Consider the following 140,178-nt stretch of genomic DNA (forward strand, 5'->3'; position numbering starts at 1 on the left):
GTGTGTGTGTGTGTGTGTGTGTGTGTGTGTGTGTGTGTGTCTGTGTGTCTGTGTGTGTCTGTGTGTATGTGCAGCCAATATGATGTGGAAGTTGTAGGTTAATCGGAAGAGGAAATACAGGCCTGTAGAACTGGGTGTACGTGTGTGTATGCCCTTCTGTTTACGAGGATGAAACGTCCTCACAATGCTCAAACGGTCACGATTGTCCTCCAAGTTAAATGAAGACATCTAATTTTTTAATACTGCATGAGTTTTAGGTATCAGTACTATCAATTATGACTACATTTTGCAGAGACAGAGGTTTGGTAACACTGCTGCACAAAGAAATCCCTGGAGCAATACACCAGTTCTGAAGTAAGTTGAAACCTCTTGATCAAAACCAATGTAGACACTGCTTTCATCACATTTATTGAATTGGTGCATAACCTCAGCTGTACTTGCAGAAAAAAAGTAATGTATTGATATAAAAATGAAGAGATGGAGGAATGGCTGGGGGTGCAGATGAGAAAGGTTAGCACAGGAGCTAAACAGACAAGCGACAGAGGGCAAGAATGTGCTGTATGTGTTATCTGCGAAAAAGCTGAGGGAGAGAAAAGCAAAGTGACAGAGAAGCGCGGGGATGGGTCGGCGGTGGGGGAGGAGGGAGATTGGAAAAGACAAAAAAGGATGAAACAGATAAAAAGGATGGGAGAGCGGGGCATGCCTTTGGGAAATGGAGGCAATCGATAGAAAAAGATGCCAAAGTGTTTGGGGGGTAAAGAGGAGGAGGGGTTGGTTGTGTTATATAACTCCAAAATGGCAGCTCTGAATCGCAGAGTAGTCTGTATTCTGGAGCAAGCCTCATCTCTCCGTCAAGTTGACTTCTGTCTAATCAAACCACAGGCACTGTCTCCTGTGAACTGCCTGAACCTGAGGGTAAGAAGAAGCATTGTTTATGCATCCCGATATGTCACGAATGGCATGCCTGACAAGTCAAGATTCATAGACTGAGGGATTTTTGTGTGGTTGGTCTGACTTGTTCATCAGCTATGTTAAGGGATTGAGCTAAAAATCTCCAATTCAAATCAGGAGATGAAAGTTTGGATCTTTTTAAATTGTTCATACTTTGCTATTTAAAAATTGAACAAACAATGAGCGTAATTTTCAATGGACATGAACATGCTCAACAATTTCCTTAAGGTGCTGTACTTTTACCGCATTATTTTAAAATTTCATATTGTTATATATTTGTTATATTGTGTTATCACTTTTATAAAATATAGAAAATATTACAACAAATGTAATAAAACTGTAAAAAATAAAATAACATATCCGTTTCCTTCGCCGCCTCTTGAAATCTAAATCAAAGCACTTTGTTTTTGAGTGTTTATGCTATGGCTCAACTTGGACCCTCAGGCATTTTTTTTTCCCCCTCTACGGATTGCACTTAGAATATGTTATCCCACAGCCCCTACACACTCTTTTTCATATAAAGTATATATTCTGTAGGTCCTGAGTTGGGAGATAAAATGTGTGAAAATAGAGCTGTAGGATTTGGAGCAGCATGCAGAGGGGAGCAGCCAAAATAGAGAGAGAATATCAGCAGCGCTGCCTGCCAGCCTCACTGAGCTGCTAAGCAGGGCTTAACGATGCCCAGGGGGTTGTGTATGTGTGTGTGCGTGCATGTCCGTGTGAGTGTGTGTGTGGGGGTTTTTTTTGTGCGCTTTCCTTCTTTATAAGCCCAAAACAAGAGCTCCATGTTTTGGGGTCAGATAGAGGCCAGAGAATATGAAATGCAGAACTTTAGTTTGGGGGTTGATAACTTGTCAAGTAGCGAGTAAACTATAGATGCAGGTTGTTTTAATTGCAGGGAGGTGATGGACGGGAGAGAAACTTTTATGATCCTCGATTTCTACCTGAATGGGAGTCCGTTTGTTGTTGTCCGCGGTGCCATAACAGATGTGAACGCTGACTGAGTCTTTTAGATAGCAGGGCCAGTGTTGTGTATGAGAACATGCACGTCCGCACAGAATGAACTCTTGCAGCAGTGTTTTATGGCACCCCAGGAGTTACAGCCCACGGTATGCCAGTGTTGTGTCAAAGACGGTTTCCTGTCTATGTGTGTGTGTTCCCCTCACCTAAATCTGAACCAAACCCTGTCTTTTACATATCCAGAGATGAGGTGCTGCACATTTCAGCAGGAGAGAAACACACTTCATCAGAGGAACAGACTTTGACGCAACTTCTGTATGGCACGTGCGATTCAGACAATGCAGCTACTGGCACCGTTATTGCTGAAGCAAGTTCGTAGGGATATTTGAAGGACTTTTGTGAACAACTCAGTACAGATTCCAACAGAAAAAAAAAGCCTATTTTCATGCAATTTTTGTCCTCCAGGTGTGAAAAAAACAAGTCTGAACATTAGCCACATCAGCAAATTTGATCCAACCAGCCCGTTCTCATTTCCAACTTGTAGAACACTGCTGCTTCGTCATTGATGTCGGCGTCAGACATCGACGCATAGAGGCACCTTTCATGGCAATTTGATACTCACCAGGCACATCAGTTTTAGAGGCAGCGGACAACAACCCTACTCATCAAATAGCTGTGTTTTGTCAATCGACGCTGGTATGATACACAGCAGGCGGTGGCACTTTGTAAAGCTGCCAGCAGCTACCCAACACATTCTCACTTTGACCTTGTCGCATATCCATGTTTGAACTTGGACTTTCCATGTGAAAGGTACCCTGGATGTGTTGGTTGTTGACATTCTGGGACATCGTGTCAAGTTCCATTGTCTTCTTTCAAAATACACTTCTGTTTTGACGGGAAATTTAACATTTACATACAGTCTCTTTCAAAATAAATGCTCCACGTCTGTACAACACCACAAATTGATGTTTTCGTCCAACAACAAAAACACATGGTTAGGTTTAGGGAAAAAAAAAACAGGGTTTGGCTTTATAATCTTACAGGACACAAACACCACTCTTGCGGGTGAAAGTTGGTGCCCTAATTGTCACCTGCCCTACTTGGACTTTCAGCACCTTAACTCTCGTTGGTGTCCCGCCACGTTTCCCCATGATGCTGTCGAGCGCTGTTAAACTGTAACAGCGACCAGCCGTGTCTCATGCCGATGTTAAAGCATGGCTTTTTTCGTCAGTGTCCGACACGACAACTCACTGCCTAATCACCGGATTTCAGCTACTTCAGAATGAGACCAGGTTGAACTACAGTAATATAAAAAGTGAGAAAGTCCATATAGGGAGAAGGGGAGGTGGATGGGTCAAACAAAGCCAAGATTTTCACTCGAGAGCTGACTGTTTGTTTCCGGTGAGAATTTTAAGCAAAACCATTATGATTTTGTCCAAACCTAACCACAGAGATTTGTTTGTTGCCTAAACCAAAGGAAATAAACCTGAAAAACTAAATGTTTTACCTATGTTTGAATTTTATTTTGAAAAAGACTGTATGCATGTAATGAGCAGAAACTGTACATTTCCACTGAAAATGGGAATGGATTTAAAAAGACACAATGCATGTGACATGCGTACATTGACAGGCCGTTCCTGAACATCCAAAACTGATGCAAAAGGCTCCCTAGCGCATCATATTTAAACGTGTAGGTCCACTGACATAGTGGCTGTATTTGAGAAGTTTGGAGATATCTCTGAGTAAATGATGATCACAGGATTTTATTTTATTTCAAAAAGTGAGCGAAAACTAGATCTTGTTTTTTGGACCGTGAAGTTCAAAATTCAATCTGTAACCATGAACATGTACATAACACTCTTGCTATAACATCCAGCAAAGCAGCTCGTTCTTGCTGCAGAGTCATAATAGACTGACAGGAAAGAATTCAACCATTAGATGTGAGCAGATAATGAGGTTCACACTATCACCTAGAGCACCTCTTGTCTCCTCAGTGATGCGTCCACCTGACCAACCAGCAGGAGTAGCCAGTGCATCAGTCTGCGAATGATCTCTCTCTCTCTCTCTCTCCCTTCCCACTCGTTTTTTTTCACAGCAGGTATTTTCACTCGCCTTGAAAAGCACAGGTGTAACTTACAACATGAATGATGGCTCTTTTTCATTTAAGTGCTCCAGTAAGCCATGCCAGTGAGCCGGCACGCACAATAGCCGGGCCCTGGAATTGGGATGGAAATGGAATGCAGCCACCATTCATGTTAGTAATTAGACACATGCTTTTCCTGCTATGAAATGCCAAAATGTCTGCCAATGAAAGGGTCCATCATCCTCTTTGGAACACCTCAAATCAGGTTTGTAAACGCTTTTTTTTTCTGCTGCACCATGCACCCAAACATCATTCAGTCAGGCACACAGGAGCGAAGCAGTGTTAGATTCAACTTGTTTCCAGTTCATTTAACTCGGGCTGTGAATTAAGACGTAAGCTCTGAACACTGACGGATGATTTCGGGAAAGAAGTTGTCATCATTTTCAGCAAATTAAGAAATAATGAGGAAGAATAAGACATGATGAGCAAAATGAACTGCACTTTTACAGTTTCAAGAACACCATGCTGATGGTTTCAGAGCCCCAAAGAGCCAGCATCTAAAAGCAGACGTTGCTCGGGAGGCGTCATGTGTTGCGATGTCTCACCACATATTGCCTTGGCGTTCTGGAAAATCTTAGAGTTCCTCGCAGCAGAGGCCAGCTGGTAAAGTCCCAAAGCTGATTATTTTGGGAATGGGGGTGCAATGCGTGTGTGTTTAGGGGTGTGGAAGGGTTCCTCAACCAAAACTCAAGGGGTGTAGGGTTATTTAAATATCAGTTCATCACACTCCCCCAATTTTTACCTTTTTATATAGTTAGCAAAATACTGTTTGTCTAATGTCACCTGCCAAATCATATTAGTGCTAGTTTGTGCAGACATTGGGAAAGATAAGATATTATAATTCAAATTTCAAAATGCATTTTCACCTGCAATGTAAAATTGGAAGAATATGCTGTACACACTGAAAATCACACTGTCTGCAAATGACCATAACACTGCACTACCACTGTTGTACCAGTGTGTGTGTTTGCAAGTGTGTGTGTTCACGCGTGTTGCATGGGAAGTGAGATCCTCTCAGTTGGAGTACTGACTCAGTTTTGACTTCCTACTCCTGCAGCAGACAAAGGTGTCTTCACTGCCAAAAACAAGGTACTCCCTGCTACAAATGTGTGTGTGCGTCTGACTCACTCAGAGAGACTGGTGTGCGGGTGTGTGCTCCACTGACCCTGTCTGACCTTGCTTTCCCCCATTCCCTCCCCTACTGTCATGAGTGGGCAGACACAAAATCACAGCTGACTGTTCAGCCCCCAAGGTACCATCACATCTGATTGCACCAAACCATTGGTTTGGGAAAATGGCTGTGTGCTGGTGCTGTGTCCTGTGGTGGAAAAACAAAATCCAGCAGAAATGTTTTACTACCAAGGAAAGGAATAAAAAATGGTTCACAATTCTGTTGGAGATATTTTACATCATATTATAGATGTTTAGTTTGTTGTGTATTTACTAGAGTGCACTACTTTAATTAAGGACAAAATCATGAAATACGGTAGGAAGTAATTAAGTGGAGGTCTGGGTAGTAAAAGGGGGCACAGACATTCACAGCAGCTTCATAATCATGATATTTCACATTGTAATAAAATGGATCAAATGACTCCAGGTGAGGAAGGGAAATCTGAAGAGATTTATCACCAGTCTGCTTTACAGCCTCTTTTACCTCATTGTTTCAGTTTTTCAGCCCACAACTTTACTACTTTGGTTCACTCTCATTGTTCTTTAATTATTTTTGGTCACAGCAGGCAGCAAAAAGTCTCTACCAGCCGTACCAGCTGTATGCTATTCGCTCGGCATCAAAGAGCAGACAGACAGGTAGTGTGTAGCTGGTGAACATTTAGTGGCTAAAGAGACAGATATTTTCAGTTGGTTGAGACCAAACCAGAGCTAAAAGGAGAGTGATTATTGGACGAATATTGGATTTCATATGAACACTAATGTCAGAATCAGTATCAGAAATACTTTATTGATGCCCAAGGGAAAATAATGATTTGTTACAGTCGCTCCGATATAAAAAATATAGAATTATAAGGAGTATGAATAGAGCTCGTAAGTCACGCCGCTTCTGGTAGACCTCCATCAGACCTCTAGGCTCGGAAAATATGAACGGGAGTCAATGGAGAGAAAATTATTATTTTCTGGTCCCAGTCATTAAATGCCTTGGATTACACAAATGTTTTGTGTGGGTCTAAATAATATTTTTTCATGTTAAGAGTTTGACAGTTTATTGTATGATTCTTCAGTTAAAGGCTGTGAAAACAACGTAATGAGAAAGACCATATGACGCCTATGTGACGTCACGTCATCACACTTTCCCTCCACTTCTCAACTCACAGTGCTGCTGCTGCGTCCTCTGCCACGATCTACGGAGCTATCAGATTAAGATGCCGGTGTGTTTCGTACCTGAAAGTCACCATTCCAACAAGAACAGACTTGTAGTGGTTTTCGCCACGCTTAAGGCTTTTGTCCTCTCCTTGGAAGAAGGTGGTGGAGTGTACCAGAGACACAGCCATGTTCTGAGTGCGAGTGGTGACGTATATCATACGCGTCGAGAGCAGCGAAGAGCTGTAGTCCACAAAGCGCTCTCACACAAAACCTAACAGTATCAAACTTCTTCCTGCTAAATTGTAGCCTTCTTTGCACGAAAAAATAAATGAAATATTCACAAACAACATATGTGAAATTCATGGCACAATTCAAACGAGACCAGAAAATAATTTTCATCTCATAATTTTCAAACCACAGTGGAGGAGGGGCAGGATGAATACCACAAAGACCAACCATCAGATCCTACATGTACACCCGCTGAAGAACATCAACAATGGAGGAAAGATATGCTGTGGGCTATATATTAATGCATGTTTCCTCTCATGAGCCGTCCTCTCTCCCTTCATGCTTCAGTTTTCCGTTCTTACAGAGCAAGGGCTAGAGGAAGTACTCTATCTTGTGCTGACATTTTTACGTATGTGGATATTCAGTGTCATAGTAACCAGATGCAACCTCAGCTGAAAAAATGCTACGCCTCCAAAGCATTCTCAAGTGCTCCCAGCTGGGCGTTTCCTGAGGAGCCTGGCATTTTCAGCTGGGAAGAAAAAAAACCCTGTGGTGGACACTGCACCTTAGTTGTCTAACCATAACTTAGTTTCCACATGTGCATGTGGCAGGACTAACCAATTACAACTATTTGGGTGAGGACATTTTGCAGATGTACTGTATGTTCAGTGTGAACAGTGTGGTTGATTCATGGACAGATGTGAAACATTTACCCAGAATTCTGTCTTTTACCAGAGCAAAGTAGTAACATATGAAAAAGAATATGAGTGGTATCATCATCGGCCGCTTTCACCCTCTCAGAGGTCATTGGTTTTTGATGTTGAATGCATTTAGAGAAGATGATATGTTGCTGTTTGGTTTTCTGATGCATCCTACGCACATCCTGCATCATCTATTCCTAAGTAAGTTCACATATCTCCGAACTTCCTTAGACATAAATTTGCTACGAAAACTATCTAAATGCATTATAGCAGATCTGGAAATATCAAAACTTTGCAAACACTCAAAGGAACAAGAAAAGTACATCACCAAAGGACTAAATTAGAAGCTGTATCACTGATAGCTGACTGTTAGGGGGGTGGTTCGAGGTTTTTTTCTTGCACTTTCCTCGGCAGACATTTTATAGAATTAAGCCGACGACACCTCCACGAGACAACAACAGTTCCTGGCATCCCAGAACCACCTCCACACCCGCTGTCAGTGCTGATCAGACCCCTACATGTCTACAATCCACCACCATCATCACCACCCCGGCATTACACCTACAGTTACGGATGTGCTTGGCAAACAATGTTCGTCATTTACTGAAGAAGAGACGAGATCTGAAGATGATAAAATTAGTGACAAAAATAAGAGTTGGGGATTTGAGCATCTATCAGGGCTGACATGAAAGGTGGCAGTGGGGTCATTAAAGATCTGAATGTGGGTTTCTATCTTGTGTGATTGGGGAATTAATCAATGCATGCATGCTTGTACATATGTGTCTGTTCGTGTACAGGAGCGTGGGAGGTGTCAGCAGGGTGAGCCACAGGAATATCACCCAGAATCCGTCAGTGATCAAAGAATCTAATTGCACCATGGAGAGTGAAAAATAGGCAGGAAATAAATAGAAAGACAGACAGCAAAAACTGGAGGAATGAGAGGAAGCCAAGTAGAGATGAAGACAGAGAGATGCTTATAGGTAACACTGAGAAAGCGAAAGAGACTCAGCCAGACGCCAAGAAATAAGTGACAAGGAAGATCGAAGAGAAATGGAGATCAAAGCCATCATCATCTCTCATTTTCATGATCCCATAAATATAAATTAATTAAACACACTCCAAGGAATCATGGTGATACAACACTCCTTTACAGCTTTATCTGAGCCGTAAAGGAAAGGATTTGTGGCGAGAACGTTTCAACTTCAACACAACCAGAAAGCAGACAAACAACAAATTGTCATTCACAGCTACAGTGTGAAGAGTTGGCGGCGTGTATATATGTGTGTGTGTGTGTGTGTGTTTGTACTGGGGGTGGGAGTGTATAGTTAATACATATTCACACTTCAAAGATACGTGCACCTACACTGCTCTGAGAGACTTATTTAAGAGGCCTTTATGGCACATCTAAGAGAAAACTGTTACTATTTAACCGTCTCTGTCTCGACTGTCCCACTTTGTCCTGGTGCAATGAATCAGCTGACAGTGATAAGCCTATATGGCCAAAAGACCACACTCAAGTCATGGAATGTAGCTTTATTTTGAAATAAAATTGCTTTAACCATTCGTATTCGTAAAATTTATAATGCTTCGTTTAAATTGGTCATCTCAAATTACGCTTTAGTGAGAGTCTTTGAACCAGGCAGGAGGAAATTATCAGTGAAATCACATCCTGACAACCTGCAGACTCCGTTGCAATGGAACACAACTGAAAGCCACTGCAGCTGTAAATAAGTCGGTAAACGTTTACTTCTACAGCGCTTTGTGAACTCAGGATTGCAAAGTGGTTCACTGTCATAAAATAACGCTGCTTTGTCAGTGATTTTGGTTTCAGACACCTTTCATGGCCGAATGATACACCTTTAAGTTTTTAATGCAGCCCGGCGGCACATCATACCACAACAAAAGGTGCATCCGGTTGATGTCAGTTTAAAAATGCCGCCGGTAACGACATAATATAAGGAGCTGGAAAGTCCCGACAGGGTGGGCGAGAGGGGAGGGATGACCACTGCTCACTTCTGGTGTGACTGTTGAGCCAAACCACGATGTCTTTTTTCAACTATCCTAACCACATGCTTTTGCTGCACAAGGAAATAAACATGATTACGAGGTATTTTAAACTATTAACTTTAAACTGTGTATTTCCAATGAAAACCAAAGTGTATTTTGAAAAGACACAATGCATGTAGCAGGCTATCCTGGAGCGTCAACATCAGACACAGGAGGATACCTAGCGCGTCCTGTGTCGATGTGAAAGCCCACTGACCAAGTGGCAATATTTAAGGGGTTGGGATGAGAACATGTTGACACCCAAAGGGGAAAAAAATATATATATAAAAACATGAGATGTAATACACTCAACTCAGATTACTGACCTGGCCTCCAGAGGGAGACTGCTCCATAACCTGAACCAGGGCAGCAAAAGCTCAGTCACCAGTCTTAAATAGAAAGATGATTATATGAGTGCCCTGGTGGCTAAGATACAAACCATATTGTCTCTTGTTTAATTCTGGCAAGGGAACCTCGTTGCATGTCATACCTCACAAATTTCCATTAAGTCCTCTAGACTATACACCCCAAGTTCACACCTTGAGTTGTCAGATAGCCTAAGATTGTCTGTAAAGCTCACAATAAGCAGTGAAACAAATACAGAGAAAGAGAACATGCTACCTGACTACAATATGAAAAGGAAATACTTGTGATTCTAACGTGTCGTGTGGCTTCACTTCACTTCCTTGCCATACATCTGTCCCTTATTGCTGATGGTATGCTGCTTCATGGCCACGACACAGCACACCACTGCCAAAAAGCAAGTCAGATTTACATCAGCGGCTTTTTTTTACATGCCTATTAGACTTATGTATGGTGGCCATGAGAGCTCAATGTGCTGTAAATTAAGTAAGTGCATGTAAATAGACACAACACAGAGGAAACATCTTCACCAATGTGACAAAGCATGTGCAGCATTTGGAAAACCTCTTCACCAAAGTGCTGTAAGATCACAGTATAACAGAAACAGTTTCCAGGGGACACTAAAAAGTGATGCACACAATGTCTGTTGGTTGTTGACTATCTGTCTGTGATGTTGGAAAATGACTTTCAATTTATTTATTTGGGCTCATTTTAACATTGTGGTCACAGAAATTATTGCAGAAATTTGCTGTTTGTCTAGCTTTTAGCTTATAATGATCATACCTGAATCATGCAATCACAGTAACGTCAATAACTTCATAAGCAAAAACCAGGGCAAAAATTAGGGTGCGTTCCAAATCGCATATGTTTCCTTTTTACTTCTACTGCAGCTGCCCTTAAAACAGTATGTACTGTTGCATGCAGTACGCACACAATCGGGACATACCACTTTCTCATAACATTACACCCTGAACTTTGACACTCTTGCATTTATATCTGTTACCTTGGAGATAAATAAACGGCATTCACCAAATTCGCCAGACACAGAGAGCTCTGCTGTTATTACTTGCAGTGTGTGTAGTTCAACATAAAAGTTATAAGTGCAGAGATTGTAGATTCTGACATATTATATCTGTGACAGTTAAATTACATCTGCAGTTCTCTGTCACTGTAATTTAATGTAATTTTCTGTTTGTAATATGAATTGTGGGTCAGAATATAGCCAGAAAAGCATGCTGGCAAAAAATCGGACCAGATGTAATAGAACATCCTGGTATTTTTGGTATATTGCATTTCACCTGCTATGTATTGGGACATACTAAATAGTTTTCTGGCATACTATACAGTGTGGTAATATGGGTGTCGCAGCCATGTGCATCACTTTTTAGTGTCACCTGGAAACTGGAAAGAACTTCCTCTAAATCCTGCTCATGTGTCACTAAAATGATATTTTCCTTCGTTTTTAAGTTGGTGAAGGTGGTTTCTTATTTGCCTGTACTCGTACTCGTACTTGTACTCGTCGTCCTCCGCTTATCCGGGTCTGGGTCGCGGGGGCAGCAGCCTCAGCAAAGAAGCCCAGACAGTCCTCTCCCCAGCCACTTCCGTCAGCTCTTCTGCGGGAACCCCGAGGCGTTCCCAGGCCAGCCGGGTGATGTAGTCCCTCCAGCGTGTCCTGGGGCGGGCCCGAGGTCTCCTCCCGGTTGGACATGCCTGAAACACCTCCCAAGGGAGGTACTCCGAGTCCCTCCCGGATGTCCGAGCTCCTCACCCTATCCCTAAGGCTGAGCCCAGCCACCCTGCAGAGGAAACTCATTTCAGCCGCTTGTACTTGCGATCTTCTTCTTTCGGTCACTACCCAGAGCTCGTGATCATAGGTGAGGGTTGGAACGTAGATCGACCGGTAAATCGAGAGCTTTGCTTTTTGGCTAAGCTCCCTCTTCACCACAACGGACTGGTTAAGCGCCTGCATCACTGCTGACGCCGCCCCAATCCGCCTGTCAATCTCCCGCTCCATCCTACCCCCACTCATGTACAAGATCCTGAGATACTTAAACTCCTCTACCTGAGGGAGGACCTTCCCCCCGAGCTGGAGTGGGCAATCCACCCTTTTCCAGCTGAGGACCATGGCCTCAGACTTGGAGGTGCTGATTCTCATCGCAGCCGCTTCGGCTGCGAACCGTCCCAGCGAGAGCTGGAGGTCACTGTTCGATGGAGCTAGGAAGACCACGTCATCCGCAAAAAGCAGGGACGAGATCCTCCCGTCACCAAACCTGACACCCTCCACCACTCGGCTGCGCCTAGAAATTCTGTCCATGAAAGTTATGAACAGAACCGGTGACAAAGGGCAGCCCTGGTGGAGTCTAACCCTCACCGGGAACAGGTCCGACTTACTGCCGGCCACGCGAACCAGACTCATGCTCCTTCGGTACAGGGACTGGATGGCCCTTAGCAAGGGGCCACCAACCCCATACTCCCGGAGCACCCCCCACAGGATGCCCCTGGGGACACGGACCCGCCTGTGTTTTGTCTATTTACATTTGCTTTCTTAATTTACAGTGTCTTGAGCTCCCAGGGCCACCATACCCATGTCTACTATTCTCATCTCTGTCTTTGCAGAGCACAGAATAATGCTCCCTACAGGGGAATCAGTTTTGCATCACAGTCAGCCAATAATGCTCCTGGGATGGAGGTTACACTCCATCAGGATACCGGGGAATCATTTTAAAGTGATATTCAGATCACTGATTAAATATTAGGCTTCAAAGTAAACCCAGTGGTGGGCGCTGAGGCAGGTTTTAAATCTGGTTAATCTCTTTTAAATGTAAAACGCCTCTTAAATAATCCTAAAATTTACAATTCTGATTCATGTTGGGTGTGTGTAGCAGGGATCAGCATTACAAGTGTAAATGGGAGGTTTTTTAATGACCTGTTCACACAGAAAAAAGGTCTCCACTCTGTTCATAGTCAGAAATGCAACGTGTGAGAGAAGCTTCATAAAGTAATGACGTTACATTTTGGAGTGGTAACGAGCGCGGAGTAATCCGACTATCATGTGGAGCATCAGTGGGGTTCACCTGTGGAGGGTCTGTGATTGGAGAGGCTTGGCTTCACCCCGCCCCCCCCGGCGCGCTGCCCGCCTCCCCAAACCCAGAGCGCACACATCTCTTCACTTGCTTCCTCGACCCGCCGCACATTATGAGCTCCCTTCTCTCTGAGCGGACGCGTAACGATACAGATGGTTTCATTACGGCACCCCGCTTCATGCTGACTGAAACTGCTGCTGTTTAGGACAAATCTCCCCTACCCCCCTTCCTCCTGTTACCCGGTTGTGTTTTTTGGACGCGCCATGCAGATCCGCTGGTGGAGTTGTGGCATTCGGCTGGTGGCATGGACGTGGGTTTGGAGTCTGGCAGTGCTCGGAGCGTGGTGCATCCCCGCGAATGAAGGTAAAACGCGCACGGAGACACTTCGGGGGTTAATGACACCGCTGTGTGGTGCATGACTGGGCTTTAATTGGCGCTGACAAGTGAGCGGTTAAAGGTCCGTGTTGTACCTCTGGTGCCTCAGACCCGTCGGTCTCCTCCAGGCTCGCCACACGGTTCCGACGCCCCCTGAGGTCGCCTATAAAATGAATATGTATAGATAATGTTTATGACAGCTGTGTCCCTCACGTGTGTAAAGACTGTATGTTCCGAAATGGTAAAGGCTGAGATAAAAAAAGGACCTTTGATCAGGACATGCGTCTCTCCAGATAACCGGTCCTTGGAGGACTTGGCTGGCGGCGCCGACAGACGCACAGTGCGCTTTGAAAACCACTGTACACATCTTAAACACAATCATGTGCGGGGTGTAAGGTGCTCACACTGTTGGGCACTTTATATTGTTTATGATAAAATAAAATCAAATCACAAAATGAGGTCACATTTCATTGACTTGGCTTTGTGGCACAGTGAGCTTTAATTGACCTCAGGGTTTTCCCCTCTTGTAATAAAAATGGGAATTTGCGGGCTTTTATTGCGATGGTTCTCTTTATTCCCCTTTGAGATTCTTTTGTCTTTAGGTATTCTGTATTTAAAGATGCTGACTGACTCAGTTCAACCTCTGAATCCTAACATGTATGTCAGTGAGTTCACAGCTCGCACTTATCCTGTTGTTGATATGAACACTTTTATGATTTTGGCGCATTCATTTCCATATGCGCGCAGAGCAAACTGTCAACTAATCATTTTACATCTCAGCTGAACTAACGCACCTGCATTTCCCCCTGCTAGATATCAAATTTGGATGTGTGCAATGTGGATTAAAAATACAAAGGGAAACACTGTATGAAACTCTGTGTCAAATATTGTTTCCCACGCTATTGTCCGCAGCCTGAGCAGCAGCATTTTAATAGCTGGAGATGAATGCCATTGTTTGGGGGGCTATTAGACAGCATCATCCGGGAAAGAAAGAAACATTCATCAACCTGCTTATTCTTCACATGGCAGATTTATTTGGGCAAAGTTTAGATTCACAAAAGTGGTTCCCCAAAGTGTGACCATGGGATGCTTGGGGATCCTGGAGCGGTTTGCAGGGCATATAGAATAGTTAAAGTTTAGCCAGAATGTGTAGGTTACCTCTTTGTGTCTGTGTCTGTTGAATTAGATTATCATGCCTGGGGTTTGGGCGTTTATATTTGAGCTCTATGGGATAAATGTTACTTTATTTGCTGGTGCAAAGTGGCATATAAGTTCTACAGAGAAGTGAAAAGTTCTTTAAAATCACCTGAAAGGCGAATTTTACTTTAAATCTATCCAACGCAATCACTCATGAGTTTTGTTGTCTGCAGCAGCGATGCCTGTAGTTTGAAATACTTGCATTCCTGCCTTGTTAAAGCCGAGCTGTAGGCCCTGAGAATTGCGAATCAATGGGAAACTGGATCAGAAGTTTGTGTTTTGACTGCAGTGAATGAAAAGAGAAAGAAGTCGTGAAAAAACATCCACATCTGAGCTCTCACATCGTCGTAAAATTAGTCGTTTGTTATCACACCTGTCTTGTTTTGCTGTGCAGCATCACACATCGGTTCTGTTTTGTCTTTGTCAGATTTCACTGAAGTTCTGCGCAACAAAACACATAAAATTCAACTGTTAAACACCTCACCCCTCAAGGAGTTTGAGCCAGAGGCTGCCATTCGACTCAAATTTTACATTCATTTGCTCCATATTTGCATTGCAGTGGATAATCAAACACTGCATGCATAATTGGAGAAAAGGGTGAATCCCATAATTAAAATAGCCGCTATTCTCTCATTGGGCTAATTTATTGTAATTGAAAAAGTAAGATTAAACCACTTTTTCAGCTCCTTTTAGACATCTTGGAGGAATCACTGGGGATTCTGGCCACTTACCCAATCTCAATTTTTGTCCTAATGGGAGAGTAACATCCTATCAGGCTACATGCTGATGTGTCCTCACATTACACAGCAGAATTACCTCATATGACTGTCTTTCACGTTTCATTTGCATATGTTTGTTGCTGGAATTGAAGTTAAACAAGTGATGAAACAAGTCCTGATCCTTAATTATATCAACATTTAGCAGTCAGGACATTTATCCTGAAGTGGAGCTCCACCACTCACGAATGATACCAAGGACACACCGTGCCACCTTGATTAATTTCCTTTCTTGAAGCTCATCCATTCTTATTTAAATGGATCCATTTGAGAACATCCTGATGCAGAGCCAGATGCCTCACATCTGTTTTTAGAGATTCTCTTTGTTTTCGATTATTAATAATGTCTGAGTAATGAGGGGTGTGCGAGCTGACACTTTAAGGAGTTTAAAACCCACCACTTTGCCTTTTTGTTAGCTGTGTGTGTTGACCGAATGATGATAATGAAGAAATACATGTCCACCTGCTTGCCCGTGCGTCAGTGTGTGAGAGCGAGTACAGGTGAGTCAGCCCAGTGCGATCCGAGCAAACGTATATGCCACAATCAAACATGAGGAAGCACAGAGAGGAAGAAAAGGACCAAAGAGGCAAATGTGTTGAGGAAATTACATGGTTTATACTTTAACCACTAGTCTCAGAAATAGAAGGTAAGAAGTGGTTTCAGACAAGATTGTATTAGGGATCACTTGGGTCGAGTTGGCACTTAAACTCACCACTTACGAGAGCACTAAAAGTGTGCCGTTGGAGTTAAATAGCAACCCCGTCGCTCTCGGTTCAGACTACCATTTAAAATGATTTTATCAATATTTCCCAGGCTGAAAAAATCCACTTACTCTTCAAGATATTTAAAATATTTTGAGTATCTTTAACATCCCTACAAGACTTTAAATCATTCACTCAATGGTGATGAGTTTTAATAATAAGTTGTGCAGATCGTCACGGCTGAGCTGTAACTTGTTAGGTGGTTTGATCCTCAGAGAGCGCGAGAGACGGAGTGAAAGAGGTAACGTATCCCTTATGATCTAGTTCAACATCACTTATCTCTTCTTTATGGCCTAATTAGTTGTCTAATCGCCTCCTAAGGACATCTTTTATTATTCTCTGCAGAGCAGTGGAGACAGTAAGACTAGTGTAGTGTGCATGTGTGTGTGTGTGTGTGTGTGTGTGTGTGTGTGTGTTGGGAGGGGTTGCTGAGCGAGCGCGTCTCAGTTGGTGAACTAGCTTCAGCCTCATGTTTTGTTCTGCTTATGCCACCTTCTCACTGCAAATGTCTGTTCTTCTGGTGACACTAGGGTTAGGGTTGATCTGAGGATCGGCTGTTTTATAGCATGTCTTATCATAGCGCCGGACATATTGTACTCGACAGCTGCTTTAAGACGTGGATGGTATTTAGGAGATTAAACCTGTGGACGATTGATTGAATCTCTCTGCAGTATTGGTGTCTGCTCTGTGTCAATGTTACTCTCCAGTCGAAGCTTCAAACGGCAGCAAGAAGTAATCTTAAAGTCAGCAGGATTCTCACTGGGTTTTACCAACTTGGTGCTTTATTAGACACAAGGAAAGAAAGAGGAAAACACCTAATAATGTGCAGCCCTGTGTATTTTATAATGAGTGCTCACACGCAATTTTAAAACACATTTTTTTGTCGGTTCATGTAGGAAAAGCGCTGATGCATCCATTCCCATAATGTCAGTTGTGTCAATGGTGTGAAATCCACACTCGTTGCCATAGATTGGGCATTGGTCAGGTGTCACAGTCCTTTGACAGACTTATGTTTGTATGAAAAATGTTTTGAATATGCATTTGAATATTCTGGATTATTGGGCACCTTTCTTGTAAGTGTGATCGCATTTTATCCCAGGATTTGTCAGCTTAGTGGGCCATGTTATGTCAACAGCTGTGATCGGACAGTGGTTAGAAACCCTTTATATCAGGGGAGAGTGCCTGAACCCTGTCCCTCAACTTCGCATACCATTAGAATAACCCAGAAGTGACAGCATGCTGTTGCTAATTAGAGAAAGACTACATCACGAGTCGAGTGAGTTCACCATGGGTGATGTAGGTGTAGACAAACCTAAACAGCTTATAATACAGAGAAATGTCCGATCTTCTAAGGGTGCCCTGTTTGGTTTGGTTCAGTCGAACTCAAGTTTGTTTGCCCCCTAAGTGTGTTTCATTTGGGCAGGTGTGAACACAGGAATCGCACTCGGGTGTGCACCAAAACAACCAGACCCAGACCTTCTTGAAGAGGTGGTCTCAGTCCGGTTACAAATGAACTCTGGTGCGGTTCGTTTGTGGTGAGAACATGTTCCGACCTCGATCTGACCTCCTCTTGTACTGCCTTAATATGCACATTCAGCACATCCAATGCATCAAAACATTGTTTTCTAGTTGGAGCCGCGCCTCGTTTTCAAACTGTATGGTTTGACTAAAATGAACAATGACAGCAATATAGTCCACGATGAGCAGCGCTACAATCAACCTGCGTAGTTGTCCCTCCATTGTGACATTAGAAAGTGTCACATTTATCTTGCAAGTGTACTCTTCTTCAACGTTTGGTTTACTTCCTGGATTTTTGTCACATGGAAATTCTGACCAATCAAGAGCAGCTTTCTCACACAAGGCATTTGATCTGGTCCACTTGTAAATGCTGCCGTGAGAACACGAACCAACTCTAGGCAATTATGCAGCTTTGTATCAAAAAGCGTTCCTGATTCGGACCAAAGTAAGACAACTCTAGGTCTGAAAGCACCCTAAGAAGCGGCCATTTTCCATCACCTGGTTTGGTTTTAAATGTCTTGCTTGAAGCTCCCGACTAATTTGTATCCTTGTAAAAGTGAAGTGAAGTTTGAAGTATGTAGCAAGGGATAAAACAGCAAATGTATTTTATTCTAAAGGGAGATTTCTAAGACTACTTAGCATGCTACAGATACTACTTTGCTTCTATTAGTGATGTGCTCAAATGACTCACTACTTATCTTCTACCATTACGTGGAGACAAGCAGCTTGACAATGTGTCATTCATTTGGACTTTCTCGTTTATTGTTTGAGTACACACTGTGTCAGACTCAGATCAAGCTTAACGTTATCACACTTGAGATAAAGAAAGCTGAACTCCGGCCTGACAAAACTTGAGTCATATTTATGACAGTGCACATCATGTCAGGGCAAACTCAGACAAGTTTTGAAGCTGTTGCAAGACGGCCTAAAATGAGATACACCACATGTCCACTGATGCGATGTACTGTGTGCAGCGTCTGTGAAAATGCTATCAAGGAATTTGTCACTCTTTGTAACCTGCTGAAGAAATATCATCCACTAACCGAACCACACTTTGGGCTCGAGGCTTCATTCTGTGAAGCTGTAGTCCTGAGCCGCCAAAGAAACGGTTGCAGCCTGAGGACACGCTCGCTGCTTTGACTTTTAAAGTGTGGTAAACTGTCCAAAAACTCCTCTGGGAGCTCACAGTTGTCTCTCTGAGATGCACTTTTGACAACAACTTTGTGACTTTGTTGTAGAAGAAGCATTTGGACGCACTGTTAGGGAAGATAACACAGAACTCCCGAGACTACCACAGTCACCAGTACTGGAAATATGTTTCCAGGAGTGTAGTGGTCAGGTCACTTGACAGTTTTCATCTGAAAGACTGGGAAAGGAGGATTGTGGGGATCAGTTTGAGCTGAGAGCATTGTTGAAGGTATATTCCACCCACAAAATGACAGTTTGTGTATCAGTTACCCCGTGTTACCTTGAATTCATGAGGTAAACTGTTTTTTGTGCATGCCTCCTTCTTTGAACTCTGCTCAATGGAATGCACAAGCAGAGTTTAAAGGCACACACTTGCAGTACTTGGTGCTACTCATATGCATGTTTTTAAATAGTAAACGCATGTTTTTGGGAAGCACTGAGCACACGATTGAATAAGTAAGACTTGGATTATACTTTGTCATGGATGTTTTGGGATTCTGAGTTCACTGTAGAGGCGTGCAAATTAAGTTTACCTCAGGAATAGTATTCCTTTAACTCTTTGAAACCTGAGCTAATTTTGGTTGATGTCTTTAAAAACATGGAAAGAAGGCAATCAGCAATGTAATAAAAAATGACCCAAACATGAGTATGATATTAGAAAAAGTAAAAATAAAAAGAAGTGAAAATTAGCGAAAAAAAAATAAATAAATAAATAAAAGTTAAACAAAAAAACAGGAAATGACCTGAAAGAATGGCTAAAATAAAAATAATAATGAAAAATAATAAAATTATCATTCCAAACATACAGTGTGTATATTTTTTATTCATTTTAATTCTTATAAATATATTTAATTATAATAATTATACATAAAATTTCCTGGACATTTATTTTTGTTATATAATTTACTAAATATTCTCTCTCTCTCTCTCTTTGCTAATTTCTTACACCTTTTCATAATTTCTTGCAATTTGCAGGATGTTTTATTCCAAATTGCTGATTGCTTTTTTTTTTCTTAAAGAATTCAAACCATTTGCTCAGCTACCAAAAATACTTGTCAAAGGTGTCTGAAAGCAGCACAAGAAAAGTGATGTCGCTCCGGGTTTCAAAGCGTTAAGACTTGCTTGGAGTGTTGATTTGGGCAGCAGTTGTTTGTCAAAAAAAAAAGAGTGTACTTAGCTAATAGCTGCCATTCTTAATAAAACACTCCATACCTTGTTATGTCAACTCTGACTCATGAAGTGGCATTTAAACTACTTTGAACTAAGATCCTTTTAAGATTTCACACGCTTCATTTAAAACTAGTTTAGTATGTTATACAAGTAGAAAGTGCTCATTACTCTGCGGGGGAGAAATGGAATAGAAGTTAGTGTATGATACAGCACCTGTCTTAGACTTGGTCTGTGGAGCAGATCTGTACAGGTTAAAAGTAATATTTATTAATTCTTAGTTTGTGGATAAGATTGTGTCAGTTCTCAAAACTACAAACTTCACATCAGTCAGCCTTTGTGATGCACCTCGAACAGTTTGACCTTCATTAGATGAATACTTGTTAGATTATGAAAGGTTTTATCTGAGTCTCATTTGTTGATGAGAAAAAAACATTGCTCAAAGTGCACTTCTATCATTTCAAGCTGGGTTACAGGTTAAAGAGGTCAGCTTCTCAGTACATTATTGATTTGATTTTCCTTTTTGTTCTGGTCTGTACTTAAGACTGTCTGTGTTTTTAATCTTTAACAGTGAACCTGCTGGATTCCCGCTCTGTGATTGGAGACCTAGGATGGGTGGCCTATCCCAAGAATGGGGTGAGTTTAATCATTTTACTTTACAGCCGTTGTGGTGACACCTTGATACTGTCATTTCTTGATTGGTTCTCTTTGTTTTTAGACACAGTTAATACATCTTTTAACAGTTGTACCCTCGTTCATGCTCAGTGGAGCAAGACAGCAAACTAGCTTGACGACATGGCCAAACGCAAGTATGGCACTGAATATATTAAACTGTGTGGACCTTGAACTAATGACTAAGGAGAAATCTGGAAGCCGTGGCCGGACCAGTTGGGAATCACTGTCTTATGACATGAAAGCGCACCAGAGCTACATAGTTCAAACATCTTTGCAGTCTTTGAGAATATTCATTAAACCCAGTAACCCCTTCAGCAATGATCAAAACTATGCAGACACGCCCCAAAACTGTATCCACTATCCACTTGTAAGCACAGTTCAAGTAGTTTAAGTTGTATGCCCACTTTCTGTGTTTGATGAGAGACACCTGTGACACCCAAGTACAGGCTCTTCATTTGTTTTATCAAGGTTGCATGTCGTGTCATTTCCAAGAACTCTCAGTTCATTATCAGGGTCAATTGAATTCATGAATAAGATATTGAAAGTCACCATGGAATATTATTATTCTCAAGCCAGGAATTGAGTTTCCATTTCCAAGTATTCCCATGGTGAAGGCTAATTAGAGAATGAGTTACAAGAGTTGGTGCTATAAAGTGTATTTTAATGAAAGAGAACAGTTTTTAAGAAATGTATTAATGTACTCTGGACTTTCAACTCTACCTCGACGCATGAGACAGTTGTTGACAGACGAATTTGCCACCTTGCCTCGGAAAAATTAAATTCCCCAACCTCCAGGGGTTTGATAGTGCTGTGGCCATTTTAAACAGGAAATAATTTGTGTATCCATTCGATCCACATGGAAAAATCTCTCATATAGTCCCAACTCCTGTTGGCAAATATGCAGCTATACACGCCGGACCAATAGTGCTGACCGAGGTGTTTTCTCAGCTCTGGGTATTCAAATCACGGCCCACTCCGTGGCTGTATGTAGATGGGAGCGATAGTGCTGACAAAAGCAGCCGTATGCGCAATCATATTAATGAAGATGTGATTATGGTGTGTGGTTTCTACAATGCAACTGCATAAATAACTGCATTCAGGGTGGACGTAGGGAGAGAAAAGAAAAGACGTGATAAGGCGATGTAAGGACCTCATAATGACATCCTGTCTTATTAGCTGTCATGTTTTTATTCAGCTACAGTTGGTGATTAAAATGTCTTTTTTTTCTCCTCTATTGAACTTGATGTGTGACACTGAAATGACATGTCTGACAAAAAATATACTTTTTTCCCTGTGTGGCATTTTCAATAACAGACGTTATCGTCGTCAGCCATTATAATTCCTATCATGTTTAGCATTTATACGACAGAACCCAATCTGCAGTATACACTGGCACTCTCTCCGTGCACACTCACACTTGGCAGCAGCAGCAGTCTTCCATGGCTAAATAAGATGTTGAGGAGGCATGGAAGTTTCTATTTTTTTCTTTGTCTCATGTTCCAGATGGTTTGTTTCATCCCTTGTTTTCTCCTCCTCCACCCCTCCTCCATCCCCATCATCATCTCTCCTCTCATTCTTCACTTTTTTTTCTGGCTCAGCTCCCATCCTTCCACGTCCCCAAACATTCATTTTCCTCCTTATCCCCGTTTTCTTCTCATTCTTGTCATCTGCTTGTCTTTTTATCTCACCATCGTCTTTCCGCGGCTTTCCTCTCCCAAAGCTTCAGCGTGCTTTGAAAGTTCTTGAAACATGCATTTAAGCAAAAAGGAGATGGAGTAAAATAAGGGATTTAGAAAGTGTTTGAAATTTGATGGATGACCTTGAAATGTTGTGACACATTTCAATGAACAGCATGACGCTGACATAGTAGCTTGAACATGATTGTAAAACATGAATGTTTTGGTTTGAGAGCTTAAGTTGTCACTGGAAACCCTTCTCTCCTCATCTATGATGAGCTCCTTGAACTTTAGTATTTAGAGTTTCTCTTTATTTATACACAAGTACAATATAAACTGAAATTATGAAGGCCTTAAGAAGTGCCCCTTTTATGCCTCTGTGCCAGTGACAGCCGTGGTCGGAGGCATTATGTTCACGAGTTGTCCTTCCCATTCTCATGAATTCAATAGCACAAGAACGCCTCAAGTGAATTTCCTTGAATTTGGCACAAACGTCCACTTGGACTCAATGATGAGCTAATGAGAATTTGGTCACTGTGACCTCACAATACATGTTTTTGCCTTAATTTAAGAATTCATACGCTAATAATGACAACATTTCACACAAATATCTAACAGGATAAAATGGTGAAGTGGTAATATTTTAAATCCAAGAGGCCAGTGGTCAACTGTGAAATCATAACGTTTCAATTATTATTATGATTTTTATTCAATGCCATAACTTTGTAAGAGAAGGGGAGACATTTGGTCAAATACCAAATTGGTGACCTTATAACTATGCTGATTGTATAGAGCATTTTAATGTTAGTAAACAGTATGACCTTTTTTGGTGGGCGGGGCTTAGCTGGAGGCAAAATGGTTCTCCACAGACATTAATTAGCGCTGGCTAGCAAGTTCTGTTGGCTTGCTTCAGACAATGGAGGAAGTTGATACAAGTGGCGCATTTAGAAATATTCATTCCGAGTGCCGGAGCACACTCTGGCACAAGCTGGACCGTTCATAAATTTGGAGCGCTGTCAGGTTTGGTTATCCAAACTACCGCATTCTTAGAGCAGCAGAGCGCCTAGCGGAGTGAATGTGTGATTAACTTAACCATTCGTTAATTCATATAGAAATATAACACTCCTTTTCTTCGACCAACAGGGCTCTCATTTTAGTGTAGAGTGTCAGACCGAATTTACAAATGCTCCATGTCAGGTCACTCACTCTCTAGGGCCACAAGTGTTGAATAAGTAAACACTGACCAACAGTCCCAGACTGGCCGACCCGTATGCTCTCACTCAGTGGATGGATGATTTGACAGGATTGCTGAAGGTGGGATGGTCGGCTTTGTGGTTGATCACTATGCCAATCTTACAAAGGAGGACGACACTTGAACAGTTTCCTCCAGTTTGTTTTGCTGTCGAAGCTAACGTTAGCTAAGGTGCTAAAAAGTTAGTGTTACAGAGAAACTGAATATTCCTCTTCATACCTCCCCGGTGTCTGATTAGGGGGACATGATAACCCTTAATACACATAACATTATTCATCCCTACAACAGTAAATACTTTTCTCCTAACCTGATATGAAGTGTGCGTTGCACATGTGAGCATTTTTGATAATCGCCTCCGTCCAGTCCTTTTGTCTTATTGCATTTAACCATAGCTGTCTTTGTTTTTGTTGACGGGCAGTGGCAGCTGGTATGTGATAAATTTTCAAGCCATGACTCCCTCTATTCCAGCTCCCAATAACACAATAAGATGACATTTTAAGACTCCAGTCTCTGCTACAGCCCTGTGGTGGCGAGTCATGTTTTGCCTCCAGCTAATAAAATGACGTCATTGTGACGTCAGCACTAAAAGGGTCTATACATCCTCTGTGCTGCTGGGTTCAAGATGTGTGTGAAGCATCCATGTTTTGGAATATGTTGCTTCTTTGCACCAACATCCATATTTGAAGCACTGTCTGCTGTCATGGCAACATATGAGTCTGGACAGACATAGATGTAAACTGCAACTTGAGCAGTTCACAGAAGCATACAGCCGCAAGGCGGTAACTCTAGTTTAAAATTTAATTCAGACAACTGTCTTGAAGTTATAGCTAGCAGGAGGCAGAAGTATATGTTTTGCCTTGAGGCCCTCTAGTAGGTTATTCTGGCGGTGTGGAGAGAGGTGTGGTGTGAGACAGAGGTGGAGAGAGTTAAAGAGAGATGGAGAGCTGCAGACAGTAAGTAACAGCTTCATGGACAAGGACTGTCAAAGAAGACTTGGAAGAAACCAAACTCCCTGTGACCTCAAGAATAAAAGTCTCCTTGAATAGAAGTTGTCATATGCAGCACGAAGACAATGATAAACTGCGGAAAGAGACAAGTATGTCAAAAGCAGAATTAGCTTTGTCTCCTTGCTATTTGTCATTGACAGCAGCAGAGCTGATTAATTTGGTGAGGGTTTAGGACGGAGACAAAGGAAAAGAGAGAAATAGTTGTGTACGGATTTTGATGCTGTTAATTAGCACTTGGGCAGAGTTAGAATGTTGGTTAGTATTTGTAAGTTATTTCACTGATGCAGAGAAAAAAAAGATGATTAGGAAGAAACTATCCACCAATGTTCAAGACAGTTCCTTGAGGCTCTACATTTGAGCTATAGTTAGAAGACATGGGATTTCTGTTGGTTAATTAAAGTTTGCATCCTTAGTATTAACATCAAGAGAGACAAAAAGATGACAATTAAGCAGAGGACTATTTGACTGTCAGCCCTTTGTCATGTAGTACCTCCATTACTTCCTGTTTCCACCACATTGGAGGAGTGCTTGTTCGTAGAATGGGTGGGCCGCTGATCATGTGCAATTTGGTGTATGCTTTTATCTGCTGCTACCTCAGGCATGTTGAGGGGACAAGAATATAGTAGGAAAAGCCAGGAAAGACGGTGCCATTAAAAGAATGGATCCCACAATATGGATTATTTTACTGTCCATTTATCTCCATTACCTTCCATTTGGCTCCGTCTTTTTCTGAGCATTAGCCGACAGTGTCCACTGAGCCTGTAAAGACCCTGACACGGCCGAACTCAAAGAACTGAGCACTGACAAAGACTGACTGATGAAACGTGTTGTGTCACCTTTCGTCACCCCAGTTCTTCTGTCGAGAGTTTCATCAGAAGAAAACACAAAGACCGTGGCTGATGGCTAGCTGATGGCTCACATGCACCACGCTCCGAGTCTGCATGAGAGCGAAAAGTCCGTAGAAAACCTAGAGACTCAGCATTGCACAAAGACAGACAAGCACACACCACTGTGAATCTGTTAAAATGGGCTTGATACATGCTAAGAATATGAACTGAGAATATGTCTGTCCACCAGTTGACAGTGGCACTGTGAATTTTTTTATTTTTGCTTTGCCTGCTTGCACTTTTCCCCAGGGCTGAGCGATTTGAGGAGACCATCTAATTGTGATTCCGTAAAATGTCAGGAAATAGTGAAAATTGTTTATCTCTATTTCCCAGAGTCCCAGGTGTCGTCTTCAAATGTCTTGTGTTGTCGAAGGAACAGTTCCAAAGATATTGTTCAGTTTACTGTTGTATAAAACAGAGAAAGGCAGCAAATCCTCACATTGGAGAAGCTGCAACCAGGGAATAGTTTGTATTTCTGCTGTTAAAATATGACTTAAACAATAATTGATTATTGAAATTGTTGACAGTCTCTGATGACTAATGGACTAATCATTGCAGCTATAATTTACATGCCAAGCCTCTCGTTTTTCCCAGGTGACTCGCTTTTCATTGCCCTCCCTCGGTTTCTTCCAAGGGTCCCAATTCTATTGTATTTCTCCCATTTTATTACCAGTTTTCACACATTTTTTCTCTTCTTTTGTTATCACACTGTGTTTCTGGCAGTGTTTCCTCCTTGTTGGCACACAGCCAGCTGAAGCTGCTCCAGGTTAGAATTCTTTCAGTGTTTATTGTTGAGAAGGTTTTTACAGGGAGCTGAGTTATCTGCAGAGAAACTGAATAAAGCAGTTTGACGATACGAAACAATGTTTTTCCTACGCTGTTTGGCACCTCGCCGCTATCCCAGTGCCTGCTTTTGTGTCCTCACCTTACTTCTGATCCAGACGTTCGGCAGATTTTTACCATGAGTGGAATTATCCACAGAGGTCTTGTCCTCTCCACAACAAACACACCTGGTGATTAGAACTGGTAAAAACACTGAATAAAGCAGTTTCACGATCTTAAGTGCTATATCGTAGGCAGCTGGACTTGCTTGAGTTTCTTGAAGACGTTTCAACTCTCATCCAAGAGGCCTCCTTCCTTAGAACTGAAGAAACTTGAAGAAGACAAACTAAACAAGAACTGAAGAAGCCTCTTGGATGAGACGTGAAACACCTTTCAGAGACCCAAGCAAGTCCAGTTGCCTACGATAGAGCACCTAAGATTACCAAAACCTGGATGACTGAGAAAAACAAAAATGAATGCGTTTCTTAAGTTCTCGTTGAAGAGGGGCTGCGAACTACGGAGGTTGATGCCAAAACGTTAATGGCCCTTTCTAAAGCCAGTGCTGTACTGTACAGCAGTGGTTCCCAACTGGTGGGTCGTGGTGCAAAAGTGGGTCCTGGGTCCATAATCAGTGGACAGCATGGGACTAGCAAATGTGTAAAGTTTGTATAAATACACTTTATTTTTAAGTACCATAAATTTCGAGCACAGAGCTTTTATTTTGAAGGCTGTTTTCTCCTGTAGAAGTGACTAACCGACAGCTACTTGACAGAGACCGCAAACAAGCTCAACGACATGAAGCTGAATGTGTTAAACTGTGTGGACCTTGAACTAATGACAAAGGAGAAATCTGGACCCCGTGACTGGACCAGTTGGGAACCACTGCCGTACAGCACTGTAAGAACATGTTGGTGCAGCCTCCCTATGTAGATATAAACGGCTCGTTCTAAGGTGCCAAAAACACAATGATTCGTATTTTCAGGTGATTATACACTAAAGAAAACATACTTATTATGTTATATGCCATTTCTGCCAATACATCTTCCTAAATCCTACACACTGGACCCTTAAGACGATGATGGATGATACGCTCAAACAGCAATACCAAGTGTTGAACTGGGAGATTCTTACAACTCTATCTACCAGCTGTCTGTCTTCCACATTCGGCAAGTGCTGAGGTGCTTGGTGTAAGGTGATCAGCAAATCATTCAGCTCTACTTTCCAGACACTTTTTGGAAGAATAAAAAAAGAAGCAAAGCTAATAATAAGGTGAAATCACACTAAATCAGTGTGATTGGTTAGGCTGAGCAGCCATTCAGAGAGCTCTTTTTCATTGACCTTCCCTGATTCAGCACGTTCAGTTGGCCAAAGTTTAAGGGCAAGCTAGTATCAAAGGTGCTGAACACGATACAAAAACTCTGGGCAGTGGTCAGCCACAGACACTCAACTATGGCCCAGTGACAGCTAACAGTTGGCTTGGTGTGTCAGGGTCCTTAACTGTTTGTCCCTAATGAGGAAGGGGAGCGGCTTAACAGTTTGAGCAGTGTTTGCTTAGAGATTTGTTGTGCTGCAGCTCATATGCCATTTAGCAGACTTTTTCCCCCTCGTAGCACATTACAGTGCCATGCGAAAGAGAGACGAGGTGGGGGGAAAAAGGGACAGAAGAGGCGGAATACAAGGGAATGACGGGAATTAGCTGGAAAAGGTTTGAAAGGATGAAGGAGGGGGGAGGACAGAAGCAGAAATCGGGGACAAGGATGAAGACAGGAAGTCAGGAGCTGCAAATTGAGGGGTTTGATGGAGAAAGGGGGGAGCGGTCGAACAGTGTTTCTAGGTTAGACTTATGATTGGATAATTAAAGCAAGAATAGAGGACACATAGAGGGAAAATGATGATAGACATGGATGACATGAAAAGGCAGAGGAATGAGGCTCGAGGAGAGGGGAGTTGGATTGAATGAGAGGGAGGGGGGGAGGGGAGGTAGAGGAGGGGTGTTCATGTATGGATAAGGAGCGAGAGGGACAGTTCTATCACAGTGTCATGACGGTCAGCGGTAATGGGTGGTAATAATAAGTTGGAGACAGCTTTATAGACTTAGAGCCGCGAGGGCACTCAGCACAGCCACGGGGAGTCTGCTGAGGGATGTGACACGCGGACACACACACGCACACCCACACACATTGTAGTCAACAAAACAAACACACACACTAATGAGGAGCTAGAAGGATGCCTGTAGGGACAGTTTAGTGTGGGGAGGGATGTGGAGAGGAGGTGATGCAGAGGTGAAAGAAAGGTTAGGACTGTGTGAGCACGTCTGAGAGGACTGAAATTAAGAGCCTCTGATTATAGGCCTCTGACCAAAACTCTTAATCTGTGGGCTTTTTGATTGCACACACAGAGGCCTCAATTCACCCAAATCATACTGCTAGTGGTAAAAAGCCATTAGGGGTGCGAATCGCCAAAGGACTCACGATCCAATATTATCACGATACTTAGGTATGATATCGTGATATGCTTAGTATTGCAATATTTAATCATTTATTACCTTTTTTTCCAACTGCAAATTATTTCTCCAAAGGAAAACTTTATCAGCATCAGTTTTACCTCACAAGTTTTCAGTCTGTTCATGTGATTTTAATCATTTTTATTGCAGCAAAATGTGACGCAAAGCAGACAGACTGACCAACACTGTCATAAAACCCGTCATAAATGCTGCGTATAGCTGACAAACTGAACTGTTGGCAGATTTAACACACTTCACATGCAGGGATCCCACTAACTGAATGGCAACACCAATGTTAGAAGCACTGTCTGTTACAACCACAGTCCCCCATTCTTGTTCTGGGTGTTGCAGAAGGTCTGCAATGGTTGCCCCGGTGCGACTTTCGTGCACTGCTCTAGTTTGAAGAATGTGAGACAGCAGTCGCCAGTCTTCGGTGAGATAATGTGTCGTTATAGTCACGTATGAATCCACTGACCTTAAAATGCAGGCGTCACAAGTTAATGCCAGCCCTTCTCAGCTTCATGCTTCACTTCTCTGTTGAGCTTGGGTATGGCTGTATCAGTGAAAAGACATCAGGGCGGAGTCACATACCTGCGTTCCCAAACGTGTAACAAAAGCCTTTGTTTTAGAACACTGTATGGATGCAGATCTTTGCACATGAAGTAGGTGATGGACTGTGTTATTTTCTTCGCTCTCTCGGAGTTGGATGGTAAATTTGTCAAGCTATGTGTGTCCAGTGTTGGTTGATTTTTCAGCAGAGCGGGTTTAGCGTTAGCTTGGCCGTCAGTGGTTAAGGCTATCTTTGGATGGTGGAGTGTGAGGTAAGCCCGATTGTTCGTAGTATACCCAGAGGATTTCATTCTCATATGACACTGCTTGCAAATTGCACGTGTCTTATCCAAGTCCTCCTTTCCTTCCATGTTAAAAAATCCCAAATAAGTCCAGATGTTTGATTTATATGCAGACGATGCATTTCTGTTTTCCGTCTTGAACTTCCTGCCAAATGCTGCTAACTGAGACCCTCGCCAGGGGGGGGAAAAAAACAAAAACATCAGCACTGTCTAGTGGACCGGGAAAAAAAACGATTTTCTTATTCTAGTACAAAAAGATGTATCAAAATGTGTATTCCCAAAAATGAGTAATGTATAGAATAAAAGATCGATACTTGGCGTCCGTGTATCGATACAATATCACCACGCAAAATACTGCAGTACTATGCTGTATCGATTTTCCCCCCACCCCTACTAGCAATGCAGGTAGATTTGGTTTTATGTGTCAATGAGTTGAGATATTCGCTTGTGAAAAATGCTGCGAAAATGTGAGCAAATGAAATTTAGTTCAAGTTGCTCAAAGCGTTTTAAAGAATACGCCAGAAACACACCTTTTTAAGAAACACTGTCCCGCTTACGGAGGATAATTCACATTCCTTGCCATCAACGATTTACATAGCAGCTGCCCACAGCAAACTGTGCGTTTTTTGAGTAACTGGGATATTATGGTAAATCCTAAAGTATCTGTATGGCTAGAAAGCACCAAGGATGACTGGAAATATGTGTTTTTCTTGGAATTTGGATTGCCCTTTTAGACAGAGGTTGTGTGAATTGTATTAAAGTGGCGTGGCCACACTGAAGGTGTCAATATCACATTTTTAAATAAAATAAATGGTATATTGCGCTACAGAATCATTGAGAGACAAAGAGGCAAAGCAGAGATAGATTAACTGTAATGAGAATGACTGCTCAAGTAGTTATTAGGTATTAAAATGTACAGTATTAGTGTATGCTTTTGTTTCTAGTGTGTCACATTAGCATGGGTGGTCCTGACCCTGAAGTGTTAGTATGTTGCTCTCTGCACTGAGCTTTGGGTTTGACCTCTGAGGCCACCTAATACCATGTACAGTACTTTTAAAGATCCCTTGGAATAAGCACTTACAATAAAGCAGCTCATTCCTGGAAAACCCATGCTTAAAGTCAGCACAATCCTGTCTGCCCGTGCTTTCTGTACCAGATCACTATTTTCTCTATTAATGATAGAACATATTTTATACTTCAGCGATCTCATTTCAAGCCTTGTTTTACAAGAAAATACATCAACAAAGTATGGATATCATTTCATGGATCCTTTAAAGTAAAGGTGTGAAACCGTTGCTAACTTTGATGTAAGTTAGCGCGTTTCATTGCTCTTTTCAAAGGGTGTTTACTACAGATTGCTCCTGTTTCATCATTGTTTGATGAAAGAGTTAGTTTAAGCAAGTGTCATGTTAATTTACATTAGTAGTCAAACACAGTTAGTACAGTAGAGCTGCAGACAACCACACTTTATACACACATACTGAACCCATTTGGTTCCAGGCAAAACTACAGAAGGTCGTCTGTTGAACTCCCTGCTGGGCTACCAGTAATGATTGGTGTGTGTGTGGGTGTGTGTGTGTATGTGTGTGTTAAGCTGTGTAAAGCTCGGAGCAGGCTGGTGGATCTGTGTGATCTAACCAGTAAGAGGCTTAATGTCTGCACTGGGACTGACTGGGCTGGGGTCTGGGAGAGATAGGGACTCAGTCACACACAAGCACCCATGGGATCTGTCTTTGCATCTGCATTGTGCTTGTAAGGACCCCCATTATGCATTGACTGTAACCCTCACCTAGTCTAACCTTAACTCTTAAACGAAGTGTCAACCCTCAAACAGCCTTTTGAAGAACTGAGGCAGGTTGTCCTTTCTCTCAAGGCCTGAAACTCAAAGTGGTCCTTTCAAAACTCAAAGCACAAGAGTATAAATACACACTATGCTTTTATTCATTCACAAAATGGCTCAGAAACTGTATGATAATACCCAGAAAACAAAAGAGGCAGACTAAAGCAGGGAGGGATTGGGGGGGAATAGACAGATGGAGAAGATGACAGAGGGAAGAGAGAGTAAAGACAAAGACAGAAGGTTGTACACAACAGCTACAGCGAGGATTGATTAATATGGGCTATTAAGCTATAACACCAGATCATAGTCTGGTCCCTCTGGCCATATTACAGTGACATGATGAAGCGCCTGTATTAGCCATGGGAGAGTGCTAGTGATGCAGATAATAGCCACGTCCCACGAGACCTGCAGAGGGAATTAATGCTGCTGTCTGACACACACACAGGCATGGATGCAGATGCTCACACACATGCACACACATACAAGCTTGAACACTGACAGGATCATTTACATATATGCACACACACACACAGGCAGGACTGGATACACACATGCACACACACACTTTATAGAGGTATGGCTATACAGTATGCACAGATGAGCACACCTTTAAGTGCACATTAATTCTTTTTTTTGCTGACAAGAGTTCCTCCCCTCATTCATGGTAAGCGCATATATATCCCCCATAACACTATCTCATTCTTTTCTGTCTGTCGCAACAGGAGGAAACGAGGTGGAAGGGATGAGGATTATTCTGCTATCTATACCTAGCCACACACACACACACACCCACACACACCCATACACATACACACCCCTTCTAAAATTTCCTTGCCACTGTTAAGCCTTTTAAAAAAGGTTCCTTTCTACATTGTCATGGTTCTTGATTCTCTATATATCTGGGTGCCATTGAAATTTTCTGATACTAGCACGGATACCTTTGCCATACTTATCTATTCTGATCCCTAAATTGAGGAATACTACAGCTTAAGCAGATGTTCTTCCTCAAACAAATGGAGTCAAAGCTCTCAAATGGTAAACAATGTCTAAACAGCCAGTCTGAAATTCTGATTTTAATCTAAAATTGTCTGATCACAGACTGTAAAGAATTCAAACTAGAGCAAATGGGAAGTTTGTCTTTTCATAAATCTGGGCTGTCTGTGCAGCAGAAAGACGGAAATACTCTTGAAATTGGTGCTACATGACCAGAGAAAACAGAGGAAAAGGGATGTGACATTCGCTTTTGCTCAAGAGGTAGAAAACCTACAATCTCTAGAATGCACTGCACCACACAGAACCAATTAACACTTCCGCTGGTGGATCACATAACGTGAGTTGCGTGACGGAACACAACATGGCAGCCGGCTGGTAACAAATGATCATGTAATACAGCTTCCGATTTAACAATACAGGAAACAGTTTGGCCCCCACTGCCTGTTCATAAACTCTCACATTACAGCCAAACAGTGCACTAAAATATGCTTCTGAAGACATTTTAGGCAAGAAATAGGCAATGCTGTGTCTATTTCTGTAGTGTCCACTGCAAATCCACTAAATGTATACAGTCTATGGGCAAAACATGTGGGAGACATGTCGAGAAGTGCAGAGTAGGGCGGGTCTTGCCAAGAAAAGCCAACAGTGAAAGCAGCAAGCAGAATAAACTGAAGAATTAGTTTGTGATGTTATTCGGAAGTGCTTTGTGCCTGTCGTCTACATGCCTCGGTGTGGTGCTGGCGTCAGTCACATTACTTATCCTCAGTTTTATTATCCATAGACCGCAGAAAAAAGTCAGCTGCAGTTCCGAGCTTTTCCCTAGGAGAAACAGCTTGTAACTTTTTTGGACGCTATCACACTACTCTGTCAATTAATTAACTTCGCTCCTGAAAACCTATTTGACTCCGAAAGTAGTGACATAAATTTGTAGATTTGTAGCGTCGCTACTTGTATTGACGCTACCACCCAATACTATATACTACCCACACTGCTATGCTACAAAGCTGGATGAAAATCGGCAGAGTATTCCTGTAAAGATTAAATCAGTGTTTCCAAACACCTAGATGTCTCTAATGTGTTAGCAGTTCCACAAAAGAGACCTTTCCCCTTCAGAATTCTCAAACACTTTTATTTTACTAAATGTCTGACCCCTCGGTTTGGAAACGCTAGACTAAACTACCTAGGTGCATATAAAGTAGACAAACGTAGCTCCACCTGGACCAGCTACTGTATAAAGGCAAAATGCTGCTTATGCATGGAGGCATCAGTATTAACAATCTAATAAAGTCAGGTATACTGTGTCAGTCCCAAAGGATGATACAGTGTAGAACAAGCACTTTTACTTTTGACACTTTAAGTATGATTTGCAGGAGGTTTACTTGTAATGGAGTATTTTTATGTTGTCATATTGGCTGTTTTACTAATGTAAAGGAACTGTATACTTCTGCCAACTCTGTCTGTCAGCACCAAATAAAGTAATGAGTTTTATGATTCTGTTGTTTTACACTTCCCTCTTTTGTGCTCTCTCCTCATTAACCTCACTCTCTGCCTCAGTGGGAAGAGATTGGGGAAGTAGACGAGGACTACGCTCCCATCCACACCTACCAGGTGTGCCGGGTCATGGAGCAGAACCAGAACAACTGGCTCCACACCAACTGGATCTTGACCGAGGGCGCCCAGCGGGTCTTCATCGAGCTCAAGTTCACCCTGAGAGACTGCAACAGCCTGCCCGGCGGGGTCGGGACCTGCAAGGAGACGTTTAACATGTATTACTATGAGACAGACGGGGCCGAGGAGGAAATGGAAGACGGAGAGATGAGCGATGGAACGGGGATGACGGAGGAGGAAGACAGGGCGTTGAAGGAGAGCAGATACATCAAAATTGACACCATAGCGGCTGATGAGAGCTTCACTGAGCTGGACCTGGGGGACCGGGTCATGAAGCTTAACACTGAAGTCCGTGATTTGGGCCCCTTGACTCAGAAGGGCGTCTACTTGGCGTTTCAGGATTTGGGGGCCTGTATTGCTTTGGTTTCAGTGAGGGTTTTCTACAAACGCTGCCCGTTTCTGGTGAAGAGTTTGGCCGAGTTTCCCGACACCATCCCGGGCTCAGAGGCCTCGCAGCTGGTGGAGGTAGTAGGCCGCTGCGTCAATAACTCCCTGCCTTTATACGAGCCTCCCAGGATGCATTGCAGCACAGAGGGAGAATGGCTGGTGCCCATCGGGAGATGTGTGTGCCAGCCGGGGTTTGAGGAAATCAACGGATCCTGTCAAGGTAAGACTGAGGAGTGTGTGTGCTGAGGAAAACAGTTAGTTGATCAGTTATTGAATCAATTGAGAATTAGTCTGATTAAAAAAAAACTGATATCAAACAAAAGTGGTAAAACAATTCTTAAATGTAAGAATTTCCCCCTTTTGCTGTCATCATCTAGTGGTCATATTTTTGGTCTGTTCAGGCTGGTGAGTGCACATGCCTGTGTGTCTTCATCCTGTTTGTTTATTTTTATATCCATGCACATGTTTGTTTTTAGTATTGTGTGCCTGAGTGTGTGCACAGATCTGTTTTATTCTTCTGCAAAGAGTGTTTCTTGCTGTGTGTGTGTGTGTGTGTGTGTGTGTGTGTGTGTGTTTCTCCCTAGCTTAGTGGAGGGTATTCCCCCGAGCCCCCGCAGCACTTTGCTGCTCTCATACAGCCGCTGTTCTGCTCCGACTCGAGCCCAAACATTCCCACCGCCGACCTTAACTGCCATTTCCACGGGCGCCCAGGGCCTCTCTATTTTTCTCTCCTTCGCTCCTCTCCAATCTTCCCCTGCGCTGTCTTTAAATTACTCAATTTTCAGACTTGCACACTAGACTCTACTTGTGCAACCGAGAGCAGCTCTGAGTGGCATGGTGAAATTTCAGAAAAATTCCAGAGAACAGTTTTTCAGTGGCGTGCAGTTGTGTGGTACAGTGCTTTGAAATGTGTGATTATGTGGTGGCTCTCAGGTGTTTCATCTCTTCATACAATGGCCTGCAGATCAGGTGTCAGCCTTAAGCGATGAACTGAAAGATAGGCCTCGAATACTCAACTACAGACGGCCAACTCTTGAATGATGCATGCAGATATTAACTTTATTGTGTATGAGTGATCATGTACATGCAGTATAATACATATGAATCTTATAATCTATTTAACAAAACAATTCCTTGTCCTCTTCAGTTTCAACTGCAATCCTGCGTCCTCATATGAGGACATTACCGTTTGGGTTTGCTGCACCTTATACTTCATTCTGTCTCGTGTCCTCATTTATGGTCACTTTATTGTGCTAACTGCTGGAAGCAAAATCGGAATTTGTTAATTGGGTTAAAAAAAACAAGATGGCAGCCAAGTCACTGCCAAGTCAAGCGAAATTTATACTTCTGTGTTGAATTGACACCTACCTACAGTGTAGCCTGACGTGCACCTCCCCACAAACCGAACCACACGTCCCGGTGTTGCACACTTCCTGTCTATTTTGTAAGCTGAAACCATTTCCCTCAGTGGAAATTAAACTTTTATTTACTTTAATTGCACAGATAAGAAACAATACATTGTGGAGACAATAAAACCCCCACAAGAGTAGCATTTTTGAGATTTTTCCTGGCTTCATATGGGTAGAGGAAATCTCTGCTCGTCACTAGGCTAATTTATACAATGTAAAATGCCATAGGCTTGTGCTAATAACGTTAGCATGTTATATTTGTTTGAAGAACGTGTTTAGTATAAGACAGTTGTTTTGTCAGTGAGCCTTGTGAGTTGTAATGGAGCCAAATTTTGTAACATTACCTTTGTTAAATGTTGCTGTTGTCCCTGGCGTCATGAGTAGAGAAAAAGTCTGCTAGCTGCTAGGCTAATTTATGCAATGTAAAATACCATAGGCTTGTGCTAAAAATATTAGCATGTTGTATTTGTCCTACAGAAAGAAAGGACATTTCTAGCTATCGAGCTAGATATTGTCTTGTAGATGTGTTGCACTGTTTGCAATTTTGTTTTAGCGAAGCCTTGTTCAAGCATTGATATGAAAAGTTTTAAACAGTTTTAGACTTGAACAGTGACACATCAAATGCTTGAGTTACAAAACACTGAACAAATGTTGCATTGTGTGTAATTTTCTTTCTACACAACAATGTTCAGGCATTGAAATGAGCAGTTTTATACTTTATTACACACAAATGACTATTAAAAATAAACGCATTGTCCCCATATGACAAGACAGTGCTTAATTTCTTTGCTTGTTTTGTTGTTGTTGTTGTTGTTGTTGTCGTTGTTGTTTTATACCTATCAGGTCCGACTAATCCCAAATAAGGAAGAGAAATTAAAAATGCATGCCAAACAAGAGCTCACATCTCAAAAGGGCTTGTATTAATATACCAGCTATTGTGCCACAAAGCCGGTATGATTGTATAAACTGGACACTGGTTTTAATGTTAGTCCGGTTGGTAGTGTGTATGGCAGCAGTGGTTTCAGGGAGCACTCCTCAAATCTGATTTTCCATTGACTTCATCACGCACTGCCTCCAGAAGTAACTCTCTGCCTGTTCGAACCAGCACCTCTCTGCTTACTATCAGTTCATTATAATCAGATGGTAAAACATAGCAGCTGTGCAACAAAGTGCGCACTATCTCTAGCTTAACTTCGTCAGACACGGAGTCTCTGTGGGGAGATCATTAGGAAATAGCTGTCAGTGTGCCACTGGCCTGCCTGGAGTCATACTGCCACAGACTGTACAGTCACACACACTGTTACAGATCTGTGGCTGACGAGGCTAAAAAAAAAAAAAAGAGAAGGTGTTCTGGTGTTCAGCAGTAATACACTGGAGTTTACTCTGTACTGTGTGTGTCAGGGCTGCGTAACAACAGGCTGTAGTTATGAGTATTAAAAAACGCCAACTAAAATTGTGCAGATTAGAAAGGAGCATGTTTGAGGGTGTCATGCACCGTACATGAGAGCACCACTGCATGAATACTTTATAGACTTGTACCTTTCTGTATTAGCATGCATAATGGCTCTATAGTGACTGACAGATGGCCTGTCACTCAGTCAGTTGGTCAGAACACCCACCATCTTTGTCTAAATTGAAATATCTCAACAACTATCAAATGGATTGGCATGGAGTTTGTACAGATGTTAAAGGAATACTTAACACCCAAATGACAATTTGTATATCAGTTACTCACCCTGTGTTACGATGGATTTGTTTAAAAAAAAAAATGCTCTTCTTGCATGCCTCCAGCGAACAAAGAATCCAAAAACAGAAAAAAAATTTTTTGATGAATTGATGTCATAGGAGTCTGAATTTAACAACAGCGAAGCTAGATCAAAACAAACCCTCACACAACTCGTGTAGTATAATTTAAGTCTCATTTGTCCAGTGGTGCTCAGTATTTCTCAAACAAGACAGTCCTTTCCATTTTTATGCTCTCTTCAAAGCCAGACTCCATTGACAAAAACAGTAATTTTACCTTGTGGAACATGGGAGCTGCTGGTCTACCGCTGCTTTATTTTTAGTTTGTTTGTGTTATTGTGTGACTTGGGTGAATACAAACCAACACTTAAAAACACCGAAGTCACAAAATAACCCAAAACAAACTAACCAATTGAGGCAGCGGTAGACCAGCAGCTCCCTTTGTCTAGCGAGGTAAAATTACTGTTTTTGTCAATGGAGTCTGGCTTTGAAGAGAACATAGATAAGTTTCACCTTTAGTTCAGAAAGGGCTGCCTGTTTAAGAATTACTGAGCATACAGCTGGATAAATGAGACTTTGATTACTCTGCACGAGTTGTGGGAGAGTTTGCAAAAAGATGTTTTGATGTAGTTTTGCTGTTATCAAACATGGACCCCGTGAACTTTAATTCATCGAGAATTTTCTTTGTTTTTTGGATTCCTTTGTCACCAAAAGCATGCAAGAAAAACAAAATTTTCTAAACAAATTCAGCATAAAACAGGATGAGTAATTGATATACAAATGCTCATTCTAGAGGGTGAAGCATTCCTTTAAAGCTCCCCAGAGGATGAATCCTAAAAGCGAATTTTGCTCTACCACCACACCGTGGGGCTGACGCTCGTGGTTCAGACTGAATTATCAATCTACATATCTGTAACTGCTGCGTATATCATCATGTTTTTTGGTACAGATAATCATGTCCTCCCTAGGATGATGATGATACCTTAACATTTAATGTAGCGCCATCTTCAGGTTGAAATTTTTATTTGTCCGATACTTCAATTCATGTGCAAGTACCTGCAAAGTTAATGACACTCCCATCACTGTTAGCTGTACTTTATGTTTCGTGCTAATTAGCAAACATGAGATGTTGAGATGATGGTGAACATGTTAAACATTACACCTGATAATTGTCATTGTGAGCTTTGGCACGCTGACTTTAGCGTTAAGTAATAAGCACAGCCTCACAGAGCCGCCAGCAGGGCTGTAGACTCCAGTTATTCTTAAAAGCATGATTCTTTGAAGTAAAAGCAACATACTTTGATGGTGCCAACAGTAATACATTATTTACCGCGCATCAGCTTCATTTCTCCAGCAGCATGTAAGCTGCATGTGCTGTACTGCAGTTTTAGAAATGTGTGTTTGAGGAGCACTTCAAAAACCATGAAATCAAGCAGAGAGTATTAGTTCTCACAGGGAAGAGAGACATTCAACTGCATAGTTTATAACTTAATATTTTGTGTTTTCCCTTTTGTAAATGTGGGTATATTGACAACTGAAAACAAATGCAACATGGAGGAAAACATTTCTCCAGTGTCCATGATGACAATGTGCTAAATACTGTTATTCACAATGTAGCAAGAAGCCTATAAAGTTGATCTGAAATGTGGTGAAACAGACTTGTTAGCATGTAGCAAAGCAGTTTTGTGTCAGTATGGAGATGGTGTTGACAGCAGCGAAAATTAAAACAGTATTTTTCCGACATGAGATTGAATTCAAAACACAGCTGAGTCCTTTCTGGTGCAGACCGGGCTGAAAAGAGACACCCAAAAAGTGTCAGCCCTATTCACAGAGGGGGGTGAGGGTATTATTTTGATGAGCATGTGATAAAAATCTGACCCTGCCACAATATATTACAAAAAGCTGACAGTCCGCCTCATGGCTTGTTTCACTCTCCTGTTGCAACGGAACAAAGTTGCAGGAGGTTCAACTGATTTTCATTTTAATGAGTTTCAGAGTGTTTTGCATTCCACCGAGATGAAATTATATGATATGTAAATGCTCTCCATTGGTGAGACATTTTAGAATAAAAACATCTCCGGTGCTTGCAGTAAAACGGATTGATTTTAATTTCTTTTTGTATCACGGACCATATGTAAAGGAAGTAAACAAACTTAACAGTGAGCTGTCAGAGTGGCACACAGTCCCGGCAATTAATGGAGCTCCAAGATGATTTTTTTCCGACTCACAGTTTCGTATGCAGATGAGACTGACGGCCTTTGAAACGGTCTACAGAGAGAAACATGGCAGGATTTCCTCTCTCGCGCTCAGCTTTGTAACCATATGTGTTCGCTGCTTCAGCAAACAGTTTTTCATGTGCGTTTCACTCACTCACATCAGAGCATTAAGTGTTGAATTCTGTTTTTGAGACATTGAACGAGTGCCTGGACTCCATACTGCGAGGAGTTATGTATTCAGAGTTCTGAACATCTGCAGATCTGGATTTAAAGAACCCGCACTGGGTGTGGTGGTTTAATTTCCTCTCTCCTGTGTCTGTTTTGCCCTCTCGGTGAATGTCAGTGTGTTTTTTAAAAGGGTAGTTGTTTAAAAAAAAAAGACATGCAGCATTGTTGATAACCACATTTTATTTTATAGCCTGCTCAGCCTTTTCAGTTAGCGCTTTGAGCACTGTGAATCAGTGGGTTGCAGGTCAGGGTACAGTACAGTGTGTGTGTATATGAGAGACAAGTCTGTGTGGATCCTGGCTGTATTGGCTGCATGTGCTGCCTAGTAGAGCATGATTTAACGCAGCCTTTTGTGAATGTAGGACAGAACTCGTTACTGACAGCTCTTTCTCCCCCTCTTTGTCCTTCTCTCCCTCTCATTCTCACATCTCGCTCTTTGTCTCACTCACTTGCTTTCTGCCCATACATCAGTTTCTCCTTCTCCGCCGTCTTTCTCGCTCTTATTCCCCTCTTCCCCTTGTCTTTCTCTCTGTCTCACTTTATCTTACTGCGACTGCTTATCACTCATGGCCTCTCCTCCGCTCCCTCTTTCTCTTCCTCTTTATTGCTGCCACCTACATCAGCACTCTCCTGTCTTTTACACTCTTGGCAGCGCCTCTCACCCCTCCCCCCCCCCCCCTTTTAAAGATCTGTCCATCTTTCTCCATCAGCAATCCAATTCTGTCTTATTTACTCCCCCTCTTTCTCTCGTACACACACACACACCTGTCTGAAAAGTACATCTGTATTTAAAGAGAACATTCAGCCACAACACACCAGCACCATGTGAGGGGTTTCCACAGTGAGGACACACTGGAGAACGCTGGATAAAACATGCACAGGAATGCATTGTTGCCTGTGTTTGATTATCTTATATGTATAAAAATATGCATAGGATTGATATGATCATGTCATATTTTCGTTACATATCACTGTAGCAAGAGTAAAAGATGCATAAAGTAAATATATTTACATGTTAAGCGTGTCGTGACCCTGTCTTATTACACCAGAGATGTATGACACATCCAAATGTATTGTATGTGCTTGTGCGAGATGTATAGATGCAGGCACAACTTTAGCTGGGATAATTGGTGCTAGCCTGCAGCATTGTCAGCCCAGCGAGACTGAAAGGGGGGGGGGGGTATCCATGGGTAGATGGATGGATGGATAGACGGAAGGATGGGAGGATTACAGGGAGGAGAAGCGATGGCAAAACAAGGGGACACAAGATAAATTGAAGGTTTCTCACCGCAGGGTGTGAGGGCAGAGAGACAGAGAGATGGATGAGTGTTGTTTCAGCGGTGATTGCGATGGAGGAAGGATAACTGAGGATAGAAGTGGGCAGATGGATGAGGAGATAGATGGGGGGGGGGTATTGTAGATTGAGTTCAGCCTCGCAGATGTGACTTAGTCTGAATGAGCACGAGAAAGAATGTGGGAATAATGGCTGAATGGAAAATTAAAATTACGTTTGAATTGAATGTGGTGTTCGTGGAGTAAGAGCTGAATGAAATGCTTTGGATCACTTCCAGGATATGACACTTGAATGGAATGTTAGAAACCTGCCTATTTAGATTACTTTGTACATTATTCTCTGTCAGTTTCTGCCGTTTCTTTATCAACTGACTTCTCTGAATATTTAAGGAAGAAGAAGCAAGTCTGTTGTCTGGCTGCCAGGGTGGCATTAAAGGAGTACTTCACCCACTAAATGACCATTTGTGTATTAGTGACACACTGCGTGAGTTGATGAAGAAAACATTGTTTTTCTTGCGTGCCTCCGTGGTGAATGGAGAATCCAAAAGTGGTGAACATTCTTCATGCACTGCTGTAATAAAGATCCGCAAAACTATATCAAAACACCCACTTACAAACTCTCATACAACTTACACAACTCGTTATCCAAGTCTTATTCATCCAGCCATATGATTATAACTTCTGAAACACGTTTGTTTTTGATTGGGCTGGTATCGCCACTGATTTCCTGAATCAACCCAATTTCAATTCTGGTGTCCCAATTCGGTTCGATTTGATTTGATACAATATCGATTCGATTGGTGTCCTATTTCAGTAAGAATACCAATTTTTGCTAGTATGCGGAAGAGATTCTCACAGAACTAATGCTGAAAATTTTACAAGAAATAATTTTTTAAAAAGAATATGGTGTTTCTAGAGCAGCAACAGTAATATTCAAACAACAAAGTCACAATATAAACTTGGTATGTGTCTTCAAACAAATAGAAAATGTCAAAAAAGTTCAAAAGTAAGCAAACAGTTACTGATAAAAGAGCCAGTAACGTTGGAGCCTCTCAACGCTACAGTCGTTAATAACTTGGTGCCGCCGCTCGTCAACTACCGGCAAGATTAACAGGGTAAAAGCTTCATACTGTAGGAAAGCGTGTATATTAACACATAGAGACAGACAACCATTCATGATCACATTCACACCTACGGACAATTTAGAGTCACCAATTAACCTGCATGTCTTTGGACTGTGGGAGGAAGCTGGAGTACCCGGAGAAAACCCACGCTGACACGGGGAGAACATACAGACTTCACACAGAAGGGCTCCCCCACCCGGGATCGAACCAGAAACCCGTGATTGTGTGAGGCGACAGTGCTAACCACCACACCGCCGTGCCGCCTCCAATCGATATCAGGTCATTGAAATGACGATCATTTTTAATTAGATGAATCGATTATTTTAACCCAGCCCTGGTTTTCACTAACACGTTACAAAATAAAACACTTCAGTCTATGATAAGTGAGCCCTGAGTGGTCCTGGGTGTGGGCGTGCATTTAAGATCTACTTGATCAGAGTTGAGCCACATGTGCTTGTCCAGGGACGCTATTCATCCCTGCAAGAGACTGTTTGAGTTTTTGTGAAAATGAGCATACAACTGGATAAGTGAGACTTGGATAATACTGCAGGACTTGTGTACATAAGTGCTTCTAAACAGATGTTTTGATATAGTTTTGCAGTTGTCTAATACGGACACTGATACTTCAATTATTTCCCATTTTGGATTCTCTGTTCACCATGGAGGCATGCGAGAAAAGCAAAGTCAATCCACAGCAAGCAAAGAAACAAACTTGTTCATACCTTTATCTCCAGTAGACTTGACGACTGTAATGCCTTGTTCTCAGGCCTCTCAAAGAAATTTTTAAACAAAGTGCAGATGATCCAATTTGCAGCAGCACGTCTACTCACCAAGACAAAACATCAAGAACACATTACTCCGGTTTTAAAGGCTCCTCATTGGCTTCCCTTTCATTGTAGAATTCATTTTAAAATTTTGCCTAAGCCTAACCCTGAATGGATTGGCTCCTGACTATTTATCTGATATGTTGTTCAAATTCATTTGCTCCAGATCCCTAAGATCCTCCACCTCTGGTCTGTTAAATTTCCCCCAGAGTAGAACTAAAAAGCACGGTGATGCTGCATTCTGTCATTGGCCCTCCTCTCTGGAACAGCCTTCCAGAGGACGTCGGACTCTTCAAATGAAATCTTAAAACCTGTCTTTTTAGACTTGCATTTTGGTAGCTGTTATTTAATTAATTGGTATCAAACCTAATTCATATTTTAATGTATGTATGTGTGAGTGTGTGATCGATGTGTATTTTCTCATGTTATTTTGTAAAGCGCTTTGAGTTTTCTTCAAGAGTTCGAGGTAGTAGGCAGTAAGTGTTTGATATACAAATGGACATTTTGCAGACGAAGTATTCCTTTGACAGTTATAGTACACCGCAACCAAACGTTATCATTTCAACGTGATTACATCATTTAACATCATATTCTTTTAACTTTTTCATTCATGCTTTAGCATATTTTTACAGCCAGGGAAATTGAGTTAAGGATGTGCCAGCACTGTGCTGATCAGAAACCTGGATACAGTGTTTACATGGCACGCTATCTCGATGTTTGTCACGTTCTAAACCAATAGTAGAATAAGTATGTAAAGAGTTGTTTTAAGGATGAAATTTCTGTTGGAAATAATGTTGTTTTAATGGAAAATGGGATGAAAATCATGTTGAAAAGATAGATTAAATGTTGAATGGAGTGCTGGCTGGAATAGAGGTTCACTGAATGACAGAATAATGGTGTATGAGCTGAGTGAATTGTTGTAATGATAATAAAAAAGCTAAGTGGCATACTGGGATGATGGAAGAAGGATTGGAATAAGGGCTGGATTCAATGTTGGAATAATGGAATAAGAGCTAAATTGGATGTTGGAAAGATGGAGTAAGAGCTGAATGCCATGTTGGGAAGATGAAATAAAGACCGAATGGAATCCTGAGACTGACAGCTTTGTGGTGCTTGGATTTCGGCTGCACTGAATTCAAGTGACAGAAGAAAAGACTAGAGGTATGAGACGGGCAGCAAGGTCGGGGGAAGATGGGAGGGGAAGTTGATGGGAGCGTAGTAGTAGGCATAGAAGAAAAGGCATGACAGAAGATAAGGAATGAAAATGAAAACGAGGACGACTGATGGTATCAATTAAAAGAATTGCGTGGAATAACCGCCGCTCACTGCTGGAATAATAAAACCAAGATTTAGTAACGTGAGTGTTGTCTAAGTGTGTCATGGGTAGAGCTGGATTCCCCCTGACAATACTTTGTTTCAGTGTCAGGGCTCCCCTGATGTTCCTCTGTGTTTGCCTGCCTGTCAGACGTCACTGCAGCATATGTCAAACTCGATCTGGTCATGGTGGTGGAGCTGCCATCAGAAAGTGTCTCGCTGGCACAGAAATGCGAGGAGGCTTTCTGCCTTCTCCCTTGAGGGAATTATGGGATAGCGAACGAGCAGCTCCCACTTGCAGTGAGGGGCTTGTGGTTGATGGTGACAAGGGTATTACAGTAGCTTGCATAACGCAGAGATACATACTTGATTGTGGCGACGTCTTCCATTTCAATATGAATACCACTTGTGCTGATAAGGATCTGACATCAGACACGTCTTGTTTGTGGTTGCTTTATTTATGGTATTCTCTTCCTTATTTCATAATTTTTATTTTTGTGTGACGTGAAACATGTAGGTATGCACTGATTTATAGGCTGAACGTTGTTATCGGCCAATGTTTGCCTTGTCTGCCATCAGCCTATCAGTAAATAAGATGACATTCACCGATGGCAGTGGTCGTATTTCATGGTCGTATGTATTTCTGCTGTGTTACATCACTTCGGCGCTGACTAAAAAGCTGGGCCGCAGACTAACAGCATCCCAGGGATAATAGAAAACATGTTTTTGGATGAGCAGACATCCTCCCTAGGGCACCTTTGCGACAAAAGGACACACTATCAACACGTCTGGGGACACACCTTATTTTTTCGCTAATAATGCTACATTGTGAACACTAAATCTTTGCTAGTTAAGGTTAGCAGTTAGGTGTTAGCTGTTGGCAGCTGGTGGCTGGAACCAACAGCTAATTGGTGCCTCCCTATCAACCCAGTCTCACTCCAAAGTTGTCGAAATCCGAAGCTTGGGCAGTGACTTCCAGCATCAAGCACCGATGAAAAAAGCCGTCCTTTAACATCGGCATGATTCGTGGCTGGTCGCCTTTATAGTTTAGCGGTGGCCGCCGACAGCAGCGGGACAAGAACAAGGCTATGAAAGTCCAAGTATGGCAGGTGGAAGGGGGAATGGACGGGTCCAACAACCATCGACTTTCACCCATGAGAGTGGTTTTAGCATCCCGTAAGATTACAAAGCCAAACCCTGTTCGGTTTTCCTAAACCCAACCATGTGTGTTAGTTGTTAGAGGAAAAAAAACATCAATTTGTGGTGTTGTACCAATGTAGTGTGTTTATTTTGAAAGAGACTATGTAAGTTGTACATTTCCTGTGGAAACGGAAGTGTATTTTGAAAGAAGACAATGCATGTGACAGGCAGAACTTGATACGGCATCCCAGAACGTCAACAACCAACACACCCAGGGTACCTTGCACGTCGCATCTAGACATGGAAATTCCATGACCTAATGTCGATATGTGGCAAGGTCAGAGTGAGAATGTGTTGTCCCTAGAAACACTGGCCCATCTCACATGGGATTTACTGTTTTTACAGGTAAAAAACGTATCTTCCCAGAAGAAAACCAATCGATTTCTGTGCCTTTGCCTTCTATAAAATTACAACATTTTGTTTATTTTCATATTTTTTCTTCTCATTTAACTATCTTTTATACTTACATGTTTTAAAAATCATTGTTAGCAAATCAATATTAGCCCCACTGCCATGGATGCAAGAGTGCAGCCTAAACTTGCAGATGGTAATTTTTGATCGCAACACACTGGACCAGAGTGTCATCACAACTCAGATATTTGCTCCCCTCTATCTATTGCAATGTGTCTTTTAAATTGTATCATTAGAGTTATCAGCATTCAGAAAAGCCTTACTCATCCCTGAGTCGCTCAAAAGAGAGATCAGCACGATGAATGATAGCACAAAAATCTGCAAGTGGCAGGAAGCCTTTTTGTCCGTCATCTGCTGAAATATGAATCGACTGGATTTATTGAGTAAAGAGCTGCCATTCATCTTTTTAGATCCCGTTCAATTGGAAGCTGCTCCTGGCTTCTTTCACTCCACTGAGTCCTGCATCTCTCCCTGCTCCATCTTTCTCCCCAGCCCCCTCTCCATCACCCCATCATCTCAACGTGGCGATGCTGTCATGACAACTAAAGTGCTTCCTGAGTGCTTGTTGGGTAAACTGACTTTCCCAGAAGTGCTTCCTCCCTTTTACCCTTCCCCCTGCTAACATGCACACACATTCACATGGATTTTTTATACTTGTGAGGACTCTAATTGACACGGTACATTGCCCGGCCCCTCTCTCCGGCTATAACCAGCATGACTAGGTGCCTAACCCTGTTTGCCCTAACCTTAACCTAAACCTAATTCTAACCCGTGAAACCAAATCTGATCCCTCAAACACCTCGTTGAAGAAATGTGGGCCAGCCAAAACGTCCTCACAAAGATAGAGCACACACAAGCACACACATTCCTGAAGTTGGTGAAATATTAATAAAATGCCTCGTTCAGCAGAGCCAGCTTCTTTCCATGAAAGCCTGGTCATCTCCAGAGTCCCAGTCAGCAGTGGCTTGTAGGACTGGTTAGACTGGTAGTTCTGATGCATTTAGGTCAGGCGATGAGTTTCCCAAATGATACAGTTTACAAAACAATTGCAGTTTTACAGCAGTCACACATTGTTAACATTTATTTCCTTGCACCATCTCTAGACATCTGGAAAGAGGTGATTGTGAAGTTTAAATACATGCACAGTTGCAAATGCCATGAGATTAGGGAGAAGTGGGATTGAATTTGTATCTGAAGCTGTCTGTAATTCTGCAGATATTGAGATTAGTGAAACTGTGCATCTATACATATACATTTTGTAGCCCTTACTGGCACCTTTCTTATATTAGGAGAACACTGCATGCATTTACAAATTAGCAGGAATTTCACAACACCCATGATGACCTCCCTGTCTGACCTTGATGGCCTTCTGAAAATCTATCCCCATTGGCCACTGTGGCCTTGGTGACCTTACCTCTCTGCCATTTCCTGTCAAGTTCGCCTTGGCAACAGAATGTTGTACTTGATTGGTCAATGGTTATATGCATTTGTAAATAGTCACTCTGAGCACCAGAGTGATTCCGGCACAAACTGGATCGTCAGAAATTCAGAGCGATATTGGAATGTTGTTCTGTTATTCAGAGCACCACACTCTCAGAGCAGCAGAGTGACTCTGGTCGCACTGTCTGAAGGCAGATTTGTACTTGTGCGTCAGTTCCATGCAGAGCCTGTGGCGTAGCCTATTCAAATGGCCTACGCTGTTGTGAGCATTTGTGCGGTGGTGTGTCTGTGTCACTCTGCAGTTACACCTCCAAAACACTAATGGGCAGTAGGGTGTCTGTGAAGTGCTGTTAAGTTTAATTGATTTAAAACACACATTAAACACATGTTAAACATGGCTTAATAGAGACAATTTCAAACACAAGTACACAAATCAGCTTCACTATAACTCGCAGGATTCACAGACAAACACTTGTCTTTATCTGGACACGTTTTCCTCACAAATACAACATGCTAATGTTTTTAGCACAAGCCTATGGCATTTTACATTGTATAACTTAGCCTAGCAGCTAGCAGATTTTTCCTCTCCTTATATGAAGCCAGGGACAACAGCAACATTTAACAAAGGTAACTTTACAAAATTCGGCTCCATTACAACTCACAAGGTTCACCTACAAAACAGCTGTCTCATAATAAACACTTTTCCAAACAAATACAACATGCTAACATTATTAGCACAAGCCTATGGCATTGGTCACTGTTACATGGAGTTACATTTCTGGGGAGGTGCATGCCAACGATAAATCCCGCTTGAGGCAGCAGAGCACCAAGTGCAGTGAAAGTAAAACCTAACAGTTCGTTAAATCGTGTAGAAATAAAATGCTCTATTTTTTTTATTTTTTATTTTTTACTTTAAATCTTCCTGTCATTTCAGTGTGGAGCATCATATTGACCAATATGTCCAATAAAAAAAATGCAAGTGGAAAGAGCTCTGGTTTGGAATTTTCTGAAAGGCCATTACGTGCTGTGTTATGTGCAACTCTCAACAGAGATGAGGAGGAAGTAAGATGGCTTACTTGTTGGCTACTTCCAGCATTAGGTCTGGCAAAAATGATGTGTTGAATTCGTGAATGAATTGATTAAGATTTGTTAATGTCAGGGAACAATCCAGTACATAAATCTGATACATGATAAAATATGTAAACTACATAACAATGTACAACTTTCCCACACATAAATGTTCATAGATGTGACGAAAAAAAATCTTCAACAAAATATTCTGAAATAAATTAATTTTTTAATAATAAGTGTGTTTTTATTTCTCTAGAAATTTAAAAAACGAAATGAATGCTTTTGGAAATGGATTTGTCTGTTAAAGTGAAAATGAATCACACTTGACGTTTTTGCACTCAAAAAATTGTTTTTTTCATTTCGATGCTGATGCTGAAAAAATAAAATAAAGCAGGCAACATCTTGAAACTACTTTATCATTTCTTGTAACATCCAGCAGATAACAAAACACATCAAAACAACTTATCCCTTAAATGTGCTTCAGGAAACACAAATGTTCTACATACTTGAATTTAAATGGCCCAAAAGAAATGTTAATCAATTCAAAACCACTTTAATGCACACACATTTGACACGTATGTCTGACCTGACAGCCCTCCACCTCTGTCACATGTCCCAGGAGTATTGTAATGGCACTGAGACCCTGACCCTTGTACACCTAATCTGTGGGTGCTTGCAATTTGTGTTCGCAATTGCTGGTCCATTGCTGAGGAGTACATTTATCAAGTAAATGAAAATGCTGAAATAGTCATATAAAACGTAGGCTGGTGTCATTGCTATTCAGCATAACTTGACACTCGATTCAACATTATGATGTATTGCGGATGTTTAATCTCCCCAACTCAAATTTGACTGGGGCGATAAATTGATTTATGTTAGAAAGCTATAGTGACCTGCTCGACCTCTTGGTTTGTGCCTGTGGCCTGAGAATAAATGGGCGCTGAACAATGACCTCCTCCGCCACCCAGACGACAGGAAAACCCCATTGACTTGATTGTATATTATTATAGTATTATCATCAGGCTCTGTTTGTGTTCACACAGAGGCACATACAAATATGAGCATGCATCGGCACATACACGCGCGCACATGCGAAGGCGGGCACACAAACACAGCAATACAACAATAATGCATGAAGGTGTGACACCATCATTCATGCACACACATGAAAAGACACACAACGCGCTGTGTTTACGTTCCTTTAGGCCAGTAGCTCGCTGTGGGACAAATACAGGAAGAGGATATTTACTGTGTTTCCTTGCCTGGTTTATTGGTTCACAATAGTATCTATTAACAACAGAGGCATTGTATTGAAAGCCAGCCTCGCCATTTTTTGTGTGTCTTCTGCCAAAGTTTACTTTTATGTCAATCCTGCTGAATCTGTATACAGTTGGAGAAGTGACAGGAAAGATGGAAATGTGACGATGTCACGTGCGACAAAGAGTTTCAGCCATTTAGGTTTTTGTTTATTATTCTGTTTGATTTTCTGTTTGGAATTTACTGGTGGTTCATTAGAAAAGTAAGAATAGTAGTAAAGTAAGTCAAGTAATTAAGTACAGTTTTGAGATACCTGTACTTTCCTTTGGCATGTCCATTCTATTCTACTGTATAGTTCTGCTCCACTTCATGTCATTCTTAATATTGTATTTCTTTACTCCACATTAATTGAACAATTAGTAGTTGCACTTGCTCTGCAGAGGCAGATTATAATATTGAGATTATTATAAAAAGATTATCATGTTATTCATTACTTTCAATTAGACTACCCAACAGAATATAAAATAGTTCAAATTAGCTCCACTTAGCTAGCTTCACTTCGCTGATATGTTAATGCATTAAGTAATAAGCTAATAATACACTATACAACATTGCATACATAATGAGTACTTTTCATACATTAAAGGAATACTTCACCCCCCAAATTTTTTATTTGTGTAGCAAGTCTTTGCCCTGTATTACATTGAATTTGAGAAGAAAACTTTGTTTGTCTCACATGCTTCCACAGTAAGCTAAGAATCCAATTCGGAGGAAATTCTCAATGAATTGAAGTCATAGGGGTCCACATTTAACAACAGCAAAACTATCTGAAAACATCCATTTACAAACTCTCACACACATCTAGTCATCCACTTGTATGCTCAGTACTTCCCAAACAGACAGCCCTTTCCCTTTTGACAGTGTCTTTTTAACCAGACTCCATTAGCAAAAGCATTAATTTTACCTCACTGAACACAGGAGCTGCTGGTCAACCAATGCCTCGGTTGGTAGTTTGTTTGTGTCGTTTTGTGACTTTGGTGAATACGTACTAACCATTTAAAGCACCAAAGTCACACAATAACACAAAAGAACAAACTGATTGAGGCAGTGGTTGAAAAACAGCTCCCATTTTCAGAGAGGTAAAATTACAATTTTTGTCAGTGGAGTTTGGCTTTGCAGAGAACATGGATACATTTCACTTTAAGTTCAGTTTTCCGTCGCAAAGGGCTGTCTGTTTGGGAAGTACTAAGCATAGCAGGTGGCTAATGAGTCATGATGAGTTATGAGAGAGTTTGTCAACAGATGTTTTGACATTGTTTTGCTGTTGTTAGTTATGGACCCCAATGACTTAAATTCATCAAGAATTTTCTCTGTCTGGAGTTTTTGTTCATCAGAGGCATGGGAGAAAATATGTTTTTCTTCACAAATTCAATGTAGCACATGGTGAATAATTGATTTACAATTGATCATTTGGGAGGGTGAAGTATTCCTTTAAGTGTATCTTGCATCTGTAGGACTCTATTGCTGCCTTTGATTTTGTTAACCAGCTGGTTCTACTCGTCTTCAGAATGTTTGTGAATATTGTTCCTGTCTTTTTTTATATCTGTGTTTTAGGAATTTGTTTTAATATTTGGATCCTAACTGTATCTACGTCCTCATAAATGAATTTAAATCCAATATTCTGTTGATACACAGTATGGGGCCCTTAACTTTAACTTCTGTTTTATACCCCCCTCCCCCCCTTTCGAGTGTGCCTCTTTCCCTCGGCCTTAATCGCTTACTCCCTCTAATCCCACCAAACGACAGCCAGTCATATAAATCAACATGTTTACAATGAAATGTTTCCAATTAAAGAGGACGCTCGTTAAGAAGCATCAACGGACACCGCTGGATCCTTAATTGCCTGGGATGCCAGTGTGTGATGCATATTAATTACGTATTAACCTCGCACACACACAAACGTACGCACACACACATGCATGAAGGCACATTAGTGTGTATTGCATATTAATTACCTATTACCCTTTGTGCTGTGCATTAAGAGCTGCGTGGCATCAGAAAGACAGCTTGCCCAAGGGCAACACTCTCTCACACACACACACACACACACACACACACACACATAAACGCACACACACTAATACCACCAACACCGTCTATTCACATTGCATTCACAATGAGGAATGAGCCGTTTCAGTCAGCCAGCCATGACCATAACTAATCTCACCACAGCAAGTGTGTGCATCTGTGCGTGTGTGAGTGTGTATCCGGATATGAAGATGTATGTGTGAGTGGGAGTGTCCCTTTAAGACAATTTAACAAGCAGAGGACTGGATCCAGAGATCTAACGGCCTGCCTGTCCTTGCATTAGGGGACGTTTCATCAGAGGACATTTAACAAGATGAATAATGAGGAGATGATTCAATTAAAAGAAGAAAGTAGTTAAAAAATAGATAATTTTAATGTTTCACAGGAAGAGACAGTTAAAGTTGACATTTACAGCTTCGCTAACGGCTTCATTAGGGCTGTACTTTGTGTTTTTAGCAGAAGGCTAAAATCAGAATGCAGACAAAGGCCTACTCATGGTGACGTGCTGATGTTTAGTAGGTAATGTTTACCCATAGAGGTATAATACTAACTACATACTGTGCTCACCTGGCACATACGCTGGAAATGTTTTTAGCTTTCTAGTTTACTTCCAGGTCATGCTGCCAATTAGATATATGCAGTTCTGTTTCACCTGCTGGCCCCACAACTTTATTGACCAATCAACAGACTGCAGTGTTCACAGCTCCACCTTTTAGTACCAGATCTGTGTGCTAGGTACCCCAACAGAGGGGGGACCAAAAATGGGGACGGTACGGAACGGTTCTATTGATACCATCCACAACTTTTCACAGTGGAAACAGCGTACCATATTGAACTGCACTGAACTGCTCTGTGGAAACGGGGCTTTAGTTTGGCACGATAGCATGTGGACCCTTGTTAATGAAGGACAAAGCACAGCTGAGGCTGATGGGAATGTATTGGGCATATGAGAATGTAGACATGATGGTGACTCGAGATGAAAAGTTATGGGATAACCAAAGCTACAACCACAATCCATGGAGCCATGTAAATAGCCCCTGAAATGGACAATAAATGGTCAAATATGTAACTCATAGTTTCTTCACATTACTGTATGTGCATTGATTTCTTTGCTGATGATCATGTTGTAAGGGAACGTAGGTTTGTCATTTGTAGCATCAACATTCATTTCACCGTGGTAGTAAACAGTGCGTACATCTTAAATGAAAGCAATAATCACTAAGTCACATGTACGGTAATCCAGTTGCCATTTAAGTGGCATTTAGCCAACTTTCATATTTCCCTCTTGTCCTGACAGCCACACCATGGGCTACCCCTCAGCTGTGGTTTGCTCTCAGATTCCACACTGAACATACTTGTTCCTCTTCACCCTCTGTGGCATTTTAATCGCTTTATCCCAGTTTCAGCCTCCAGTTGCCTGCCCTGACCTTTATGCCCCCTCTCCTTGGACACATAATTAAGCGACAACAGTCAAAAACGGAGCATGATTTAACCACATAGTCATTTGCACTCATGCCATCATGTCATGTTTCACAATACATGCTCGCAGTTCATTTCCACACATGTTCTGCGTTCATTTTTTCCTGTAGACCATGGATAATCTGTTTAGCCTAAATGGAAATGAGCTAGAATTAATGATAATAAATACCTTAACAACTACACTATTAGTCAGCTGGAATTGACTTTCATTAAAATGGCATGCGATGGATTTTTTTCTTCACAGCAATTTGCACATTTTAATTGCAAGTGTTTGTATCGTTCTCATAATCATTTGCAACTTTCAGAGGAAATAAATGCATTAGTTCAATTTAGTCAAAATGCGTCATATAATCTTTGACACCACATTATCAGCAGACATCTATCCGTCTATGCAAATGTGAACGTCTATCTGGCTGTCTCTTTTTCTGTTTATTCAGCAGATTATTTTTTCTGGCTTTTGCTTTTAATGAACAGGACAGAGTGAAATGGGGTGACAGAGAGAGCAGGGGGTGACATGCAGCAAATGGTTGCAAGCCGGAGTCGAACCTGCGACCGCTGCAGCAAGGCATCGCCTCTGTACATGGGGCGCCAGCACTATCCACTACGCTACCGACGCCCCAGCAGAAGCATTTTATAGCAAACATATGCAGTTTTAGTTTGAGTCTTAACTCAAGAAAAATCCAGGATCATATAATGATATACACTCACTGGCCACTTTATTAGGTACACCTTCAGAACTTTTACCTTCAGAACTGCCTTAATTCTTGGTGTCATAGATTCAACAAGGTGCTGGAAACATTCCTCAGAGATGTTGGTCCATATTGACATGATAGCATCACACAGTTGCTGCAGATTTGTCGGCTGCACATCCATGATGTCAATCTCCCGTTCCACCACATCCCAAAGGTGCTCTATTGGATTGAGATCTGGTGACTGTGGAGGCCATTGGAGTACAGTGAACTCATTGTCATGTTCAAGAAACCAGTTTGAGATGATTTGAGCTTTGTGACATGGTGCGTTATCCTGCTGGAAGTAGCCATCAGAAGATGGGTACACTGTGGTCATAAAGGGATGGACACGGTCAGCAACAATACTCAGGTAGGCTGTGGTGTTTAAACCATGCTCAGTTGGTACTAAGGGGCCCAAAGTGTGCCAAGAAAATCTCCCCCACACCATTACACCACCACCAGCCTAAAACAAAAAAGTTGTTTTTCTTTACAGTGACAGCCACTGTTGCCAAAAGACACAATAAATCTACAGATACTGATACCCTGATCAACAGGAAACCCAAGTATAGCACCACACTGCGCCCACAGCATGCCGTTTGATTGGCAGGTGATCTTTGGCGAGTGCAGCACAGACACACCAGGAGGTGAAAACTTGGCACCAAACACAAAAAAATAAAAATAATCATCATTATACTGGCATGATATGTGAACAAACCTCAAATTATTAATATGCACAAAGGCTTTTTTTATTCATCAGTTCTTCTTCAGGCTGATATTTCTCAACCCTTCTTCACTCCACTTCGCTGCATGTGTGTCTGTCTATGTGAAATGAGCTGCCACCCCATTTTTTATTGATTCGGCCGTGGGGGTTTTGGAGGATGAAGTCAAGGAGAGCTAGACACCAGACGATGGCAATAAATCTGTATGCACCCATAAATGTGCGCGTGGCAACGGGCTGAAGCAGACAAAGGATCAGGTGCGTCCTACTGCCCTGAATGCCACAGCCCCCGTCTGTCGCTCACACCAATACACACTCGCATAGAAGGTGATAAGGTTGGGCATCATTACTGGCCGCAGCAGAGAAAAATGAAGTAAATGGAAATGCAATACAGAACATTTATCTCTTTTTACAACAAAAAAAAGCAGCAAAAATAAACCATCTTTTCACGTCTGAATAAAATAAACCCGAAAGGCGTACGTTATTGTCTTCGCTCCGTTGAGCATGAATTATGTCATCAGCTGCATTACTATCTGCTCACTCAAAACTAGGCCAACTTCAGAAATGCCTCAAAAGCAATGTCTACCACCACAACCCATAATTAGTGTGTGTGTGGCATCCTACATGCCAAGCACATGCCACACATACACTAAAGGCTTTGTGTGTGTGTGTGTGTGTGTGTGTGTGTGTGTGTGTGTGTGTGTGTGTGTGTGTGTGTGTCTGTGTGTGTGTGTGTGTGTTTGTGTGTGAAGCAAAGGTGAGACACAGAGTGATCCAGGGCAGAGGGGGAATTTTTCAGGCCTAATGTTCCATGACAGTGGACCAAGGTTCCGTCAAGGGGAATCAGAGGCATTGCCGCCTAACGCCCTAAACACACACACACACACACGCACACAAATCTTCCCCTCCGCTCCTCCTTTGTCTCATCCTCCCTCTTCTCTCCTCTCCACATCTCCCGTCGTAAACTCCACTATTTTATTCCCTTTTTACCTTCCTGTACTTCATCCTCTCCTGTTCTTTATCCGCCTGTCCGTTTACCTGAAGTTTAATTATGTAGTTGTTAATCCCAGTTGCGGCCTGAATGGGCTTTACAACGGCCACATTAAGAAACAATGGGTGAGAACAGCAGCTTCTCACCTTTAAGCCCTCAGAGGACAAACACAGATGAAACATCTCCCCTCTTTTGTCCTGCATGCGCTCCCCTCTCTGCTCTCCTCTCCTCGGCAGTACATGAAACTGAGCATTGTCACTGACACAATATACCATAATCTATAGAGCCCTGCTTATCAGAAGCCCAATATCCCATTATTGCGTGTGTCTATTTGTATCTGTCTGGGTGCAACAGCAGAATCAGGAAGGGAAAAAAAAAATGATGCCGCGATAAGTCCGTGATTGGTTGGCTTGGGGGCGCAGCCATGGCGACAGAGGTTGATGATGTGTTCTTGCGTGTTAACATGCCGAGTGTGTCACCCCGCTGTCTACCTGCTCCACTTAGATCAACCGTCTGCGTGTGTGTTTGTGTGGGAGGACGGAAGATTATGTTCTCCGTGCTTGTTGTATTTGTTTGTGTGTGTGTTGCCTGTGTGAGGCAGGGCGGGTGCAATATTGTGAGGTAGATGCACCAAATTCTTAATCAGGCGATGGTCACTGAAGTGAAGACTGACTGAATAAGAAGGGGAAGCCCCACAATGGGAAAAGAATAATCATTTTTGGTTGAGATAATAAAAGCTGGAGAACACAGCAGGGTTGCGCAGGTTGGATAAAAGAAATAATCCCGAGAAGGAAATAAGAATTCCTACTTATTTTTACACCACAGAAGAAAACGTGACAACGGAAACTCGGAGGCAAATGCTTCTTTTAATTTTATCTCTGATGAAGAACCTCAAAACAACCACAACCACCCAGGGAAATTGTTTCTACCGTTTTGATGCTGACCTCCTTTTTTTCAAAGGAACTAACCACGCTGTCCTGCTTTTCCTCTTCCCCACTTTTTTTGCCTCTCTCCCCATGACCCCTTTCCTTTTCCTATTTGTACGTCTCCTCTTATCATCTCATCTCTACTTTATCTAACCCCAAACGCCCCATGGCGTCCACCCCCCTCCCTTCTTCGTCTTTCAGTCTGCAAAGTGGGGTTTTACCGCTCGCTGTTGGAGTCTTTGGCCTGCAGTAAATGCCCACCCCACAGTGTGGCCAGGCAGACAGGAGCCACTGCTTGCAGCTGCGAGGATGGGTACTACAAGATCGACTCGGACCCTCCCAATATGGCGTGCACACGTGAGGATATAAAACTTTTATATTTGCTTAATTACTTTTGTTTTTTGGTGTCATGTTGCTGTATTGCGATCACATTTTAAAAGTTGTTGTGTGACATTACTGGATCTATTTCTCTTCTCTCAGGCCCTCCTTCTGCTCCACGTAATGCCATCTCTAATGTCAACGAGACGAGCGTCTTCCTGGAGTGGTCGGTTCCCATGGAAACAGGTGGCAGGAAGGACGTGCGCTACAACATCTTGTGCAGACAGGTCTTGCCAGATGGAAGGGGCTTGGAGGAATGTGGCCCCAATGTACGTTTTTTGCCACGACGCGTCGGCCTGTCAAACACCTCGGTCATGGTGGCCGACCTGCAGTCACACACCAACTACAGCTTCCTGCTGGAGGCTGTCAACGGGGTGTCAGAGCTGGCCAAAGACCACGCCAAGCAGTATGTGTCACTCAACGTGACGACCAATCAGGCAGGTATGTCGCGCCGAATCTGTCCTGACTGTCAATACTTGCTTTTTTTGCCAGTCACAGCCTCGGCATGAGTCCTCCAATCAGCAGCACAGCTGTCCTGTTTTCTTCCCCTCAGTATTCAAACTTGTTCTGAATTTCCCAAATCATCACCACTTGCCATGACTTTTTTGTTTTTTTTCTACCTCCTTATTGAGACTTCCACAGATAAACCTTTCGTGTGGGATCCGTGGCGCGAATATCTTGGTTTGATAACAAAGGCACCAGCTGATCAAATTATCACAGTATTTGTCCAACAAATCTGTTGCTGTATTCATTTTTTCCCGTGCACCATCCCTGCAGCGGCTGAGGGAACATTGCACAGTGGAAAGCTTTTTTGTTTTTGCTTTTGCATCCAGATTTGTCATTGAAAAGGCAGCTTGGTCCCCTCAATTAGGCAGCGCATTTCATCAACAAGATTTGCAGGAATCGGGGGCGTAATGAAAGCTCTTGATTTGCAGGCTTGTTTGTGTGTGGGGCGTCTTGTGTGGTAGCAGGTGTTATTCTGCATGCCTATCAAAAATGATGAATCAGGCTGATAACAGGCAGGTCTATATGTTATATTTAGGCTGTGAAGTACATTTACCGATCAACTCTGAGCAAAAACAAAGAGAACTTCAGCTGCTATAATGTTTTGCACTTGTAGCTGCTGGGAATGTTTTATTATCTGTGATGCCAGAGCAGCTTAGAAAATCTGTCCGACTATAAAGTATGCTTGAGCAAGGCACTAAACCAACAACACTTAAGTGAGCAGCACAGTGGCCAAACATAAAAGACCACTCTAATATTAGACAATGAAAGAGGCTGACTACTCCCCATAGCTGTAAATATTGGAGGCTTTGCTGGCTTTCCTTTTAAATGGAGATTAAAATTCATATGGGCTTCGGGAGCCCGTTTTTATGTTTACGGGAGGTATGTGCTTGTGTAGTTTATTTTATTTGCTTGTAATGAAATGGGTAGCACACGGCGTAATGAAATGAGAAAAATAGGAGATTAATGCTCTCCTTCCCAAGGCTTCCATCTGTAGGGAGGGCTAGAGGGAAAAAAAACTTTGAAGGAGTGCGTTTGTTCCTGTGTGTTGAACAAATGGTTCATTGGCAGTCAAGTAGTCGTAGGACATACTGCCGTAGTAGCAGTGGGATGGATGTGAGTGTAAGAGAGGGAATGAGAGAGAGAGGCAGATGGTTGTCTGACAGTCGAGAGTACCGACGGCCCTCTGACTGTGTCGTCGTTGTGGCTGTCAGCAGACTGAGTGGATTACACCCGACTACAGAGCCCACATTCAGTTTATTGGAGTTGTGGCTAGATTAAAGTTAGCCAGTCACTGGACCTGGAGGAGATTAGGGATTACATTAGATTACACATGGCTGGCACAGTCACAGACAGATAAAAATGTGCTGCTCTTTGGCATGGATGTGGTACAGGTTTGGCTAGGATGTGTTTGTATTTCTGTTGATTAGGGCTGCCCCTGATTAAAGATTTTCCCAGTCGACCAATAGTCGTCATTTAGGGCCATTAGTCGACTAGTCGCCCGCATGTTTACGACATTAATTAAATTATTTAATTGTATATTTTGGGCGGGGCAACACAATGGTTTGAGTTGAAGGTGTGAGAAAGAATAGTATCAGTAACATTGTTAACACTGTGCTACATTACAGAGAAATACAAAACTGTACTAATGACACTTCATTAATATAGGCCTATATTTTATCTACAAGTGCACGTCACACACTGAGCGAGCCGCCTGTTATTGACGCTCGGTGGGACAGATGTAAAGCTCTGAGTAGCCCTGCACTGACATGATCAACTTTTCCATATTTATCAGTCCGCTGTGATTGGTTTGTGACGTGACTCCTTCAAATTAAATTCCCACATGGTCCAGTCATATAGGTTTTGATTTATTTTGACAAGGCGCAGCTCCTAATAGAGTTCCATGTTTGTTTGTTTTAGTTTTCCTCCGACTAAGCGACCAATGAAATCTTGCAGACTAATGACCTTTATGGTCGACGAACGTTTGGTTGACTATTAGGGGGCAGCCCTGCAGTTGCTATTAGATAAATATACTTTTCCTTTTACCTGTGGTGCTGTTCATCAGTCTAGATAGTTTTGGTGTGAGTTGCTGAGTGTTGGAGACGTCAGTCGTAAAGATGTCTGCCTTCTCTTGAATATAATAGAACTAGACGGCACTCAGCCTGTGGTGCTCAAGATGCCAAAAAAAAAACCCAATACATTTAAAGAACTCACCAGCAATGTCTCTTTCTAGAAATCATGACTGGGTTGCTCAAGATAATCTGCACTGTCACAAGCACTAGCCTCTTGTCCATAGATGCTCACTTCTTTCTGTGCAATGATACAGTTGGTGCGTGTAGTTCAGTAGCAAGAAAATATTTCTCAGATGAAACCACTCACAACAAGGTCTGTGGATTATCTTGAGTTACAACGTCATGATTTCTGGAAAGAGACACTGCTGTTGAGTTTTTCAAATGTATTTTTTGGCACGAGCACCACAAGCTGAGTGCCATCTAGTTCCATTATATTCAAGAGAAGGCAGATTTCTCTACAGCCGATGTCTCCAGCACTGCAACTCACACCGAAGTATTCTGGATTGATAAACAGCACTACAGGTAAGAGGAAAAACGTGTATTTGATTTGGGGCGGTGGACTGCCTTTACAAGATTGAAATTACTGTTAGCAGCAGTCACTAGCACTGAGTTCGTACACTGATCAATAAACCAAATCAGGAAATCAAAACTTAATTTACGCAGCAACTTTCGTACAGGTTAGTGCACTGATCAGATCAATATGGCATCACACATTTATTAAAAACAGTGAAACAGTGGCAGGCTGGTATTTTGTCTGCGTTCCAGAACAACTTATAAAGACAGAAAGTAGTTTAATTATATATCAAATTTCACATGGGTCTCACTGATTTTAAATCCCTTCTGTTGTCCCTGTGGTGATGCTGATTGACTGAATATAGGTGGGAAGTGGTCAGTATTTAATTCCAAAATTACATGAATTGAAAAATAACAGATGAGAAAATAACAGCAATTAATCCATATTGGTAAATCCAGCTGTTGTATGCACAGTAGTGAAGCAAATACATAATTGAGGATGATGCATTAATGCATAGAGAAACATTTATAGGATAATTAACCGGAAGCATTGGAAGACTGACAGATTTTGAACAGCTGTACCAATAGCAATGTTTAGCTGTTTCAAATGTCTGGAATACAGATTGCAGAACATATGTGCAAACATTTGCATCTGTGTGCTTACACGCAAATGTTTCAAGTGATCAGATGAACCATTTACAGTGAACTCTAAAAGCATATTTTGCCAAGCAGTAAATGTAGTAAAAGCAAAATACACAGCTGCATGTGTGTAAATCCACCACCTGTGGTATTACTCATTGGTTTAGGAAGTACAGAGGGTTTGATTGTAAACTTTATATGAATATTATATTAATTTAATCATAGTAGTTTTGTTCAGACCAGTCAGTGCACTGAAATAATACATCAAGACCATGTGTCAGCTTTAGGGATGCACAATACTGGATTTTTTGCCAATGATATGCCGATATGTAACTAATTAAGCCGATAACCAAGTCGATATATTCACTTTTTTCCTCACCTAATTTTAGTGATCATCAAGTGTCTTCTGAGGTGGCATTAACATCATATTATGTGTGCATACTTTGAGCTTTTCAATGTATGTGATATTCATTCATTGTGCAAAAAAGGAAAGAGCATGTTGACCAGTTCTGCTCATTTTAAAGCGAATATCGTCCAATACTGATTATGTGCTGATATTATTATCAAGTGGTTCCCAACCTGGGAGTCGTGACCTCTGCTAGGGTCACAAGATAAGTGTGACGAATAACAGTAAGGCTACTTAATTCATCATAACATTTTCATACTTATATATATTTTTTTTAAAATATGCAGTCATTCTTTTAAAACCTGGCATTTCTGCATGTTTGCAGGTAAAGATCAGGCTCTATTTATCAAAGCTATTATCCTATCATACTTTACAATAAGACGCATTTGACCCAAAACTTTCCAATAACTTCAAAGCTTTGTAAAATCCAAGTCCGATTTTTTTGAATGGAAGATGTAATAATTTCAGAAATTCAAAACATGTTTTGTCTCACAAAATATTCCGCTTCAATCCATTTTAGTTGCCGTTTAGCATTTCAAAAACAACACTTGCACTGCGGTCAAAAAACGTTTCTTCTCACATGCTTGGCACAAAGGGAGGCAGGCACCTGTTTTATCAGGGTGGTCTAGCAGCAATCTAACAGCACCATAAATTACATAATGTTTAATGATTTTGTTTTGAAGGTGAAGACATCATAAAAGATACGGGCATTTGAAGCTTCAATAGAAAACTTCAATAGAAGCTTTGAATATAAGAAAATAAATTCAGTACAGCCCTTATTAACAGGAATAGAAGGAGGGGAAAACACATTATGTCCAGTTTTGTCATTGGTTCTCTGTAGGCCTCCAGAAATGTGCAAATGAAAGAGTCTGAGATGGAAAATCATTCTGCTCACCTTTCACTTACATATGCAACATGTGATGATGTTGCATATATCTGCCTGGTAAACGCGAAGTCATGTGCTGGGTGCTGCTCATGTGCCTTTTCTGTGCCAGCTTTCAAGAGCGTGACTGCAGGTTGCGTTTAACAAGCACTGTGTCCTAGCCTATTCACCTGAAATCCTGAGAGCAGAATCTTCTCTCAGTCATTGTTTGTATGTAGGCCTATGGTCCGTGAGACAGATGTAAAGCTCTGGCAGCCCTGCACTAAAATGTTCAACTTCTTCTGCATATTTATGACAGACTGATATTTACTGATGAAGGGAAAGATTTCTGTTGGCTGTGATTGGTTGTTCCTCGCACATGACATGCGCAGGTTCAAATGTTGAACTCAGTTTATCTCAGGGCGCAGCCGTTGGACCCTGAAAAATAGGCACTCGGGAGCATGTGCATGTTGACATCTGAGCATGCCTGCAGCGCGTCTACATTGAAAACAATGAATTTGAGGGAGCAAAAAACGTGGCATGTGTACGACCCCTAAGGGGTCAGTGGCACTTAAACTAGACTGTATTAGACTAAATTTACATGACCTGACTTCTGATCATGGCAACTGTTTCGCCCTTGTTTTGTTACGTAGCTTCTCTGTGTAACTTGTTTGCCCACAGCTGTTAATGTGAGTAAAGTCAGACGCCTTCTTAAATGGTTAATTAACTGACCTCCTCTGGTTGAAAGTTTGTTGTGTCATGCACCTCTGACCACATCTAGCATCACATGGACACAGAATTTTAAGGCCATGATCACACAGAAAGCATTTTGGGGGTTGCAAAACACGAGGCACACTTTTTTTGTTTTTTTTAATTGAATGCCACTAGTGGGAAAAAAAGAAAAAAAAAAAAAAAGCTTGCTCGCCTTTGTGTCGTTGCCAGGCAACCACAGACTCACCTCCTTATTCTAACCTTCTCGTGTAATCAATCTATTTGTTTATTTATTTATTTTAGTTATGTGACAGTAATTAGTAGCTAGATTCTAAAATGTTCAGGCAGAGGGTACTTGCTGTAGCTCTGGTTGAGGGTGAGAGGCTGTCAGTTGGGCACAGGGAAACAGAGATCTGTGTGGGTACATGAGACCCTAAAAAAGAGGGTGGGTCATGGGGAGTAGCACCAGTTGGTCCAGGAGCTTTGTCTCCATGATGGATGTTTCCAGGCATATTTTAGGATGACTCAGGGGCAGTTTGACAACCTGCTGTCTATCATCAGGCTGTATAGCTCTGGGTATCCAGCAACAGCTACCTCCATTGTTTACCAACTGTAAACTTGTTGTCATGACCACCACAGAAGACCTGCCTCTCATATCGTCTGATTGGACAATTGGAAAAAAAGATGACGAAAGAAGAGATGACATGAGTTGATGTTTTCTCGACTCTGTGCCTCCAGCTGCTTAAACGCTTTCTGTGTGATCAGGGCCTTACTGCACTTTAAACTGCACCCAACAGTGATGTCAAGGTGCATATTTCTACATCACTGCATCGGCATTAGGACTTCAACCAGTTGAGGTCTTTGTATCAAGTGATTTCCCATCAGAACAGTCCACAATAATCCTGAAGCAATAACCGCCTCGCTTCTGTATCACAGATGTAATTACCCGGTGAGGACTTTGATCAGCATTGTAAACATCTGTGTTTTTTTTTTCAACTGTGCTTCTGCTGGTGAGGCTAAAAAGGCAAAAAACAAGATACCGCGACTGAAGTACTGAGAGACGGGGGCGACGGGGGAGACTCAGACAGTACAGAGACGGAGAGAAAGAGTCAGAGGATCTGCCGTTTGATGTGTGGGAAGTGTCACACTCGATAAGGGATCCGTGAAATAGGTGATTTCACAGTGTCCCTGTGAAGCCCTGCTGAATAATAAAGTGTTGGTACTCGTGAGGAGGTGAGGTGAAAGGCAGGAGGGAAGGACAGAACAACAGGATGGAGGTAGAGGTAAAAGAGGTAGAGGTGGAGGAGAAATGATGGAGAGGATGTGATAAGGAAAGAAAAGGTGAGATTGCAGGAAGCGGTGAAGGAAGAGGAAATGGAAGGAGGCAAAGAGGAAAGGACAGAAACCGGAGAGGGTGGACATTAGCTGCGTGTATTCAAAAACACTCCGAGGTCTGGTGCAGCTTGACAATTTAAGAAATGGAAGTCATATATTTTGCTTTGATGTTTCCCTTCACACCAATACATAGTTGTGATAAGGTAGCGAGCTAGCAGCCACTATGAAGTTGGAGAAATTAATTTAAAAAAGAAAAATAAATCACCAAACTGAGTGCAGAACTGTCCCTGCGACCCAGCGGCGCTTCTAAGTGTCTATATTTTAGATATTCCTTCATGCCTTGTGAATAAATCTGTGAAAGTTTGAGTGGCAGTAATGACTTAACTGTTCATTCTACACAAGGAGATGCCATTCATGAATCCAAATCGTAAAACAAATACTCTCACCGGCTATTAATCGCCAGTATTCTCAGACAGTGCAGTCTTTTGTTTGCAGATAAGCCTGATGATTGCATTAAATGAGTTCCTGTGGTAGCTCGGCTCTGTAATATCTTTGTTTCTGCCCATTTGTTTTTCATGTTGTTCGCAGTGTGGGAGCACTGTGTGGTAACTGCACACTAAATGCACCCATATATTGCTTTTGCTGTTGCTGGCTATTAATCAAATGAATCGTGATACATTACCATGTGGGTGGTAAAAATAAATGCACAGCCAGGTGCCCATGTGTCTTACTTTTGTTTCTTTAGACATAGATAGAAAAGTAGTGAGGAAGCTGAGGTGTTTGCACTGAATCTTAAAGGAATAAATCTTGCAACAGGAAAAGATTAACCTCTTCAAAGCTGCTAATTTGTTAGCATTTTAGCTTTAACTGTTGACATATATCATTTTTGTGACTCGTTTGAATATCTTTTGTGTTTACATTTGGAGTAGGGATAGGTGATATGGCCCTAAAATGATATCACAATTAGTAAAACTGTATAACTATATATATAAATCAACAGGTGATTTCCGTCTTTTAGCAAAATCCTAAATGAGTGCGTTGCTTTTTTTTCCACCTGGACCTTTATGCTCTGCCATTTCTCCTCTAATCATCACACTGTAACCTGTGACAGGCTGTTATGATACCACAAGTATCGTACATTCACATAAAACCCCACATATCACATTGTTTTTTGTCGAGCATCAAGTAGGTTTACATTACATCACAAGGTTTATGACAAAATCACTTGACGACACCGTCTCCCATGTGCGCATGGCGAGAGAAGAGAGGGAGAGACGCTGTGCTGCTGCCAGAGGAGCCGCTGAATGAGTTCCCTCTGAGCGGTAACTCATCAAAAGAGGCTGAGAAGTCCGGGGCTGTTCATAAAACATTCAGGACACCACAGTTTATTCCACACCACTGAAGCTGCTTTTCTTTTTGAAACCACCGCGGTGTCGCTTTCAGCCATGCTTGTTGTTGCCGTGGGTAACAGTATGATATCAATATGTCAACAAGTCGAAATACCTCAAGTATCAGGATATGAATTTTTCATATGATATTAAAATTTTACCGGTATTATTGTGAACAAGATGATATGGCACACCCTTAACTTGTCCTTTCTGGAGATCCACCTGTAGAGCTGTCATATATTGTTCTATCTTCAATTTGAGGAAGTATTTGTTCTTTTACAAGAAACTTTAGGAGGTTCTTTTGTGGTGTCCGTGTTGTGCACGTTTAACAGCAGTTCAGTTCACACTGATTAAAGTGAAATAGTTCACTGTCATAATTCGGATATCATTTTGAACTAAATTTTCAGTCCCACAAAATTTACTAGTTTATGTTCATTATTTCTATTTTGTTTTAAATAGATAAAACCTTGTGATCATCATTCACTCGCAGATATTTCCCAAGACTGGTCAGATGCCTTATCTCAGTGTGTCGCTTCAAATTTGTTTCCAATGTGGCTGCATTCCAACTTGTTTTTCTGACTTGGCAGGCATAATCTGCACAAAAATGTGAGGTCTTTTTTTTCCCGTCGAAATCTGTACTGATTTATTTGTTCATTAAACTCTTTCAAACATTCGTATTAACTGGCTTCAGCAGTTCCAGTAGCTGTGTTGTCTGGATTGCCAGTTGAATTGGCTATGAAGGTGTTGTGGTTAAGTGTGTTCCCTCATCAAATAGTGCTGCTCTCCTGTTAAAGCACCGCTCACCATGGTTAGGTGTGGTACAGATTTAAGTAAGAGGAGACGATCTTCGACACAACACCAGCCTTAAATCCTCAGTTGCCGTACAACATAGTGTGTGAGCGTCATTCACTGTTGCAAGATGGAGTGACACTGAAGTTGCATGCGTATACATTCAGTCCATTCACACCATTCACCAGATATATGAGCCCGTTCAAAGAACACTGTCTGGCTTGATTTATACTTATAGGCAGCGTGGTTCAGGAGCTGCAGCCATTTTAATTTTGCTTTTGTCATTTTTGGTGTTAGACTGTTTGTTCAGCCAAACAGCAGCGGAGGGGACAATGTTAAATAGGATATATGCAACATTTGGTAGGTCAGAACAGAGAAGATATGGGATAGTAAGTTGGTAGAAAAGACGCTAGCCCATGAGGCACATGGTTGAGAGTAGGGCTGCCACTAACGATTATTTTCATTGTCGACTAATCTGTCGATTATTTCTTCGATTAGTCGCCTAATCATTTCATCGAAAAATGTGTTAAAATGTTGAAAAATGTCGGTCTGTCTCACCCAAACCCCAAAATTATGTCATCTAATGTCTTGTTTCATACTCACGCCGAAGGGTTTTAGTTCACCAACATGGGAGACTTTTATAGTTCTTCTCTATGAAAAATGACTCAAACCGATTAGTCGACTACTAAAATAGTCACAGATTATTTTAATAGTCGATTAGTCATCGATTAGTCGACTACTAAAATAGTCACAGAGTATTTTAATAGTCGATTAGTCATCGATTAGTCGACTAATCATGGCAGCCCTAGTTGAGAGGTCGAGTGGGTCGTCCACTAATCGGATGATCGGCGGTCCACAGTTCCTCCGGCCTGCTTGTTGAAGTATCCTTAAGCAAGGCAATGAACCCCTAATTGCTCCCAGTGGTTGTTCCATCGATGTGTAAGAGCATGTGAATGCTTACTGAGTAGCAGGTGGCACCATGTATGGTAGCCTCAGCCACCTGTGTGTGAATGGGTGACTGTGGCGTAGTGTAAAAGCACTTTGAGTGGTTGAAAGACCAGAAAGGCGCTATACAAGTGCAGTCCATTTACCATTACCTTTTGACTTTGAAGGAATTCAATTTGTGAATTAGGTTCTTAATTACTTTACCCACATTTGTTTCTTTTCACTTGATAAGAAGATTACCTTCCAAATGGTTGAGTGTGTGCGTTCAGTATTCTTTTAAACATTAATTTATGAATTGTGTATCTTTATCAGTCAGGTGACAGTAGATATATGACAGGAAATACCAAGGCCAACAGCCAGACATGAGCTAGACATGTTATAGTTCATGGTCAACACCTTAAACACCAGGCAGAGAAGGCGCCCTGTGCTTTCAGTATTCTTCCTCTCACAACCTTCATGAATAGCTGAGTGACTGAAATGTACAAGTTTCAAGTGATAGGATTGCAATATGTTGCGTGACGGATCAGTTCTAGGCAGCCAAATGACTGTCGCTGTTGCAAATGCATGAAAAACATGAGAGTGGCGTGAGACAGAGCAGGTAGGTGGGGGGTTAAGTTGCAAACAAAAAAGATGAGAATAGCTTTGGTACTTTACAACCTTAATAAAGCCATCTCTCTTTCTGTGTCTCCTATCTCTCTTCCATTCTGTCCCTGGGTCTCCCTCTCTGTCATTCTCTGAGGCTAGTTAAAGGATAATAAACCAGATAGTTGAAGGTCTGTATTGATTTCGGCGATGCTTCAGACAGATAGCGGTCTGAGAGCCTTATGTTCTGCACAGTGATAACGTTGCTCTTATCTGAGGCCAGAGTTGTTACACTGGAGGGCTGCACTTGCCTGCTGAATATAGCTTCAGAACCCTCTCTAACCTTTCTCTGCAGGAAATAGAAGCCACACATAGACGGAAAAAAACTGGAAATGACATCACAGATATTTAGAGTTCATTTGTGTTCTGCGTTACTGTACTGTAGGTGCTCATTAGCAGATTAACACGCACTGGAAGTGTTTAAACCAGGAAGTGTTATTCCACTGTCTTCCCTGTTGCTAAAATGAAAGTGTTGCTGGGGCCCTGTCTACACGCCTTCACCATGTCTCCCCCTCCGTGTCTCAACTGTCACTTTTTTTTTTCCATTTTTGTCGAACCACTCGCTTGTTTTCCATCCCCTCCTTTTTCTCCTTTAGCACCCCCGCCCTCTCTTCCATCACCTCCCTTTCTCTCCCTGCATCAGCGCTTCTCTCGGCTCTGTCAGGTTTTAAAATGCTGGTTTGTTAAGTCTCAGTTGCTGAGTTGTGGCACTAAAAGGTGTCACATCGTGCAGCTTTTGTTGACTAAAACGCCGCTTTGGGTGTTATGGACGTTGTGCGTCTATGCTGTTTTTGGTATTTGGTTGGTAAAGGAAAGGTTAGGGCGTAGGAGGAACGACAGAAATTATCTGTCTGATCAAAATTAGTTGTTTGTAAATGTGCTCCAAATATAAACAGAATTACTTTTACAATAAATGCAAAACATAACATAACAGCAGTCAGTTGCCATAAACATTTTAAACTTGCACATTCGCTGATTTTCTCTTTCTTTTTTATCACTGTGAAGGGAACACATTTGGGTTTTGGATTTTGAATCAGGAAAAAAAAGAAGGTGGTGATATTGTAACCCTAGTTCTATATGCAGAGGCTCCACCATCTTCTGGACTCAATGGGTAATTCCCCTTCAATCAGGAGCACACATTCACCCATTGAATACGCATACGTGCTGAGCCAACAGTATAAAGGAGGCATATGGTGCCTCAGCTATCCTACACCCTCCAGCAAGTGGCCTACGAGTGACAGGGCCCCTAGATAGAGGGTTCCTCCTGTGCTAATAGAACTAGGGTTACACTTACGTAACCTTTGTTCATCTCACACAGGTTTCTCCCTCTTCTGCACTCCATGGGCACTCCATGGGTACAGTGGCTGTAGCCTAAAAAATTAATGCCCTGTCACATCATATCGTCAAGCCAGCCACACTGATCCTGACCAGTTAAAGGTTAGTCGCCATAGTGTGGCTGGGTCGATGTTATGTCATGACGGGGCGTTCATTGGGCTCCACCCACTGTACCCAAAAAAAAGGGACAAAAGATGCTGTTACACACCTCCTTACATACTGTGGGCTTTGCACGTATTTGGGTAGACACATTCTGAGTAGCTGGCTCCATTTATACAGATGTCAGTGGGCGAATGCGTGCTCGTGGTTAGAGGAGAGCATTATAGAGTCCAGTAGAGGACGGAGCCTGTGTAACTGTACGTTCACACCAAAAGCGACCAGAGCTTCCAAAGCAGCGGAAGTCATTCATTTTCAATGAGAGCCTGGCAACTTGAGTGACTGGGGCGACCTGGTCGTCAGCCGTGCCTCTTGGGCGACCAAAGCGACCATTTGGATCCTACAGCACACCTATTCCGACAATGGATATTGAGGAGGTTATTACTTGCGTTTGCGCCCACTCAGTCCTTTATAATGTGTCGCTGTTCAGTTACAGAGACCAAAATAAAAAGAATGAGGCTTGGGACCGCATCGCAGACGTAGTCGGTTGGTCTGGTGAGTCTTAAAGTGTGTAATGTTAGTAATAGAGGAGAGAATTGCAGGCTAATGTTGCGACGTAGCATGCAAGTCTTCCTTGCTTGGTTTGAATGGGATGACATACGTTTTCTGTTTTTATTGACCAAACTAGTGTTGTTTTTGGCGGCCTGTTTTAATTTTAGTTTTAGTCTAGTCTTTGTGTTAAACTGTCATTTTAGTTTTTATTAGTTTTAGTCACGTTCATACTCTTTTTTGTCTAGTCAAGTTTCAGTCAACTAAAAGTCTGAGCATTTTAGTCTTATTTTATTCAGAATAATCCATGACTATTTTAGTCGACGAAAACTGATGACATTTTAGTCTAGTTTTAGTCAATGAAAATTGTATTTTAGTCTCTTTTTAGTAATGCAATTCTATTATACCCAGTCAATATAGTATAAGTACCTAGTATAGTATAACCAAACCAAAATTTTCTTTTCTAAATTAGCTCCTAGTTAGAGCTAAATATATATTTATTTATACAATAGTTAGTTACGACTGAGTAATTTGATTGGACGAGAGGCATTCCGTGAGTGCTGATATAGAGTATAACATCACTGGAACTTGTAACAGTAAAATCACTCCGCTCACAGGTGTTATAAGTAAGGGATAATGTATAATGAGCCGGTGAACACTGGGAAAATAACTCCCGACAGGGGAATAGAACCCCGACGCGCACCCTGCCCTGCCGGCAACAGCTGAATCTCCTAGCAACCCTGACCAATCAGAATACAGCATTTAATAGAGCCATGTAATAAATATAAATACAGCCGTTAATTAACCAACTGTCACAGTTGCTACATTGACACAAACTGACACTAGCGTTACACCAAGAAGATGGATATTTTCCCCGAAATTATATTTGAATTAAATTATGAGTGGTCATCAGGAGAGGACAAGGAAAAGGAAAGCCAGGACTCTTCTGTGCAGACCTCCAGGTGTGTTTGTGTAACATCAGCCGACCTCGACAAACTGGAGAGGAGCAAAAATGAAGCGAACACGGTCAGGAATTATCAATGATCATCTGATGAGGTACTGATGAGGATGAGGGAGAGTGGAAGCTGAATCCGGCCATGCCAACATCCAGGTTTGCCAATGTTTCATCAGCCGAACTGGACGAAGTTACACAGCTGCAGATCAATGTAAATACAAAGTAGCTTGTGAGTTCCTGGTGTGTGTTCCGCGTTGCCTGGCAACAGACTGGGGGATCACGGAGCTACATAACATACTTTCATTTCATCACCTTTTGTTAACATTTCCTTACTCAGCATTGCTGTTTAAGCTGTTGTTGAACTGTTGTATAAAAGCAATATCACACGAGAGCGAGTGATGTTGTACGACTGATCACGGCTGTAATCCGTCTGTGCAGTGCGACGCACAGCCTAGGAAACAGAAATACTGCAAAATAATAATAATAATAATAACGCGACTAAACATTATAACGTTATTCCATCTCGTCTCGTTTTGGTCAGCGAAAATGAAGAGACATTTTAGCAGAGGTTTTATTTTGTAAACCACATTTAGTCTCCTTTTTATTCATCAACAATATTGCATTATATATTTAATTATAGTTATCGTCACATGACCACCATTTAGGTTGCGCCTCGTCTCATTTTCGTCACGACGTCGTTGACGACGATATTTAGTCATACTATTCGTTGACGAAAGCAACACTAGGCCAAACATAACTCTCTGTAGGCCAACTATGAGCTTTCTGACAGCAACTACACTGCTTTCAAGTCAGTAGTCTGCTTTGCGGCTCCTTTAAAGTTGACAAGCACAATCAAACTTTCAATGATTCACATGATGAGCGATTAGACCAAAGCTGCCACAAATATTTTTGATACTTGTGCTTCTTGGGCGGTCGCGACAGACTTTGCCTCTTTGGAAGCTTCTGGTCTGAACGCACAGTAAGATGGAACAAAACATGTGAAGACACCAGTTTAGCCTCTGGTGTATTGTGGTGGGTATTCTTTCACTATTTTATTACAGTTTGTTTGTAGAAAAAACGTTTCACAAATTAAGACATTACAAAAGAAGAATTACGAGGTGCAGCTCTAGAAATAGGTATTTTATATTTGGAGTGTTACCTCAAGTTGATTTCTATAACCCAAAATCATAAGTTTCTATACCAGATTGCTTTACAATCCGCACACCCTCATCTGACACCTTCTATTCAGACCTTTTGATTAAATATAGAATGGCAAACTGCATCCATTTTTGGAGGATTTAAACTTAGATTTGGGTGTATTGTTACCCGTTAAGCTGCTGGGAAAAGAAGCCCTCTCTCTCATCATCGCATCCCAGCATTTATACCATTTAAGCATTGAGTGTGTGTGTGTGTGTGTGATTCGGTTTCTGGTTTCAGGCTTTTAAGATGTTGCAGATAACACTTCTGTGCGACCATCCACTCAGGATACAGTTACTGTGTTTGTAGCGATGATTTATTCCCTGTGGCGTTCTGCTGAGGCTATTGAAACCTAAACGGTGTTTAGCATTTGCAGTAGAGGCTTACACACACACACAGACACACACACTATCAGGATGTTGCCTGAGGGAGCATTTTGCCTGGTGAAAAGCTCTTTATGTGTCAGAGACTCTCCAACTGTCCCTCTGAGAGATGGGCCAACAGTTCAGGTTACAACAGGATGGCTCGATGATTGATGCAAATACACACACAACTGAGCTCACTTGACTTTTCAGAACTTACAGAATAAATTACCCCAAATCCTATAATGGAAATGGAAAGTTTGCAAAGAGCCAAAAAAACAAGAAAAAACAACATCATAAGACCAAAGACAGTTTTTTCCTGTGATAATATTGCCGCTTTTGACTGCCAAACTTGGTACACTAAAAACTGCATGCCAGATGTGCAGAGTCATAGTTGACTTCATGGGTTCATCTGCCAGCATCTACTGAATAGCAAGAAATAAAGGGGTAGTTTAATTAGGCACAGGTGCACCTTGTTGCCAGACTGCAGACATTTTTTCAGAGCTGCTTTGGAACCAGAAATAATGTCGGTGGCTGAGTTAAAGCTCAACAGACTACGCCAAATAACCTCTGAGGAACTTTGGTAACTAACAAACTTGAATTCCAAAGAAGAAACTCAGGGGAAAATATATGATGAAAAAATAGATTTTTTTGTTCACCCAGCATGACAGAAATATCACAACAGCAAAGACACATATACATTCACCAGCCACTTCACTGGGTACACCTGTTCACCTGTTCATAAATAGCTAATCAACCAATCATGTGGCAGCAACGCAATGCATTTAGGCATGTAGACATGGTCAAGACGACCTGCTGAAGTTTAAACCGAGCATTAGAATGGGGAAGAAAGGTGATTTAAATGACTTTGAACGCAGCATGGTTGTTGGTGCCAGACGGGCTGGTCTGAGTATTTCAGACACTGCTGATCTGTTGGGATTTTCACGCACAACCATCTCTAGGGTTTACAGAGGATGGTCCCAAAAAGAGAAAATAAATATACAGAAGACCATCTCTGAACCAACAACACGTCCAACCTTGAAGCAGATGGGCTACAGCAGCTGAAGACCACACCAGGTGCCACTCCTGTCAGCTAACAACAGGAAACTGAGGCTACAGTTCACACAGGCTCACCAAAACTGGACAATAGAAGATTGGAAAAACGTTGCCTGGTCTGATGAGTCTGGATTTCTGCTGCCACATTCAGATGGTAGGGTCAGAATTTGGTGTGAACAACATGAAAGCATGGATCCATCCTGCCTTGTATCAACGGTTCAGGCTGCTGGTGGTGGTGTAATGGTGTGGGGGATATTTTCTTGGCACACTTTGGGCCCCTTAGTACCAACTGAGCATGGTTTAAACACCACAGCCTACCTGAGTATTGTTGCTGACCGTGTCCATCCCTTTATGACCACAGTGTACCCATCTTCTGATGGCTACTTCCAGCAGGATAACGCACTATGTCACAAAGCTCAAATCATCTCAAGCTGGTTTCTTGAACATGACGATGAGTTCACTGTACTCCAATGGCCTCCACAGTCACCAGATCTCAATCCAATAGAGCACCTTTGGGATGTGGTGGAACGGGAGATTCTCATCATGGATGTGCAGCCGACAAATCTGCAGCAACTGTGTGATGCTATCATGTCAATATGGACCAACATCTCTGAGGAATGTTTCCAGCACCTTGTTCAATCTATGCCACCAAGAATTAAGGTAGTTCTGAAGGCAAAAGGGGTCCAACCTGGTACTAACAAGGTGTACATAATAAAGTGACCAGTGAGTGCACATCACAGTGTAAATTCAAATGTAGTTAGCCCCTTCTTTTCACCATTTTTTTGTGTTTTTTGATGTTTCATCTTCAGTTTAATATTTCATAACATACAACAACAAGCATCACAAGTAGCTCTGCTCACGTAAACATCAAAGGATGAGGTGTCGTCAAAAGCAGGACGTCTAATAGCTGCTGATGGTACCCAACAGATTTTACATCCTCGGCTCCATTTCTCTTGTGTTTAATCACTGTTTATTAGGATGTTATACAAGTCATAAATACCAGAATTAAAAAGATCAGCTGGGTCGCATCATATTAAACTGCTGGATTTTTACTACTCAAGCAAATTAATGTTGGTGCTTGAAATTGTATTATGTCTTTATTTCTCTGTGTGTGTGTGTGTGTGTGTGTGTGTGTGTGTGTGTGTGTAGCACCGTCCCCTGTGAGTGTGGTGAGAAAAGGTCACACGGGGAAGAGCAGCATCGCTCTTTCTTGGGCAGAGCCTGACCGCCCCAACGGCATCATCCTGGAGTACGAGATCAAGTATTTTGAGAAGGTAAGAAAATGTATGTATTGTTCTATTTTTAGCACCCTATAGGACGCTATGTGTCTCAGTCTGCTGGCCTTTGGCTTCCTGTGGTTTCTGAGTACCTGCAGTCTGAGCACTCTTATGTTTAAGTGTAATTTATATAGAGTATTACCACACGTATTGACAATTAAGTAAGAATAATTTAGCTTAATGATGTGTGAAGATCATAAGTGGTCTCTTGGGAAACTGTTAATTATCACGTAACTTGAGCTCCTTTTCACACCTGAAAGTCTACAGTTACAGTGCATACATTTAATCCGGGTAGTTTTGGTTTCACCTTTTTATGCAATTATGTTAGCACACTGAATAACTTGACATGACGTACATACATACCTTTGTCCTGTCGTCATCACCTGCGCAAGCTGCTCTGCCTTCCTTTCATATTGCCTCTCTCAGTGTCAGAGTTTTGTGAGTTTTTGCCAACTAGCTCTTCATAAAGTCGTCTCCTCCTCTCCCCATGTGCTACCGCTGCTCATTTTGTTATGCTAGGTTGTTCATGGACAAATTGAAACCTACACATTTACTACCACTTGACAGCTTTACTGCTAATTTCTCCTCTACTCCAGTCTCCAATACCTGTCTAACCCCCAACCAGGGGGTTAGACAGGTATTGGAGAAGTTTAGTCAACTTCTTATCGTCGACCCAAGGTTGCGGGGGGGTTTCCACACATGTAACAGGGTGTCTACAGGCCCTTAAAGAGTCCTAAATTCAATGTACAACAATAAGGCCTATGTCAGCCTATCCCAGCTGACATAGGGCGAGAGGCGGGGTACACCCTAGACAGGTCGCCAGACTATCACAAGGCTGACACATAGAGACAGACAACCATTCACACTCACATTCACACCTATGGACAAGTTAGAGTCACCAATTAACCTGCATGTCTTTGGAATGTGGGAGGAAGCCGGAGTACCCTGAGAAAACCAGTGCTGACACAGGGAGAACATGCAAGCTCCACACAGAAGGGCTCCCTCCTGGGATCGAACCAGGAACCCTCTTGCTGTGAGGTGACAGTGCTAACCACCATATGTCTTAACTACTACAAACCTTTTATCTAATTTCATTTATCCATTTTCTAATGTCTTTCTTTGAAAATGAGTGAAGCCTGTCTATGTAAAAGTCCAAATTTCTAATGTTACAAATCTTTAAAAAACTATTGTCATTTTATTTAATACTTACACTTACCTGTTGGTAAAATGTAGATTTACTTAACTCACTCTAATAACCATATTCCTACATAACACTGGACCAAACAAGGGCCTTCAACTAAATGCTGCATAAAACGTTTTACTATAAGATCTGATTATTTTTTTTATAATTTTACAGACCAACATTGTTCAAACTGGCTCTCAGAAATACAGTAGAACACATTCAGTTTACCTTGAACTGAGAAAACCTTTACCTCAGAAAGACTCTTTCATGTGACAGCGCTATAGCTATGTGGGTTTTTTTCTCTTTCTTTTTTTTTGGGCTTGTATGGAGACAGCAATTTGATGCTTCTATTCAGATCATTGTTCCTGTGCCCTTCCTCTTTTTTCTCTTTCATCCCCTAATGTCGTCTTTTCTGGGAAGGTCAGAATAAAGGTATACAGGAGAGCAGAGCAGCGTTTGTGGTCAGTGGTTAGCTAATGGCTTCTGGCTAATGGAGGGGCATTTAGCTGTGTTTAAATCTGATGTGGTTACAGTTGGGAAACTGATCCTTCCACACATGCACTTACACGTACTCGCACACATACTACAGGTTTGCTTGGGCATAATAATGTGAAGAAGAATGGGGGGAAAAAAACACACAGGAAAGAAGATGCAGAACATATAATCATCAAAGCTCCAAAAATGTATGTAAGGCGAGTAAATGAATTACAAAAACCTTCTCATCTTTCTCCCACAGGAGCAGGACTCCAGTTACACCATTATAAAATCCAAGGAGACTGAGATGGTGGTGGAAGGCCTGAAGCCCTCTTCAGCCTACATCTTCCAGGTCAGACATGGGTTCAAAGAAATAAAAAAATGAAATAATACAGGTAGTTAAATAATAATGTGAGGACAAAAAGCACTCTATTGTAGTCTGAGATGAGAATAGGAGAATAAATAATAGAAAGAAGTTGCTGAATCACAGTTACTTGTAACACATATGAATATATATTAAAAAATATATGGTGTGTTGCATTGCAGGTGCGAGCCAGGACCTCAGCAGGCTATGGCGCATTTAGCCGACGTTTCGAATTCCAGACCAGCCCTTACTGTGAGTACACCCAGAGAGAGCACGAACATATGAGTTCAACTTGTACATGACTCCCACCTGCTTTTGGAGGCTGCGTGAACAACAGATGCCAGGTGTGTTTTTGTGTGTGTATTTATGTCTAATCCCACCTCTTTTCTCTGGCAGTGACTGCGACCAGCGAGCGTGCTCAGGCTTCGATAGTAGCGGTGGCCATCACGTTGGCTCTGGTCCTACTGGCGGTAGTCGCTGGATTTCTGCTCAGCGGACGGTAAGACATAAATACACACCTGATGGAACATAAACACAACCAGTAAAGCATGTATATAGTATGTGTGCAATTAGAAGAACATGCATGGGGTGTCAGTGGCTTAGTGGATAAAGCAGGCGCCCCATGTACAAGGCTGTTTCCGCAGGGGCCCGGGTTCAAGTCCAGCCTGTGGCCCTTTGCTACATGTCATCCCCTCTCTCTCTCTTCCTTTCACACTTGGCTGTCCTGTCCATTAAAGGGAAAATGCCCCAAAAATATCTTACTTATATCTCACATATTTCTCCTGTGAGAACTCAGGTGATTAGGATATCTGCAATAGTGTTAAATGCAAGTATTTAGTGACGCCCCTCACCCCCTCATCTCAGTAGGTGACATTATTGGATGATGAGAGTCAACTTTACTGCCATTGCTAAAGATGAACCGCAATTTTCTTGGCTGATTCTGATTTCCAAAGTTTCTAAAAGTCTTGAGCTGCCGATTCATTCTTTTTTTCTTTCTAAGAAGTATAATTGACAGCAAACACAAACATTTTTGTGACTTTTCTTTATTGGAAAACTAAATTGTACGTTCATAATAAAACAATGACTATTGAAAAACTTCCTTTCCTCAAAAAGTGCACCAACATAAAGGACCTTCTCTCACGAAAACTCAAAATAAAAAGTGCTCCAAGTGACTGGACACTGCATGAAATCAAAACTTTCCCAAAAGGGAACAGGTGCAACAGATTCACACTCACATTCACACCTACGGGCAATTTAGAGTCACCAGTTAACCTGCATGTCTTTGGACTGTGGGAGGAAGCCGGAGTACCCAGAGAAAACCCACGCTGACACAGGGAGAACATGCAAACCCCGCACAGAAGGGCTCCCCGCCCCTGATTCAAACCAGGAACCCTCTAGCTGTGAGGCAACGAAGCAGACCTATACACAGATCTATATATGCCCTAACAAAATATTTACATATCAAAGAAAATGTTATATATTGTGTATGTAGGCCAATTTAGAGTTAACCATTTATCATCTATCTATAACAATGTATTTATCTATGTAGTTGTACAAACAATATATGAATCAGTATCTCTTTACAAGAATGTAAGGGTGTGTGTATAGTGGGCAATATTAACTCCCACTGCCATAGCAAGCAACCTGTCCTGTCCAATACAGTGCAAAAAGTTCTCGTGTGAAAGAGAGAAAGATACGATACGATACGATACGATACGATATGATACGATACAATGAGATACAGTATACCTGGGATATATGCTAAGGACATGTAAGACCCAGCGCTGATGGCACATTCACAGTCATTGTGATTAATCTGAGCAGCATGCATGGGAAGGGTTTACTACTTTTTCCCTGATAGTCTGAATGAGTCGCTGAATTTGACGCTAGCTGCATTCTAGAAATAAAGTCACTAAAAGCATCTGAGAAGCTGCTAATGAGGAGCATTACAAAGCATCAATATTTGACGACCTGGGAATGAGAACGGTTTGCAACAGCTGTTAAAATAGTCGGTTAATGTCTGTGTTGCTGTGCATGCATGTAAATTTGACAGCACATGTTGGCTATATCTGAGACTGACCAACCAACACCAGTGACGGGTGATCAAGCTAAAAATCGGCCAAATCGATCAATGCATCTCTAAACAGTGCTCTCTTCAAAGGAATAATGACATTCGGATGTTATTTATCCCCAACTTATTCAAACTGTGTGTGAGCTTAGTCAGAAGCTATCCCCCTGTCCTCCTCTGACCTACTGCTTACTAACAAAAATGATGAAATGTGACCAAATCTCATTTGTGACCCAGATATTTAGGTGTTGTCAAGCAGAATTATGGGATTAGATACAAGGCTTGAGGTTAGAGATTTGTAATAGGTCAGGATTAAGGGGTGCTTTTTAGGTTATAGCTTTGGGCTTGATGCGTACAAGCCAGTGGATACACCTCAAGTCTGGTGACCCAGCTTTGCTCTGTTACGGATCCACATTTAGCACTCGATACATGATGTGCTGCGTTAATGCTGTATCAGCCTCTGGTCTCATATGACCTTCACTTAACCTTGTCTTCTGATATCATTTTCACACATGCATGCGAACAAATCCAAATACTGTGTGGAGAAAGTGAAGCTTTTAAAGACATGCAAAGCACGTGATCACTGAGAAGACATTGAGCCTCTTCTTCTCACGTGATCTTATGCCCATAAAAGTCCCTCAAACGCTTTTATTTGTCTGCAAAAGATCATTGAACCCTTGCCCTTTTTTGCCTGATTTCATCATCCTCACATTTTCTTGTGATGCCTATTGAATTAAATTAATTACCAACCATATACTGTATGATCACATGCCTTTACTGAACCATAATTAACAAAGCTAAGGGCCATTTTACAAAGCGAATGTTCTGATGGTTTGCTCATCCAGCCATCTCCCCATTCATGCATTTGTATTATTGATCTCACGTCCATGTGTCCGTGGATCTGTTCATTCATGTTTTTCACCCATGCATTCATTCTGATTCTCCTCCATTCATTGAACTGCCCGTCCCTTTTAACTCTAATTTATTCATCCTCACGCAATGATTTATTCAAAAAGATGGTGAATATGTAGTTATTAGACAAAATGATCAGATGGATGGACAGCGGGGGCTCTGGTGATGTTCAAGGATTAAAAAGCAAATCAGAAAGAAACAGTGGCAGTTTTTGGTTTTAGCCGAACAGGGATGAGAATCGCTCTGGTTTGGTGTGGGGGAGGAGAGATGGACGAATGCCAAATTTTCCAGTGATGGATTTGGGACACAAACACCACAACCCCCTCCAACCACTGTATCTCCACCTCCCCCCACTCCTCCGTCTGCATGACCCTCCAGACTCTACACGCATGTATAGACATCCTGCACACATGTGTAGACGCATACGTGCCGATGTATGCACTCATGGGTGAACACACACAGACGCACACATGGTGGAAGTTGCAGGGGGCCGGCTGGGCATGAGTGCGTTCAAACCCCTTGACTCAACAGATCCAGCAAACTAAACACCCTCGGGCACACACACATATGTACGAAACGCACAAACAGACACACACACACACACACACACACACAGACTCCCCGCCCCCAGACTATACAGCTGCTCATATCAAACCCCTCCAGCCAAGCCTGGCTGTCCTACAGAGAGCCGAGATGGGAAAGACTTGGACATGACCCCTGTGTGTGTGTGTGTGTGTGTTGTCAATGTGTTCGTGCACTTGGGTTGTTCGTCTTTAGAACTGAAAAATGAAGAAAACTCCAGCATCTAGACTCTTGGTTTTACAATCAGTATATTTATGCATATACCTCACAAATACACTATTTTGAGTGTGACTGTCCGCTCTGTCAGTGTCATGTGTTTGTGTGTGTGTGTGTGTGTGTGTGTGTGTGTGTGTGTGTGTGTGTGTGTGTTTGCACATAGGATCAAGTTCAAAATCAATCCTCCTGTTTAATCTGGGTCATCTGTGATTATCTCTGATGCTGCTTGTCTAAATATTGAAACACAGAAGCTTTGAGCACACAGACCACACACACATTTGTACAAAAGACAAATGATTACAGGTTTTGGCCTAAACATCAGGGGATACACAGATATGGGCGTAAGACAAAAGGATACGATATGGCTGCAAACAAAAGCCTGTGATGTTAGGAATTTCTTTTCTCTGCCCCTTTTCTTTCAGGCGACTTGACCAAAAAAATCTTATTTTGTAGATGGCTTTTATCGAAAAGAACGAGACTGCTTTCTACTCTGCCAGAAGTCAGTGTTGATGTGTTGACAAGGGCATTCTTGGAAAACGATATTATTTGAAAACTGCAGTCCTTTGCTAACGTCTAACAGGCTGGGAGTTTTCAGCATTTTCAGCAGCCTTGAAATATAAGTTAGCAGAACCCATGTGGAAATAAAAGAAGCTTATGTTGCACTTAGATCCATGTGTGATCGTGTCATGTGTTGGCCCGGCTTTGCTTGTGTCTGAGGCATCTTTAAGGTGTCTGTACTGTGATCTCTGTCTGTCAGCTTTTTGTCTTTTGAGTGTAAATGTCACTGTTTGCTCTCTGTTTAGATATACAGTAGAGAAAATGCAGAAGGATACACAGTACTTTGTGCTGCCTTACACTGGTATTTCATGTAAAAATGCGGGTACTCTAAATAGACCTGCCAAATCAGAACTGCAGATGTAATTTGTCAGTCAAAGTGAATGCTGCTAATTAGCATTCAACCCCCATTTGTCCCACTTTGTTAGCAGTGTTGATTAAATTAATTACAAGTCCTTTTGCACAAGGTGTTCCCGATGTTTTGTTTACACTCTATAAATCATCAGTATTTTTCATTAATGTAAAGCCATGTTTCGACCAAGCAGTACGGTACGGTAGAGTTCAATTCTGTACCTTTTTTTCCACTGTGAAAAGTTGTGGATGTTACCAATGGAACCGTTCCATACCGTCCCCATTTTTGGTCCCCCATCTGTTGGGGTACCTAGCACACAGATCTGGTACTAAAAGGTGGAGCTGTGAACACTGCAGTCTGTTGATTGGTCAATGGAGGAGAGTCTGCTCAGGGTTGAGTTGTGGCTGGTTTTGAAGCTCATGTAACCACTGTTCATACCGTGGAGAGTTTTATTTATATAAGTAAACTGTAACTATAAAATACTTGCAGCAGCTGGAGTTGGGGAAAAAAATAATTAAATTCACTGGGCCGACAGCCGGTGACTTTTAAGGTGGAAGGTTAACTTGTAATGTAACTCAATGCTTAAATTTAACTGTGACAACTTTGACTATTTCATTAGTTTTTATATGACAAACACTTTTAGTAATGAGTGGATCTTTAAGCGTTTATGTATCTTAATTTGGACTGGGTTATTTCGACTTCACATATTCTAAATCCTCACCCAGAGGAAAAAAAAAGCATCATGGAGCGTAGTTCCTGTGGGCTACGGCAACACTAAACCCCTGAGCTTGCCTGAGAAGGACTAAATGCACAAACCCGGTATTTTTAAATATCCCACGGACAGAGACTCTCACTGCAGCCTGTTTCATTTTGTTCTGAAAATGTTGACGTGCCACCTCGTTCTGTGGACGATAAACGAGGTGCAGACTTTCCTCTGTGTCACCTGTAATGAGGAAATACAGTGAGTGACAACAACCACATTTAAGAGTACTGTTTGCGGTGGAAACCCTAGGGTCTAGGTACCATGTCTGAAGGGTTACTTTGGTTCCAAAGGTACCGTACCGAAAGTCTTTGGTGGAAACAGGGCTGATGTCAGACATAACAAGCAATTGGAAGACTTTGAGCTTTAGGAAATTGAGACCAGCTGTTAAGACTTCATTACTTAAAATCATACTCCCCAGATTAATGGACGATGAAAATGATAATTAGACAGCTATTAACATAGACAAACATGCACAGTCTTACCCATGTGGTGTAAGCAGCATTTTCCAGGACTCGGGAGAGGCCGCAATCAGACACTAGGGTCTAGGTACCATGTCTGAAGGGTTACTTTTGGTTCCAAAGGTACCATACTGAAAGTGTTTGGTGGAAATGGGGCTTAAGTCTAAGTTTCTGCAATAAAAAAAAACACTAGTCAGTACCTCTGCATGTTCACATAACACTCTTGGTGCATGACATTGATTCTGATGTGTTTATATGTCCTCCCTCTCAGGCGGTGTGGCTACAGCAAAGCAAAGCAGGATCCTGAAGAGGAGAAGATGCACTTCCACAACGGTCACAGTAAGTTTAGAAAGCCCACTCTGTTTATGTGTGTGTGTGTGTGTGTGTGTGTGTGTGTGTGTGTGCGCGCACGAGTTCATCCAAAGTTTCCCACTACATGTACAGTATAGGGTTCAGACAGCGGTCATGTCTGTACGAGTTTGTTCATCCCTGTAAGGCCCACTCGTGTGTGTGTGTTACCAGTGCAGTTAACAATGTTTTGTACTGGGAGCTATTTTTTGAATGGCACAGCTACAGACCAGCTCCATGGCAGCCATGCTGGCAGAGGACACACAAAGCTTTGGTGATTTATAGGCCGTGACAGCTTAATATATTTGGCCACATTTTTGGCATTGTATCCTGCCATCCATCTGCTGGCATCAGAGCTGAGCGTGACGGGTACATCAGCTCCGGAGAAGTCAGGGAAAAAAAAAAACACTGGAGTGCCAGTTTGTGTGGTACGCTGTCATATTGATTCATCCGATGAAAGAAAATATTTGAAAATGAATCTTAATTACTCAATATCTGCAGAAAAAATGATGAAAACAGAGTCTTGTTTGTTGGATAATTAAAGGTGTATATGATTGTGTTTTGTTAGGTAGTTTGACGAAGTACTTTAAGAAGAAGATAGCTGTGGCTGGAGGCATCATGTGTCCCTCCATCCAATTCCTCACAAACAAAATATCTCAAGAACACCTTGAGAGAATTTCTTTAAATTTGGCACAAATGTTCGCTTGGACTCAACGATGAACTAATCAGAGTTTGGTGGTCAAAGGTCACTGGTCTCCTTCTCATACTCATGGTACAGCTGTGGATTAGAGGTAGTCGGAAGATCAGCGGTTCGATCCCCGGCTCATCCGTCTGCATATCAAAGTATCCTTGAGCAAAATACTAAACCCCCAAAAAAGTAAATGAGTGTGTTAAAAAGTGTGAGTAGCAGGTGGCACCCTGTATGGTAGCCTCAAGTGCAGGTCCATTTACCATTTACCATGTTCGATATATCAAGAACACCTATATCAAGACATTCCTTGAGAGAATTTCTTTAAATTTGTCAAGGTCAAGGTCACTGTGACCTTCCATCCTTCTCATTTTTATGTATGCTAATCAAGAACACCTTAAGTGAAGGTTTGTGCCAAACATGAAGAAATCAGGTTTGGCACAAACCTTCACTTAAGCTCAAGAATGAACTGATTAGATTTTGGTGGTCCAACAAAGGTCAAGGTTACTGTTACCTCATAAAACGTTTTTGGTTGTAACTCAAGAATAAATATGCTAATTATGACCACATTTTTGAACAAATGATTAACAGGATACAGTGATGAAGTGATGACATTTTATATTAGGTCAAAGGTCAATTTCAGTGTGATCAGAATGTTTTACAAAAACACTTTATGGCCATTATTTAGCGTTATGACATTATGCATGATGACACTAATCATGGCTGCTGACCTTGAAACTGTTTACATCTTCTGTACTGCAGGAGGAAGTTATGTGTGACGCATCCATGTTTTCACAGACATATATTGTATATAATCTGTAAGTGCAACTTGACTGGTGCACAGAGGAATACAGCAGCAAGGCATGTTTAATCTTAAGTGCTATATCATAGGCAACTGAACTTGCTTGAGTTTTTTGAAGCAGTTTCACCTCTCATCCAAAAGGCTTCTTCAGTTCTAACAGACTAGTGCGCAGGCTTTAAACCCAGTGTGGGTGTGAACCCTTACAGAGTCGATGAGGTCACATGTGAGCTCTGAGTTTCAGAGGCGTCAAGGTCACATTTGAGTCGTTGACCCACCCGACCATCATGTGTGTCATTAGGGTTAGATGGGTCCAGGTGTGAGTGGGTGTTAAGCCTTCTGGGAAGGGATCTCAAGACTGCATTGTAACTGGGTGATAAGTGGTGTCAGAGGCCACCTCCTCTGGCAGTAATTCTACTTTAAAAGCTAGAATTTAGAGCATGTACCAAATCAAATCACTACAAATCAAGATACTATGCAACATGATGAAAAAAAATGTATTAATAATATTAATGATACATTAATTTGTAAAGTTTCCTAGACCCAAAGCGCCAGACACTTGACTTAAAAAAAATATAAAAAATATATAAAATATATAAAAATATATCTGACGGAATACATATACCTTTTGTATGCACTGTATTGTGGATACTAACCTGAAAAAATGTAAATGATGGTAAATGACATCTAAATGCTAATGATGTCATGCATGTGTGTCTGCAGTAAAGTTCCCGGGGGTACGCACCTACATTGACCCCCTCACTTATGAAGATCCCAACCAGGCGGTGCACGAATTTGCCCAGGAGATTGACGTCTCGTTCATCTCCATAGAGAGGATCATCGGAGCTGGTGAGTCAACTCTGTGCGCCTGCCAAGTGTGTGTGTGTGTGTGTGTGTGAGTGTACTTTACATATGCACTGATTCTTATTCTGAGCCTCAGTTTGGGGCTGATCTGGCCAGAATAATGTATCACAGAATATATTATTGCTCATACTGAAATAGACTTGTTCAGTCAAGCGTGCTCAGGTAAAAACACTCTCATCCTGTAACAGCTTAACAATAGTGCATTAAAACACGCTGATGTACAGTAATAACAGTAATGAGTCTCGTCTGATTTTGTCATTATGGAATTTTATCATCACCTCTACAACAGGGGCTAATATTTTCTTCAACCTGCGTAAACCTGACACATTCATAATTGCCCATCATTGTGTAGATGCACCTTTAAAGACACTCAATTAAACCAAACAGTGGGCTGGAAAATGACAGCTCGCGCGGCTATAAACGGTGTTTGTGCCCTGCTGACTAACATGTTGATTTGCAGCATTTGTGAGGCTCACAAGCTTCTTAGCTGTGCAGCAGTAAAATAGGCCCTTCAGATTAACACATCTTTTGGTTTCTAGGTTCCTGTCTGTTGTAATAATGAGCACTGTGTTTAGTGATGCTTGCCTGCTATTGGGTTACATTGTGACACAACATGATGAAGATCTGTTTTATTGACCTTTGTGTGGAAAAGAGGTCAAAGCATAGAGGAAAACATTTATTTTCAAAAGTGTCTGTAAACATATAGATGTGGCCTAAGGTTGAGGTTACTACAAAAGGTTTGTTTCACCCTTGGACAAGACTTGCAAGTCAAGGTGGGCTTAAATGCCGAGGCCACAGTCAAGCTCTGTCTCTCTGCCTCAGGGGAGTTTGGTGAGGTGTGCAGCGGACCGCTGAGGCTGCCCGGAAAAAGAGAGATCCAGGTCGCCATTAAGACCTTGAAAGCAGGCTACACAGAGCAGCAGAGACGCGACTTCCTGTGGGAGGCCTCAATCATGGGCCAGTTTAACCATCCAAACATCATCCGTCTGGAGGGTGTCGTCACCAAGAGTGAGTCATCAGCATGTCTGTTTCCAGTCAGACTTTACGCTACTTTTGCTTTGCTTTTCTGGTCGTGAGCCCAAAATTTGCCCTGCAGGATTTATGAAATATGTCATAATGCAGATTAACAGGACTTCTCATGTGGCAGCTGTGCTGTGAAGATGTTTAGGAAACTCAAGCTCAACTTGTCAGACTCTGATTCTTCAGTCTATAAGCTGTACTTTGTCAGGGTTTTTCAATATCCATGAGACTCAGCTGTTCTGCATCAGTCAGGTTCTGATGTGCTCTGACAGCTTCAACTGTGCTTTATCAAGCTCAGTTGTACTTTGAGTTGTAGTTTTGAATGACCTTTTTCTGACTCGTACATTCTGTTTATGTCATCAAGTCTCACCAAAATGAAATCTGATATATTTTAGAAAGCTTCAATTTTGCCAATCTGTGTCTGAAAAGAGTACAAGCAAGCATGTTTTTATGTGTAACTGTTTTGGTAGTGAAGTATGTTCTCATATTTTGCTTCTCAGGCAAGCCGGTGATGATCATCACTGAATACATGGAGAATGGATCGCTGGATACTTTCCTCAAGGTAGGACAGAGAAAGACAAGGATGCTTAAAGGAAATCTATCATGCCCTTTTTCATATTTTTCAGATCCATGCTTGTACTTAGGGTTTCTACTTGAACATGTTTACATGCTTTAATGGTCAAAAACATGTTATTTTCTCTGTGCTGGAACACCTGTATTTACCCACTGTCTAAGACGCTCCATTTTAGTGCCTGTCTCTTTAAGCCCCCCTCTCAAAAAACTCCAGTCTGCCCTGATTAATCAGTGTTTGCGGGTCTTCAACATCTAACCTCATTTAGCCCTATCTGCACCATCACTGCAGCCAAGGAATGACTGCAACAGAGAAAAATGGCCCTTTCTACTGTAAAAAAAAAAAAAAATCACCAATAAAAGCTAAATACAAACAGACTGTTCCAACAGAAGTATGAGCTGAAATCAGGGAGAAATTAACAACATTGGCAACCAAAATTACATGTTTTTGTGACATTAGCACATTAGCATGTAGCTACATGTGACAGTGTACTTGCAGCTGGGGAATGACTGCGTATCGTGGTTCTTTCTCCCATAAATTACAACAGCAACACAGTCTGCATGTTTGCTGTGCAGGTAGCCACATGTAGCAGTGCACGTAATGTTAGCACTTGCAGTAGCATGTCTGGAGTAGATGACCATATAGAGAAATCTGTCGCAATCTGACATCAGCTTCTTGCCAAGGTAGAGAAAACCATTTGTTTGCCTCATTATTTGAAACTTTGGCCGTGTTTAATTTGAACGTCCGGCATTGTAACATGATATATGACAGAAAATAAGGAAAAACATTGTTTTCTAGTTGGAGCCGCACCTCGTTTTCAAACTGTATGGTTTGACTAAAATGAACAATGACAGCAATATAGTCCACGATGGGCAGCGCTAAAATCAACCTGCGTAGTCGTCCCTCCATTGTGACATTAGAAAGTGTCACATTTATCTTGCAAGTGTACTCTTCTTCAACGTTTTGTTTACTTCCTGGATTTTTCCCGCATGGAAATTCTGACCAATCAAGAGCAGCTTTCTGGCACAAGGCATTTGATCTGGTCCACTTGTAAACGCTGCCGTGAGAACACGAACCAGCTCAGGCAGTTATGCAACTTCGTCACAAAATTAGTCCCTGATTCGGACCAAAGCAAGACAACTCTAGGTCTGAAAGCACCCTATGGAGGAGGAGGTGTTGTATTATAAGGTGATAAGGAGGAAGAGTATGAGAAAGAAGGATGATAATTATAAGGAGGAGACTGTGGATAAAAAAGGGAGGATGATAAAAAAGCAAACTGATGGGAAAGAAGAGGAGGAAAGTAAGTAAAAGTCACCACTGACTGTCGAGAATCAATCAAAAAGAAGTGTTTTAGCAGCATATGTGTGGTATATGGAAATGAAGTGGAGCTGGCTCTCAGACATAGATCAGTGGCAAACATGCAGGGGTGGAGAGCCACTGCTTGCTGATATGCCAAATTGGGAGGACAGTTACCACAGGAGTGGAAATAACGTTTAATCCTCTGGAAAGGAAAATACATTCATGAGAGCTGCTTGTAGTGGAGATACACCACTGTGGGAGAATATGTCCACAAAAGCTGTCATTATTCCAATTCAATACCTCATCATTCTACACATTCAAGCAGAAATTAACTAGAGAAGAATATGTGATAGTTGTAATCTTAGCCTGTGCCGTGTTGTGCAAAATTCCTGACTGTGAGCAGCACAGAGAGGGAAGTTAAAGTTGGCAGGTGTTCGACTGACATCTTTCAAGGGCAAAGCAAAGTTACTTAATTGTGTATTCAGGTTGGCGTGAGTATTATTTCTCCCAAACATTTAGGAGAGCAACAATAAATAATACGGAATAATCACAGGAGCTCAGTGTCAGTCTGAGTGTATCTACGTGGTGCAGATTTTAAACTTACTCTAAATGTTTACCAGTCCCGACTGAGACACAGATCACTTTGCCAGGAAATATGAAAGACATTTGAGCACTCAGGGCTGGAATCACGTCTGCACTGTCTAGACAATTTGGACTTCACTGAGTGGAGAAGGTGGACTATAATGAAGGCTGGCAAACCTCTGAATTAAGTGATCCCTCTCCAGAGCACTTAAGTCTATTCACTGGTTACAATGGCAAGATGTTCAGTTGGCGGACAAGGCTAAATCCTGCATGAAAAAAAGGGTAAACCCCTGCAGCAGATGGCTGATGGGGAGATGAGAGAAATAAGGTCACACGACTGCATGATGGTAAAGGCATATTTCAGAGCAGCAATTATGGAAATTTGGGGAAAAGGTAAAGATGATATGATGGTGTTTGGTGTTGGAGGTGTGCTTGTGCAGACTGGAATCATCAAAGACCTTTACCTGAACAAGATGTTCTCACCCATTCCTGTGTGGAATCGGAGAACGCCGTGAGACAAAAGATAGAGGAAGGACGTGCCACGGGGCTGTGGTCAGTGGAAACTGCTGACTGCGTGGGCTTTGGGGAGTAATCCCGGATGGCAAAGGGAGGCAGAGGAGCTGGGAGACCAGCAGGCGGAGCAGCACAGACATCCCCGTGAAGTAATTACATGGATGGCTGGTGCACTGAGGCCGGTATTAATGACACAGCCATGAGAGAACCAGGGGCTGGACTGGCTCCTGGATTAAGGGGTCACAGCAATGGACAATGCAGTGTAAGGCTCATAACTCACATCTCTGGTTTAACATCTCATTTCACATGTAAGTGGGATGTTCTGCTGCTGTGGATGGATGGGGGAAAGTAGTTGCAGTAGTGATGGAAACTGAGGTTTTTAAACCATGAGGGGAGAAGGAGAGCTACATGCCTGCTGTGGAAATACGGAGAAAGGATGAGGGGAAGATTGAATGGTTAAAGTTTGGACTGGAGGAAGCTGGGGCTTAAACTAACAGTTGGAGAGCTGTCATTATCATGAGTACGCTCTTGTTGGTAAGTATAAGTATGTTTCAGTAGAAACCCAAAATACATGTTCACATGCTGTAACAGTCAAAAAAACTAGGGCTGCCTGCGACTAAGAATTTTCGTAGTCAACCAATAGTTGTCATTTATGGCCATTAGTCAACTAGTCGCCCGCATGTTTACGATATTAATCTAATTATTAATTAATATATTTTGGGCGGGGCAACACAATGGTTTGAGTTGAAGGTGTGAGAAAGAATAGTATCAGTAACATTGTTAACACTGTGCTACATTACAGAGAAATACAAACCGTACTAATGAACCTTCATTAATATAGGCCTATATTTTATCTACAAGTGCACGTCACACACTGAGCGAGCCGCCTGTTAATGACGCTGTCGGCAAAGCAGTAATGATTGTGCTAAGTGGCTAATGGGCATGTAGCTACTGACATGTTTCAGATGATACGTCATGTTTGTAGTCGACCAATGAAGATGAGTTTACATATCACCTTGGGTTCGTCCTTCACCTTCTCAAAATGATCCCACACTTTGGATTTCCTGCCCGACATGTTATTAACTAGCCTGTGATTTACTTTGACGAGGCACAGCTCCTAATAGAGTTTCACCTTTGTTTGTTTTTTGTTTTTCCGCAACTAAGCGACCAATGAAATTTTGCCGACTAATGACCTTTCTGGTCGACTAATGTTTGGTCGACTATAAGGGGGCAGCCCTAAAAAAAAAAAACATTTTTTTAATACTGACTGTGATGAAACACCTGTATTAATCTGAGTTAGCACCTGCCTTTTTAAGCCCCCGTCCCAAAAAAGCCCAGTCTATTCTGATTGGTTTTCTGTGTGTTTGCACCATCACTGCAGCCAGTAACAATGCAATGACTGTAACATGATTGTATAAAGAAACCTGTCCAACATGTCATAGGAGTGAGTGTAAATTCTTTCAGGGAGCAACCTCCTGACCGTTATGCAATAGTAGAGAGAAGCACATCCTGTCCTTGGCAAAAAGTTCTTTGCCCCATCATCATTTTGCCTTGGTTATTAAAAAGAGCTAATTACTAACATAAGGGTATGGAGATTTGGAAGGTCCCACAAGACAAGGTTAAGTCAGGGCTTGAATTGAGGAATGAGAAAGTGACCGTGACTCGCTCAAGGGAGATACTGCTCGGCTGGTGTCTGTACCAGAGGCAGCGATTTCATAAAACATGGTGCGACTCTGGACAACAGAGAAGGGTACCTTTTGAGCAGGAGAGCACAAGAACACATAATGATTAGATGGCTATCATCAGTGCCGTCATTGAGATGTTGGAAATTATAATCATTAGAAACAGGTTATTCCGAATGAGAAGCATAAATGAGATGCAATAATGTGCGTGCCCTGAAAATCCTCCACCGCCATCAAACTGTGAGTTAAAGCTGAACGTGCAGAAGTGTGCCTTTCTTTGTTGTCATGCCATAACTTAGAGTAATTGCCTTTGTGGCATTAATGGCTGTGTGGCTTTCATGCTAGAAGGAAACTTGTAAGTGGCCATTACCAAAATGCTTAGCCATCATTTTGTTCAATGCAGAGGTCATATATGTCCATCTTTTGCCTCTCTCATGAAAGTTTTGTGGGCTACACATGGAAAAGAAATACAGAAAAATTATCTGCATCAAACCACTTTGTATCACTGAATTATTCAAGGAAACTTTTAATGTCAAACCACATGAAAACTCCATTATCATTACAGAACACTATGGGGAAAGACTGTGTTCACTATATGCCGCAAAGCACATTTTGGGCGTCCTGGGATTTGCCTTTTTTGTGTGTGTTTGCAGCATAGTGGATTTTATCTGGTTTTAACATTTGTCATGTGATGCTATCTTTCCCTTTTTTCTTCCACTCCCCTCTGAAGGCTATCTGTTCACTGTTCTTATAGACTGTATACAGTGGTTGGAGATAAAGACGTGTAAGATAAGATACCAAATATCACCAAGATAAGCCTTTTTCCTGTTTTTCCCTTCTTTTCTTTAGAAAAACGACGGTCAGTTCACTGTAATCCAGCTGGTCGGTATGCTGCGTGGCATTGCGTCTGGCATGAGGTACACATAAACACAAATGCATTACTGTAGACATCCTCTGTGCATAATGTCAGTGTAGGTTTAATCCTCTTTGTTGTGTTGGTAAATGCAGGTACCTGTCCGACATGGGCTACGTCCACCGTGACCTTGCAGCTCGTAACATCCTGGTCAACAGTAACCTCGTGTGTAAAGTGTCTGATTTTGGCCTCTCCCGAGTCCTGGAAGATGATCCGGAGGCTGCGTACACAACACGGGTAAGACTGTGCATGTTTGTCTGTGTTAATAGCTGGCTAATTATTATTTTCATCGTCAATTAATCTGGGGAGTATGATTTTAAGTAATGAAGTCTAAACAGCTGGTCGCAATTTCCCAGAGCTTCAAGTCTTAAAATGGCTTGTTATGTTTGACGAACAGTCTAGAGCCCAAAGATATTTTTGACAATTTACCAAGACTTTTAAAAGATTGATAGTCAATAAGCAGATACACTGCACACAAGAGGGCTGAATTGCTTCTTCTTTTAATTTAGTCTTCATTTGAAGTGTTAAAAGTAACGTGTTACGCCCATGGCTTCAATCTGATGTTTCCTGCTATCACCTGCGCCGAGTCGTAAGGACTGACAGCGCTGTGCACGGGGCATGTGCTTTTGAATGAGACTTCTAAACGACTAAGGTCTGTCACCCTCTCACAAATAGACAATGTGAGGTTTTAGTGACAGACTAAAAGATTTTGCAAAGACTGCCGTTCTTGCAGGGTCACTATTTGCAAGACTACAACTAGATTCCTTTGAGGTAATTTCCCATGCTGCTCCTGCTGGAAAATATTACACCAGGCTCCCTTCTGAAGATGTATAACATATTAAGAATTCCCTATGTGTCTGTGTAGCGGGTTGTACTCTCATGCGTTGTGTATAGACGACATGGACAATCATTGACGACTCCGACGTATTTTTATTCGGTCACAGCTGGTAGACAAATCGAATAACATAGGTCAGTTAGCTCCCACAGCCCAGCAAGACACAGGTGACACATGCTACGATGCTCTGCAGACTGTTGTTTACTAACGGGGTGCACCCGTGAAGCCTGCAGGGGCCCGTCAATGTTGCATTCAATTACTGTCAGACAATACAAAGGCAGGCAAAATATTTATAAATCAAAAGCAGTGTACCTCCAAGGATGACCAACATAGTTATTAAAGGCAAGTGAGATCATTAAAACATTAACTCCGTTACATCTGCAAACACGCATTACTCTAAAAACACAAGATAAAGGTAAATCATATGTTGACAGAATCCCTATCAATTCAGTATTAATATAATCCATAAAGATAAACTGTATTTACACACAAACGTCCCACATTTAGTGGGAGGAGACAGTGGGAATGAGAGGCAAACTGTTTCAAAAATTGAGATTTCTCACTAAAATAAGTGGCGTCTGGTAGATCAGATACACGCTGATTTAAACATTCTTGTGAGAGTCTTGTGAGAGCCGAAACTTGTTCACATTCTTGCGCCTCCCTTGATTCCCCTTTATGTTTACTGTCCACACAGTTTTGCGCTTCTTGTTTGGTGCTGGCGAGAACACACCTGCTGTCTATTGAAAATGTTCACGTCATTGAACTTCAGTATTTGTGTGAGCCAAGACTAAAAACTTATGATAATATGAAATAGGCTTGTCACGATACCAGAATTTCAGTAGTCGACACCAATACCAGTGAATTTCCACGATTCTCGATACTCATTCGATACCACGATAAAAATCAAAAAACAGAACTCATATATTTGTAAATTCACTACTTTATTAAAACTGTTTCAAACTTTAACTTAAACGCCTTATTTACACCGCAAGCGATCCACAAGTGTTGTGGCAGCACACGTGTATTCACACCAAAACTGAACAGACGCATCATCAGCGGCCGCTGCTGTCCCGTCAAAATACAAACCACACCCGAACAGTTGGTGGCGGTAGTGCACCGTCTTTGCAAATCTCCAATAAACCCCAAAGAAGAAGTGAGTTTGGACCCAAAGCCCAGGGTGGACACCTTCGTGTGCCCGTGATTATTCCAACACACGCAAACTCATGTTTTTTGTTGAATACCGCGACCATTTGCTCGCAACTCATGTGAATGCTCTAACCTGTTAACATGCTTGCCAAATTGAAAACGCAAGTAAACAGCGACCGTACGCAAACGTATCGCTTGCGGTGTACATGAGACCCTCTCCACACACGACTCCTACTACCTGACTTTTCCACAAGCCAAGGTGTTGTGGCTCCAGCAGCACTTGTAGAAGCCATTGTTTCTAGCAAAGACGAGGAGAGCAGGTGTTCTTCTGAGGCGCTCGTCCTCGGCACAGACTGACACGCGTATACTCCTCTCTGTCAGTTCCGACAGGAATCGACACGGCCCGCTGAGGGCAAAGTTGTATCCAGTACTTACGGTACGGAGAAAAAAATAGGTACTGACGTAATTTTTGCGTGTTGGCATCGACTTGGTACCGAAGTATCGGTTCTCATGACAACCCTAATATGAAAGCTATTTTATTTTGTCGGAACGTCAAGTGAAAAAGACTGACTTAAGACAGAGCTAGTTATCGTTACCTCTACGCAGCCGGTGGCCACCATGTACAGCTCATGGAGTTTGCATTGATTTACATTGTGAAGCGTTCAAGCTCTGTACAGTAAAAATGAGTTCTCATGATGTGTTGAATGTAATTTTGTAAAATGTAGCTTTCAGTGGGAGACTTTAATAAATCCAGCTGTTTGAAGGAGAAATGTGTTGATGTTTTCACAGCACTATAAAATAGATATCAGAGAGGTAATTATGATGTTTCATCGATAGTAAAAAGACTTTTTGCTTATTTTTTTAAAAATGTTTTTCATGTGAAAGAAGGTGTATGTTAAAGATTGTTTCATAAATGTGTGCTCATTCAAAGGTAGTGTAATGAAGGATTGAATGACTTTAAAATTATTTTTCACAGTGTCGATTTCTGTGTTTCCCTGAAACAAAAGAAGAAAAATAACAACTAAAAAACAAAAGAAACACCAATATTAAAACATACAAAATCACCTGGGGCTCCAAATGTGCTCAGGCCGCACTGGCAGGCTTTAAACAGTAAATCAATTGTCGTCAGTTTTCTGCAGGTCGATAAATCGACTATCTGCTTCAGCACTAGCGTGACAGATGAAAGGTAAACTAGAGGGCAAGCTGTTGTATCTTTGAGGACATTTATATTTAATCCGGTGTGTATCTCTTGGTGTGTGCAGCATATTGTGGTGTATCAAACTTTGGATTAAGTTGAAAACTCCTACACAAGATTCTCGCTCAAACCGAATACGCATACTTGCATTCGTACACACATACACACACAGACACACGCACACAGACAGCAGCAGCGGGTTTTAAATTGAGCTGTGTGTCCCAGGCTGAGTGGCGTCCTGTCAGCCAGAGAGAGGCTGCTTCCTGCAGGAGGAGGGCCAATTAGTACTCAGCTCAGTCTTCAACACTCAATTAGCACCGAGTCTTGCTGCCTTAGCGCCAAATATCCTGTCACTCACCTCTCACTGCCAGGCTACATCTCTTCTCTCACTCTCCCTCTTTCTCTCTCCCTGACAGAGCAGTGAAAATAACATAATTCGCACCCTTCAAATAATCAGACCCTGAGATATCCCGCTGCTGTGTTCATCAATACTGCATCAAGCTAATTTCACTACTCATCAGCCAAAAACACATTTTCCTCTGGAACCCAGCAGTCATCCTGTGAACTTTTCTATCTTTGCAATGAAAGCACGATAATGAAGATGAGGAAGACGCGAGCGGAGGAATGTCAGACCACCCCCGACAGTTAGGACAGGGGATTTGTTGAAGAAAGTGAAACTTGGTATCATGAATGTGTTCCTTAATTGGTATTCATTAGCGTAATTGTGGGTCGGACCACATGCGGCAGAAGTGTCTCAATTAAGGTCTGTTCTTGGTTTCCGCCTTCGTTTAAGAAAATGTGGAAATTTGGAAAGCCTGCAGCTGCATTTATACACGGGAAGGTCGTTTGTGCAAATGTGGCACTGAGCTGTTGTAGATGTAAACATATTAGGGTTATTTAAGCACCGCAACAGATGGAACATTGATTTTTAAATCTCCATTAAATCCAACGAGGGCTTTGCATAATCTGGTGAATGTTCTTGCATGTTGTCACAGGGTGGGAAGATTCCAATTCGCTGGACAGCTCCGGAGGCGATCGCTTACAGGAAGTTCACCTCAGCCAGCGATGTGTGGAGTTACGGGATTGTCATGTGGGAAGTGATGTCATACGGAGAGAGGCCGTACTGGGAGATGTCCAATCAAGATGTAAGTTTGATGTGACCACTGTTATGGAAGGTGTTTGTGTGCATGGTGTGTGTGTTTTGTTAGTTAAAAGTTGTCTTGTTCTGAGCTGTTTACCCCACAATTCAGCTACCAAGTGGAAATATTTATCACCCAGATTGTACAATGGCAGTAAAATGGACAACAGTCTTGCCACAAGACCCATTTAGTAGCTGTTCTGCAGCTTTCACGAGTTGGCCCAGTTGTCACAGAATTATAAATGTCCTTGTCTTCACTAATTAACACAATATATCATGTTTGTTTAATCCATACAAAAGCCGAAGTGTAAAAACAAGAATTTGCTCTTTCATGGGGGGGGGGGGGGGCTGGGGGGGGGGGAGTCTTCCTGGAGTCTGGTTGCCTGGAAACCACCCAGAGCCAAGAAATAGTCTGGCATTTAACAAATGCGATATACCACGTTAATTAGTGACTTTTAGAGGTGCTGGTTGGCAGATTTGTTACCATTTGACAGAGCCAAGCTAGCTGTTTCCCCCCCTCTGTCTCCTGGCTGTAGCTTTATATTTAAAAGACAGCTATGAGAGTGTTATTGATCTTGTCATCTAACACTCTGCCAGAAAGCGAATAAGCGTATTTTCCAAAATGTCAAACTTTTGCTTGAAGGACCTTGGAAACAGCAGTTGAGAAAAACTGCTGTTTCAGCTGCTCGACAGCAGTTTCGAAGGTCAAGAAAGGATTTTTAACCTCAGTTTAGACCGTTTTGTCAACCTTGGCGTTAAGACCCAACAAAATATATTGTGAAAGGCAGTGTTGTAGTAGAGACGGGCTAAACTGAGACCAAGTCAAGACCAAGACCAGTGCCACACCGTCCCACACCGCATAAGACTTATCGTAAAATGTGGGATATGCAAACCATAGGCACTCCTCAAATTGATCTGAGAGATCCACATTCACATAAACACACACAGGAAACAAAGATTCCTTCATCCCTGTTATAGCCATATATGTAAGTATATGTTTGTATGTGTAAGTGTACCATGAGAAATGTCTTGATAAAATAATCCAAAGACATTGCAGAGGTTAATTTTGGGTGGTATTTCTATGAGAAAACAAATTCAAGCACACAGTAAGGAGCTGAAATCAACTCATCCGGTCTTGAAATAAAATCCCGAACTCTTTTTGTCTGAGACCTAGACGAGACTGAGTAATTATGTGATTGAGTCCGAGACGAGACCAAGGTTATTATAGTCAACTAAAATTTAACTAAAAGCTAAAAAGGTGGGGAAAAAATGTTCTCTAACTGAGATAAAAATAAAAACTAGACTTTTGAAAAAAAGACAAAAACCAGTTTAAGCACTATTATATACTACAGAACTGACTAAAATGAAAAAAAAATATACAATAAATGTCTTTAGTTCTAGTCTTTGTCAATTTGGAAACATTTGTCAACACAATCGTGAAGAGGAAGTGGTGCATACTGAGACTGGAATGATGTGTACAAGACTGTGAGTCAATTAGCTTCACACAGTGTTGTGTTTGTACAGTAAAACCTATTCTGAACTTCTTAAATCTCACCCCCAATGCCCCCTCATAGTTTAATTTTGAAAAATAAATAAAACTAATGTTAAAACAAATAAAATTTAATTAAAACCAAACATTTTCAAGCAATAACAACGAAACCTAAACGAGCAAAGACACCCTGGAAACTAACTTAAACTAAACTGACAGGGTGTCTATAGGTCCTTTAAAAAGTCTTAAAATATCTTGAATTAAGTTTTCTCAATATAAGGCCTTCAAAAGTCTTAAATTATCTTAAATTTAGATTCAGTAGGTCTTAAATATTTGCTATCCCATTACCATGATAATTTCTCCAGCCCAATGACTGTTTACAATCATGAGACAGACTGACGATTTAATTATCTTATTTGATTAAGGTGGTATTAAAAAGGTCTTAAAAAGTCTTAAATTTAACTCGGTTATATCTGTAGACACCCTGACTGAATTTAATAAAATATATTAAAAAAAAAAAAAAAAAAACGTGGTCACGTGGTCCAGATTTCTCCTTAGTCATTAGTTTAATGTCCCCACAGATTAATATTAATATTAATTTGGCGTTATACTTGCATACTTGCTATAGTCTCTGAAGTCTGTCCACAGCTCTGGGGAAAAGCTGTTCCGTAGCCTGTTTGTGCATTTGATTGGGGTTTGCAGTCTGCCCGAGAGAAGGATGATGAAGAGGGGTCCGACCTTATGTTTGTAGCCCGTGTGAGAAGACGGTCTGAGTGGATGCCGCAAAGATGTGGTAGGGGGAAGCCGATGATCCTCTCAGCCGTCTTGACAACCCACTGCAGGACTTTCTTTCTTTCCAGAGTACCACATAGTACAGCAGTATGTTATTATGCTCTCAATTGTAGAGTGATAAAAGTGGATCAGAAGTTCCTGAGGAAGCGTGTTGAGTTTCAGGGTCCTTAGGAAGAGCATCCTTTGCTGGGCTTTTTGGATGACTGCAGTTCAGGTCCTCAGCTACCAGGAACGTAAAGTTCGCAACACTCTCCACCTCTTCCCAGTTCATGTGCAGTCCACTGTGATGAGTGAAATCTGTTATCATTTCTTTTGTTTTTAATTCTGCTAATACGAGTCACTTGCCATTCAGAATGGACCCAGGACCCACTTTTGGACTGCAACCAAGTAGATGGGAACCACTGCATCTTGTACAACTGAAGACGCTCACACTCACATACCTGAATAAATTACCATAAACTTTACAGACAAAATAAATATGTGATGTTAAGTTCATTTGAATGCGCCTGCACAGTATTTACGTCCATTAGAGTAAAAGAAAGTTGGCTCAAAGCCCACTGTATTGTTCCTTTGGGGCCTTGTGTTCAATAAAGACAGCGGTGGAGCCGTCCAGGGAGAGAAAGACATGCAGGTGAAATATACATGTTTCCTGTCAGGGGGCTGAAATAGGGGCTGCTGTGCGGGAACCTATTAGTATAAATCTATTACTGCAAAGTGTGGACAATGAGAATGAATAGCTTCAGTGGAAACACAAAGAGAGACGTTGCGGGGTGTAAGGAAAGGTGTGTGTAAGCAGAAGAATGAAACAGGTGAATACGCATGGAGGTGCAGAGCTAAGCAGAAAAACACAGCGGGCAAAATAGCAGGCTGTACACTCAGTTAGGTTATCCATATATCTCCCATTAGTGCCGAAGCTTTGAGGATCGCTTGAAAACAAAATGCTGCGGTTTTAGAAATATTTGGCGAAATGACAATACATAACAAAAAAGTGGCAGCTAGCGGTTAGCGACACTCAGCAAGTGCTCAAATGACCTGCACGTGGGTGATGAAAAGAGGAGGAGAGGGTAGCACCTTCATTATGGTGCAGCCCGGAGGTCATTTTAATGAGCTATCGTGTCACATGCCGATGAGTGAGAATGTAGCATATCAGACACCACACACACTCGCATTCCCCACCCACAGACACAGGCCACATATGCACGCACAGCCCTCCAGTGACCTCTTCATCCCCTGCTTCAGACCCCTCCCTCCTCCTTTTGGTTATTAGGCTGTCTGTCTCAGAGAAGTCTAGAGAGGGGGGGGAGAGAGGAGAGGAGAGGAGAAGAAGACGTTTGATGTTTAATTGAAAGCGTTATGCTGGATTTTCTCTGATCTGCGCCAGAAAGTGCCGGCTCTCACACTCTCTTTCTCTAAGCTCCTCTCCTTCTGTTTCCCATTTCTACCCCTTTTCCTCCTCACCCCTTTCTCTCGTCCTCTCTTTTTGTCTCTCAAAAAACACAATCTGTTTGCATTCTTCCGTTCCCTCTCGTCCGTTTTCTCTCCCTTTTTCGCCCACCTCGGTCTCTCATTCCCCCCCTCTCTCTGATCTTTCCTCCCTGCCAGTCAGCCTTGTGTAGCTCTTCTCCCTCTCAGCACGCAGCGATGATTTGATGCCGCGCTTCTCTCTTACGCTTTGGTGCGAGCGTACGTGCGCTTTCATGCATGCATGCGTATTGGAGTGCTATCACGTCTGTCTTTTGTGCGAATTTAACACAAGCAAAGGCTGTCATGAACTCAACAAATCAATTCCCTCCAGTGTCTTGCACTGGCAGAACTAGGCTGAAACTCCAGCCTGCTTTCCACTGCAGGGTCTAACGGAGAGCCAGGGTTTATTTATTATTCATCTAACTCAATTTCCCCTCCCAAAAAAAACATTTCTGTGATTCATTGCTGCATCTTGTTACTCGCGGAAATGATTAACCGGGTTTTGCAGCGTATCAAATACACAAATAATGTTTTTATGATGTGTTGCTTTGTTGATCCTGGCAGGGGGTTCGTTTTTGCCAGCTAACTTCTTGGAGGTTTCAGTGTGGGGTCAGATAGAGAGCAGGAGCATCCCTGGAGCAAATATCAGGAGTCAGGATTTTGCTCGGAAGATTTCAAATTGGAAGTAAGATTACTTTTGCTGAAGTTTGTCGCGGTCCTGCTGTGAAAAGGTTATTACATATCAGGCATCGAACAAGTTGTGTCCTTTCCGTACCCTGGAAATGATTTGACTTCTTCAGACTTTGTCCAGGCAGGAAACTGTCTCTCTTTCTCTCTCAAACCCTCTTTCTGTCAGTCTATCTCTTCTTTGCACCTAACTTTTATTTTTTACATCCAGTCATATGTAATCATATACAAGTGAGCATACAAAAATGAATCATTGCTGAACAAATGTCGACCTATTTTATTCAGATTCTGCTCACAGAGACATCACAGACACAGGCACCCAAGTAACCTCATTTTAATTGATATGCAGCCACCCATATATAGACACTTACGGGAGACTTTGGAGAGCAAAGAAAGGAAGGTTGGGGAAAAGCTCACGAGTCTGGGCTGTCCCAGACGAAAGATGACCATCTGCAATAATCCAAAAATCAATGGAAAAATCCCATAGGCTTTTTAAAGAGGTAACAGGTGTGACGCTGATTTTCATATTGGCACTCTACTGTCTATCTCTTTTAAAGTGCCAGTGTGTAATATTCGGCATGGTTTATTGTCAATCTGAATCTGAATCTGAATATTCTACCCATTAATGTGTTTATATAAGTGTATAATCACTATAAAATAAAATTCGTTTGGTTTTCGTAGCCTTATAATTATGCTTTTATATATATATATGTAGCAAGGGTCTTGCTTTAGAGAGGTTGCCATCTTGCGCCGCCATGTATGTACGGCAGACCGAGTGGACAATCCAGCCAGCCAGAGAACGCATTTCGCGTGTATAAATGAACCAACGAAGACAGCGGAAGGAAGGAAGAAGGAGGAGGAAACAGCAGAGAGTGTTAGTAGTTCGTCAATAGAGAGTAGTGAAAAGTTTTTTTAGTTATAAAGTTTGCAAATGGACCACACTTACCACGCAACAGGAGAGAATGAACCCGAACCGTCATCTGCGAGGAAAAGAAGACGCAACTTCACTCCTTGTGATGCACTCTCTGCGGCGCTTTTCCTCCTGATGATATATCTCCCCAACGATGGCAGCAGTAGCACCGAATCCCATTCTGTGCAGCAAAATGGGAGCGGAGGATTCAGCTTCTCTTCTCACCCGTTCAGCATCCAAGTTCCTCATCTGTATGCTCTGGCTCAAACAGGTATGGCTCTGGATCTGTGTCCACTACAAGAAACTCTTCAAAATCGCGTTCAAAGTCATCCATTGCAGCTGCTATTGTCTGGAGATATCGCTAGGCTAAATAAACAGCTGAGCTCTGTTTACCGGCTACGCTGTCAGTCAGTGTGCGGGCTGGAGATTGGTGGAGCAGAGAGGGGAGGGGGGTCCCCACTCGGTATGGTAAACGAGTATGTGTGTATGAAGTGTGTCTGTTACGCTAGAAGAGTCAGAGTTTGGGACGGAGTCTTTTACCCCCTGGAGTGTTACCGGAGTTACTGGAGTGCTCAAATAAACTGGCCTTTTTGCCGAACGCTCCTCTGGTCTCCTGCTCATGAGGGATTCATTACAATATATTGTAACATGGTTTAGATTTCTAAATAAACATTCACCTCATTGCTAGATAGACCTACTCCTCAAAAACTTGTGCGCAAGGCTTTTTGTCCCTACGAGGCCGCTGTCATTTACCTGACGGGAGGGGTGAGCGAGTGAGCCCTGCAATCTAGAATTTGACCATTGATGTGACTGTTTTCAACCCATTTTACACACTGGCCCTTTAAGGGAATAGCTCACCTAAAACAATATACATTTGTGTATAGCACTCACCTCCTTCGGTTCTAGAAATGGTTTTCGAATCTCATTGAGGAGAGTGGAGCAGACAAACTTTGACGGAGGCCGAACAAAAGAGAGCAAGAACATTGTAAGGCTCTGATCGCGTTTCTGCGCTCTCAGCACTTGGCATTTTTGCCGGAGCGCTCTGGACTCCTTTAGCTGAAAGAACTTCAACTCAAAGTGGAAAAGCGCCCCAAGTCATCTCTTTCGTCATCTTTTTCCCCATTGTCCAATCGGGTGATTGGAGAGGTGGCGGGCCTTCTGTGGTGGTCACAACAACAAGTTTACAGTTGGTAAACAATGGAGGAGAAACTGGTGGTAGGGGTTACCCAGAGTGACACGGCCTGACAATATACAGCAGGTTGTCAAACTGCCCCTGAGTCATCCTAAAATATGCCTGGAGATGTCCATCATGGAGGCGAAGCTCCTGGACCAACTGGTGGTACTCCCCATGACCCACCCTCGTTATTAGGGTCTCATGTGCCCACACAGATCTCTGTTTCCTTGTGCCCAACAAACTATTAACTGATAGCCTCTCACCCTCAACCAGAGCTACAGCAAGAACCCTCTGCCTGTGGAAGACTTTGTTGTGCTCATGCTTCCTGTTTGTGTTGATGCAGAGGACTTTTAATGTGAGCTTGTGCAGTGAGGTTTACCGAATATTTTGCGTGCATTTGTAATAAGTTTGTTGTATTTTATTATGTTTTATCTTTAACTCTGTGGTCAAACTGTCTGCAAGGTAAAGTTCAGCTTGGGGACAGTTGAAAGTTAAAGTTGTTGGAGCTCCAAGCCATCTTTTCGGAGGGGAGGATTGAGACTCACATGGGGAGTTCACTGCTCTGACTCCACTCCACTAGCCCCAAAACCTTTTGTCCAGCCAGTTAAAACGGCGTTACCCTCTCACTCTTTCCCTTCATTTCACTTCTTTTCTCAACTTCTGTATGGAGGAAAGTCATTAGTTAGCAAATCCTTTGTACTGTCCTGAAGTATTGTACCACTTCATGGCTTTTTAAAAACCTAACCTCTGTTTGACTTTCTCCATCCCCCCCTGTCTGTGTGCAGGTAATAAAGGCAGTGGAGGAGAGCTATAGGTTGCCAGGTCCTATGGACTGCCCTGAGGCTCTCTACCACCTAATGATGGACTGTTGGCAGCGAGAGCGAAGCAACCGCCCCAAGTTTGATGAGATTGTCTGTCTACTAGACAAACTCATTCGCAATCCCAGCTCATTAAAAAAACTGGTCAACTCCTCACACAGGTATGAATTCACACCACATCACAGTGAATCAAACACATCAAAAAGATATGTCCTTTATTTTGAGGAAAATCTATGTTAAGAATCCCATGATTTTTCATTAATACAAACACTGCAATAAAAGCAGTAGATGGACGATCGTTACTTGACCTTATACTTTATTTCACTTAACCCAGACCTGTTGTCCTTGTTTTTGGACACTTCTTGTGCATCTAGTGGTCATACAGTAAGATGCAACCCATGTACACTAATCCATGTAAAAACAAGATGGCAGCCATCTCTGCCAAGTCAGTCTGCAGCTGATCCCAACACAAAAGAGGACAAGGTCCAAAACCTGATCACATTTTATGCTTGAAACTTTTTTATTTGGGATTAAAAATGTTTGTAGTTTGATATGGCAACAAATTTGGCCAATTTTAGTAACAGTAACAATTAGGCAGTTCTCATTTCTCATCTTGTTTGAGGACAATGGTACTTAATTTTGTTAACAATGTTCATTTTTTTATGCTCATCAGGTCCTGTTGATCCCAAACAACATTAAAATTGCATACCAAACAAAATTTCAGGTCTCAGGAGGATATGAATAAGATATTCATATTTTTAAATTTGAGTATTTTCGTTAAAAATTTGAATGTATTCAATACTTAAGGAAATAATTCTACTAAAGAGTACTAAATGTAATTTAAATTTTTTTTTTGTTAAGAAAAGATATATTTTGGGTATTACTGACAATTTTTTTTAAAAAAAATCTTGAAAATGCATTGTGCTTTAATTTGCTTATTCAATCTTAAGCGACCCAGCCCTGCAAGCTAATAGACTCATCACCGTACAGATGAAATGTAAATAAAGTCTTTTCCAATCCCAGCTCATTAAAAAACAGGGCAACTCCTCGCTCTTCAACTCCTGCATGAATTCACCGCACATCACAAGGTATCAGACACATCAAAAGATATGTTATGTCCTTTATTTTGAAGAAAATCTATGTTAAGAATCAGATTTTTACTTTAAAGCCCAACACAAAAATTACATTAAAACGGTAGATGGCCGGTCATTGTATTGCTATCTGAATAAAAAAAAGATATTTTAAGTCCTTTAATATTGAAGAGAATCTGTGTTAAGAATGCCATGATTTTTATTTTGAAGCCCAGCATTAAAATTACAGTAAAAACACTCGATGACCAATCATTGTACTGACATATGAATAAGATATTTAGATTTTTAAATGTGAGTATTTTTGTTAAAAATTTGAATGTATTCAGTACTTCTCAATATAATTCTCACACCTGCTTCAAGTAAAAGACTACTAAACATATTTTTTTAATAAGAGATACATGTTGGTTATTACTGACATTGTTAAAAATCTTGAAAATGCATTATGCTATAATTTGCTTATTCAATTTAAAGTGAATTCAACCCAGCTCTGCGAGCTAATAGATTCATCGCCGTACAGATTAAATGTAAATAGAGCCTTTAGCAATCCCAGCAAAAACTGGTCAGCTCCTCACACAGGTATGAATTCACACCAAATCACAGCGAATCAAACACATCAAAAAGATATGTTAATCCCTCTATTTCGGAGAAAATCTATGTAAAGAATCCATTGATTTTTATTTTGAGGCCCCACAGAGAAATTACAATAAAAACAGTAGACGGCCAATCATTGTACTGATACATGAGTAAGATATTAATACTTTTAAATTTGAGTGTTTTTGTTAAATATTTGAATGTAGTCAATCCTTTTGGAAATAGTTCCCACATCACTCCTCAACTCCTGTATGAATACACACCACATCACAACGTATCAAAACACATCAAAAATATATTTTAAGTCCTTTATTTTTGGAGAAAATCTATGTTAAGAATCCACTGAAAAACAATAGCTGGTAGATCATAGTACTGATATGTGGATAAGATATTAATATTTTTAAATGTAAGTATTTTTGCTATTTAATCCTTTAGGAAATAATTCTCACACCTGCTTCTACTGAAATACTACTAAACATAATTTATATATATATATTTTTAAGGAGAGTCATGTGTTGGTTATTACAGACATTTTTTAAAAATCTTGAAAATGCATTATGCTTTAATTTGCTTATTCAATCTTAAGTGACTTCAACCCAGCTCTGCCAGCTAATAGACTCATCACCGTTTAGATGAAATGTAAATAGAGCCTTTATTGAAGTCTTGTGTAGCTGCATAATTAAATCAGGATGGACACAGTCTTTTACTGCCGCATGCCTGCTAAGAAGAGGAGATAAATAAATGAAAGTGGCTCGATTTCCTTAAAACTACACATTAGTGTGAATTGTATTCAGTGGGGTATTTTTTGATTATCCCAACACTTGGATATTCAATTAGTATTCCTCCGCTATGTATATGCATTGCATTAGTGTATAATGGCATGAAATGGCTATAAGTGCTCTGCAGCAGACATTTAGTCAGACACCCTCATTACCTTATTTTCCTTGCAGTGGTAATGAAATGATGTGAGAGCATTCTCTTTCCCACCTACACACTAACACTGACAAACACACACAGGAACAAAGTTAATAAATCAGTGGCGTATCTAACAGCCCCATGCAATGACATATGACAGTTAGCCAGATTAAAGGAACGCCGGGCCTTGTTCCACACTGCACTCCTGTTCTCGCTACAGCGTAGAGAACATTGTTAGCTGGCATGAACATTTCTGTTTGATAGCATGGAGAGCTGTGTTTGTTAGCACGGGGAGTGAGCTGAATGACAAAGAGTTTTGAGTAGGCAGCATTTTCAGCTTTGCGTGATGGTGCATAACTAGCATAACGAAGCTTCGCTGGTAACTGTCAGGATTCTTGAGCTCAGCCATGGGCTTCAAAATGGAGTTGATTGCACAGTGAAGCCCACTCTTTAATATCTATTATAATGATGTGAAACAGGGCTGGTGCCTGGAAAGTCCTTCCAGCTAATTCTATTTTACTGCATTCTGACAATGGAAAGTGTCTGAAATAAGACATAAATTTTGTGCTTTAATTTGATCACTGTCTCACTCTGTCTTTTACTGTGTCTTTATCTTCATACGTACCAGAGTTTCCAACCTGTTAGTGGAGCACGCCAGTGTAGAGGGGAGCTGCAGCGCTCGGAGCCAAACCGTGGGGGAATGGCTCGACTCCATCAAGATGGGTCGTTACACTGAGCTTTTCATGGAAGGAGGTTACTCTTCGCTGGAGACGGTGGCTCAGATGACATCAGAGTAAGGACACTTACCATACACACATACAAGCATAAAGAAGTATCAAGACATCTAGCCATGCAGATAGTTTTGGTTTTATTCATTCAGGTTTAAGATATCTGGCTCTGATATTTCTTGGTAAAATAACATGATCCAGACTCAAACGACACCCATGAAATGTGCAGTGCTGCATGTATGAAACTGAACTCATTTTTCATTATCGCATTTTGCAATGGACATGGTCACAAAGTTTTGTGAAGCTTGAAACAAAATGAGAATGCAGGATCTGGTAGAAGGTTGCAAGCCTGTGAAAAAGTTCTAAAAAACCAGCACCCTTTATAGCTGCAGAAAATTAGTATGAATTATGAAGTATAACTCAGGGACCATCCAGAAACCACCATCATGGTGATTTTTGTAAATTGGTTAAATCAGGATATGTGCAAGATCTGAGCCTTGTGAGAATATTATATATTATCTTAACTGCAACAAGTTTGTGCTGCAGCCAGGGTCTGAAATCAGCTTTTCACTACCTGCCACTGTAGCAGGCGAGTTTTTGGTTTGGTTTGTTGTTTTTTTGTTGCTGTTTCTGTTTTTGCCTGTCATAATTTTCATATAAAGAATGATGTCATTAACATGTATGAAAATAAGGAGGATATTTTCACTTTTGGTACACTTCAGCATATTTTGATGCTTTACTTGAATAACATTTTGAATGCAGAATTGCTACTTGTTTTAACAGAGTATTTTTACACTGTTGTGTTACTATTTCAATTTAAGTAAAAGATTTAAGTACGTCTTTCGCCGTTGGTTAATTCCAGCTCGGGGTGGGTGATATGACCCTAAAATAATATCACAATATTTCAGGGTATTTTTGCGATAAGGATATGACAAATCTATTCATATAAATCAACAGATTATTTCCTTGACTTTTAGCAAATTGAGTTGTTTGTTTGTTTTTTCTACTCACATCACGCTGTAACCTGTGATAACTATTACACATTCACATATATGTAGTTTTTTATCAAGCCGCGAGCAGGAAAGACGCTGTGCTGCCAGAGGAGCTGCTGAATGAGTTCCCTTTGAAAGTAACTCACTAAAAGAGTCTGAGAAGTCCGGGGCCGTTCATAAACCATTCAGGGTGCCACAGTTTATTCCACACTACTGAAGCTGCTTTTCTTTTTGGAACCACTGCGGAGTTAGTAATAATTTTGCTTTCAGCTATGCTTATTGTTGACTTGGGTAACAGTATGAAGTTGAAATATCTCAAGTGTCACGATACGAATTATTCGTATCATTTTAAAATTTAAACCAGTATTATCATTAATGAGATGACATTGCACACCCCTAATTCCTATGTTCAAATTACATCATACTTCTCGGGGAGCCCTATTTTTGGGGGGTTGGAGGGTACTGTACACATGCATGTGCACACATAAACCCTCCTGCCTACGCTGGGAAGCGAGACATGGGAACTTTACTTGGTTGTTGAGGAGCTAAAATTCATACATGAGGTATTAAGGTTGATAGATAACAAGTGAGCATGTACAGAATGTGTCTGCGCATCTTTTTATTGATGGTTATTGGTTAGAATTCAGAGAACTTCGACTGTCATTCAAAACAAATAAGGTTCTATGGCCAATAACAGTGCTTTTATATAGCAGTTGTCTTTCTGTTACGGTTTTTCTCCGTCCACCAAAGTGGTGGATCGCCTGATGATTTTACACATCACTGCCAACAATTTATCCGCGTTTTGCGGGTGCTAATTTCAGACCCTGGATCCAACTTCAATAAAAATGGCATCAGAATGCTTGTCGTCTAAAAAATACAAATAAATCTGTTGCAGAAAACATTTAAATAGAAGTGTTTTTATCATTTGCATAATATATTTATTTGTTGCCTAATAATTAAGGGCCTGTTGTTTGTGTGCTGTTTTTCAGGGATTTGAGAAGAGTAGGAGTGAACCTGGCTGGACATCAAAAAAAAATCATCACTAGTATTCAAGAGATGAGAGTCCATATGAACAACATCAACTCTACTGTAAACATCTGATGCATTTGTACAGGCACACACACACATACACAAATACACACATATGAACATACACAGTATATGGACCTAGTATGTGACAAAAAGACTCGATTTGCTGTTGGACCTAGAGCGGCTTAGCACTTTTTATGGACAAAGAAACCCGGTGTTTATGGATCTAAGCTGGAGGATCCACATTCTCATGGTTCTTGTGTGTGGAGTTTGCTTGTGGTATCACTGGGGATATCTGACATCGCAGCACTAAAACCAAACTGAACAGAACTGAGTGGTGCTACATGAAGGGAAGACTATGGGGAGCTAAACTGAACTGAAGTGAAGATTTCTCATTCTAATTATTCCATTTGTGTGAATCTTGGGGATTGTGAAATCTCTGTGCACTGTTTGGATTCTCTCAGATCAAACGTGAAACACAGACCGCAGATCTGGCTCCGAGAGCAACCAGCACCTTTTTTGGCTGTATCACAAATATGGAAGTTTCATGCAGCGGGCTCGAAGTGAACTTTTTCAGCCTGTCTCAGGTGATCTGGACCCAGTGGATCTGAACAGTACTGACTTTTTCTCTGGCTATTTTCTCTGGAAGTACAGTTCCATCACGAGTCATTGAACTGAACACCATTCTCAGGCGGGGGGGAAAAAGTAATAATGGACCAAGAGCAACGTCTTCATTAGTTTCAGTCTTTGCTTTGCCATGCTGATGTGCTTTCGATTTTGTTTTCCTGCTACGAGACTGCAGTTTTAATCCAGCTGTGGAGTTTACCGAAAGTCCAAACTCATATTCAGCATCATTTACTTAATTATTTGTGATGCAAGACAATAATACATAATACAGCCATCACTGTTTAAAGAGGCTGAAATTTAAAATACAACAAAGTCCATAACAAGAAAACCATCTGGGTCTGAGTTCAGTCAGAATATTTCACATTTTACTGAACATACAATAGTGTGAAAAGATACAAGGCTTTAGTGACACTCTCTACAACTGTTCCTTTGGCTGAATGTATAGCACTACACATAACACAACGCTCAATGGCAGCATTATGTTTGATATGTAAATGCTGTCGAATAGGGGTAAAATGTAGCAATAGAACCAATCTGGTCCTCAAGAAGCTGTAGATTGTATTCAGCTTGCTTTTTGTCAAAATCTCCACTAAGATCCTAGTGGATTCCTACAGAACTCCTTCAGCTATCATCTCCCAAACCATGCAGTTTCTAACTGGAAATGGATTAATATACTGGAGACTTCCTGCATGTTTTCATGGCACGTTCGCTCTGATGCCAGGGAACCTTTGTGTAGGTTTTAGCAAACTCACACATTCAAGTCAGTGACCTTCATCCAGAGTCTAGAAGAACTGTTTACCTGTGCTCAAACACTAATGGATCCCTCACCCTAGCTTCTGATGAACCTTCATGGGCTCTGCAGTCCGTTGGACATACAAAATGGAACAGTCATACAGCTTCTAATGGAATTGTCACGTCATGTTCAAATGCACCTTCAGTTGAATTCAGCCGGAACATTCAATCTAATGGAAATTTCATTCATGGAAATTCATGGAAAGTTCAGTCGATCCTGATAGAACATTTGCTCATGTAATAATGGAACTGCCAGTCAGATTCTCATGGACCGCTTCAACAAGATTCCAGTTGGACTGTTTACTGATAATCTAATGGAAACTTCGCTCAGATTCTAATGGAATTGCTGCAAGGATTCCAATGCAGCTTTCACTTACGAGTACACTCAGATTTTCATGGAGCCTTCACTTAGAACCAACAACCTTCAGGTACCGCAGAAAACCCTCAGCAATCTTTTCAGTTCACCGCGCTGTAGAGTCTCTCTCCACCACGTCTGCCACGCCACAATAAACCTCACTCTGACAGAACTGCTGAAAATAGGGAGGCAATATTGATCAACTTGATAATCATTTATTTATTTATACTTGTTTCAAAAAAAGAGCAAAATGATGTGGACAGTTTGTGTTTCATCATGATACTCTCTCTTGGACTACTGAGCAGCTCTGCCTACATGTATTTCATGTATATAATGTATTATATATTTAAAGCAGGGAGCATTGTTCTTCAGTCTATCATCATGTAGACAAGTCGGTATTGATCAAGCATCTCAGAGTAGTACACATTAGTAAATAGTGACAAATATTCTAAATCAGCATTCCTGCTACTTAGACCTGGGCCACTGTCAGATGGGGGCAACCAGCACATCTGTCCCCATGTAAGGGTGCCCAAAAGGGTATGCAGAATTATCAAATATCCATGTTATGTTGTTGGTGATTGTGTTTCATTTCAAGTTTTGGTGCAAGACCTGGTCATATTTTCAGCGGCCCTAAATGAGACAGCAATAAATACTCTGTTGTCTCTAAAAGTCGGAGAAGTGTGCGCAGGGATTGATATATGAACTTATGGTATGGTTAGGTATAAAATGATGTCAGTGATCAAGCCCTTGCTTTACTTCTCTTTGGTATGGTATGTTATACTTTGCTACTCAGTGCTTTATTGCTGAAACTTGACCCTTTTCACCGTTGTGTTCACCTAACCAGGAGCTGAGTTCTAACAGTATATATACATATATATTCCTCTTTGCAGATGACATGCTAGTATTTTTCTTGGTTATACACAGTGTACTGCTAGTGCTGTGACATAAGAGTGGAAACGAAATGAGATTGTAAAGCTAGTTTTATAAGAAGCAGTATCACTTGACTGTATGAAGAGCATAGAAAAGCACGCAAGAAGAATGTAAGGTTTTAAAGGGGTATTTCACTTTTTTAGAAGATATGCCTCACTTTTAAACACTCAAACCCCCCTCTGACTTGGAGATGAGTCAAAATAGGATAACAGGCCTCAGTGGCAGAAGAACGCCTGCCTTCAAGATCATGTTTCTTGACTGGTTTCATATAAGAATGTGAGTGGGGAATGGTCACATTGTTATTTAATATGGGTATGTGTTTTTAAAAGTCGAAATCTTCTACCAGAGTGAAAGTTTGCTTGGAAGATAAACATCTGCATAGTCTCTGTAGTTTACATTGGAGGATTACTTTGGAGGTTTAGCTTCAGCTTCTGTGTCAATATACTATATTGTAGTTTTAATGGTAGTGAACAAGAGCCATTTAGCAACATTAGATCTGTTGTTTGTACCATTTTTAAAATCACAGTATACTTTTTTCAAGCAGATCCTTTTCAAAAATGTCTTCAAAAATGCAACCAACCTTTTGGCAGTAAGACATATGTACAGTGTGTAGACTATCGTGGCTATGCAGATTTTTAATGTTGTGGGGGAATGCATCTATAACATGGTGCATATTTTATATTAGACAGTATAAGGCATGTACATTGAAAGTAATTGTGCTGGGTTGTCTCCTTAGTCTTTTGAATACCACAGGCGCTTGAGGAAGTTTCACAGTGTTTTGATCCCACCCAAATTTCATGGTATTGGCTTTATACAACCACCTGTTCTAACTTAATTTCCAACGTAAAACCTATGCCTGGGGCATGAACAATTGGTGAATTGTACACCCTTATAAGTGCCTCTCATCTTTCGAGCACCATTATTTCCTCCCCCACCAAAATGCTATGCCCCAATAGTGCCCCAATTTTCTATGTATTTACCTTTTGCCAACAGTATCTACAGGCAATAAGAAGAATGTCAGACAATGTGTATGTTGGAACTAATTTAATTTGCACTTTATGAGAAATCTGTTTTGTTTGACTAAAAATGTCCAACTGACTTTTTAGTGTCAAAGTTTTTCTTGATTATATACTATAGAATTCCGAGAACTACAGTGTTCCCTTACACTGATTATATCACTCATATTCTCAATGCTTCCCGTAGTGTAATATTTGACAGTTAAGCACAAAGCATTGGTCATATTTTTTAAAACAAATCAAAGCTATATATGGAAAACTAAAGCATCGTTGATGTAGAGCACCATTTTCTTGTGTATGGCACAATGATACACCTTCAGAACGTAAGCACAGGGTTTGACAGAAATCTTATAGGACAGTGAGTGGATGATACGACTTTGTACAAACGTCAATAGCACTAGCCCTTGATGTCAACAAACTTCAGCCAGACATTTTATCTGAGCATTTGCGGCATTTTAGCATTACCACTGCTAAGTACAAAAGTGTGAAAACAGGTATTGATCTGTCATTGCAAACAATACATATACCGTTTAGCTGATAGGTGTTGCTGCGCGAATTGTCTTCATCATTTCAATTTATTCTCAGCACTTTGGCAATGGCATGATTTTATCCCAGCAGTCTGTTTTTAAGCTGTCCTCGTTTAACAGGAAGAAACAAAGCACAGCAAACCAGCAGAGACTTGTAAAGATTTATTAATGTGTTGTTATTCTACAGTGACTGTCAGCTGGAACTCCCATCAACCATGCAGCAAAGCGTTTATGCAGGAGCCAATTTTTTAGTGTCAAATTACATTATGTAACACGTCTGATGTTACATCTGAATCAACGACCTTGTTTGAGATTGACTTTCAGAAGAGGGTAATCAAATTTTTTTTCACATCAGTATACACATAAATTTCCATAACAAGTTCTTGCATTTGTACACAATGGAGTTTGTTGGAATTGGCGCTGTAATAAAGGCACTGCATAAACCATTGGATAGGAGGTTTGCCTGAATACTAGCAAATGTACAAAAGCAATATATTAACAGCAAAAAAAAACATATTTGCATACACAAATGCGTGGGAATTTAACAACCATTTAAGGGTTACATCTGATTGGTTTTAAGACATTTTATAATGATGAAAACCATAGTGTTGGCATCTTTGGAATAACTCAGAAATAAGGCAAAGAAGTGGGCGGGGTTATAAGTGGGCCACAGTTCTGGCTGTAACAGTCCTAATATTTTCCTTAGACAATATTACAGTTTTTGACAAGCTGTCTGAGCATTTTCCACACTTAGACGGTATGAAATTGCTCTCAGTTGAATCATCAGCTCCAAGCAATGAGCAACTGCGCAGCTAAAAAGTCAAGGGCACAAGACAGTGTACGTCAAGAGTCTTGTTCCTGGTTGCAAGGATGTTTGGAATAAGCTTGAACTGATTTCACATCTCTAGCTGACATCTTTGTCATGGCAGCAGCTATTGACAAAAGATATGTCTCAAAAGCTTTTGTGAGCTGAAACATTTGCAACTGATTTAATGGTATCAACGACTCCAGTGTCTGTGTGTTGAGTAACATTGAGATTAAAGCTAGAAGTAAATTTTCAGATGCAAATTTGCAGTGGGAAAATACTTATGGCTCCACCCAGTTCACAACTGTATAGTTAACTTCTCAGGAAGTGGAAAATAGGTACATTTATTGGGTCATGTGCAGCTTTCACTGAAAGTATCAACATTCAAAAGCAGGTATGCAGTTATTAGGTTTCCCCCAGATCAAAGACGATGATCATGTTATCAGTAACTCACACACAAGGTTTTAAACAACTGAATAACTGTTTTGTGATTCTTTGAAAGCACAGTAAAGATACTATTGATGTGCTATTGGTTTGTCTTTGAGACTGTCATGTATTATGTTTGTGTTGATGTTTTTGTAGTGTGTTATCAAATTCTATATTTTTGCAATAAAACTTTTAAAAAATCATCTTGAGGTAGCTGTCGTTGTCTGAGCCTCACAGCCGGTGCCATTGCATTACATAACACATGCTCACACATCCACAGATAGCAGTTTTAATTATTGCTTTACTGTATGTTTGTATGGCACCTTGCCACACACACACCTGCTGCAGCTTAGGTTGATCCAACAGTAAAAATCTGAGCTCTCATGTGCTCCTAATACCTGCTTAACAAACTTATCTACTACATGACATATTTAGCCATTTAGACATGCTTACTGTCACGGCCCTGGCTGTGTCACTAGTTTCCCTGTTATTTCCTTGTCCTGTCTCTTTTTGTGTCTGTGCTATGGGTGTGGAATTAGCAGATTGTTGTTACCAGATTGTTGTATCTACCAGTGTGGCACAGTTCCTGCTTTAGGCCTCTGTTGAGTTGTGAATTCAACTTAGACTTTTTGCTTGTGTATTTCCTCCGTCATAGGATCACCTTCATGGCAATCTTGGTCTATCCACACTTCAGACTAAAATATTTCTCATTGGATTTCCATTCAGATTTGTACAGAAGTTCATGGTCTCCAATGGAATCCCATTTTGTCTTTGGTGGTCCCCTGGCTTTTTATCAAGTTAGACTTTTCATTTTTCACTTAGCTAGTTAAGCATCTCAACATCTACTTGGAACGACTAGATTGATTGGCATGGAATTTGGTTCAGACATCCATATGGTGAACTCTTAACATTCCAGCTATACTATGGTTTATGACCAAATGTGCCTACCTGCAAAGCAACCAACATTATTTTTAACCTCAGTTGAACTTTAGGCTCTTCGCCACTAGTTAGCAAATGTTACCATGCTAAAACAACAAAACTAAGATTGCTAACAATGGAGAACTGGATACAGCATTGGACACAGGGCCCCTTTCATTCCTATGAAAGTTGTCTAGTGGTGCATTAAGCCAAACAAGTTTGATTTATAGGTACAAAAGTACCTGGATATTCCACATTCATGGGCCCATAGAGCAAATGTGCAAGAGACTTCCGCTGGCCGAGCTGGCAACTAAGCAGAGATTCAGCTCTCTGTTAATGCGAATGGGGATAAAATGACTTAGATGTGCAGCTCTTCAAGACTATGGAAATGTTATTGAACCAAATGGTTTGAATTCTGATAGTGAAAAGAGTCATTTTGCAGGGGTTGTGATGCTCAAAAAATGTATCCACTGATTTATAGACGACTCTTTGACAGTTTAAGTCTATGGGAAAAAATTGGGCATGGTGTTAGTTCAGGCAGGACACAATGTCAAGCTCAGCTCACATCCCAGCTACATCAGCTGATCTCAAACAGCCCAATCAACTGATGGAGCAGCTGACTGATGGAAGGGAGTCAGCTGATAGATCACATGATTCCTTTCTATGCAACCAATTAGCAAATCTCATTCAGGGCGCCCTATTTAAACTGCTCTGGCCTGCCTACTGTTGCTGCTTCCTCTGCCAGCTGCTTTGTAACCTGCCTCCACCCCAGCTCCTCCTTTTCATGCTGTGTCTGACTTATCAATGTCAATTCTGTTTGTCATTGATGCTGCTCTGTTCTGTTCCCAGGGGGTCTTTGCTACTCTCCCTGCCTTAGGATTTCAGTGTAGGTGCATGGAAGGGCAGGGTGGTGTGCTCTCTCTGCCTCAGGCTTTCCTTGTTTGCAAGTGGAAGGGCAGAGAGGTGTGCTCTCTCCACCTTCGGAAATGTAGAGAGGCCCCAGAACAGAGCTATACCGCCAAATATAATACTGCGAATGGAAATAAAGTTTTCTTTGACTAAATCAGTTCTGATGAAAGTCTCTTTTTTTTATACCCATGGCATCACATCATCACGGATCTGTATAGTTGTAAATCCATGGTTTGGCCACTATGGCAAATTGCCACAAAGCCCAGTGTTATTCCTGGAGGCTTGCAGCAAACATAGTAAACACTTTCTGCTAAACATCAGCATGCTAGTGTTGTCATTGTGAGCATGTTAATATTAGCATTTAGGTCAAAGCATCACTGTACCAGCCTCAAAGAGCCTCGAGCATTGCTGTTGAATCTTGGTTCTGCTAAACAATGTCCCCAATGACAAAGTCATGCATGTCTTGAGTTTACCTCATGGCAAATGTCGGAAACACAAGCATTTTCTTTGCCAATTCTAGCTGGGAATGAGATTTAGATTTATTTAGAACATATTTTAATTAGTAATGTTTTATGGATACAACTGTGCGCTGTAGCATCTTACTGTTATTGCTGTTCATCTTCACCAGTTAATAGACCAAACAACAGGCTGTGAACTTTATTGTATTGTACTTTGTTAGGATTTGTGATCTGTTTTTGTCTGTTTTTACCTCCCTTGTTGGTTTCCATGTAATGAGGTATTTTAGCCAAACAATGTAATTGCTGAAAGATGTTAACCCAGCAATGCAATTAGACATGGTTTATTGGTTGAGATACCAATCGTTAGAGTAACAAGGGAGCTAGTTAGCAGTTTCTCTTTGTCTAGATGGAGACTGGGAGGAGAGGAGAGAGGGAGGGATAGATGGAGACAGATGGATAAATGAACACAGAGGCACTTTTTGATCTATGAAGCAAATCAGATACTGCCCTGGTAAAGAATGTCATCCTAAATAACACAGTCTCCATCTATGTACTGAGCTTTCTGGTAAAAGCTATTGTCAGTCGTGCATCATGGCTGACAACACAATCCAGCAGAATACAGTTCATCGCTGGGTTAAAGTGATAATGAGCCGCAAGGTTCTGTAAAATGCATGGTGTTTTAAAACATGGTGATGCAAGACCAGGCAATGATGTGTCTGTCAGATGTGTTAGCTGCTGATGTCAGCAACTCATATTATTGTGTGTTCGCCTCAGGGTGAAATTCTTGCTAACAATTAGCGTGCTATACAAGATTATTGTATCTGATTTTGAGTACAAAACCATACAGAGAATGTGGTGAATGGTCATTGTGGACTTTTTCTTAAACCCTCTTTTAAACCCTATAATCGGTTTTATGGTAGAAAATAATTTGCCTAATCTCCTTTGCAATACATAAAAATAATGTCTTTTCATGCTTTTTGAGTTAACCTTGAATCGTGTGAAGGTGACGCTCAGTTCTTATGGTGCTACAGTAGTTTATATGTAAATATCAGCACGGCGTGTGTGTGTGTGTGTGTGTGTGTGTTATGATGTCAAATCAAGCCTAGCTGATCTCTGGGGGAATCCACTGCCTGCCTGGCTCAAGGTGATTATTACACTCACACACACATAAAGTGTATGAAGGTGAAATTAGCCATCACACCATCAGCGTGGCTATTACCAAAACCTCTGTATCAGCGGCTTGAAGAAAAGAGCTGCAGGCTGTGTGTGTGTGTGTGTGTGTGTGTGTGTGTGTGTGTGTTGGGATTGCACTGGGGCCATATTCCCACTGGTGCTGACTGAAATTGTTCTTGGATGGATGGACGGGTGTCTCGCTTTGGGCAAGCCCGGCTGTCCCTCTCTGTATATACGCATGTCTTCACATACCAGCCCGCCTGCTCATCCGCCTCTCTGTGTTTTGACCGGCCCCGTCTGCGAAACCGCTACACGCCTGTACATCTTCATATCTGCATTACATTCAGTTTGTGACTCTGTTAGGTCTTCCCGTCTGGTTCTCTGCTCGCCTCTATATCTCCATCCCAGTCTGCCGCTCTTTACGGTCTTCAGTGTCTATTACAGTGTCTGTGTCAGTCTGGAGACAGGTATCCCAGGGCACGATAAAGTAATTTTCCCTTGAAGAGGTGTCAGTGGTCGAGGCGTCCCCAGGGTCATTTGAAAATCATTGCAGAGATGCCTCTTTAATCATTATGAATGACCTTCAGCAGAACCTTAGCTGTCAGTTTAGGCGTGATAGTGTGAGTGTCTGAGAAGCTATGGGTTTTTGTGTAAGTATGTCAGGATGTAGGCATGTCTGTGGGTACATGACTGCATTTATATATGTGCATGTTCTTGCACTGGATATGTGATCTTGGAAGGCTGTTGGACATTTTGTGCAGTGTCTAAAGAAAAAGGTCATCGTAAGTAGCCTGGTCTCACTCCCAGAGCATCAAAATACACCTCTTCGGCATTGTCCCCAGTGACATTATAGTGACACAAGGAGGCACTGTTTAGCATCTGTGTGGGACACAATGGGCTTTCCACCAACTGCAATATAAACCTATCTGCGTCATTATTAGATGCTCAGAGCCACGGACATAGTTTAGAGCGTGAAAGTCGCTTAGGATGGACGGGAGGAAAGGTGGATGGGTTCATCTAACACCTGACTTTGACTCAGAAAAGGACTGTTTGAGACCAACCCTTGCCCCCTAGCCATGACTTCCTAACCCTAACATTCGTGCCACTGCCTCTTTGGCCATGTTTGTGTCAAAACCAGGTGTTTTTTGACATCTGCAATCTTTTCCTAACCATAACCAAGTTATTCTTTTGTCAGAGCCTAACTGTCAACCCCTTACATGAGTCGTCTCATGTGATTAAGATCAACCAAGATTTTTTCCTAATGCTAACCAAGTCGTTATGTTGCCTAAACCTAAACGCCGACCCCCCTCTTACCGCCGCGTTTAGGCCACTCAAGATTGAGTGTTTTTTTTTCGAGACATCCACAATCTTTTCCTAACCAAGTAGTGCTGAAACCTAACTGCCAACCCTCATGTCTCCTCATGTGACTAACGTCAGCCATGATTTTTTTTCCTCACCATAACCAAGTTGCTTTGTTGCCTAAACTTTAACACTGACTCACTCTTAACACAACGTTTGGGCCACTCAAAACCGAGTGGTTTGTTTTAGTGATATCCGCAATCTTTTCCTAACCATAACCAAGTAGTTCTTTTGCCTTGCCGCTAGTCTCTTATCTCAGTTACCTCATGTGACACCAATAACAATCTTTTCCTATAACTATAACCAAGTAGTTTTGTTGCCTAAACTTAACTGTCGACCCCTTACATGAGCCACTTTGTGAGTTACGTCAACCATAATATTTTCCTTTACAATAACCAAGTCGTTTTGGGCCACTCAAAACCAAGTGTTTTTTTCAGTGACATCCACAATCTTTTCCTAGCTATAAACAAGTATTTCTTTTGCCTAAACCTAGCTGCCAACCTCTTATCTGAGTTGCCTCATGTGACTCACACCAATAACTATCTTTTCCTAACCATAACCAAGTCGTCTTTTTGCCTAAACCTTATTGCAGACCCCTTCTTACACCAAATCCCTTCTCTGTCAAGATACAATGCAAAAGGCTGCTCCTGGCATCATTACAGTGTCACTTAGGGCTTCTGCCCAAGCTGCAAAATGAGGGACGAGTAGGGATGAGATCATGTTGTTGTAAGAATCAAGTAGGAAAGGGGTGCAAGAGGTATGTCACAGTCAAAAGCCTGTGCTGGTGCAGATTTAATAGTGGGATGGGTGTTAAAAATTGCAGTGCTGTTTTCATGCAGACTTGATGTCGTGTAGTGTTTTTTTGGAGTCATCCTTTTAGTAGACATACTTACTGCTTGTGTGTGCATTTATTGCCTGTTGTACAGATGACTGTATAGAGGCCCATTACAGCAATTTCTTTGCATTCTTTCACTTTTAATTCAGCTTATGAATACATTTGAAGAGTTAATTTGCAAAAAAAACAAAACAAACAGATAAGAACCATTGTTAAAGAATAAAGAAAAACATGATCTGTGAAAATTGAAAAACTTTGAGATACCTTATCAAAACATCTAATACCTGTTTGATGTTCCCTAGCTTGCAAACACACTCACACACAAACATGATTCGGGATAATGAATGAAAATGGAGATATCTGTTTTTGCAGATATATATATATATAAGTGTAATAGTCCACTTGCCATCTGTCAGCATTAAATAGAGTTCTAGTATGGGGAGGATTTCAGAGCCTATATTGTCACTGACAGAAATTGTAATTTCCACTTATAAAATCTAATATAAAAACATATTTTCCTTGTATTCTCCTGGAATCATGTTTTCCTTATGTCCAGGTCTTGACCTCCTGGCTGTCAAAATGTAATGTTTTAAATCATTTCTCATGCAGATGGGAGCTCAAGGTGCACATAGCCAGATAAAGCAGCTCGCCTCCGTGTAGCAGCCACCCTCAACACCCATTAAACTGTTAGAGGAGGTCTGACCCGGACCAAATAAGCTGCTGGTAAATAGCCTTATCCATCCTGCTACTGATCCGAGAAGCCTGCCATGAGAGGGCTGTGTGATGTCAAGTGGCTGGCAAGGACACACGTTTACACACACACACACACACACACACACACACACACACTCACACTCACACTCACACAGAAGCCTCGACAGCGGTAGCAGTCTGGCAGGTCTTTGTGTAACACTGGAGATAACTCAACATGCTCTCTCTTTCTCTCCCTCTCTCTTTCGCCCACAGTATCTGTCTCCTTCACACGACAGCAGCCAGAGGGACGTATTTGTCACTTGCCCAGATGTTTTTCCAAGGTCCTTTATTCGAAGCAGTCAATCATATGAGCAGAAATGTCCCTAATGTGAAGTCCCGTTGGCGCAATGGCTCCATGTGTGTGTTTAAGTTTGTGTATGTGCATCCATGCATGTGTGCGCAAGGTCCGTCAAGGTGAGATGAAAGTGCATTTGACCTGAGACTCAGGGAGGTAATATATTTATAACAACTACAATACCTTGCACACAGTGCACACACACACACAAGTACAGTTGCTATTTCTCTGGACTAATGAGGTCTGTCACTCTGCCACACACGTGTACACACAGGTTTTAACTGACTTGGCAGGCCACACAGGCTTTGTTCTTCTTTCCTCCATGAAACCGAGCATCTTTATCCAACACCAGTTCATTCACAATTCTCTTGAATGCTCACAAATCCATTTCCATGTTAAGTGATGAAATCATCTGCAATGACTTCATGAAAATGCGTGCTGTGCTGTGCTGTGATGAAAAGAAAATGTGTCATAATTACTGCCAATATGTCAGATCTGTAAATAAATAAACTGGTCATCCTAAGTCCAAAAAGTGCTTTCAAAAAAAGCAGCAAAAACTCAGGATGAAGGTGAAAAGGATTTGAAGAGTTTCACGTCAAACCTTGTGTGTACTGTATAGCGCACGCTGCTTCATTTGGAGGTTGTTAGCCCCCTCAACCTTGCTCCATAATGAAGAGGTGCTGCCTGCCCACTGAGCTGTCTCGTCTGATAATTATTTTGACATTACCCACTGAGAGCTGGAAGGGAATTATCCTCCACAGCGTCTGCTTGCCATACATTCTCCATAATCAGCCTCGCCATGCATGGGTAAATTTGTGCATGCACTGTGGGTGTGTACAAAATGTGTATGTGGTGCAGTGTTGGGGTTAGCGTGTTGCAAACAGACCTCAGTCGCTTTACTTTTTGCTGTTGTAAACGTTAGAGCTGCATAGTATCCCAGTACCAAGTAATATCAAAAGTCAAATCAAAGTCAAACATTATCTGCATTTGATCTTTTTTGTACCAAGTTCTAGAGAAAAAATATGGTTTTGCTTGCAGCCGATCACCAAAAGCATTCCTTAGTTAACTGATGTGTGATTTGCCCACTACCACAGCAGCTACAACCCACAGTTGTGATATTCTGTCAAGTTTATGCTCGTGTGTGTGTCCACTTCCTGTTTTATTTTGAAATGTGTTCTCATTGTGTTTAGTGTTTCTTTTACTTCCTGAGTTTTCCCGACTTTCTTGATTACTTAATATGTTTCACCCGTCTTGTTCCACTCACCTGTGTGTGGTTAGTTATCAACCCTGTTCATGATTTCCAGCCTTTTCCTTGTGTTTGATTTCTTGTTTTGTTTTTTACTCTGCTTGGATTTATGGACCTTGTTCTTTGTGTGATTCCCCTGAATGGACATTTCTGCCTTTGCTGACTGCTTTTAGATGTTTGACCCCAGACTTCCTTAGTCAAGTTTTGAATTTGATAAATTGTGTTTGGCTTTTTCCCAGTTGACCAATAGTTGTCATTTAGGACCATTAGTCAACTAGTCGCCCTCATGTTTACGATATTAATCTAACTATTAAATGATATAATTTGGGCGGGGCAACACAATGGTTTGAGTTGAAGGTGTGAGAAAGAATAGTATCAGTAACATTGTTAACAGTGTGCTACATTACAGAGAAATACAAACCGTACTAATGAACCTTCATTAATATAGACCTATATTTTATCTACAAGTGCACGTCACACACTGAGCGAGCCGCCTGTTAATGACGCTGTCGGCAAAGCAGTAATGATTGTGCTAAGTGGCTAATGGGCATGTAGCTACTTCCATGTTTCAGATGATACGTCATGTTTGTAGTCGACCAATGAAGATGAGTTTACATATCACCTTGGGTTCGTCCTTCACCTTCTCAAAATGATCCCACACTTTGGATTTCCTGCCCGACATGTTATTAACTAGCCTGTGGAATAAGCGCAGGTACCAGCCCTGGAAATTAGGGGCCGTAAACATGCCGTGTCTTTAACCGCGAGGTGCAGCTCCGAATGGAGTTTCACGTACGTTTGTTTGTTTGTTTGTTTGTTTGTTTGTTTCTGTAATAAGCAACCAGTGGAGTCTTGCCAGCTAATGACCTTTCTGTTTGACTAACGTTTGAGATTGAAACAAACTTGTCATATGAGGGAAGATAAGTTTTCTAGCCACAGAGCTCTTTAGCAGAAATGGTTTGTAATTGTGTTATTGTTTATTGGTGCACTGTAAACATCCTTTGTTCTGTCAGCATCGATTTGTGTTGTTAATGTGCTAACTGGCTAACTAGCATCTTGAATCCAACCTGCCAGTTTCCCTTTTTGAGTAATAAATACTATCGCCACCTGCTGGTATGAAGAGTTATTTCCTCTCTTGCAGGCGAAGTACACACGTGCTAGTTGCCATTGGCTGTAGTCTTTGTGGTGTATTCGGATGCAAGTTTTTGGCAGAGACACAGGCGATGTCAGCCTTTGTCACCACTAGTTCATTGATATCAGTTTGGTACTGGCATTGGTATTTAAATTTTTAAACTATACCCAGCCCTCATAAAGGAGGCATGATTTTAATTTGGTCGCGTAGCAGTTACTTATTGAAGCATGAAACTCAACTCATTCAAATCTGCAGGCTCGTTTTCTAAGATAGAGGCTTCATTAGAGATGATTTCACTCTTCTCTATATCAGATTCACTAGAACACTGCTGCTTCCATATGCAAAGCCCCATAACTTTGTTTGTTAACCTTGTGATATCCCTCACAGTGATGCTCACACAGTGCACCTACTCACAATTCCGATTTGGTTCAGCATGTTGCATACAGTAATGCAAAGCAGCAGCAACCCCCTGCGAAAGCACCTTGAGGGAGAGCAGGGCCAGATGTTTCTCACAGTTTGAACATGTCACAACATTTTTGGTTTATGAAGTTCGAAAAATATATATATTTTTCCCTTTTTAGAATTCAATTTTTTGCGGTATATGTAATAAATCTATTGATTTTTTTTTTTTTTCATTTGGAGATCCAAATCTGCATAAATATGTTCAATTAATTGAATTTATTTTAGTTAAGATCAGTTCAGCTAAATGCTGCAGAGTGTAATAAGGTTAAATGTTGTTCATTAAAATCCAATCAGTTCCAGTGAGTGAATAACAAATCTTTTGGTCCCACAAAGTGTTGGTACAGAACATGATCAGGCTCACATGTTTAAAATCTCAAATCAAAAGTGACACAGTAGAGCACAAAGCTGTGAGGCAGCAATTCTTTACCTTTTACATGAAAATGCAATTTCCTAGTAAAGTTATGAAAAGCAGGACCTCCACTTCCTGTAGTACATGATATGAAAATTTGTGGTTTTCCTCAGATATGTATGAAGTGGAGTTAATAGCTCCGAGAGTGTCTCTGCATCTGCGAGAAACACCCCATTTATCTTGATATTCACTGTGCTTTGCATAGACACACTAATGACTGCAATGCATCACCTGGATATTATATTTCCATAAAAGTGTGTGAGCATGCACGTGTGTGTGTGTGTGTGTGTGTGTGTGTGTGTGTGTGTGTGTGTGTGTGTGTGTGTGTGTGTGTGTGTGTATTTACAGTGTTCTTTCTCAGTTAGTCTCCGTGTGTGTCTGTTGCACATCTGCAAGGATCATGCTCAGTATAACATATGTGTAATGCATCATACATGTGTAATGAGGTGGCTCTCAGTCCAAAACTGTCTCCTTGGAATGCCATGCAATGAATGTGAATTGTGAGGTATGTTCGCTGGTCAATGTACATTAAGTGGCAGTGCACAGAGTAGCGTGACACTCGTGAAGGAAAAAAGGAATGTGTGCAATTACTGAAACTTAAAGAGAGTCCTATTAAAAAACTGTTGTCAGTGAGGTCTGGGAATTATCCTGAGAGACAGGCACACTGTCTCTGGTGAGCTTTTTAAATGGAATCTTCCAATGCTTTGAACGGCACAAATTAAATTCCATTCACCTTCATTATTTTGGGATGGCAGCAGAAATCTCAATGAAAAGATATTTAAAAACTTGTGCAAATAAAATTGTAATTATCTGGCAATTTACCCTTTAAATCATAATTCCACAGATTTAGCATCATACTCCAATAATATTCTCACCTAACAAACAAACAAGCAAGAAAACAAAGTCAATGCTGCAGAACCATGTCTGTGTTACTTCCCACATTCCTCTGGGACCTACATTAACCACATCAACCTCGCTGGTTGGAGATTCTATTTATGTTAGTGGCAGCTAATGTAGCTTTAGGCAGCAATGAGGAGTTGGCTACAGAGGTCTGGTAACCTTGCTTCTTTTTTCAAATTCAAACCTGTAGTCTTCAACTCGAACCAGTGATGACAAGTGGCGTCACTTGAGTCAATTAATCAGACTTTTTGCAGCTCCCTCTGGAGTCACAAAACTATGGTGGCTGAGGCATTTCGAATGAACTACATATCCAAAATGCAGTGATGCAGTGATGCGGGGGCTGTGCCGGTCCATCGTGGTGAAGAGGGAGCTGAGCCGGAAAGCAATGCTTTCGATTTGCTGGTCCATCTACCTCCCAACCCTCACCTATGGTCATGAACTCTGGGTAGTGACCGAAAGAATGAGATCACAGGCACAAGTGGCCCAGGAGGGCTTGTCAGTGCACAATTGTTACATGTGTCTTTTTAAAACACATTATTTTCAAAGGAAATGTACAGTGTCTGCTTGTTGCATGCATACAGTCTTTTTCAAAATAAACTTACAACATACCTAAAACACAACAGCATTTACCTTTATTTTCTTGAATTTAGGCAACAAAGGCACATAGTTAGGTTTAGAAAACAACATCATGGCTTGGCCTAAAATAAGTATGCTTGTTACTAACATAATGTAGCATCACATGACATACATCACCACATTACCATTACAGGCTATTAAAATAACGCCACTTACTTTTGGTTTCACATAGGAAACTAACAGCGGTGTCCAGGGTGAAAGTCCAGTGTTTGTTTGACCTATCCTCCTTCCCTCCCACCTACACTATAGGGACTATTGCTCTTCATACTACGGCAGTGGACGCTGCATTTCATAACCTTGTGAATGGGGTCTTTTTGCATCAGTATCTTACACACACTTCCATTGACATAGCAGCGGTATTTGACAACTTTGGTTGTTGACCGTTGGGTAAACAACTGCCGCTGCCCAGTGCGTATTATACCGCTTTGAAAGGTGCCTTTGTGCATCAGTATCTAAATCCCTGATCACTGACACAGCAGCAGTATTTGACGAGTTGGGAATGAGAACAGGAAGTAATGGCGTAATGCTAATGTTAGTGCAAAACTGGTTTCGTGAAAGCCTAACGTAGACATAATGTAGACCTACATTAATATGAAAATATAAAGTCATGAAACAACATTGCTCATTTGTGACAATTTCATAGTGATAGCTAAAACAGCCAAGTTTCTTCTCAAACAGGCAGGTTTTATTGTGCCTTTTGATATTAAGTCCTTTTGAAGCGTCTCAGCCACCACACAGAAGGCTCCATACTGCGTTTTTCACACAGCCTAATACTCCCCACGACCTGTAAAGAATTTTGATGTGTAAAATCAGTAGAGTTCTCATTTGAGCATGATTGTAATCTTTTTTAAACCTTAGCTAAGTGCTCAATCTCTGCTTATTTAAGTGATTTTAGTAGCCTAAATGTAAAAGACAAATTAGCAGCTTAACGATACTTCGGTTGCCTAAAGCAGATATTGTTACAAAACATAAGGGAAATGATAACAGTTTGCAGACATCCTCAAAATGAAGGTTGTGTTGAAATGTTGGCTAAAAAATACACATCTAGCTAACATAAAATAGATGCATGTGAACATAAATCTGAGAAATAGCTGCTCAGTCTGACCTTTGATTCTAAAATAGTGCTTACTGCAGAGTGTAATGAGTCATTATTAAGTCATGTTTCTAAAATGACTATTGATTTTGTCCCACAGCAAGAGCAAAGGGGCCACAACAAAAGGCAAAGATAGAGATATGAGTGAAGGATCTATAACGACATTGCCAGCAGACAATCAGTTATTATACAGCATCACTTTACTGTACTTTGATCACTCTCTGCTTTTCCCTTAGTGATATTCCCCTAGAGGTATTTTCTTTTTATTTTGAACTCTCACTGGCAGAAAAATCAATGAATGCTTGAATTACTTTGAATGGATGAATTTGTCTGAATGGACAAGGACTGAATGTATGATGTATAAGGTTAAGAAAAGTGAGCACACAATTCAAATGTCTCCCTCTGCTCTTAACATGTATCTGAAGTAGAAGAAAGAGAGTCTCGACTGCTTGACCTCATTTGGTGCAGTGGCTGATTCCGTCTCATGTTGTTGCATTTTACTGCAGTCAAATTTTTAATATGGTTATTAAATACAAGCATGTATATGTGTGTGTGAACCCATTTAGCTCAGTGTCAGACCCTCTGAAAGTGTATGTCGTAATACATTCAAGTCCATTAATGCCTGGGAATGAAACAGAATCTGAAAAAGGACACACACGCGCGCGCGCGCGCACACACACACACACACACACACACAGAGTGCTGTATGTCTCTGATAGCTTCTATTATCTAGGTCTCCCTCCTGGCTGCACATCAAACATGGATGAGCTCCAACCATAAAAGGCTCCATTTTCCTTTGATTTATACAAGGAATAAAAATCGGAAAGGTGAAAAGTCCAAACCATGCATATTTTATCAGCTCGCTGACACCAAAGGCAAGACGGAACAAATTTTAACATAGAGCAAAAACTTAAAATAGACCATGATAGGACCAAATACAGGAACTGCAATACTGAACCCCCTGACCTTAGCGGCCATAAGCCTTCTAACCTCACCCTGTATCAACACAAATGTGTTTACAGTGGCCCAAATAAATACACTTTACACAATTTATAAGCAAGTTTCACTTCTCTGTATTAAATATTCAAATTGTGATGCACTAATTCTTTTTCAGATATTGAGTAAACATAGTCTGGTTTTGGTTATTTAACAGGGGAATAGACACATTGAATTAAAGTCTAGACTGCAATGTAAATGGAATATTTTACATGAGGTTCAAATTTTGCGAGACATCGCAGAGATTGAGTAAACAGATACTGCTTTAGCATCAAAAAGCAGTCCTCTGGGCCCAGTTTGTCTTATTCCCTGTTATAAGACAGCGGTGATTACAGATCAGTGCTCCGGCAATGAGAGGCTTTATCTATGTGTCCCCATAGTGTTTCCGCTAATAGGTCCTATGGCAGTGAAGGTGGGGGTTGGGTTGTCTGAGTGTGTGTGGTGGTCTTGTCCTTTTGATACATTTTCTCCAGATGTGCTGGCCAGCCACTGGTGGATAAATGTAGTGTAATAATGAGTGGCCACAGCAGCTGTGTCTAATCATGTTAAAGAATCCATTTCCAGTCTGATAAAGATGCAAAATTTGAACAAACATATTTTAATAAATGTGCTTTCACTGTAGTTAATGTCATCATATCAGTATGATTTGATAGGAATAAATAACTGTATTTCACCTGGTAAAATGTGACCCACCTGGATTTAAAAAAAAAAAAAAAAAAAAACAAAAAAAAACAGTAGTTTTTTTTTATTTTATTTTGTTTTACTTCATTTTTTAAATTTTATTTTATTTTATTACAAATACGGTCACTACAAGTTAGGTTTTAGCTGATCATGCTTGGGTTAAGGCTATAGCTAGAGAATCACATGATGTAATTTTTTATCCAATGAATAATGGGCATATGTTTTTTTTGTTTTGTTTTGTTTGTTTTTTGTACATTAAGTTTTTTGTTGTTGTTGTTGTTGTTGTTGTGTTTTTTTTTTGGTTTTTTTAATGGACAAAATTCTAAATTACATAAAGTAAATTAAGACTATGTTCTTAGGTTTGCAAAATGAATCCCATCTATTCTAGACATGGAAGGATTATTGAATGGGCCTATGGGGCACAGGCCCAGGGGCCCAAAGTGTAACGGCTCTGCCTGGCCCTCCGGTGCAAAATTTTACTCAGAAGCCCCTTCCCATCTCTACAAAAAAAAACCACTAACCCGTTAACTCTGCAGTTGTCACAGGCATTTATCAGCTCCAATGTAAAGGTGCTAATTTTAGATCCTTTACCAGTGAGATGCAATGACACACCACCACAAATACCATCTGTCCTCGTCCAAGCAGCACTCAGTCATCGTTCCAAATTAGTCTGCACAAAGACTGTAGTAAGTAGGAATCACCGTAACATTTTGACTGAACTCCATGCTTCTTTTGTTGTTTATTAACCTGTTTTCCGGCCTGTCCGTGACAAAGAATGTGACTCACCAGTAAAAAAATAAAATAAACAGAAAGGCATACTCGTGTGCAGCAGAACCACGTACACTGGCAGTCTTCTGGCAATGGGAAAGTGTTTAAAAACCCCGCATACACATGCTAATTTTGGTGGCGAAGGGGTAAAATTAAAACATACTGACCAGAAAGAGAGTCAAAATAACCACAGAGACACAAAATGATTTCTAAAAGGTGCACAACATGACACACAATGCCCAAAAAAGACACAAAAGAATCTTAAAAGAGACAAAAAGCAGCAAAGAGACACAAAAACACAAAAAGTTGCATTATGACTTTTAAGAGATGCAAAATAAAAGACACAAAAGAGGAGAAACAACTAGAAAGTGTAAAGAAGAGGTGTGTGTGTGGGGGGGGCTATTGCACATCTGTGCCCTGGGATCTATTGTCTGATAATCCGCCCCTAATTCTAGATATATTGGATAATAAACTTCATGTCATGTATTCCCCCTGAACAATTTATTTTTTCTTATATGACACCTTTTAATCTATATTTTTATTGCTTTGGGTAAGAGCCTCCAAATCACACAGATATACCACCCATGCAGACACATCCACCTCACCTTTCTTTTGTTCATCCCCAATCCTATCCACCTATTCTCCCTCCATTACAACCATCCATCTGTACTGTACATCCATCTGCGCCCCCTCCCTCCCCTCACTCTATTTCCATCCATAAATCGCTCCATACGTAGCCCCACTCCCATCCCCGCTTTCCCTCCCCTCGTCTCATCCTTCCTTCCTGTCCCCCTCTTGTTCCCACTCCCCATTTTCTCCCCTTTTCTCCAACCATCCATCCATCCTGTCTGAATAATGCAGTGGCCACGCAGCTGCAGTGCCATTGTCCCTGCTTCAATGTTAATGTTGTGTCCTTGTCACAATTATTGGGTCACTATCATCCATCACAGCTAATCATCATCATACAGATACATGGACAAACAAAACACATTATGGAGAACAAAGGCACACACATGTAGAGAACAAAGCCGCACATGGAGCAGAGTAACATGTTGCGGTTTATGACGCTTGTGTTAAATTAAACGATGTACTCTGAAAAGGCAAACACAGCAGGGGCTTCATTTCTGGCATTGAAACAGATGCCATATGCAAAATGGCAGTAGATATAAATGTAAATAAATATGTTTGTACGTTTGTTTAGGACTTTTTTTCCCCTTTGTGCTCAATAGCACCACCAAACTCCCAAATTGTCTTCCCAAATCCCTGTGACGCTGTAAGAGTGAGCTAGAAGAAAAAGGAAATTTGGGGCTGCTGTGCAACAGGATAGGAGAGAACAGACATGTCTGTTTTTTAATTTTAATCTTAATTTTTTTTATGTTAATTTCCGTATTGGGATGGTGGCAGAACTTTTAGAATATCAGCAGAAAAAAAGACATGGTTGTGTTTGAAATCACTCTCTATTTATTGATTTATTGTATGGTCCAGTGTATTTACTGTCTGACTGTCCGCCATTTTATTTGAGTATCTGATTCTGCATGTGTAAATGAATCAACTACATATTGGCCTCGAAAAAATTCAACAATGGAAAAAGTCATGGCCATGGCATGTACACTCCTTGCTGCTCACAGTCCCCTTATGCAATGCACAACTTAATTGCCAAAATAAATGTTGGCATTGTACGTTTCTGCCAACCATAGATATGTAACATCATTATTTAGCAGTTATGTTGAGACTTTATGTTGTATGTTTAAGTTAAAGATCATTTCTTGGCTTCAAACACTCACAGCTGGAAATGCCGCTGATGTCTTGCTAAAAAAAACAAAAAAAACCCAGTTTTGTTGGCTCTTGGTCTCCAAAAGTGGCCTGTATGTCAAAGTCTGTGCCGTTCCTTCATTCCTCATATGTCAGCTGTTCCCCCCGCCTCCCTTTTGTTTCTTGTGGTTCCTTGTTTGTCTCTTTCCGTGTCTTAAGCACTATTCGGACGGGATTAGTTTTACATGGGCACGTGGGGTAATGTCACTTTACCACAGGACGTCAGTAATATTAATGGCCGATTCGCACGGGATAAAAAATATCAGTAAAACTACCACAAGTGGGAGGGGTAAATCCATTTACGCACCGCCGTGCCCTCCTGCCATCATGAGCGTATGATAGGACTGTCAAAAGCACCATGAAATTGAGTTTGAATATTTTCGAATTAATTTAGTAGAGTTCGAATAATATTAGAATTCATTCATTCATTCATTCATCTTCTAACCACTTCATCCTCTTGAGGGTCGCGGGGGGGCTGGAGCCTATCCCAGCTGACATTGGGCGAGAGGCAGGGTACACCCTGGACAGGTCGCCAGACTATCACAGGGCTGACACATAGAGACAAACAACCATTCATGCTCACATTCACACCTACGGACAATTTAGAGTTACCAATTAACCTAGTCCCCAATCTGCATGTTTTTGGACTGTGGGAGGAAGCCGGAGTGCCCGGAGAGAACCCACGCTGACACGGGGAGAACATGCAAACTCCGCACAGAAGGGCTCCCACGCCCGGGATCGAACCGGCAACCCTCTTGCTGTGAGGCGAGAGTGCTAACCACCAGAACTATGTCACTTAAGTAGAGATGCAAATTGTGTCATCGTCAGTTTGCATCAGGTGTTCGAAATACAGCCCCAAACTACCTGCATGCAAGAGTAAGCGGGCGGATGGATGGATGGATGGATGGATGGATGAGAATCAGTAATTCCTGAAACACCTGGTCACTGTAATTTTTAACAAACAAAACTCAAAAGAGAAGAAAAAGTACATATTTTGGGACTATTTTAAGCAGTGGATTAATACGCATTTTTAGTGGTCTAGTGAGTTTTTACAGCAACAGAATCAACTTTTTTGTCTTTTTTATGTGATTTTTTGACAATAAGAACAAAAAAACATTAAATTTGTTTGATTGTATGTTATGTATTCATTATCATACTGTATGTAGTACTATACATGGTCAAAAGTGTGTGGACAGTGGAACATAACACCTATATGTCATCACTGATCATCATCCATCCATCCATCCATCCATCCATTTTCATCTGTTTGTCCGGGGCCGGGTCGCCGCTGCAGCAGGCCAAGCAAAGCACCCCAGACGTCCCTCTCCCCAGCAACACTTTCCAGCTCTTCCTGGGGGATCCTGAGGTGTTCCTAGGTCAGATGACGTATGTAATCCCTCCAATGTGTTCTGGGTCTGCCCCGGGGCCTCCTACCAGTTGGACATGCCCGAAACTCCTCCAGCGGGAGGCGCCCAGGAGGCATCCTGATCAGATACCTGAACCACCTCAACTGACCCCTTTTGACGCGAAGGAGCAGCGGCTCTACTCTGGAGCTCCCTCTGGATGTCTGAGCTCCTTACCCTATCTCTAAGGCTGAGCCCAGACACCCCACAGAGGACGCTCATTTCGGCCGCTTGCATCTGCGATCTCATTCTTTCAGTCACTACCCAGAACTCATGACCATAGGTGAGGGCTGGGACCAGTAAATGGACCAGTAAATCGAAAGCTTCACCTTCCGGCTCAGCTCCCCCTTCACCAGGGTGGTCCAACATGATCACTGATCATGTCATTCAAAAACCATAGGTGTTAATATTATTCTGCTCCTCTGGGAAGGCGACAGGTTCCACTTGCTTTTTCAAGAATTGATTGTCTGCCTGAAACTATTTTACATCCCACCACTTTGTTGCTAGCCTCACCTATTTTCTTTTTAGCCTTGAGGTTAGCTAGCTTTATATCTACCTATTTGTGAGTTATTTAGCTGTGAGGGTCCAAAGGACAGAGGGATGTCATATGCTGTAAAGCCCTGTGAGGCAAATTGTGATTTGTGATATTGGGCTTTATAAATAAAATTGATTGATTGAAATTGAAAAACATTCAGATTTTTCAGGTGTACTGTCAGAGTTTGGTCATTCAAATATGGATGGATGGATGGATGGATGGATGGATGGATCAGTTGATGTTTTCCTCCCAAATTAATCTGTTACATAATGTTTATTCCTCACTGAATTTGATAACAATATAGAATATTATCTAGTCTCAAATGGCTCTTCTTTCTGAATAAACGGAGGACTCAAAATAGCAGGTGGTTCCAAAAATAATCACTGGCAATTAATTTAGCTTTGTCTACCACAGGGATGACTGGCAGGTCACCCATTGTTATATGTTTTCGGTCTACTTCCTGCAATGAGGAGTTGTGTCTGCTCTCACCACGGAACACAGTCATTTCCCCAGAGCCACTAAGAGCACTTTGTAAAAATGCAAAATTCAGCCTTCTTGTAAAGAATACGGCCGACAACAGTCGTATTATGTAAAGCTGTTGTTATAGTTTAATTTGCAGTCAAAGTCTTCGCATAAATTCGAGATGTGTTTCTCCCTTTTAGATTTGTTCGCCCCTGTGGTTTGGCTTTGCTTCAGATTCATGGATCTCGAGAAAAGAGAATGCTTGTGATGGAGGATGGGTCTTTTGAGGGATTATTTGTTTGATTTTCATCAAACAAACACTTTTCAGTGAAGGACTCAGCGAATGGATTTGGACTGCTGCACTGAAGAATTTGTGGTGGCGGGGGTTGAAGGATGGGGGCTAATGTGGATTAGGTTAAACAGACCCATTAAAACATGAAAGCTTGTTGATAGCTGATGTGGGAGTATCAGACATCTCCTCTTAGAGACCGGGGGCTTTGGGGTATTGAGCCTGTGCGTCAATGTGTGCCTGTGTGTGTGTGTGTGTGTGTGTGTGTGTGTGTGTGTGTGTGTGTGTGCGTGCTGCAAATGAATCAATAGTGATGAGAGCAGGCTGGTTTCTATTACCTATTTAATTATCCTTCATCAAACAAACATGATAGCACCTTGAGATCACTTAGACCATGTTCCCTTCACATACACACACATAAACACACACACACACATTTAGACACACATGCTCGCTAACAGCGACAGAGACAGAAAGAGAGAGTTTACACAAAAGTAGAGGATCACTTTAACTTAACTATCATGGAAAATGAAAGAGAATCAAGGTCACTGAAGAAGAGCAAAACACAAATGCATTCACAAAAGAGCAAAGATAGCAGGTTCTTTAATTAACCTTGTTCTGTGACCTTTTAGAGAGTAAAAAAGGTAACAAATGAGGCAATTAGGTAAGATAGTATTATTTGATTTATCTCAGTTAATTCCATACTAATGGCCATTTTTAATGTCATTGATTAAGGAACTGCAAGCATGTGCTGCCACTGACCTCATGCCACAGAGCAGCCCAGTTGCCAGTAGGAAATATTGGCATTATACATTTCGGCAAACCACAAACATGTTCCATTTGAAGGAGTTACTGGTGTGTCACCTGGCAAGGCAAGACACCTAGTAAGCTGTAGACAACTGTTTGAGAACAACAAAACCAGTTGTGTTTTAGCGAGTCGTTGGCGTGTTTCAATTAGCTTTTACGCTTCAAACATTGAGCGTGGCATTAGTTCAGGCAGGACACAATGTCAGGCTCAGCTCACATTCCGGTCTTTGCTGCTGCTCTCCCTGCCTAAGGCTTTCCATGTAGGTGTGTGGAAGGGCAGGGAGGTTTGAACTCTCTGCCTCAGGCTTTCCTTGTTTGCACGTGGAAGGGCAGAAAAGTGTGCTCTCTCTGCCTTTCCTTTAGGCTTTCCACATAGGCACATGGAAGGGTAGAGAGGTGTGCTCTCTCTGCCTTAAGGCTTTCCACATAGGCGCATGGAAGGGCAGAGAGGTGTGCTCTCTCTCCGCCTTAGGCTTTCCGCATAGACAAACAGTGGGGCAGAGAAGTGTGCTCTCTCTGCCTTAAGGCTTTGATCATTTGTGCATGGAAGGGCAGAGAGGTGGGCTCTCTTTGCCTCACGTAGTGCTCTCCACGTAGGCATACCAAGGGGCGTAGAGGTGTGCTTTCTCCACCTTCGGCTTTCCACAGAGGTGTGTAAAAGGACATAGGGGTGTGCTCTCTCTGATCTTTTCCTAACCCTAACCAAGTGTTACCTAAACCTAACAACACATTAACCACAGTGTGTTGAACATAAAGTTTTAATGTATCCACTATATAGTAATGTGCGAATGTAACATATCCATGGTTTGCAGAAACGTACAATGTCAACATTTACTCTGGTGACTGGGTTGCACCCAGTGTCAGCTTAGGCGCCATGAGGCATAAATCCTTGTTGATGTCAGTGACAGCAAGTGACTGAGCAGTTGTTTTCGACTGTTGCCATATGACATCAATGATAAAGACTTTCTGGTTGAAATCAAAATATTTATACAGATGATGACTTGTCAATGCCAAAACAGAACAAGCCATTTGGATGCCGCAGCTGGGAAAGAGCAACATGGCCGCAGTCAGGATCTGACAGACAGCTGTGAGGCGTGTGTGTGTGTGTGTGTGTGTGTGTGTGTGTGTGTGTGTGTGTGTGTGTGTGTGTGTGCTGGTGTCTGATTAGGAAGGGGTGTCTGTCCTCTCTCTCACTCTCTCTGGCATGATTACATAATAGGCAATCTGCAGTGAAATCTATGTGTGTGTGTGTGTGTGTGTGTGTGTGTGTGTGTGTGGTGTATGTACACAGTATCTGCATGCAACTGAAAGCGAGTTTTTGCATCGTGTGACTCAGTGTGTACGTGTGACCTAGAAACGTCGAACAGTCTCTCATGGCTTCATTAGGGCATAAACCAAAAGTTCAGAATCCATAACCTTCAAATTATCACCCTCACTCCCTGACACACTGTGTGTGTGTGTGTGTGTGTGTGTGTGTGTGTGTGTGTGTGTGTGTGTGTGTGTGTGTGTGTGTGTCTTTTCCGTGCAGATGTTTTGCTCACTTTTGCTCATTTTTCTAAATTATTATCATAGCAAGCTTCTCTTCTCACATTTTTCTTCATGTCGTCTGTCACTTTTTCCACAACTTTTTTCTCTTTGCCTTTCTCTCTTACAGGTTTGCAAAGTAGAAGGAGCTGGGTCTAAAAGTATCTTTTTCCCCACTCTGAATTCCCACTTAAAAAGATCTGTTAATGATGTACTTAACAACCTGTTGAACACACCCAAACGTGCCATGTCGACAGAAGATGGTGCAGTTGCTAGAATATGCCAAACTGGCAATAGGATATGATAGGATTGCTGCTTGTCTAGAGAGTTAGCGCATGTTGATGCTGGACAGTAATGCATCTTTACTCAAGCTGACGTATCTTAAGACAACACAAGAGTGCAAGCTGACAGAAAACAACAGCTACTGATGTTTTGAAGTCTTACATTCGCAGCTCCTTCCAAATTAAATGACAAAATAGCTAGTATGTGGTTGCCCTTAGAACAGCACATATTTGCCCGTGTGCTAACTATACCATGGCTTTGAGGGGAGCTCACTTCTTTCTGCTGTTGTTGAAAGGAAAGATTCACAGCTGCAAGCATGTAGGGCCCACTTGCTTTACGTCTGCTCATCTTAAATATAGAAGTTTGCTTTTTCTGATCTTTGTGAGTGAAGTTTAGGATGTTGTGCCTCCATGCTTCAATGACAAGAATAGCATGCATGTTGGTGTCTTTACTGAAGTGAATTCATGATGAATCAGCCTCATGTATGAGTCATAATTTAATAGCCAAGTTTTATGCATGATTCATAATGATGAAGATACAGAAAAATAAAAAAGCGTGGCAAAATAGCATGTTGTCAGTTTTCTTAGAGAACAAATCATGGTTTCAGGGTGTCAGATCACTTCACTTCCTTCCCCTGTGTGTTTTCCCTCCCTTTTGATGACTTCACCTGTGTGTGATTGTCTGTCCCGCCCTGATTAGCCTCACCTGTCTCACGTTATCCTTCCCCTCACCAGAGTATTTAGTGTGTGTCTTGGAGGCCGTTTGCACGTACACGGTGATTTTGATAAACAGAGACATCTTCCTTCATTTGTGCCCTTCAATTACACGCAAACGGAGATTTCTCCTCTGAAAACGAGTCTTTCTAAAAACTTCGGCCAGAGTGGAGATTTTGGAAAACTCCGGTTGCGCGTTTGCATGTAAACTGAGATAAACGGAGATAAACGGGGTTATAGGCAGTCGACGTCACAGTATGCGCCGGAACTTGCGCCTGTGTCAAAAGTGCAACCTATGTTGCTATGGTGACAATGGAAACATGGAAGGCTTGAGCGTCTTGTTACACTGCCACCTACAGGTTTGGTATGCTCTTGTGTATATATACACGGGTAAGTGTAAACGAAGATCTTTTGAAAACGGAGACGGTGAAATGTCTGTTTATGAAAATAGCCGGCGACGTGTAAACGGCCTCTCGGTTTCGCTCAGTGCCAGTTTGTCTTATCTCTTTGTGTGTCTAGTGTTCCAGCCTTTTGTTTCCCTGTCCTTTTCTTGTGTTTTTGGATTTAGCCTGTTGATTGACTCTGCCTCTGCCTCATCCCTATTGGACTTGTCTGCCTCCACTGATAGTCCCTCTGTATACTGAACCTACCTTTGACCAGTAAAGACTGCGTTAATTTCACAGGGACTGCCTCCATCTGTCATACACGAAATGCAGCACAAAGTGCCTTACAATAAGGGAATTCCAATATAAAACACATTTAAATACAATTGAAAACAAAAAGTTAGATGAAAATAGAGTACATATAAGGCATCATTGCTCAGTATCAGCAAACACTAAATCATGAATCATAAAGGGTATACGCAAGCTGGTTTGTACTCTGATGCCCCTACTGGCACAATTAAATAATTAATCCAAGTTTTTCAAAACTGTTTCGAATCACAGTACGGTTCTGACGTATTCATGGTCTTACCAGTCATGGTCAAAAGAAACCAAAGCCGTTTTCTCATATGCTGTCTGAAGTTTTCCCTCACACATGTAACGTTCTCACCTACGGGCAGTACTCAGTTTGGTTTCGGTGTGAGGTGAAGCCTGGGCAAAGCACGCAGAAGGACCATTAATTTAGGGTTTACATGACACTTTTAGTGATGAGTGGATCTTCAAGCGTAACATATATTAATGTTGACCAGGTTATGTGAACTGCATATATTCTAATCCTCACTCTGAGAAAAAAAAGCATTGTGGAGCGCTGTTCCTGTGGGTTCCAACAACACTAAACTCCTGAGCTTGCCTGAGAAGGATTAACAGTATCCCATGGAGAGAGACTCTCACTGCAGCCTGTTCTTTTTTAATTCTGAAAAAGTCAGCGTGCAGCCTCGATATGTGGACGATAAAAAAGATGTAGACTTCCATCTGCGTCACTGGTAATGGGGAAATACAGTAAGTGCTGGACGGAGCAGTGAGTGACAACAACTCCACCCAGATTTAAGAGTACTGTTTGCGGTGGAAATGCTAGGGTCTAGGTACTATGTCTGAAGGGTTACTTTTGGTTCCAAAGGTACCACACAGAAAGTGTTTGGTGGAAAGGGGGCTTCAGACATTTTCGTTTCGCTCTTTATGTAAATGACCCGTCTTCTACACCAGCGGGTGTTTGTTTTCTCCCAGTTTTGTGTGAGCCTAATAATAGAAATGTTATGAACTCACTCACTTTCTCATGGTAAATTCTATGGACATTTACCTGCTCTTTCACTCATGGGCTCAATCGGACATTACATGGACCAAGTTCTAAGGAGCTGGCAGGGTTAAGTATCTGATTCACCTGATCCGAACATTTGCGTTCTCACATACTCATCTGTGGAAAAGGCTCATCATTAGCTGTCAGTAGGAAAATCAGAAATGAACAGCGGTCCCTAATGTCCATCCAACCCTGACTTCCTCCCGCTGTGGATTTTGTGGCTCTAAACCAACACCACACCTTCCTCCTCAGCTCCCAACAGACAGGAGTCATCATAATTCCTACCACCGCGAGAGGACCTTGCTACTTGAACGACAACATGTTGTTGATGGGAATTTGCTGAAACAAGTGGTACTGTTATTGTTCTTGGGAGGACAGTCTCGTCATCATCCAGCAAGTGTGAGTCGCCTTTGGGTCACCATTACTAGAGACAAAACTGATTAGGGGCGGGAATCAGAGCTGTAACAACTTCAGAATGCTATGTTGTTGCAGTTAGGAGCAAAACACTGCACCACAGTTGCTGAATTCATCCAAAATTGAAGCAGAGCAGGGATCTGGCACCAGCTCACCTACTCCCAGGGTGCATCGAGAGGCAAAACAGTTTTGAGAGATCAACACTAAAACGGTACTACATTACGAAGCTGATGCCTTTCTGCTTGTGGCCATCATCAGGGTCATCATCACAGATTTACTGGAACATATAGTGTTGACTTTTTATCAGTGGAGTCGATATTTGCCAACACAGTTGCTCCTTTTTTGTGCCGAGGATCTCACCAGGAGATATACCTTTCCAGCTCCGGAGGTGCACCAGTGCCAGTCACCTTACATTGCAGAAAATAAACAGGACTCTCTGCTGGAACTCTACAGTAGATGCCTGAAATAACTCCTCCTCTTCTGCAACTCAATAATAGAGATAAGGAAGGCAGTACAGGAGAGTTATCAGTTCCAGGTCCTACACACAGGACCACTGCAGCATTTCACTACCTCTCTCTCACTCGCCCTTCACTTTTTTCCCTCCTTTGCCGAGTCCCGCCTCATCACCTCTCTTCCTCCCTTCCCACTCCTCTGGCGTTCTCTCATCTTTCTCTCCCCCCCGTGCTGCATCCTCTCCCCC

General features: G+C 41.5%; 1 protein-coding gene across 1 annotated transcript; it reads left to right on the forward strand.

Annotated features, from left to right (window-relative positions):
* The first annotated feature begins 12,906 nt into the window (after positions 1 to 12,906).
* On the forward strand, positions 12,907 to 114,506 carry LOC125878604 (ephrin type-A receptor 5). The gene is made up of 19 exons (XM_049559897.1): positions 12,907 to 13,154; positions 20,345 to 20,409; positions 33,834 to 34,554; positions 56,996 to 57,151; positions 57,275 to 57,613; positions 74,678 to 74,802; positions 76,725 to 76,814; positions 77,009 to 77,078; positions 77,223 to 77,325; positions 83,004 to 83,071; positions 85,291 to 85,416; positions 86,254 to 86,439; positions 86,952 to 87,013; positions 91,948 to 92,015; positions 92,107 to 92,248; positions 96,183 to 96,332; positions 103,627 to 103,820; positions 106,885 to 107,049; positions 108,966 to 114,506. The coding sequence occupies exons 1-19, from the start codon at positions 13,055 to 13,057 to the stop codon at positions 109,075 to 109,077; spliced, it is 3,042 nt and encodes a 1,013-aa protein (XP_049415854.1). The 5' UTR covers positions 12,907 to 13,054; the 3' UTR covers positions 109,078 to 114,506.
* Positions 114,507 to 140,178: the final 25,672 nt, after the last annotated feature.

This window comes from Epinephelus fuscoguttatus, linkage group LG18 (assembly GCF_011397635.1).
Source record: "Epinephelus fuscoguttatus linkage group LG18, E.fuscoguttatus.final_Chr_v1".
In the NCBI taxonomy this organism is placed as follows: domain Eukaryota; kingdom Metazoa; phylum Chordata; class Actinopteri; order Perciformes; family Serranidae; genus Epinephelus; species Epinephelus fuscoguttatus.

Bases quoted from the DNA above. Each gene is read 5' to 3' on its own strand.
- LOC125878604 (XM_049559897.1), top strand. From the start codon at position 13,055: ATGCAGATCCGCTGGTGGAGTTGTGGCATTCGGCTGGTGGCATGGACG. The intron at 34,555-56,995 runs GTAAGACTGAGG...TTCGTCTTTCAG, and splicing joins AATCAACGGATCCTGTCAAG to TCTGCAAAGTGGGGTTTTAC. The intron at 103,821-106,884 runs GTATGAATTCAC...CATACGTACCAG, and splicing joins CTGGTCAACTCCTCACACAG to AGTTTCCAACCTGTTAGTGG.